Source organism: Cavia porcellus, unplaced genomic scaffold (assembly GCF_034190915.1).
Source record: "Cavia porcellus strain 051 isolate PalLab524CR breed Dunkin Hartley unplaced genomic scaffold, mCavPor4.1 scaffold_17, whole genome shotgun sequence".
Lineage (NCBI taxonomy): Eukaryota > Metazoa > Chordata > Mammalia > Rodentia > Caviidae > Cavia > Cavia porcellus.
This window is the reverse complement of record NW_026947500.1, coordinates 14,790,522-14,934,700: the sequence shown is the minus strand read 5'-3', so window position 1 is coordinate 14,934,700 and position 144,179 is coordinate 14,790,522. Positions and strand designations below refer to the sequence as shown.

Sequence of the window (144,179 nt, the reverse complement as noted above, 5' to 3'; positions counted from 1 at the left end):
TCAGTTTCCCATGCTCCTGTACTTTTTTCTCTATTTGTTTTTTAGCTGTGCTCAGCAACTCCTTTACTAAGGTTGTTATTTCTATCTTTATATGGGAAAGTACTTCTAATTTGATTTCCTTTATAGCCTCATGGAGTTGTTTTTTATTCACTTGCTATCTTTTCAGAGATTTCCAGTGTGCTACTTTTGAAGCCCTCTATTTCAGTGTCTCCTATACTTGTTGCAGGTGGACTAGATGTTTGATATTGCATTTTGCTTTTTTGTTTTGCCATTTTCCCCCTTTGAGTTAATATTTGGTCCTTCAATCCCACTAGTGTCAGCTGTTGGTAGTGTATATCTTGCTGTCCTAATGTAAGGTCGACATTTCTCCAATTGCTGGGTCCCACAATGAATAGGTGATCCAGTCACCTGACTTCCCCCTGCAGGGCCTGTTGGGTGAGTCCTATATTCTTCCTGGGCTGACAAGCCTAGTAGTACTAATGTAGGTCAATGTTTAGTTCCTGCTATTACTTTATCTTCAGGTTATTCCAGATCACCAAATCTACCTGTCAATAGTGTTTGTGTTGGCTGAGGCCCTACTGTATGCCTGTGTGTCTCATAAGTCCTTTTGACTTTCTCCAAGTTAGCGGAGTCCTTATTGGCACATTCCTTACCCTGCCTGATATTTTCTATGTGCAGGCAGGGGTCACCCATACTCTTGGCAGACTCACCAAGGTCTTACAGTTAGTTAGAGGGAACGTTAATGCTGGCCCTGTTTACCCACTGTACACCTCTATTTTAGGGGCACACTCACCACACTGACTGGAGCCTGCTGAGATCTTCTGTTTGGGTGAGGCAGTTACTGAATCTCCCTTCAGGTGAGCACAGTTAATCTGCTGTAGTCCAAGGTTCTGGGAGAAAGGTGGGGGCTGAAGACCAACAGCAGTATTGGGTCCAGGAGGTAGGGAGTGTCCCCAAGAGGCCAGCAGATGTCATGGGTCTGGGCATCCTCAGTGGTGGTTGGAATCACGCAGGAAGTGCACGGCTGTGCAGAGCAAGGTCCGAGGGCAGCATGCATTCCCCAGGGCCACATGGGTCACCAAGGTCCCAGGACAGCATGGCATTCAAGATAGTCTCTTTAATAAACGGTGCTGGAAAGATTCACTCTCCATATGCCAAAAACTACAACTAGACCCATGCATATCACCGTGTACTAAACTAAAGTCAAAATGGATAAAAGATCTCAATAGTAAAACAGAAACACTAAATCTGCTGGAAGACAAAGTAGGCAGCAATCTTGAAGATATAGGGTACTTAGAGAATTCATAAATAAAATCAAACTGCACAGGAAATACTGCTAGAATCAATAACTGGAATCACATCCTTTTAAAAAGTTTTTCCATGTCAAAAGAAATCTCCAGCATAGTGAAAGGAAAACCCATAAATTGGAAAACAATCTTAGTCAACTACCCCTCAGACAAAGACTTTTGTCTAGAACATATAAAGAATTTTAAAAATTCAGACCCCCAAAATTCAAAGACACAATCCAAAAATGGGCATCTGAGATGAATACACATTCTCAGATGAAGAAATACAAATGGCAAATAAATACACGAAAAAATGTTCACCATCATTTGGTCATTAGAAAAATGCAAATTAAAACTGCACTGAGATTCCATCTCACTCCAAAAAGAATTGCCAGGATAAAGAAAACTACCAACACCAAATGCAGGAGAGGCTTCAGGGAAAAAAGAACTCTTTTGCACTGTTCCTGGGCATGCAGAGTGGTGCAACCACTGTTAGTTGGGAGGTTCTGCAAAAAGCTGGGATTAGAAGCCCCTTTGATCCAGCTATTCCACATCTGGACACATTCCCAAAAGAATTGAAAATATCATATCACAGTGATATATGTGCATTCATGTTTATATCAGCATAATTTGTAATAGCCAGATGTAGGGAACAATCTAAATGCCCATCAACTGAGGAATGGATAAAAAAGATGTGATATTTTTATATAATGGAGTACTACACAGTTATAAAGAATGATCCCATTGAGATATTTATAAGTGGATGCAACTTGAGACCATATTCATAAGTGAAATAAATCAAACTCATATGTGTAAATACCATATAGTCTCCCTAATGTAAGAAATAGTAAGAGTACATAAGATACAAAATCCTGAATAACTATAGTGAAAGGGCAAGAATCTGCTCAAAGGAGAAAAAATAGTATTCAGGGAAAATGTGGAAAAAGGAAAAGAAAAAATATCTAAAATTGTACACACACTTATGATAGCTAAGATGATTGTGCTACAAATTTTATAAATTCTTGGAACAAAACAGTTAACATTCATTGGATTGGAACAATTTTGCATGTTAGTGCCTGGTGATCTGAGGAACTCCTGAAGATCATTATGTAAAATAACAACCCTTGTTACGCTCCTACCACCTTGTTTTGAAGTCCTATATCATCATTGTTTTGGGCTCTTTGCTGTTGTTATTTGTCTTTTTTGTTTTGTGTTTTTCTAGTAATGTTTTATTTTTCCCTCTAATACAGAATGGATTGGTGTACATGTAGAGGCTTATATATGCTTAAAACTTCTCCTAAACAGTTTACAAGAATTGATTATATTATGCATGATGAAATGAACAGCTATTTTGAAGAAAAAGGAACATCATTGTATTCATTGCTGATTCTGTATCATCATGCTGTGAAATCCAATAATACTATTATTCTTTGTTCAGTGTAGTTTTAGTCTGTTTTGTATTGTTTAATTTCAATATACATGAAGGTATGGACAGCTATTTTAAAGAGAACAAGAGACATTATGGCAGCCATTGTTGATTTTCCTATTGTTTGGTTGTGAAGATCTATAATACTTTCATCACTCTATTCTGATCAATTTAATTCTATTTTGTTTTGTATGAATTCATTGTGTGTGTGAAGATAAGACACATTATGGTAGCCACTATAGATCTCTTGTTTTGCTTTGAAATCTGTGTCATTTATGTTTTTCCTTCTGATCTGGTTTGTTCTGTTTTGTTATGTTTAATTTTACCCTCTCTAAAATAAAATAAAAATTACAAAAAAAGAAAACTGGTATAAAGGGTATGTGTCTCAAGCTACCAAAAGCCATCCATAGCCAACCAATGACAAATATCATTAAATGGAAAGAAGCCAAAGGCTTTCACTTTAGAATTAAGAACAAGAAAAAATGTCTGCTATCACTACTATTTTATGTGGTGGTGGTGGTGGTGATGCTGGAGACTCAAACATAGGACCTTGTGTATACAAGGCAAGAGCTCTACCATTAAGCTACATCCTCATCCCACATCACCACTCTTGTTCACTACAGCTGTCAAAACATTAGCCAGAAGTCCACCAATATCAGCAATGTAGAGCATTCTTTTCCCCTTGTAGTCTCAGCAGCATTTGTACATATTTGATTTCTTGACGATGGCCGTTCTTTCTGGAGTAAACTGAGCCAGGATTTTGCACTTTTCATGTAAATATTGGCTCTGCGTACGTCTTCTTTTGTGAAGTGTCTGTTCATTTTTCTTGCCATTCTCCTATTTGGGTCTTTTATTTTAGGGGATGTTGTTAATTTTTTTTTAAAGCTTTTTAGTATGTTCTAGACGTTATTCTTCTATCTGAGGATTAGTTTACTAACTTTTTCCTCGCTCTTTAGGTTGTCTTTTCACTCTGTCAATTCTTTCACAGAGCAGAAGCTTGTTAATTTGGTATGATTTCATTTGTTGATTCATGGAACTATTTCCTGTGCAACTGGGGTTTTGTTCAGAAGTACCATAAGGTTGATAGGGATAAATGAAAAAGAAGGGAACAACATAAAGGATGTCAAGAGGTTATTTAGAGAACTAATAGCTGAAAATTTCCCAAACATGAGATTGGAAACTGATATCAAGATCAATGAAGCATATAGAACTCCAAAATAAAATTACACCCAGACATATAATAATGGTCATCCCAGAAACTGAACAAAAGAATAGAATATTAAAAGCTGTCAGAGAGAAAAAACAGATCACCTATAAAGGAAAACCTATCAGAATCACAGCAGACTTCTCAGCACAAACAATAAAGTCAACAAGAGCATGAAGTGAAGTATTTCACATGCTAATGGAAAATGGTTTTCAACCTGGACTGATGTACCCTGCAATACTGTCCTTCAAAATTGATGGAGAACTAAGATACTTCCATGACAAAGAACAGATGAAAAACTTCGTGATCACCAAGCCAATCTTGCAAAGAATACTGAAAGACAGCCTAGATACATTTAGGAAAAAACTACTAAACAAAGTAGACAATTAAATAGAACAGAAAGATAAAGATGCAACAGCAGAAAGATAACATGTCAACAATAAACCAATATATAACAGTTATAAACATTAATGTAAATGGTCTCAATGCACCAATTAAAAGAAACAGACTGGCAGAATGGATCAAGAAACAAAATCGAACCATATGCTGTCTACAAGAAACCCATCTAACCCAGAAGGATACTCACAGACTAAAAGTCAAAGGATGGAAAACAATACTTCATGCAACAGGAACCCCCCAAAAAGTGGGGGTAGCTATTCTGTTTGCAGACAATGTGAACTTCAAGCCAATAATGATCAGAAGGGATAAAGAAGGTCACTACATACTGGTTAGGGGAAAACTCCAAGAGGAAGAGATAACTATCTTAAATATATATGCACCAAATTCCAGAGCACCAAGTTATATAAAACAAGTATTGACAGAAATGAAAAACCAAATTAGCGGCTGGGGATTTAGCTCAGCGGCATAAGCGCCTGCCTTACAAGCAGGCAGTCGTGAGTTCGATCTCTGGTACCGATAAAAAGGAAAAAGACAAAAAACAAACAAACAAAACAAAACAAAACAAAAAAAACCAAATTAGCAGTAACACAATTGTAACAGGAGATCTTAACACACCATTGACACCAATGGACAGATCAATCAGACAGAAAATCAGGAAAGAAATAAAAGAACTGAATCGCACCTGTGAACAAACGGACTTAATAGACATATACAGAGTATTCTACCCAAAAACAACAGAATACATATTCTTCTCAGCAGTACATGGGTCATTCTCTAAAATGGACCATATATTAATTCACAGCACACATTTAAATAAATGCAAAAGGGTTGAAATTACCCCTTGCATGCTATCGGATCATAGCGCTATGAAATTAGAAATTAATGATAAAAGATACTGCAAAATTCCAACAAACACATGGAAACTGAATAACACACTCTTGAGTAATCAGTGGATCACAGAGGAAATTAAGAAATTAAACAACACCTACAAACAAATGAAAACACAAATACAACTTACTGGAATCTGTGAGATGCAATGAAAGCTGCCCTCAGAGGAAAATTTATTGCACTGAGTTCCCACATCAGGAAAACAGAACGAATGCAAATAAATAACCTGATGTTACACTTCAAACATCTAGAAAAAGAAGAGCAAGTCAAGCCCAAAGCCAAAAAGAAGAGAAGAAATTATAAAAATCAGAGCAGAAATCAATGCAATAGAGACTAAAAAATAAATAAATAAATAAATAAATAAATAAATTCAAAAAATCAATGAATCAAAGAGTTGGTTCTTTGAAAGAATAAATAAAATCAACAAGCCCCTAGCCAACCTTATTTTAAAAGGGGAAGAAAAGTCTCAAATTCATGCAATAAGGAATGAAAGAGATGAAATCACTACAGACCCTATAGAAATACAGATCATCAACACCTATTTCAAAAACCTCTACTCTCAAAGGTTTGAAAATACAGAGGAAATAGACAGATTCCTAGAAGCATATGAAGTACCAAAGCTAGGTCATGAAGATGTAAAACTGCTCAATTTCTATTAATGAAATTGAAAACGTAATTAAACCTTTACTTACAAAGAAGAGCCCAGGCCCAGACTGATTCTGCAGAATTCTACAAGAAATACAAAGAAGACCTAATGCCAACACTCCTCAAACTCTACAATGAAATTGAAAGGGAAGCAATCCCTTCTAAATAGTTCCTAGAAGCAAATATTACTCTAGTACCAGAACCTGAGAAAGATCAAACTGAAAAAGAGAACTACAAACCAATCTCCCTAATGAACTCAGATGCAAAAATCCTCAATAAAATATTGGCAAATAGGATACAGCAAATCATCAAGAAGATCATACACCATGACCAAGTGGGGTTCATCCTACGCATGCAGGGATGGTTCAATATATGTAAATCAATAAATGTAATACACCATATCAATAGAGCCAAAGTAAGAATCACATCGTCATTTCTATAGATGCAGAAAAAGCATTTGATAAGGTCCAACATTCATTTATGATAAGAACCTTGCAGAAAATTGGAATGGATGGTCTTTAAATCAATACAATAAAGGCTGTCTATGACAAACCAATAGCCAATGTCATACTAAATGGCCAAAAATTGAAGACCTTTACTTTAAAATCAGGCACAAGACAAGGATGTCCCTTATCCCTGCTCCTATTTAACATTGTACTGGAAATACTAGCCAGAGCAATTAGACAAGAGAGAGAAATAAAAAGTGTAAAGATAGGAAAAGAAGTTAAATTATCATTATTTGCAGATGACATGATACTCTATATAGGAGATCCCCAAAACTCCATTGAAAGACTCCTAGATATAATAAATAAATTCAGTAATGTAGCTGGATATAAAACCAGTACTCAAAAATCGATAGCATTCCTATACACTAACAACAAAGTCACAGAGAGAGAAATAAGAGAAGCCACATCCTTCACACTAGCAACCAAAAAAAATGAAACATTTAGGAATTACTCTCATGAAAGAAATGAAAGACCTATACAGGGAAAATTATAATACACTGACAAATGAAATTGAAGATGATCTAAGAAAATGGAAAGACATCCCTTGCTCATGGATAGGAAGAATAAATATTGCAAAAATGGCCATTCTCCCAAAACTTTTATACAGATTCAATGCAATCCTGATAAAAATACCATCAACATACCTCATAGAACTCAAGAAATCACTCCTAAAATTCATCTGGAGTGAGAAGATACCTAGAATAGCTAGGATAGTTCTAAACAGCAAAGGCAAGGCAGGAGGTATCACAATCCCTGACTTGAAGTTATACCACAAAGAAACTGTAGTAAAATCAACATGGTATGGGAACCATCAATGGAATAGATTAGAAGATACAACCACAACTGCAAACACACTCAACCACCTTATCTTTGATAACGGGGCCAAACATGTTCACTGGAAGAATGACAGTCTCTTTAATAAATGGTGTTGGAAAAACTGGATCTCCGTATGCCAAAAACTAAAACTAGACCCATGCCTATCACCATGTACCAAAATAAAATCTAAATGGATCAAAGATCTAAATATTAAAACCGAAACACTAAATCTATTGGAAGACAAATTGGGTAAAAACCTTGAAGATATAGGAGTAGGTAGAGAATTCATGAATAGGACTCAAACCGAATGGGAAATACTTCCCAGAAACAATAACTGGGATCACCTTTTATTAAAAAGCTTCTGCATGTCAAAAGAAATCTCCAGCATAGTGAAAAGAAAACCCATGAACTGGGAGATTAGTACATTCTATTTTACTGTATGTTTATAATCACTATAAAATATTAATGTTTTTGATGAATAATAGTTTTAATTACTCTTTAGGGGCATTATTCATTTTTAAAGCACTATCTTTTCCCTTTATTATCGATTTTTAAACACATTAGAATCCTAACAACTTTTTATTTAAAGAGAAAAAACGAAAAAAGGGTAGAAATAAAACAGAATTTCAGAAAAATAAACAGTAAGAAATCACTAGTTGATGTTACATATTGTCATCTTAGAAATAGTTGTTCAAGTTACAAAATTAAAGCATACAAAGTGACATTCAAATAATGACACTGCAAACAGTTCTGCTCAATCATCCAACAAAAACTTAGTAAAATGGTTATCAGTCCTACACACTGTTTTTTATCTTAAAGAGGGTAAGATTAAACATGACAAAACAGAACAAAACAGTTCATAAGGAAACAATTTTTAAAAACTCAGATTTCAAAGCAAGTCCACTGGAGATCTTCACTGTCTATCTTATTGTCTCTAGTTTTCTTCCAAATAGTTGTCCCCCATCTTCACACACATTGAATATATACTGAACATTATAGAACTAATCAAATTACAGGATGATGAAGGCTTTTTAGGTCTTCAAGACCTGATTTTGGGGAAGTCAATAATGACTACCATAATGTCTCTCATTCACTTCAGAGTAGCTGTCTTTATCTTTACGTATGCTGAAATTGAACATAAGAGACTAGACTAATATCACTCTGAACAGTTAATAATAGTATTGCTAGATTTTATATCATAACGCTACAGAATTAGCAATGGGTTTCTTAGTGTCTCTTCTTCAGAGTATCTGCTCATTACATTGTGTATTATATAATCTGTTCCCATAAATAGTTTAGAAATTCTTCCCATGTGTGAATCTCTACATGTATATCTATCCTTGCTGTATTATAGGGAAAAACAGGTCAAAACAAGACAACAAAACAAATTCCTAGAAAAACATGAAATGAAAAAGTCATATAAGACCATAATGTTAGGTGATCCACAGTAGTTACTATGCTTTCTCTTGTTATTTTTAATATAATTGTTCACATCATCAGGCATTATATAGTTAAAATAGCATTACATAGCTATTTTTATAAAAACACAACTTTGAAGATATTGAAGGACTTGAAAACAGTTAATAATCAAAACTGGAATGGATATCTTTTACATCTGGTCATCTTTAGAGTAATTGCCACTACTCTTAGACTTGATACTATCAAGCATACCAAATTTGAATAAAATCAGCCAAGGCAAAACAGTGGTCTGACAAACGAGCTTCAAATAAGATCAGTCATAGTAAGACAGTGTAAGTAATACAGGGTTTCAGTGTAAGTTAATAGGAAATTAAGGATAGTTACCATGGTATAACCTGCTATTTTTGGGTTAGCTGTCTGTCCCCTCAAATCTAATATGAGTAGACAGACCAGAACAAAATAAAATCAAATGAAACAGAGCAATAAGACTACTATGACTTTTAAATCTTGATACTCTATTAACAATGTCCTCTGCTTTCCTTTTTTAGACAATTCCTCCCCTTTCTTTTCTCAAGGTGTTTTGTATATTTTGGGTCCCACTAGCTCCTTTAGTTTTTAGATTAGGGGGCCAACCTGCTATCTATCTGAGTGTTGCTGAACCTTTTTACCCCTGAGCTTGATCTTGAGCTGTACTCCTTTACTTACTAAAGTCACAAGGTTTTCATTCCTTCCAGCTGTATAGTTCTGCACTACCCAAAAGTGTCATAGCTTTCCAATCTATCTGCAGCTCCTGGATGAGTTGTCCCTATTTCTCTCTGGTTTCTTGTCACATATAGCGTTGTTTTCTCATCTTTGACTCTCAGTTTATTAACCCTCTTTCAGGTTGAGTGTATTTCCTATTCAGAGCATCTCGATGGATCCTGCCTCCTAATCTACTCTGCCTGTGTTTCTTTTATGTTAGTGTATCAAGGCTATCTATATTAAAGATTATAGCTTACTGTCTCTGCCTCATCTCTGCTATTCTATTCTTCTGCTATTATTTGTCCACTTTACTCCTTCATTCCACTGTCTGCCCCATTCATTGAGGCCTCTCTGCCACTGTTGCTGGAATCCTGTATTTTTTCCTCTTTCTCTTTGGAATATCCTTCAGTATTTTTTGTAGGTTTGGGTTGGTGGCCATGAACTCCCACAGTTCCTCCTTGTCTTGGAAATATGTTTCTCCATTAATTTTGAGAGAGAGTTTTTCCGGGTACATCAGTCTTGGTTGGAGGTTTTTTTCTTTCAGGGCTTGGACTATTTCCCCCCAGGCTCTTCTCAATTTGAGAGTTTGTGTTGATAAATCTGTTGTTATTTTGATAATTTTTCCTTTGTAGGTAATCTGCTTCTTTTCTCTGGCTGCTTTTATTATTCTGTTCTTGTGGTAGATTTCTGAAATCTTGATTATTATATTTCTGGGTGTAGATCTGTTTTGGTTGTAGGTGGCTGGAGTTCTGTATGCCTCATTTATCTGAATATCACTTCTTTTTCCTATGCTTGGGAAGTTTTCCTTAATTATATCTGTGAATAGTTTTTGTAGTTCATTTGTGGCTACTCCTGCTTCTTTGCTCACATTTTTTATTCTTAAGTTATAAATCCTCTTGTCATTTTCTAGCCTTTGAATTGTTTCTTCCTGGTTCCTTGTTATTTTTAAGAGATCTTTTCTTTCATGATCACACATCATAAATCTCTCTTCAAGTTTCGAAAGGTTAACTTTAGTTTCTGTCAAGGCATTTTGCCAGCTTTCAATAGAGTTTTTAGTTTCCTGGTACTCTCTTTGGATATGTTTCATGTATTCTAGGTTTTGTTTATATTCTTCATCAAAGTTTTCTCTTCCTTTTCTGAGTTCCTCCATTCTTCCATCTGTGTTCTCTTGGGAGGGGCTTATGATTTCTTTAATTAATCTTTTTATATCCTGACTCACTTGGATCAGAAGTATGTCTATGAGGTCAGGAAGGTATTTCTTTATGTCCACTAATGCTGTGTCTAATATTGCATGATTACTGCACTGGTTCTCTTCTGTATTTACCTATCCTGGGCTTATTTTCCCAGGGTCAGCAGTTGGAGGTTTTTTTTTTTAAATTTCTATTCTCTTGTCATGTTTCTGGTTTCTTTCAAACCAGTGTGTCCTGGGGGGGTCTCTGGCCCTCTCCATATTGCTTAGGGTCTTTCCAAAGCATGCTGACTGAGGTTTTGCTGCCCTCCCCAATTTGCTGTTATCTGAGGTAGGCAGGGATGCAGGGATGGTACAGGCTTGCCGCAAGCCTTTGAGCCAGTTGACCCACAAGTTTCTTCAGCAACTTATGCTGTACCTTGTGGATGTCACAGAGTTGTGACAGTTTTGCCCCTGGCTATAGGTCCCAATCAGAGGTGTAGCTCAGCCCCAGCATATCCCACCAGTCCTTTCTGTGCCAGGGGCAGCTGACTGACACTGCCACAGCGCTGGGCTCTGCCCAACTCCAAGATGTCCTCCAGCCAGCAACAGCAGCCACAGGACCCAATCCCCAGCACTCACCAGGAATCAATGTAGTTCTCCATCTTGGCTCCACTCCACACTGCACCACGTCCTCCCGCCAAGGGCTCAGGACTCAACAATTCCCATTATCGGTGACTGTGGCTTCAGCTCAACCTTGAATCGCCTGACTCCATGGTGCTCCCAGAACAGCGGGGCCTGGTCTCAGTGAGCACACAGAGCCCTAGCCCTCCATTCGTGTTTTTGCTTCCTCCACAGAGGTAGATTCTAGCTTGATGTGGTTTTTCCACATCTAGATCCGCATCCTGCCTCTTCAGAAAACTGCGTGGTGCCCAGGTGCATGATTCTCTCTGTGGCCTTCTCTGGTGCAGCCAGGCAGCTCCAGCTGCTCTGCGGGGCCCCGGGACCATTTCCAGTACTCACCAAGAGCCAATAAAGCTCTCCACCTTGGCTCCACTTCACAATGTGCTGTGTCGTCCCGTTAAGGGCCCAGGACTCATCGACTCCCGTGGCAGCTGTGGCTTCAGTGTGACTTTGGATTGTCCAACTCTAGGCTGTGCCCAGCACAGTGCAGAACGGGTCTCAGTGAGCATGTTGGGCTTTAGCCCTCCACCCGTGCTTTTCCTCCCTCTTCCTAATTTTATTTTTCCCTTTGGTTTCCTTCTGGCTTAATAAGAATCGTTCTCCAATCATCTGGCCCTCTTCTTGTTGTCAAATTCTATCATCTGAATCCGCAGAGGTTCTCTACCCAGCTTCCTAGCAAGCCACCATTTTTTCTCCCATCTCCGAATCCCAGCAGCTCTTAAAAGGAATCAGTGAAATTTTAAATGTCATGAATTCTGATATAGTCATTATTTCTTTTTATCCTCACATTGCCTCATCTTTGGACAGTGGAAGGTTAGCTCATGTTGTCTTGTAAGATGGACTTGAACTCTTTGATAACATGTTCTTTTCATGCTGAGATATCCCTTGTGTCACACTGTGTATTAACTGCCTTAGGCTCGGGATCAGCCATTTTTTCAAGGAGGCTTCACATATTTGCTGTAAATAATTATATTCAATTATGCTCATTGTGGTGAGTTGGTATATACACATGCATAACACATTTTAATTATTTTTCCTTTCCCTCTTTTCTTTACCTTCACAACCTTCCTCCACATCTTGGTCCTTTTTGTACTTGCAGAAGATCCTTTTTCCTCTTTCCTGGTATCTTTTTTTTTATTTTGCTTTTTAAATGATTTATACTTTTAGTTTCACATAAAAGAGAAATCATGTTATAATTAAGCTTTGTGTTTGATTTATTTCACTTAACAGTAGGGGCTCTTGGTACATCCATTTTCCTACAAATGACTGAAGTTTATCTTTATTTATGGCAGAACAGTGTTTCTCTGAATATTGATTCTGCAGTTTCTTCATCCATTTATCTGTTGATGGGCATGCAGGCCACATATTAATTTTTCACTTATTTCTAATTTCCTAGGTTTTGCTTTACAGAATTCAAATAATGCCATTTTGTCTACATTTAGTCAATAATTTAAACTTTAAGTGAAACCTTCAATTTTAATATACAAAATTTATACACAGATATACAATTTTGCATGTGATAATATGTAACATAAATATATTTTTAATGATATGATTTTTAAAATTTGTAGCACATTTGCTCTTCGTAGACACTCATTCTTGTTATATTCATGCAATGTATACTTGAGTATTTCTAAGAATCACTGTTATACAAATTTGTCAAGGTTTATCAGATTTATTTATTTATTTATTTATTTATTTTTTTTTTTGGTACCAGAAATCAAACTCACAACCTCATGTTTGCCAGGCAGGCATTGTGCCTCTGAGATATATTCCCAGCCCAGTTTTTCAGATTTAAAAAATCACTCTTTGTTTTCCATGGTATCTTTTAATTGAGGATTTTATACTGTATAAAGGATTAGGACCTCATGTAATTTTTGAAAAGTGGGGGAATAAAGGTAGGTGAGGTGACTCTTGAGAGATTCCCAGAAAATTCCCACAATTTTCATGAATCTTAGGAAGCTTTCTCTCAGCAGATGTGAGGTGGAAGTTTTGTCTACCAACCTAAAAAAACACTAGTAATTCACCATGAGATCTTGCTTTCTATCACATTTGAATACTAGCCTTTTTGCCTCTGTTTTTCTTATGTCTTACAAGTAAGTGTCTTTTGTGAGAGGAACTGTCCCAGAGCCACCCAGGGAAGGAGCTTCTGGGGCACCATGGTTCATAGCTCCTTTGTAACGCAAAGGCCGTAGAGGAAATGGTTGGTGATGCTGATGGATGAAAGGCAGCCTGGTCCATGGAGTTCTTTGTTATCTCTGTTTTTTCCCACACCTCCACTGCATCTGTTTGTTTGGCCATGGATTTTCAATGTGCTTTAATAATGCAAAGTGGTCAGTGTTTGTGTCTGCAGATTTCCCATCTGTACTCCTTCCTAAGGTGACTGGGGAGCAGGAAAGCATAACAGAAGTCCACACAATTGTCACTGGAGAGCATCAGGTGACACAAGTTCATCCATAGTGTCTCTGGTATCCTCAGGGATTGTTTCTAGGACTGCTCATGAAACCCAACTCACAAGTGTCCAAGTACTTGTGTAAAAAGCATAGTATTTGCATATAACCTATACATGTTCTTCCTTAGACAATGATCAGATCCTTTCTTTTATTTTCATTTTATTTTTTTCATATCAATGAGTACTCGGTCAATAATTAACAAGGTCTGAGAGAGGCACATGTCACACAATGATGTGAAAACCTAGTTATCACATTCATGAATCACAAAAGGAACTGGATCCTAGTTTTAGAACAGCAAAGAACAAATGAGAAAGTTTAGATATGGATTGAGGAGTAGCATACCTTTGGGAATTATTAAATTGTGTGATATTGGTGTCATGGTGTTGTGGAGAGACACTTTGGTTTACCAGTGGAAAGAGAAGAAAAGAACAAGGTCAAATGCATACTGACGAGGGCAGCTGGCACCAAGGGTGCTGTGAGTGGTCTTATGTGACCACTAGGTTTTACACGTTCCTAGAATTTCCACTTTTTTGGTTTTGCACAAAGTGCGCAAGATATGAAGTACAAAGTTGTCTTCTAGCTTTGCTGCTTGTTCACTGCATGGTATCCAGTTGAAAATTGGAGTCAAGGAACTCTTCATGTATCACCACCATCTCAAGTGCTAGTAATTGTGTAAACCTGGCACGTGCTCTCTGCACTGTGTCTCATCTGTGGTGCTGACATAGTGACTGAAATTACATCCATCTGTGAGTACTTGGGATGGTTTTTGGCACAACCAGCCAGACATAACTAAGGATGGCAGATTTTTGCCGGAAGTCAGAAGAACGTGATGGCACATGAGCTCGGTGCTCATCTAGGAAGTCTGGCCAGATTGTGATGAAAGACTGTGTTTCATGTGCTGAGATTTCCCAGGGCCACACTAGCTTCATTTCGACTGGCAGCATCAACAGAAGGAGGAGATTCTCAATCAGGAAGCACTGAAATAACCTTGGAGCTGCCAAGCTGGTGGGAGGGGAATCACAATATCATTAGCACTTTAGTCCAATACAAATTTTTAAAATAGAAATCCTTCACCTCACTTTTTTTAGTCATTATAGCTCTTTCTAGTGGCTTTAAAAATGTCTTTTCTTCCATGACATTATAGGAAAGGCGCTTTTGGAGCCATAATTTAGTTATAAATGACTCCCCTGCAACTGTTCTTTATTTCCATTTTGTTTCACTGACTGAGAATGTAAATTGAACTTTAGTGCTTTTGTGCTTTGTTCTGCCTCTCTTTGTGGAAACATGTTCTGAATTAGAGCTCACGAATAAACCGGAGCAGTCTCAAATAATGCCTTGCAGCTTTTGAACAGCCTGAGAGCCAAGAAAGAGAGAATGTGATTTTATGAGCTGCAGATGGTGCAGTGGGTGTCATGGATGTCTTTATGTGGGGAGGTCACAAGTTCAGGTTCCATCTGGAGTGGTCTTAGAGCTATGTCATAGCTGAGGACTGTTGGGCCAAAACATGGCCCCCCGCAGGGAAGAGGCACGCTGCCCTCTCAGCAAGACCTCTGTGCACACCTATTCCCATCAGTGCCCACCCCGGCCCAGCCATGCCCAGCCTTGCTCTGCATCAGAAGTCACTCTGATTCACAAGGAAACAATACCATAGGGTATTTCCTTACCATCTTTTGTCTCCACTGATGCTGAGGATTCTTGTGTCAGCTCTTTTCCTTGCTTGTCTTGGGAACCCACTTGTGCTTTCATTCACTTATTCCTGAAGCAGATAGGGGCATTTTATATTTTCTATTCATCCCTATATGGTCCTTGGCGAGTGAATGACAAGTTTCTGTGACCATTTTCCGCTTCTCATCAGAGTGGACACATATCTGCATCTAGTGATGACAGCTGATTTGATTTCTGCATAGTCCTAACATGGTAAACCCACAATGTCTTTATGGCCATGCTTTACTTCATGTACTTTTTCCTTTATTTTTTAAAGTAAAAATATTTAATTGGTAAACTATACAGAGTATAGAGTATATCATTTTAATCACTTTTAAGAATACAATGGCATGAGGCATATTCCTATTGGTATGCGTGCAACCATCACCATCTTCCCTCACAGAACTCTTTTAATCTTCTAAAACCAGAACCCTTGGGGGCAGGGATGTAGTTCATTGGCACAGCACCTGTCTGGCAAGTGCAAGGTCCTGAGTTCAATTCCCAGTACAAAAAAAAAAAAAAAAAAACCAAGAAAAAGACAAAAACAAAAACAGAATTCAGCCCTTGCCAGACAGACTCCTCATCGTCTCCTTAATACAATGCCCAGCTTCCAGAAAATGTAATTTGTAACTTTTGCTAGGCTTTCAGATATGGGCTATTGGGAAAAAATTTCCCATTTCCTAGCATTCTGAGTTTAGCCCATACAGAAGAAAAAAACATTTTCCTTTTCCTTGGTCCATCTTAGATTCACTGGTTGAGTAAGCTTCACAGTATAGTCCCTCCGGCATCTTCTCTGAGATGATAAGAGTAAGAATTGTCTCTGGTGGCTAATTCGCCTACTTTCATCACTTTACATCTGTTTCAGGCAAATGGGAGAGGACAGAGATCTTTTTTATATCTGCTCCCTCTCAGTTTCCTTCAGCTCAAAATAATCCTTCTACTAAGGTGGCACATTTTGGGCAGGATGTCCTGCCATCCTTCTACGAATGAGGAATTCCTGCTGTCTTTCATGAATTTTAGAAGAGGCCACTGAAGACAGAATCATTGTGTTATCTGCCATTCCCAGAGACTGGGTGGTTCTAGGGGAGGAAATAAAGAGAAAAAGTCATAAAGTAAAGGAAAACTGTTTTTGCCAATCAGCTTTACCACCAATAAAACTGACATCCTGACCATAACCCGAGTCCCTTACCTGTCAACTGGTTCAGAGCTCAGGAAAGGAGAACGCTGGTGTGCTGCCTGTCCCCAACTGAGTGTGAGCATGAGAGAACACTGTGATGCCATCAGGCGAAATCCTGAGGTACACGTGTGGTATGTGCCCAGGGTCATCACATGAAAGCAAAGTGAATATTCCCACATCCCAGGGAGATCCAGAAGCTTACATGTTTTCTTCGCAGGGGAGGGGAGAGAAGGCATAGAAAACTGAGTTGACAGTATCTGAATTTGGGGAAGGAAGAGTATGCCCTTAAACAGTCTGGCTGGTTGTGACGTTAAAATCCTCCCTGGTTGGTGAGATTTCCAGAGAAGGAAGTCCTGACAGTCGCAAGGATGTATTTTGTTCTGAGCTCCTCGGGAATTTTCTCACGATTAGATCAAATCCATATATTTTCAGCAAGAAAGTAGCATAAGGTATGCTGTGCCCTCACGGGTGCAGCACATCCTGTTAGGAGCTCCTCTTTTGAGAGTGATTCTTCTTCTTGGTTTTGTCAACCAATCCCTTGGTGGCTGTACCTTACACGTTCTCCACTGTGCACTGTAACTATCAAGGAAGGGGCTACTTTGAGAATATACAAATATCCTATTCATCCTCGCACTTTTACCTGTGAATTTTGGCATTCCTTGGTGTTTTTTGCCTACTGTTGTTATTCTGCTATTTGACTAATGGTGATTGTATTTTCATTTCTTGTGCCTCTTTAAGAATTCATTTGTAAGAAAAAGGAATTACTTCTTTCCCATTTATGTATTCAAATTTATTTAGATGAGTATAGACTCACAGATCTTTATTTTAAGGGTCATAATCCAACATGTATCCTTCACATTGACCTCCATCACTTGCTTTTTCCACAGACTGAGGACTGAATCCAGGCCTTACTTGTGCTGGACAAGCACTCTGCCACTAAGTCCACCCCGAGCCCTTTTTATTTTTACTTTGAGACACGATCTTGGCCTCGAATTTGTGATCTTGCGGAGAAGCTGAGATTGCAGGGAAGCCACATCCACTGCTTCTGGTGGCCGGCTGCCTCTCTGCTGCACAGATTTTAGCGCAAGCCAGTCCTTCCCTCTGAGGCTGACCTCGTCTCTCAGTCTCTGCCATTCTGGTGCCTGTTCCATGGGAAACACACTAGAGCTTTTCTAGTCATTAATATAGTACTTTACTAATCTGTTTTAATGAATATTAGTCCTAAAATTTAGTACTCTTAGGAATATTTGTCCATTTTTTTTTTTTTAGTTAAATAAATGCTTGACAAATTGTAGGGACTCAAATGTTGGCCATTATTATTTTTTTTATTCTTCTCATTCATATGCAATACAATTAAAAATAGGATAATTCATAAATATGCCAACAGAAATTTATTAAAAAATTCCTCATTTATGGAATGTGAATATTATCTAACCCAAAAGATTCTTAACATATATACTATTGATGGCATATATTTATTGTTATTTTTCCACATGTGAAGTGTACCTTCTTCAAATATTTCTTGAAATATTTTTTTCCTATCAACCAGACTAACTCTGTCACTAAGTTACAGCACTTTTTAAAAGTCCTATTAATAATGTACTGGTTTTCTCTGTTGGAAGGTTAAAGGGTAATTTTTGTATGTGATATTTTTCTGAATTCTTAAAGTTTTTATATCATAAACATGTATTTCTTCTATTGCAACAAAATCCTATTTTAAACTTTTTGTAATGTAGCTCTTATAACCTCCTTAAAACACAGTTAAAATCTGAAAGTCCTCCCCCGCTGAGGAGGCAGAATACTTCCTCTCATTCCTCTGTTGAAATGCACAGTGGCTTCCTCAGATGTATGTATATTTGTTTATATATTAAACAGGTGTTAGCTTCATTATTTTAATAGGTTGTAATCTATACAAATTTTGTTCATAGTTCACCTTCTCAAAATAGTACCACCAGGAAAATATGATCAGCTAAAATTGTCCCAAAACAGTAAAAATTTTTAACTTACTTATGTTTTGGCTTTGGGAAACAGGACCACTTAAACCAACTCCCTCAAGACCTCAGCATTGTAGACCAAGGCCTGGATTAAATTAAACAAGGAGTATTTCCTTACCTAAGGGTAACTGTATAGGACCATTAATGCTTCATCAAAGCAGCATTTGTTCACCACATTTTGTGAAAACCTTTAATGGACCTTTACCCTAAATCAGTTTAATTAAAAAGAAACTTCCATCTACAAAAGTAAATCTTAAAAGCTTTATTATTCACGAAAATGTTTGGAATTAAGCTACCCACCTTGATTCTGGTTTAGATGAAGTGAATTGTGTGTCTATAAACTATCTGTTCTTGAAGTTCTTCAGAGACTGGGAATTATTTAGGCAATCCCCCTCCTGCAGGGAACAGGGGAGAGTCCCATAATGGACCAAATTCAAGTTTTGCAACTCTGATGATGATGATCATCCAGCAAGGCTTCTTGAGTTCCTAATAGTTTCTATGGTAGAGAATACCCATTCTGGTGAAAAGCCAAAGGCTGGCTATATATTAAATGAGGGCTAAAGACTGTGTTTGAGGAAGACCAGGAGGATGCAGGGATGGCAGACAGATGTGGAGATCCTCCCCACCTATTGACTACGATTCATCCAAACAAGTGATACCTATTCAGCTTTCTGCCCCTGTGTGTTTCTCACAAAATATGTGAGAAACAACAAAAACAAAGGCAAAAAAGTTTATTTTGGCTCATGACTTCAGAGGTGTTAGTCCATAGGTAGCTGGTTTCCTTGTTGTGGGTTGAAGTTGTTAGACAGAGACATCATGGTGGTAGGGGGTAGCAACAGAAAGCTCACTTCATGCTGATGAACAAGCAGAGCCAAAGAGGAAAGGAACAGGACCAAGAAACCATGTCCAGGGTATAATCTGTAATCCATGCCCTTCTACAAAGCCCGACCTCCTAAGTCTCCATTGTTCCCCCATAATGCTCTCATGATTCAGTCACTTTTTAACAGGCCCACCTTTGAGCACATTTCTTGGAAGACATTGTAGACCTAAACCATAGCAAGATCTCCTTCAGGGTCATTATAATAGTGAAAATTTAAAAGGTTGTTAGTTTTTTAGAGGAATTTAAGATTTTAGCCTGCCAGGGATTTAGCTCAGCAGCATAAGTGTCTGCCTGGCAAGTGGTGGGTCATGAGTTCGACCCCCGGTACCAAAAAAAAAAAAAAAAAAAAAAAAAAAGACTTAGCCTGGTGGTTTGTTTGATAAACTAACATTTCTCAGAACTCAGAACCTCTTTGAGAATCTGTACAATGCAAGGTGAGTGGTCTCACAGTATTTAAAATTATTTCTTCAAAGCTTTGTAAATAGGGAGGGCAAGATGGGTTTAAGGGAGAAGAGGGAATTGGGAAAAATAGAGAAATCAAAATATTTCATCCATAAGTACAAATTCCCAGTGATGAATATAATCATTATGTATTCTGAAATGTACCAGTAAATATAATTATATTAAACAACACCCACAAAAGAGGACTTCCAGGGTAACCAGATCAGGTTCAGGATGTAGCGCCCAGCCCTGCCCTGTGTATACACCGGCTGCCATCAGGGATGCTTCCCGCTGCTGGTAGTCAGTGTGGGCTGGAAAAAGCAGCAGCCAGCCTGGCACCAGTATACCCAACAGCCACCACCAGATGCCCATTGCCAGCACTGGCCAAAAGATCCAAAGAGCCACGCTATTGTAGCCAGTGTGTGAAATGCCTGGGACCCTACTACCCACTTGTCCAGAAGAACCCAGGAAAATGTCAGGATGAAGAAGCAAAAAACAGTCTCTGGCCTCCAACCCATGCAGAGTAAGTCCAGGGGATACAAACATGGAAGAGATTGGGAGTTGCATACCTGAAATTTCTGAAGTGATGGAAACAACTTTGTGAGGATATAAAAGAAATTATAACAGAAAATACTATCTCAAGTAAAAGAAGAATTGAAAAACATAATAAAAGAATTTCTGGCCAGGGGTTTAGCTGAGGTGCATAAGTGCCTGCTTGGCAAACAGAAAGTCTTGAGTTCATTCTCCGGTAGAAAGAAAGAAAGAAAGAAAGAAAGAAAGAAAGAAAGAAAGAAAGAAAGAAAGAAAGAAAGAAAGAAAGGAAGGAAGAAAGGAAGAAAGAAAGAAAGAAAGGAAGGAAGAAAGGAAGAAAGAAAGGAAGGAAGAAAGGAAGAAAGAAAGAAAGGAAGAAAGGAAGAAAGAAAGAAAGAAAGAAAAGAAAGAAAGAAAGAAAGATGAATTTCTAAGCAACTCTAAAGAAGACATAAGGAAAATGAGGGAAACCTTAAACGAACAATATAAGAAGGATTTTTTTTTTGTACCAGGGATCGGACTCATGACCTCATGTTTGCCACGCAGGCACTTATGCTGCTGAGCTAAATCCCCAGCCCATAAGAAGGATTTAGAATGCATGAAAAAGACTTAGAGAGATATCCAGGAAATTAAAAACTCCACTGAAAGCTGAAAAAACTGCTTGAAAGAAACTGAAGATAGACTTTCAGACCTTGAAGACAGGTTTGCAGCTAGTGATCATGAAAGGAAAGTTCTTTTAAACATAAAAGGAATCAGGAAATAATTCAGTGGCTGCAAGATGACCCAAAGAAAAATAATATAATAGGTGTCAGCAAACAAGCAAGAGTCAATACAAATGATATAAAAGGTCCATTTACAAAAGTAATGGCAATAGGGACCAGGGATTTAGCTCAGCAGTGTAAGCATCTGCTTGGCAAATGCAAGGTTGTGAGTTCAATCCCCATTACAAAATAATAATAATAATAATAATAATAATAATAATAATAGCAGAAAACTTTCCAGCATGGGAAAAAGATATAACATTCAGATAAGTGAGGTGTATAGCACTCCAGCTAGCCATAGCCAAAATAAACCTATACCCAGATATATGACAATTAAGGTCCCAAAAGTTCAGCAAAAGAGAAAAATATTAAAAATAGTTAGATAAAAGAAACAGATAACCTATCAAGGAAAATCTATCAGAATCATGACAGATTTCTCAAACACAAACCATCAAGTCAAAAAGAGGATGGAGTGGAGTATTTGAAGTTTTGAAAGAAAACAATTTCCAATCCAGATTGATGTACCCAGTAAAAATGTCTCTCAAAATTAATGGGAAAAGAAAATACTTCACTGAAACAGAACAACTGAAGGAATTCATGACCACCAACCCAAACCTTCAAAGAATACTGAAGGACATTCTAGAGAGAGATAAAAATGACTACAGTTCCAGCAGCAAAGGGAGATCACCGAGCGCGGCAGACAATGAATGGAGGGGAATAGTAAGTAATTAATGGCAGGAAAGCAGTATAGCACAGACAAGCCAGTGCATGTTGGCCATAACTGTTAAGGTAGATGGCCTTAATTCACCAATAAAAAGAAGCACAGGCAGCATGGATCAGAAGACAGGATCCATCAATGTGCTTTATACAAGAAACACATTTAACTCGAAAGGAAATTCATAAACTGAAAGACAAAGGAGAGAAAACAATGCTGTATGAAAAGAGTAGGAGTAACTCATCCATCAACTGCAAAATGGATAAGAAGGATATGGCATTTTTATACAATGGAAATCTACTCGGCGATTAAGAAAGATAACCTTGAGGCTCTTGTAGGTAAATGGATACAACTTGTGAACATGCTCATGGGTGAAATGGTTCAGAGTCACATGGGTGAACATTATGTTGTCTCCCTAGTATGAAAAACTAAAGAAGTTAGTGTTATCCAAAATGCACAATAGACATTGGTGGAAGTGAAATGGAAGGAAATGTCTAAAAAGGGAAGGCAGTGACCATTGTTAATCTAGTATCGTGTTTTGAAGCACTATATTGCTTTCATTGTTCTGTTTAGTTTGGTTTTATTCTGTTTTGTTTTGATTTTATTGTATTTGATGGCATTGGCAGTTATTTCAAAGATAAAGAAATGACAGCCATTATTGATTTCTTATTATCTTGTTTCAAAGCCCTGTGTTGCTTTGTTTTGTTTTAATTTTATTGTTTTGTTTTGTTTGATTTTATTATGTCTGATGGTATAGGCAGCTACTTTGAAGATAACAACAGGCATTATATTAGCCATTGTTGTTTTCCTTGTTTTGAATTCCTGCATTGCTTTCATTGTTTTGTGTTTATTGGTTTTATTATGTTCTGTTTTGTTTGATTTTATGATGGTATGGGCAGTTATTTTGAAGATAACAAGGGACATTATGGTAGCCATTATTGATTTCCTTTTATCTTGTTTTGAAGTTCTGTGTCACATTCATTATTTTGTTTGGTTTTATTCTTCTCAAAATAAAAAACAAACAAACAAAAAAAAACAAAAACAAAAGAAGACTTCCAGAACTGCTTCAGAAAGTGCTAAGAATGAGGGATAAGTGTTTGAAGTGAGAGGGTATGTTTCGAGGGAGGTTAATGGTAATGTGACTTTTACTGTAATAATTTTCAAACTTTAAACATTGTGGTGGATTGATAATTAGTGGTCAATTTGTAATACCAGGAGAACTGAATCAACATGGTACTGAGCACGGATGACACTTCTGAGGATTGGTGCCAAGATAAAAAGGAGAACTGGAGAGAAAAGTAGTGTAGTTGGTTCTCCTGGAGAAGCTTGCTGAGCTTCTTTCATGGTATGAACTTGGCTGTTCTCATTGACAGAGGAATAGGGATCTTGTTGTCACTGAGAATGGCTGCGGTTTACTCTGGGGGAGCTCTGGTCCTTACTTTGATTATAGCTTCCTGGCTCCAGAGGGGAAGGTGTGTTGCCTGTTGCACTGTATTCCTGATATGAACTCAGATAGTCTCATTGTTGGAGGATTTTGAGATCTCATTACCACTGAGGATGGCTGGAGTACTTTTCAGGGGAGCCCTGGCCCTTCCTTGTGTTGTTTCCTGGCTCCAGTGCAGAACCCTCAGCCTACTGACACAGCTCCTTCATCACACTGGCATAGACTTTTGGCTTCCACCGCTGACCTTTGGGCCATCCCAGCACAGATCCATGAAACTGACTCACACGAGTCATTCTTGTGAGCTCTAGGTCTTCACTTGGACTCATGGGGGCATTGTCATCAGCTCTAGGTCTTCAGCTGGACACATCAAGGACATTGAGTGGGATCCAGGCCCTCAGCTGGATTCTTTGGGTTTTTAGTGTGTGGACAAGTCTGTAGCAGGATTAGTATAGCACATGGGGTTGATCTTGGCCTCTGGATGTATGGTCTGGGGCCAGAGTCTTCATTCAGCACATTTTTAGATTTTCCTCAGTGCCTCTGTCTCCTTACTCTGTTTGTCTCCTGGACAAAGCACTAATGGCCACAGTACACCGAACTCCAAAAAGTCAGACTTCCTGAATTTAAAGACTCAATCCAAAAATTGGCATCTGAAATGAATACTCCTTTCTTTGTTCATCTGAAGTACAAATCATGAACAAATATATGAAAAAATGTTCAACCTCACTGGTCAATTGAGAGATGCAAATTAATACAACACTGAGATCCTCTCTCACTTCAGAAAGAATGGCTGGTATCAAAAAGTCAACCAACAATACAGGAAGAGAAAAGCCAGTGTCTTCCAAGAACTCATCATGCTGGGACTTGGGGGACCAGCCAAGAAATCAATGATCCAGCCTTCCTGGTAAGCAGTGCCTATGAGCGGGCGGGCTGAGAATCAACAACACCCATCCCCTACCTCCGTTAGCAACCAGATGTTTCTGAGGCTAGCCTGAGCTCATAGCAACTAAGGTATATAAAACAACTAAATGCTTGTATTGTTTGGTTGATTATGCAGACCTGGGGCCAGTGGGCTGAGCATCTCTCCAGAAGATGACAGTATGCAATATAGTAAATATGGGGGATTTGCTTCTCTCCTGTCTTTGAAGTCCAATACTGTTTTCATTGTTTAGCTTTGTTCTGATTGTGTTGCTTTATTATTTTGTTTTGATTGATTTTATTGTGTTTTGGTTTGATTTTGCTATATCTGATGGAATGGACAACTATTGTGAAGATAACAATGGTATCTATACCAATGGTGTCTATACCATGGTATGGTAACTATAATTGTTTTCCCAGTATCCTGCTCTGAAGTGCTAAACCAATTTTGCTGCATTGTCTTGATTGCCTTTGTTCTGTCTTGTTTTGTTGTACTTACACTATATATACTGTAGTAATATTTGTACTACATTTAAAATAAAAATTACTATATTTACTATAGTAATATTTGTACTATATTTAAAATAAAAATAAAAAAAGAAAACCAATAACAAATGCTAATGGAGATGTGGGCAAAAAGAAACCTTTTGTAGCCCAGCTACAGTGGAGACTGATGCAACCACTGTGAAAATCAGTGTAGAGTCCTCAAAATACTAGGACTAGTGGTTCCATTTGACACAGCTATTCCCTTTTTACCTGACTGAAAGAATTAAAAGCATCATTCCACAGCGATATACGCATACTCATGCATAATTTGTAACACAGTTTGTAAAAGCTAAGTCTTGGAAACTATCCAAATGCTCATCCACCAATGAATGGAAAAAGAAGATGAGGGTTTTTTTTTTTCCTATAATGGGGTACTACCTAGCTGTAAAGAAGGATAAATTTGAGACATTTCTTAATAAATGGGTGCACCTAGAGACCATACTCTTAAGTGAAATAAATTGGACACACGTGTAAATACCTCATTGTTTCTCTGGCATGAGGAACCAAAAGTATAAGAACCAAAATGTATGATAGATGTGAAATGGGAAGAAAATATTCAAATGGAAATTAGAACTAAGGAGGGGAAAGAGAGAAGAAAGAAAGGGAAGAAAATGAAAAAGAAAAATGGAAACAAAACTTTTGTAACTAAAGAGGGGGAAAAGGGTTGAAGTGAGGGAAGAGGAATAGGAAAAAAGGAGAATCAAGATATAGCATGTACAGGTACAAATTCCCTATGATGAATGTGATAACTATCTATCTATCTATCTATCTATCTATCTATCTATCTATCTATCTATCTATATCTCTCTATATGTATAGTACAAATATTTAAAAAAGAAAACTGTAGCTTTCTCTTACTTGCCCATCCCGGGATGTCTCCCAACCTCTGTTTCTCAATTTTCTCTTCTGTAAAGTTGAGATAATAATACTATGTGCAAAGCACTGAGGATTAGATGAGCAAGTATATTTCAACTTTTAAAATAGCCCCTGGTAAATGGCAAGTGCTAACTAAATATCATTTACTCAATAATCAATAGATTCAATAGTTTCTTTTTGCTCTAAGAATCTGTGAATCTGTTACATGAAAATCTATCCCTGTACAGAAATCAATGATGTTGCCCCATGGACAAATGGAAAGTTGATGTTTTATTTCATGAAATACTCTGAAGAATCTTGTAATTTGGGTTATATGCCAAAAGGGACCACAGCTGTGTAACTTGCCTATGATCACCTAGTGGTGAGTTCAGTTTCATAGATTTTGCAGCCAGAATTCAGGTTTCTCCCTGCCCAAATCACAGAGAAGAGTTATTTGCAAAACAAGGAGCAAAAGAGCATGTCAAAATAAAAACGTCACATAATAAAGAAAAAGACAGAGGGGCTGGGGATGCAGCTCAGTGATAAAGGGCTTGCTGACTGTGCTTGATTCCCAGCACTCCATAACCAAACAGAACGACACGGAGAAAAGGAAATCAGAGGGTAACAAATGCATAAATAGTTCCTAGAAGAAGAAACCTGCAGGCCAATAAGTCTGTGAGGAAGTGTTCAGTCTCACTGGTGTCAGCAAATGCCTATTCAAAAGACAAGCTGCTGGTGCATAGTCATCAGAGGCATGGTTAGGGACAGAGGCGATGGGATGACTTCCTCTGCTGGTCACTGGCAGTGGTTCTGAAATTTACATATTGCTTCTAACTTTGCATACTGCTGCCGAGATGCCTTATGCTATTCTTATTTTTTATTCTTTGTACATGTGCTAAGTAAGATGCTTTGGGGCCAAATAAATATAGAGGAGGAAATATCTTTCCTCTGCTCTCTTAGGATCTGAAGTTAGAATAAACTGATAGCATACAGATTTTTATTCCATCTTTCACATGTACATGTATTGGAGAGAAGTGAAGATCCAAAGAAGAGGCTGGACCTGGGGCTTATCTGCCATATAACAAAAGTGACACACAGGGAAGCTTGGCAACAGAAGAGAGTTTGCGCTTCCAGAGGAACGGATACTGTGGGAAGGCAGAGGTGTGGTGGGAACAATAGATAATAGGAGTTACTTAGCAAGCTGGTGTTCATGCACCTCACTTCACTGCTCAGAGGTAAAGGCTGTCCTTGCTCCTGTGATAGCATAGCAGGGGACTCATTCATAACAGGAAATGTCTGTCTTGTTTGTAAGCAGGAGGGAGAGAATAGATAGCTTTGCTCAAGTGTCTTATTTTTCAATTGCTGTCAGCTCAGAATAATCCTGATGCCAAAACAGCATACTTTGGGGGTGCCATATTCTTATCCCCTTCAGAGTGTAAGATTTGCATAAGTAGTATGTTGACCATCTTCTTACCGAACGGTTTTCAAGGAAGCTCTTCCAAGGTGGGATTGACACTTCACAAGGCCAGATTCTCTGCTTACCATCTTCAGTGAGATACAAAGGCTGCACCAGCTTTCAACAATACACCCTGAGCCACCAGGAAGGTAGTAACAAAACTAAAGTACCCATAGCAGAATTTCCCTGGTCCTAGTTTTTTGACTCCTTGGGATAGAAAATATAGATTATGTGTTTATGCACATAAGATTACAAACTATAAGTCTTATTAAAGAATGGTTTTGTTCACTAGCTTTACAGACTCACTCTGATTCATTTACTTAGCTGTAATTCACTGAGCCCTTTCTAAATGATCAGGTTCTCTCTGTGTATGTGTGGGTGCGTCTGTCTTCCTCTCTGTCTCTTGCTCTTTCTCCCTCTCTCCGCCCTATTTGGAAATTGCTGTTTTTCTAGGATTTTATCATCCATTGCTGTGCTGTTGAAGGAAAATTGCAGAAAGTGCAAAAATAGGAATCCAGAGCCAAGGCCTGGGTTTTATCATTAGTCTGAGTCCCAATGAAAGTTTATTAGCTCCCCTGTCTTTGTTTCTTTCATTTTAAGTGAATTTTGTGGTATTTAAAGTACATAAAATTTATTAATTTCAAGACATAATATTGAAGATACAAACATTCTACACTCAGGAAATTTTAGGGTAAGTCTTGGGGAGAAGAGTGAGGGGAATTCAGTCACCCTCACCTGTGTGCATACATGAGAAGCTGCATTCTAGATTGACAGAGTTGACATAAATTTCTGCTTAGCACAGAATCTCTTCCCAAAATAATTTTCACAGAGTCCTTTACAAACACAAAAGCTCATGAAAATGCTCCATCTATCTTTGCATTATAAATGTATTTGGAACTTGGTTCTATGAAACTAGTTGGGAAAGGACTGTGACATTATTTTTAAAATAATATAAAGAAGGAATCCAGACAGTCTGTGAGCTTTTTAGATGTGAAAGTATTTTTATTTTCTTTTTTAAAACCAGACTCTAAGCCTGAAAAATAAACACTCCCGAACAAGAAAACAGTCCATGTTAGCTGCTGAAAACTGGACTGGAGCCCAATTTTCTACCCTTTTATTTGCCTGCAGATATAGAAAGAATGAAAAGTAGTTTTAAGCTCTTGACCACTAGGAGAGGAGTGGAGGGGATGCCACCTTACAGAATGCTTGGGTAGCCACAGAGCCACCTTGTGCCACCAGAGCACACTCGCGTGTCTCAGTGGTAGGTTGTCCTGGAGTAGTTTTTCATTCACTTAATACATATTGATTGGATAATTTACTTAGCACCACTTATGCTTCTGAGGGAGGAAACTAAATGCTGATAAAATGATAAGAGGTTTAATTGACCAGTGGTGAGAAGGAAATCATTATAGACAAAACACAAAGAATGTATAAAAAATGGGGTCGTGAAACAACAATCACTATAAAATTTATTTATTACTATTTAAAACCCATATTAATTTTCCAAATCATCTCAGACACAAGGTCTGCTTGCAGTAGCAGTTTCATAGAGAAGTGGATGCCAGCACTGTACAACCTGATTTAAAATAATTAAGTCCAGATGATGTTGTCCAAGAAGAGGTCAGCACCATTCACTGCTGTGACCCAGGTCATATTTCAAAAGTGTCAAATCAAAGCTGCTCACCAAAGCCTGATTTTTTAAAAATGAATTCCGTATGCATTTCACGTCCTGAGGATAAGAAATGGGTATCCCTTGGAGAGTAAAGTTCAGACGTAAGAAAACAAAACCTAGTGCATGTGATCCTTTATGAAATTCGCTCCTGGGAAGTTGGCTTTTCACTATAGAGTTAATTACTGTTTTATTAAGATGTGTTCACTTTAAAAAGTCCATGTCAGACAGTCATCATAACACAAAGAAAAGGGAGTGTGAATTCTAGGAAATTTAGTGGAAGTCTTGATACTTAAGTCCTTGATAAATGCTGAAGCTCTGATATAGTAATCCAGTGTCATTAGCAGTGATATATTACAGTTCTATAATTTCTGAGTATTATACACTGGTATCTTCCCTGGCTGGAAATTCCAGCTAAGAGAGTATCTACCAGGGGTGGTCTATTGTGTTCAGTATGTTTGAATACTGAATAGAAAATGATTTTCCTTTTGGAGAACAGAAAAAAAAAAAAACTACCCTTTAATGTTATTAGATAAACAGATACATTTAGAGAGATAAACAGATAGAGGGTGGGCGGAGGACTTATAGCTGGGTGGGTGGAGGACACAGGGATGCAGGGATGGATGGATAGATGGATGGATATTAGTTGATGGCAGTGTCTCATCTTTTAGAAAATAGCAATGTCATACTTTAGGTCACTAATTCAACATGATCTTTTCTCAGAAAGATGAAGACTTTCAGCTCCAAAAGAGGGTTTTTTTTCAAGAATTCAGGGAAGTGGGATTTTGCTTACTTTTGTAAGGATACTAAATTTGAAATATGAAAACTGTTAATTCATTTATTCAGCAAAAATTCCACCTTGCACTAACACCTAGCAGTAACTAGGTGTTACCATTTCCACCTACAAAATCTTCAATGGTACTCCCAGTTACAGAACAAGAAATAAGGGCTGAATTTCCCTCTCCTTTTCCTCTAACAATAACTAAATACCCGTAAATAATTCAACAGTGTTAAACGGATTCTGGAAGGAGGTAGATAATAATTCAGAGGCGTCCACACAGCACAAAGAAATTGTTGTTTCCCCCTTTGTTCTCCTGTAGGATTCCAGACTGGATTTCAGAGAGGCTGAAAACTTCTAACAAGCATAGACAAAACAAACTAACATTTAAAAACAAAAAATAGGAAGCAAAACCTGTTGCAGATGCAACAGGTTCCCTGTTCCTAGATGCAAAACTAGGAAAAGGGAAGCCCAGCAGAGACCAAAGGGCAAGCTCTAGTCCCCATTTCACAAGTGGGCACAAGCAGGTGACCTGATTCACTTTCTTCACACTATTGAGCTGATCCACTCTGACCCACACCAGGTATAATGGTTGATACATTGTGCCAATTTGAGAAGCTTAGAAATTTAAGAGACTCAGCAGGGAGTCAAGGTCCCTCCTTCATAAACATTCTGAACCTGTGCAAAAGGAGGGCTCTGAGACTGTGTGGACAGTTGTCCTGTATACAATATAAGGGAGGAGAAGAGGATTGCTCTCCCTGCTCCTCTTTGCTCTTGCTGCTTTTTGTCTTCTGCTGCCTCTAAAGTGTTGCCGTGGTGCCATGTCACCCTGCCTTGTAGCCAATGGATTATGGACTGAAACCCCATAAACTATAAGCTAGATACACTTTTCCTTAATTTTGAGTGTTGGGTATTTTGTACCAGCAATGAGAGAAAAGTAACTAAGACACAAGGGTAATTGGGGTGCAGGTCAGTTCATTTCCAGAGCAGCATCTGCAAAGGCCAGCAACCAGGTACACATGAGGATCAAGGTCAGGGCTTCATTCTCTCCCATCTCCCATTGCAGGTGATCTAGCAGCATCAGCTCAACCAGCAAAGCAACTAGCACTCATCAGACAGCAGTGGCAGAGCTGAGAACCATATAAGTGCTAAAAGAATGCAGCAAGAACTGGATAGTCAATGTGAGAGTGAGATAGAACATTCAGCCTTCGAGATACATCAATAGGATGTAATCTGAGAAACAGAAAAATAGAAAAAAATGGAAAGGGTCTCAAGGACCTGTGAGAAATATACCTACCTAGTCATCTAAAATATCTAATATTCATATCATTAGAATTCCAGAAGAAGAAGAAAAAGGAAGGGAGCTGAAAAGTTCTCAAAAAAATAATGCTCAACAACTTGCTGACCGCTTTCTCTCACTGGAACGCATACCACAGCTGCCCCGCCTGGAGGAGAGAGCTGGGCCTAACGCGGGAACCTGCTCCAGCCTTGCTGACCACCTTCTCCCACTGGGAAGGCATAACAGCTGCCTTGCCTGGAGGAAGGAGCTGGGCCGAGCTGTGGGAACCTGCTCCGGCCTTGCTGACCACCTAACTCTCCACCCAGAGGGCACACCGCAGCTGCACCGCCTGGAGGAGGGGGCTGGGCTGAGCCATGGGAACCTGCGCCAGGTTTGCCTGTGACCTTCTTTCAGTCTGGAGAGCTCCAGCAATATTGCCACCGCCTGGAGGAGGGAGCAGCCCTGCTCAGTAGGTTTGAGGCCTACCTAGGCCATAGGGGAGACCTTGTATCAGACCAGGGAGCTTTACCATCCAAGGAGGTGGATGGTTATACAACATCCAACCCCCGGGAGAGTATGACATCCTTCTTGTAGTGGGTAGGTGGCTGGCTAGGCTTGTGTCATACTAGATTGGGTTTAGCGGGATTAGAGCCTGCCAGGACCACTCCGGGTGGCCTTCTTTCCGTCAGGGGAGCTTTGCTGCCAGAGGTGGAAGCTGTGCAGCTTGAGGAGGCTTTAGACCTACCTGAGAAAAGCCTGGCAACCTTCTTTTAATCCGGTGTCCTTGCTGCCCAAGCAGGGAGCTACGCCACCAGAGGAGTCCCAGGAACCCAGGACATAGGAGACAATTTCCAATGCGCCCAAAGGGAAGCTTTGGAACAACACTTGAAACATGGAAATATAGGAAAATGACAAAACAAAAGATCAAAATGCAGTCTCAAACCTCCAGCCCATTCCAAGAAAACCTAGGAGCCATGCATATTGAAGAAAATACATGCCATATGCCTGAAAGATCTGAAAAAACAGTAACCAAAATAAAGAAGAAACTCCAGAAAGCTTTAAAGGATTTCAAACTAGAAATAATCCCCCAGGTAAAAGAAGAAATGATAAAAGAAATGAAGGAGATGCTGAACATATCTGAAGAAGACAGAGTTAAAAAACTGGAGGAACTAAACAAAAAGAATCCCTGGATGAACAATATAAGAAACAAACAGAATACATAAAGCAGACGCAAAGGGATATACAGGAAATCAAAAATTCCATTGAAAGTTGTAAAAACCACCTCAGTGAAAATGAAGATAGAATTCCAGACCTCAAAGACAAGATTGCGGTCAGTGAACAGGAAAGGAAAGATCTTATAAAAAATAACAAGAAATCAGGAAATAACAGTTCAACAACTGCAAGATGATGCAAAGAAAAACAACATAAGATTGATAGGGATTAATGAAAAAGAAGGGGATGACATAAAGGATGTCAAGAGGATATTTAGAGAATAGCTGAAAACTTCCCAAACATGAGATTGGAAACTGATATCAGCATCAGTGAAGCATATAGAAATTCAAATAGCCATAATCAAAACAAAATCACATCCAGACATATAATAATCACCATCCCAGAAATTCAACAAAAGAATAGAATATTCAAAGCTGTCAGAGACAAAAGACAGATTACCTATAAAGGAAAACCTATCAGAATCACAGCAGACTTCTCAGCACAAACAATAAAGTCAACAAGAACATGGAGTGAAGTATTTCAGATCCTAAAGGAAAATGATTTCCAACCCAGACTGATGTACCCTGAAAAACTGTCCTTCAAAATTGATGGAGAAATAAGATACTTCCATGACAAAGAACAGCTGAAGAACTTCATGATCACCAAGACAACCCTGCAAAGCATACTGAAAGACAGTTTAGATACACTTAGGGAAAAATCACTAAGCAAAGCAGATAATTAAACAGAACAGAAAGATAAAGATGCAACAGCGGAAAGATAACATGTCAACAATAAACCAAAATATAAACCAAGTTATAACCATTAATGTAAATGGTCTCAATGCACCAATTAAAAGAAACAGACTGGAAGACTGGATCAAGAAACAACATCCAACATCCATCCATCCATATGCTCTCTACAAGAAACCCATTTAACCCAAAAGGATACTCACAGACTGAAAGTCAAAGGATGGAAAACAATACTTCATGCAACAGGAAGCCCCAAAAAAGAGGGGTAACTATTCTGTTTGCAGACAATGTGAACTTAAAACAAATAATGATCAGAAGAGATAGAGAAGGTCATACACACTCCACACTCGATAGGTGAAAACTTCAAGAGGAAGAGAAAACTACCTTAAATATATGCGCACCAAATTCCAGAGCATCCAGTTATATAAAACAAGTATTGAAGAAATGAAATACCAAACTAGCATTAACACAATTGTAACAGGAGACCTTAACACACCACTGACACCAAGGGACAGATCAACCAGACAGAAAATCAGCAAAGAAATAACAGAACTGAATCACACCTGTGAACAAATGGACTTGATAGACATATACAGAGTGTTCCATCCAACAACATCACAATACACATTCTTCTCAGCAGTACATGGGTAATTCTCTAAAACAGACCATATATTAACTCACAGAACATATTTAAATAAATGCAAAAGATTTGAAATTATCCCTTGCATGTTATCGGATCATAGCGCTATGAAATTAGAAATTAATGATAAAAGATACTGCAAAAAATCCCACAAATACACAGTAACTGAATAACACACTCTTGAGTAATCAGTGGATCACAGAGGAAATTAAAGAAGAAATTAAACAATACCTACAAGAAAAGGAAAACACAAATACAACATACCAGAATCTGTGGGATGCAATGAAAGCTGTCCTCAGAGGAAAATTTGTTACACTGAGTTCCAACATAAGGAAAATAGAATGAATACAAATAAATAACCTGATGTTACACCTCAAACATCTAGAAAAAGAAGAGTAAGTCAAGTCCAAAGACAAAAGAAGAGAGGGAATTAAAAAATCAGAGCAGAAATTAATGCATTAGAGACTAAGAAAACAATCCAAAGAATCAATGAATCGAAGAGTTGGTTCTTTGAAAGAATAAATAAAATCATTAATTTTGGTATTTATATACAATGGAGTGTGACTCTGCCATAAAGAAGGATAATCTTGGGTCATTTGTATGAAAATGGACACTGTAGTGCTCCCTTTGGTAGCACATATACTGAAAATGGATGCCTCTTGACACCATAAAGGTGAGTGAAATAAATCAGACACAGAAATTTAAACATCACATGGGGTCTCATTTATGAGGAACCCAAAATATAAATAAAGGATAAAAGATAAAGTAGATAATAGGAAAGATGGAGATAAATTTCTTGGAAAAGGGAAGGGAAGGGCAAGAGATGGAGATGGAAGGAAGAGCAGAGGAAGGGGATAAAAAACTAAAGTATATTGTGGACATGTACCAATTCCCCATAATGAATGTAATCATTATATACTACAAACATGTCATAAAAAGAAATACTAAGTAATTGTAATTGGATGTTTTAATTTTTTATTGTCTTGTACTTTTTAAGTACTATGTATGGATACATAGGTTTTTTTCTTTCTTTCTGTCTATTTGTATTGGGAATTGAATTTAGGACCTTGTGCTTGCTATGTACATGTGCCAATGAGCGATGAGCTATATCCCCAGACCTTGGATACACAGTTTATTTGGATTAACAGTTTTTATTAGCTATATGAATGCAAATAATAACCTCACACAGCCCCAAACCAAAGATTTGGGAACTGAGACAAACAGATACCAACATCTCATTCTTAATAAATAGGGAAGGTAGAATCTTTGGACAGACAAAACCAAGAACTTTCTACACATAGAAGCATTCCTGAAGAACAGATTTTGCCTTGAGGCCTTGATACCAGTGATAAAGCTACCTACTACAAACACTTAAGTAAATGTAAAGGGTTTCAAATTATTCCATGCATATTATCTGATCATAGTGCAATGAAATTTGAAATTAATGGTAAAAGAAAGGGCAAAAACTCCATAAAAACATAGAAGTTAAATACTACCCTCCTGAACTAACAGTGAAATCAAAGAATAAATTAAATGATATCAACAATTCAAATAAACATGTGAATACAACACACTGGAACCTGTGGGATGCAATGAAAGCAGTCCTAACAGGAAAATTTATAGCAGTCAATTCTCACATCCAAAAAACAAAATGAACACAAATAAATCTAATGCTACACCTCAAAACTTCTAGAAAAAGAGGAGAAAGTAAAGTATAAAGCCCATACAAGGGAAGAAATTACAATGATCAAAGCAGAAATTAATGCAATTGAGACTATGAAAACAATACAAAAAATTAATGAATCACAGAGCTGGTTCTTTTAAAGAACAGATAAAATTGATAAATGCCTAGTCAACCTTATCAGTAAAAGGAAAGAAAAGACTCAAAATCATGCAGAGTAATGAAAAGGATGAAATCACTACAGATTCTGTGGAAATTTAGAAGATCACCAGTAACTACTTTGAAAATTTTTACTCTCATAGAATGGAAAACACAAAATAAATGATCAGATTCCTAAACACATATGAATTACCACAGCTAAATCAAGAAGATATAAAAATTCTGAGTAACCCAGTATCAGTTAATGAGATTGAAAATGTAATTAGAGCCTTAGCAACAAAATAAAGCCCATGTCCCAGCGGATTCATTGCTGGATGCTTCAATAAATTTAGAGAAGACTTAATGCTAATACTCCTCAAACTCTTTAATGAAGCTGAACAGAAGCAATGCTCCCTAAGTCATTTCTGGAGGCAAGTATTCCCCTGATACCAAAACTAGAGAAAGACCAAACGAAAAAGAGGAATACAGGCCAGTCTCTAAAGAACACTGAAGTAAAAATTCTCAATAAGATGCTAGCAAACAGAATGCAGCAAAGAATCAAGAAGATTATATACCATGACCAAAAGGGATTCATCCCAGGAATGCAGGGATGGTTTATCATATGCATATCAATGCATGTAATACACAATATCAGTAGATCTAAAGATAAAAATCACATGATCAATAGATGCAGAAAAAGCTTTTGACAAAGCCCAACACTCATTCATAATAAAAATCCCACAGGAAACAGAAATAGATCATCTTTAACCTAATCTGGTAAAAGCCACCTAGGACACAGCAAGAGGCAGTATCATATTAAATGGACAAAAATTGAAAGGTTTCATTCTAAAATCAAGAATAGGACAAAGTTGTTCACTATCACCATCCCTGTTCAATATAGTTCTGAAAATTAGCCAGAGCAATTAGACAGGAGAGAGAAATGGAAGAAATAAGGACAGAAAAAGAAGTTAAATTATCATTATTCAGAGATGACATATATGTAATCTTTGTTGTTAATACCAAAAAACCTCCTTTGTGCACTTCTTTGATCCATGGATTTTTTAGAAGTACATGGGTTAATTACCAGATAACTTGGGAGTTTTCGTTTTCTATTATAGATTTCTGATTTCTTTGTGTTGGGGTCAGGGAACACACATTATTTCAACTTATTAAAATATATAATGATTGTTTTATAGCCCAGCATGCAGTCTATCTTGAAGAATATTTCATGTGCCCTGGAAAAGACCAGGCATTCTGGAATCTCCAGTGATGTGCTCTGTAAAGAAAATTTAAGTTTCCTGGTAGTGTTTTCCAGGTCCTCCATGTCCTTATTCATTTTCTTTCAGCTTGTTCTATCAATTATTTAGTATGTCCTATTCAGATCTCCAGCCGTCACTATTAGTGTATATGTTTTTCATTCCAATTATGTCAGTTTCGCTTCATGTATTTTAGGAATATCTTTTGAGATGCATACACATATTTGCATTTGCCTGTAGTAGTATTTCTCTGTCTTGGTTATTTTTCCCTGCTTGCTGGGATGAAATACCCAATACCCCAAGTGAAGTAAGAAATAGTTTATTTACTTCATTGTTTGTGAACGTTTCATTCCATAATCAGTTGGCTCCAAGGCAGGGTGACGTGGCACAAGGGGTACAATTCATGGCATCAGCCATCAAGGAAATAAAAGAAGGGAGAAGAGCAAGCTCTTCACCTCCCTTACATTGTTTGCAGGCCACCATCATCACCCTCTAGGGCAGATGTAGCCCTCACAAAATCTCTGTGCCCTCCTCTTGCACAGGATGAGGATATTTACAAAATAAGGATCCTGGCTCCCTGCTGAATCCCTTAGTAGAATTTCTACTTCTTACTTAGTAGAATTCTACTTAGAATTTCTAAAGTTTTCAAGTTGAAGCAATGCATCAATTGTAACACCCATCTTAAAGTATATTATTTTTCCAATATTCATAAAGGCCACTCCAGCATTCATGGTGACTGGTTTCATGGTGTTTCTATATTTATGCCTTTCTTTTCATTTGTGCCTTTGAATCTAAAGTGTATCTCTGGGAGACACTGGAATTGAGTTTTTTTTTTTTTTTTTTTAAATTCACTGTCAGCTCAGTCTTTTGACCTGAAGGTCTAGACCATAGGTGGTGAACCTGTATCATGTGAAGTATTGTGTTTTTAAGACAAAAGATACTAATATATGAGTTATGTTTTCTAAACTAAAACCTCCATACTCAAGTTCAGTTGCAGTGCTGGGACTTTGCGATAAATAAGTAGGTTTTGAGTTGCAGTTTGTATACTCGGTCTCTAAAAGTCTGTCTTTGCTGGTCTCAGAGGTTCATATTTTAATACAATTTTTGATACTGTTGGATTTTTGGCTTTTGTTTTCTATTTATCTTTTTTTGTACTTCAGATCTTCTTTTGCTTTCTTTTGTGTTCAGTATTTTTAAATTTAATATTTCCTCTTTTTTCTTTTAATAGACAGAATTGTTTTAGTTCATGGTACATAGTATGATGTTTTGATCTATGTATATACTGTCAAAAGATTGGAACTAATTAACACATCCATCACCAGACCAATCTTGTTAACCTTTTTATGTTTTGTTATTTTCATTGCTGAAGTAAAATTACAATTTGCTTTGCATCTTAATCCATACCAGAGTAAGAGTCATTAAATTCTGATGGAATCCAAAACTTGTTTAGTCTCCATCCCCTTGAGTTATTGCCATACATTATTATACCTATATAATTTCCCCTAAGCAATCATGATTATTGCTCTGCACAATCTTGTATCTTTTAAAAGTGTAAAAAAAAGTGCAAAATAGACTTACAGCTTTGAAAAATTTACTGTCATATCGCCATTTCTAGAGTTGTTCATTTCTTCTTAGAGATTTGATTTACTGTTTGGTATTACTTCCTTACAAAATAAGGAAATTTCTTTACTATAGTAGTCTTCCCTGAAAGACATGCTGCGAATATATAAACCAGTTTTGCTTAACTACAAAAGCAATTTTTAAATCATTCTGTAGACTTTTTAGCTCTAAGGTAACTTTTTGATGAGTGACAAAAAGATGAGAAATTCAACATGGCTTTGTTTCAAAGCAAGTTACTCAGTTCATGAAAAGCGGCATGCCTTGAATACAATCAAGGCTGCATAGTAACATTTCAGCGGATGATAGAGCATACACATGATGACAATCCATAAGATAAACTGCATAATGACATCACAGCTATCTTAGTGTGTGTAAATACATTTTGTGATGTTTGCACAATGATGAGATGGTCTAAAAGTTTCATCATTCAATATGTTACAGTATTTCCACCACCAAACCCACTCAAAAACTATTTGTATAAGGGATGATTAAAATTTGAAAAATGTTTAAAACATTTTACAGTAAAAGATACATTGCCATTGACCCATCAAAATATTCTCCCTTGCTCTAAGCATATCCCATCATTCTTGCAACTTTCTGAAACACTTCCGGAGCTTTTCTTTCATGAGTGTTTATGAGGTATGATTTACAAAATATAATGAATGCTGCTGCCAGGTGCCACTGAGAAGGCAGGCTTGTAAAAACATTAGTGTGTTGCATCCAAGTTATTCACCAGAAGTCTAGCAGCACCTGACTTCTGGCCTTTCCCCAGTGCCAAGATAACCATGAAAGATAAATGTTTTGAATCAATTCAGGTCACTGAGACAGCCATGGTGGCACAACTAACGAGATTTTTTTAAAATCACATCTAACATACAGCTCTCCCCTCTTATCTATAGTTCTGCTTTTTATAATTTCAGTTCCCTGCAGTCAACTGGGGTGCAAATGTATTAAATGGAATATTCCAGGAACAATTCATAAATCCTAAATAATACAGCACACTGAGTTGTGAGACGACATCTCACAGTGAGGTAAATGGCCTATCTAGAACACTTTGATGTGTTATGGTTTGCATTTCAAATGTTCCTCTGGTTTGGTTGATGGGTTTTGGGAACATGGTTGGATCATGAGGCATTTAACTTCATCAAGTCTATAAATGCACTGATGAGATCATAATTTCATGGTGCTATTGGGAGGTGATGAAACAGGAGATGGCACCCAGCTGAAGAGAATTAGTTATGAAGCCATCTGGTTCCTATCTGGTTCCAGCCCTTTCCTCTCTCATTTCTAGTCTCTGCTTATTAACTGAGACAAGCAGCATTCCTCCAACACACTCTCCTACCACAGTTTCTGCTTCATCACAGGCCCACAGTCAGGACCGCAGCCTCATGGACCAAAGCTTCAGAACTTCTGAACCACAATAAATCTTTCACTTTTTATGTTGTGTATGTTAGGAACTTGGTCACAGCAATGAAAAGGTGACTGACACACTGTACATCAACACTGTATGCACTAGGTGTCTGGCAGTCCCTTAGTTGCTGTCTTAGTTATCAGGAATCATGGTGCTTGCATTCAGGAGCCTCATTACAAATTACACCATTTACCTCACTTTCTCTCTGCATGTGGGTGTTGTATCACCTCACATTATCAGCAGAGGAAGGTGAGGACAAGACTGTTTTCAGAGGAAGATAAAAAATCATGTTCACACTACTTTACTAGTCTTTTGTCATAATTGTTCTCTTGCTCTATCATAGTTCTGTTAATCTTTTACTGTGGCTAATTTATGAATTAAATTCTTATCATAGGCATACATGTATAGGAAAAACCATAGTAGAGGAAAAACAGCACGTGCTGGCTCATGCCAAGAGTTCAAGGCCAGTCTGGGCTACCTAGTGAGTTCATGGTCAGCCTGAATTACATAATGAGACTCTGTGTCAAAAAAAAAAAAAAAAAGAAAGAAAAGAAAAGAAAATAGAATATAGAAAATTTGGTATTATTCTTGGTCTAAGATATCCCCTGGAAGTCTTAAAACATAACTTCCACAAATACGTGGGGTGCATTTGTAAGGTACATTTGATCACAATGAAGTTTTTTGTCTTTCTAGGTATTTTCTTGCCATTTTCATTCTTGAAGGATTATTCTGCTGGAAATAGAATTCTTCAGTTTTTCTTTCTAGCAGTTCAAATATGTGTTATTTTGTGTTTTCTGTATCTATAGTGTTGTATTATATTTTTCCTTTTGTGTGTGTGTGATTTAACAATTTAGAAAGGCTGGTGGTCTTGTCCTACTAGTTATAATCAAAACTCCTTATTATTTCTTTTCATTTTCTAGCATCCTTTTGCTTTTATTTCATGTTCTTGTACTCTATGAGCTGAACAGGTAGGTTGGTTACAATTTCTGCCTTCCATCTCCCATCTTCCAAAAATTAGTATCATCATTTCTACTTGTCAGATTAGGTACCACTTACACATTAACTGTCCACATCGTTACCTTGTAGTCTTATATCTAATATTCATTACTGAACAGCCCCTTGGTGAAATAATCTCTTGATGTCTCCCAGAGATGCTTCAGGAATACAACACTGACCTCTACATTTACATTGTTTTTCTGTAACCTTCTTACTTGAAAGACGCCTTTGTGCATATAAAATCCTTGATTCACACTTTCTCTTTTGAATCTCTGGAAAATACTTCTTTTCCTCATATGCTGCTGGTGGGATGATTTACTCTATCTGTACTTCAGTAATCCTCCAGTTTCCCAGACACTTCTAGAGCTGGACCGTGCAGGTGCAGGCTATGGGTAATTTTATTTGATGTCATTAGGTTGTTTTTTTTCCCAAGGGGTGGGAAAGGGGATGTAGGTGGCCAGTTCTGCTTGGTCATCTCTGCTTCTGGACCAAGATCTTATGCTTACCAGGAAGGATGTTCTCAGCCCCATAAACTGGATTATTTCTATTGCCTCATTTCACTAAAATATACCTTTTCTACCTATATCATATCTCTAATTATGAAATCTCTTATAACCGGCAGTTTATTACAGAAAGCAGAATCATTTCCTGTAGATCACAAACTCAATACAAGAGGTACAATTAGTGAATTTCCAAATTTGATAGAAAGATGTGTCTCAAAGCTGTACTTTTCCTGAGTTCCAGTTGAATTGAGCTGTAGATGATTTAAAAAAAAGCAGTCATTCAATTTCCTCCCTGTTGTGGTCAATTGCATTGAGTGAAAATGGATCTCTACTGGTTTCCGCACCATTGCCCCCAAGTTGCTGCCTTTAAAGTACAAGACCACTGAGGAGATACGTTAGAGCCCTCTTGCAGATTTCAGAGGGAAATCTGTAATCTACTTCAAATGTGAAATTCTTTGTCCACGGTGGAGGACATTGGATCTGTTTGATCCAATGTTTCTAGCAGATACATATTTTTTGTGGTGCACGTTACTGGATTGTGGTCACTCTAATTTTAATACAAAGACATTACCTTTGGTTCTATTAATTTAAAATGGTGGTGTGTAAAGGATTAAACTAACATGTTCCACTACCTTTTACAGAAACTTCTGGTCATTTAAAAAAAGAGATTGAGACAGGTTTCCTAAAACAAAACAAAACAAAACAAAAGCTCATGCAAAGAGAATACTGCTGTAAATCTGTAAAATGTTTAACAGATTACTGTTGAACCCTACTTATGCAAACAGACTGAAATCATCAGGAATGCAAGTTTAATTCATTAAAACACAAAACAAAACAAGCCTATCCCCTAGACAGTATTGTATCTTTTAATGCTGCAGCAATCACAAGGCACACTTGTATGAAATACCTCAAGCAGTATAGGTTAAACATTAAAAAAATATGTCACTTAAAAAGAAGTTGAAGACTTTTTGTTAATATGAACACAGATTATAAAAATGACATTTGTTTTATAATTTTATATCTTTTAAATATGAAGATGAAATTAATATTTACTCTTTTGTGATAAATATCACAAAACTTTTTAATTATTTAACTTGGTTTGTTTAATAAAAAACAGCTATAGTACAGCTTAAAAATTTATTTTTAAAGCTTTAACATCTTTTAGATATATGGAACTCAGAAATGAAAAGCACAAGTTCTCATTTTTCTTAGCTTATAAAAAGCCAATGGTTTGCATGTTGGACATGTCTGCCCCTCCTTGCTTTGGGAGTAGAAATGCATCCGTAACATGCTACATGAATAAAGGATTTCTCAGGGCTGCCAACCTTTCAGTAGCGGTTGAGTGGTAGTATAGTTCTCCTACATTAAAAAAAAAAAAAAAAAAAAGCCAATGGTTTCATTTCCCTAGCAAATTCACTATACAAAAAAAAAAAAAAAAAAAAAAAAAAAAAAAGCACATTTGAGACATTTTAAAGTATCTAGGAGCATTACATATTTTTTGATCAACAGAATAACCCTATTATTTGTATAATTCTAAATTAACACCTAATAAACGTAAAGACCAATATCTATATTAAAATAGTGATTGATTCAAATTATTGCTCATGTAGGAAATAGAACAAATATTCTCTGGTTAAGGATATTCAGATTGGAATGGTATCATATCAGTATCTAGTGTGTATCAAAGTCTGCACTCCACAAATAATGAAATTTATAATAATTATACAAACAGTGTTCCTTTGCATGTCAGTCACCATTTAGCTTTACATGAAGAATGGAGAAGATGTGGTTGAATTACATCTTCCGTAGCAAACTGTGTTAACACATACAAAGTATTCCTGTTAGCCTTACTTATTGCAAAGCTGTTTTTAAGAAATATTAAGATACGCTTACAGAATCATTACCACAGAAGGAGAGCACAGAAACTAGAGCTCCAGTTTCAATAAAAATAATATGAAAGAGTACTATGATAAAACATTTAAACAGTGCTAGATAGAAGAACTGAAACACTAGGGTAGGTGCCGTTGTTAGTATTCCTCTTAAAAAATCAGTTCCTGGGTGTTTAGATGGTTCTTTGTAAAAATAACGAGCATCCCATCTTTGTCTCAGTCACACATTCAGTCTATTCCCACACTGGGTGGTAACAATCCCGTCAGACATCATGAGTCCTTCTGAGATACCTCTGAGGAGTCCCATCTGTCTACATGTCCACGGTGGAGGCCATCGGGTGCTAAGCTCGGCCTATAGCAGGACAGCCTGTGCTGCTTCCTTAATGGTTGATGCAGCTCTCTCTAGCTCTTCCTCTGTTTGTTCTACTGTGACCACAACTCTGATGCTGAAATAACAAAGGACATAAAAAAAAAATCAAATGAAAGGCTACAGCAAAGGTTAGCCACCCATGGCCAGGAAGCCAAAGTGAGCAGTCCCTGCCACTTGTTTGTGTAAACACTATTCTGCTGGTACTTAACTCACTCACTATCTCCTGCCTATAACTGCAGTACTATCTATCGTGGCAGAGGTAAACAGCTGTGACAGGGACTTGAGGCCCTGCTGCCCAAACACACTTACTGTCTGGTCATTGGCAAGTGGCTGGGTCTGGCTTATATTCTGGTGTGTGTGTACTTAGAGTGACCTGAATGGGTTTTGCTATGGAGGCCAGGAACTGTGTCAATAATCACAGTGCCAAAAGCAGTACCAGGCACAAAGCAGGAACCAAACATTTCTCAAACTGGTGAGTGCTTGTTCATATTCACAATTCAGTAAGCAATGCAGGATGTTCTATGATACTTTGAGGCAAGGCAGACATCTTCAAGCTTTCAGAAACTTGAAGAAATGAGTTTGCCAGCTAGAGTCACACACACCATAATCCCAACCCTCTAGAAGAACAAAGCCACTCAGCCCAGTCTGGGTAACTAAGTGATTAGTGAGATCCTGTCTCCAAAAACAAAACAGAGCTGGATATACTGCTTAGTGAGAAGGCCTGGGGTTTACCCAAAGCAGCCTCCACACTGACAAAAGAAACTGACTTTACTTTGCAAACATCTGCTTCAGCCAGTGGACACTTACTCACCTAATGTACTTGTGTGTGAAGCACACATGCTATGGAACAAGCATGGCTCCTGTTCTGAATGTGCATTTTTACCAAACACATACAGAATCAGGTATTTAGGTGAATGTGGTAAGAAGTGAGAGTGTCAAGCTGCTGCCTGGATGGCCTTCCAACTCCAATGGCCTTCTGCATCTGCAGGGCGTTCAGACTCTTCAGGGTTCTCCTATGTCTCCCTAGATGCAGTTTCTGCTCTGGGCTTGAAGATATATCCGGAAGTCTCCATGCCACTGGCAAACCTTGAGCAAAGCTCATATTGCTCATCTGCTAAAGAGCTACAAGGTCTGCCAAGTGCCTGATGAACACAGGCAAACACATGCCTGCATTCATGATGGGCTCGTACTCCAACAAAACCACCCTGTGACACTGCATAACCCTAATCTACTGAACTCATGGCTGAGTCTATTCTCTGTTAAATGTGCCCAGAACACTTATTTTAGCCTAGAACTGGAAAAAAGCATCTTTCACAAGGCCTATTTTATAAAAGTGTTGAATGTCTTGGACAACTTATTAAATACTGTCCTGAAAGAGCAAAACAGAAAGCTACGTGCAGGTGCTTTCACACTATGGTAAACACGTGATTCTAAGTGGAATTGCTGGCAGCCGGGGATGTCTGAGCTTATCTTTTCAGTCACAGAGCATCACTTCTCTCAGACACTCAATGACATCTCAGGACAGAGTTGACTGTACCTCTTCTCCTTGAGATCTGACCAAGAGCCTTGGCTTGAGTGTCTTTCTCCACCCTGTAACTATGAGTGAGCCTGTGCGCTGTGGACCCACCTATTTTTGCTCTGCTTTCCCAAGGTGTCATGTTATTGGCTAGGTGAAGTACGAATCCACTCTGACTGAGATTGTGCCCCTTCTCGGCAGGACTATCCTCACAGCTGGAGCTGTGGGCAGGGCACAGGCTGCCACTGGCCATGGCAGACATTAGCTGGACAGAACCTGTTTGCCCAGTTTCACTCCTAGGATTCCACATAATTCTCTGTTAACTGAAAAGACAGTCAGCCCTGGGTCCTGAGGTGTTTTCCATTTAAAATTTAAAAGCATCTGGCCTTAACTGATAGCCTGCTGTATATTAAGGACATTCTTTCTTGTTCTCAAAATCATTTAGGAATTTCCAAAACACAATATATTTCATGTGAAGTCTAAAGGAGGAAAAAAAAGTAAGTTCCTATTTTAATGTCAACTAACCTCGGAGGAGGGAGACATTTCTCTTCTTTCTCCAAGTAGCGGGCCTGAGTTAATGCAATACTTTTGTCCATGCACTGTAGGAGAGAAAAGGCAAACATTAGCAACTTGGACTTCGGGACACTGGTAGTTAAAACACGAAGGTACCTCAAAAGCCCTAATCAGTGGTTTACTTCCAATTTTAACTGCTAGGAAATAAAACTGAAATACCACAACAGGATTATAAGCAGCACCACACTCTCCAGTTTTCAGCAACAATGGGAATGGTCATGCTGCAGGTCATGTTCCTGCAAGGCTGCATATCTAACTTTGTATTTTATTCAGTGAGAGTCCTATGTAGCTTGGGACTACTGTTTGGACAAAGTTGAATTCTAAACTAGGGGAGCAATATGAGCAAATCCCTAAGGGTCAGCCAACAGCTGAACCTGAGAACATCATAGCAGGACTACATCAGGGAGAAACTGCTGCATTCAGACACATAGAAATGACTGTGTCCATTTATTTCCATTTGGGCAAGGTTCTACCAGGCACTGAAAAGTCTGGTGCTAATCCAATTTTTGCATAGTTTGCCTATACATCAACTACCTGTCAATAATTCTTTCTTTTTAGTTAAAATGTTCTCTATTAAAATAAAGCACAAAAACTAGAATGAGTAGTTTACAGGGATTTCCTTTTGCAGTAATGGAAATATTCTGCAGTTGGACAGTAATGGATGCAGAACCTGGTGAATATACTTGTACACTTCAAAAGGAGTGACTTTTTGTGTAGTATAAAGGAAAGAAAATCATTCCAAATGCCTGGCGTAACATTATCTGCCTGAAGGACCATGCTGGCAGCTGTGAGGGGGATGGCACAGCCTCCTGCTGGCTCCTCTCTCGGGAGGTGCACCTGGAGCCTACGGGCTGTCTGGACAGCATCCTCTGAACCAGGCAGAGGCAGTGAGGAAGCACCAGAACTGGAGCACCAGAACAGGCCTACATCGTGAGTGTCGTGACCAACACTTGCCATCATATCCTGTCTCTCCAGGAAAAGTGACATGAAAAGTCTGCTAGGGGTGTGGGAGAAAGAGGTGTAGGGAGGCTCACCGAGTAAATGAATGCTTACCTGACTTATGATTGCTTGGAGCAGTTTAACATCTTCTTCTCGAGATCCGGTGCTGTCGTCCAGTTGCAGATGAAATGCTGGGGAAAAGGACTCCCCCACTACCTTCAATCCAGAAATGCTGAGGAAAGAACCACACGCACACACACACACATGAATCCCTTCCAGGCTCAGAGCACCTCACACAGAAGTGATTCTTAAAGTCTGCCCTGTCAAGGCCCATGGAAGGGGACACAACTGGTAACTGGTAGGAGCATCACCCGGTAGTGTTCTGATTTTGACAAAGCAAGAGAGGTAAACTGTGCACTCCAAGCAGTACTTCCCAGGCCAAGACAATGGGAAGAGGCTCTCTGTTCCTGGGAGCTTCCTGTTACTGCTTCCCGCCTCCCACTGGAAGTCCGCATGCTGACTCCCTGCTTGCCTGTTATCCCCTCACACATCTCCCTCACACCTCCCTGGACCTGGCTGGCCCTACCGTCTCTTAGTGAGTTGCTCAGCTTTGTCATTTAACTCCAGCTAGGGCAGCTTATATACATTACTACTTTGGGGAGAGTCTGCTTCCTCTTTTTCTTTCATTTTTTAGATTATAATTAGAAACAAGCAAGAAATAACAATAAATCAGTTTCAAAACAGGTTAGTAGAAGAGTAACAAAAATCAACACATTGTGTATTTTCATTCAGAGTTCTTCAGAATACAAGATATAGGTATGAAACATTGTCCAGAAAATTACTATCACATAATTTTCCCCTCAATGAATCTAGAAAAAATGGCTGTATAATGCCGTCTTTTGTATTTTTTTTTCCTTCCTTCCTTTCACCCATCGCTGTTTTTCTTTTCTTTTGATCAGTTTCCTCCCTACTCACAATATCTGTTGTAAGTTTTGAACACTGTATACTCTTTCCCATTCTCACACTAGTGAGACTATCATGTTTATACATGTGCGTTTATTTCACTTACGAATATGGTCTCAAGTTGCATCAATTCACCCCTAAAAGCACGAAGTTTATCTTTATTTTATTATTATTATTATTATTATTATTTTTGTTTTTATCGGTACCAGGGATCGAACTCACGACTGCCTGCTTGCAAGTCAGGCGCTTATGCCGCTGAGCTAAATCCCCAGCCCCGACTTTATCTTTTATTTAACTACACAGTATCCCACTGTATAAGCAGTAGTATCCCACTGTATAACAAAACACATCTTTTTAGCTGATGGGTATTTAGGTTATTTTCAAGATTTAGCTGTTACAAATTGTGCTGCTATAAACATGAGTGCACATATATGGCTGTGGTATGAAGTTTTTAATTCTTCTGGAAAGATCCTCACAAGAGGAGTAGCTGAGTCAAATGTGACCTCTAATCCTAGTTTTTAAAGAAATCTCCACAGCGGCTGCACCAATCATACCTGCACCAACAGTGGAACAGGGTTCCCATTTCCCCACAACCCTGCCACCACTGGTTATTAGTTGTTTTCTTGATGACAGTCATTATGTCTGGAGACAGAATTGTGATGTTCATTTGCATCTCTTGAGTGACCAATGATGTTGAAATTTTTTTCATATACTGCTTATATTTCTTTATATAAGAAGTGTGTATTTATCTCAGAAGCCCATTTTTGGATTGGGTATTTGAAATTGGGGCTGTGATTTTTTTTTTCAATTTTTTATATATTCTAGATGCAGTTAAGTCCTGTTTCTGAGGGACATGTGGCTATAATTTTCCCCCATTCTGTTAGCTGTCTTTTCAAATTGTTAGTTATGCAAAGCATTTTAAAATGAGATTCTACTTGGTGATTCTTTGTTGTATTTCCCATGCAGTCTGGGTTTTATTTAGGAATTTTCTGCCTACAATTATGTCTTCAAGATTTTTAGCTGTTTTCTCTTCCAGTATTCTGGACAGAGAATAACAGTATTGCTAGATTTTATAACATGATGCTACAGAATTAGCACTGGGTATCTTAGTGTGTCTTTTTCTTCAGAGTTATCTATTCATTACATCATGCATTATAATCTATTCTCATAAACTGTTTGGAAATTCTACACATGAGTGAATTGCTGCATGTATACCTATCCTTTCTGTAATAGAGGGAAAAACAAATCAAAACAAGCCAACACAAATTCCTAGAAAAACATGAAACGAAAAAGACATAAAACCACAATACGAGGTGATCTACCGTAGTTACTATGATGTCTCTTATTTTCAATAGAATTGTCTATGTCATCAGGCATAACATAACTGAACATAGCACTACATACCAATATTAATAAAAGCAAAACATTGGAGACATTATAGGACTCCAAAAGCAGTTAATAATCAAACCAGAATGGGTATCCTATTGCATCTTGTTTATCTGCAGAGTACTTCCCTCTTCTCTTAGACTTGATACTATCAAGCATACCAAATTTGAATCAGCCAAGACAAACAGCAACCTAACAAACCAGATTCAAATAAGATCAGTCATAGTAAGACATTGTAAGTAATACAGGGCTTCAGGTTAAGTTAATAGTAAATTAAGGATAGTTACTGTAGTATATCCTGCTATTCTTGGGATAGCTGTCTATGCTCTCAAATCTAGTATGAGTAGACAGACTGGACCAGAATAAAATCAAACTAAACAGCGATAAGACTAATGTGGCTGTTAAATCCTGATATACTATTAACAATGTCCTCTGCCTTCCTTTTTTAGACAATTCCTCCCCTTTCCCTTTCTCACGGTTCTTTGTACATTTTGGGTCCACTAATTCCTTTAGTTTTTAGATTAGGGGGGCAACCTGCTATCTTACCTAAGTGGTTCTGAACCTTTTTACCCAAGCTTGATCTTGAGCTGTGTACCTAGTAAAGCCTCAAGGTTTTCCTTCCTGATAGCCGAGTAGTTCTCCACTGCACAAAAGTGTCATGACCTTCCAAACTATCTGCAGCTGCTGGACGAGCTGTCCCTATTTCTCTCTGGTTCCCTGTCACATACAGCATTGTTTTCTCATCTTTGACTTTCGGTTCATTAACCCTTTTTTCAGGTAGATTATATTTCCTATTCAGAGCATCTCAATGGACCCTATCTCCTGATCTACTGTGTGTTTCTTACTGTTAGTGTATCAAGGCCATCTGTGCTAGGGATTATAGCCAGTATTCTCTGCCTCACCTCTGCTATGCTATTTTTCTGCATTTGGTTGTCTGCTTTTCTCCTTCCTTCCACTACCTGCCCCTTCACTGAGGCCTTTCTGTCACTGTTGCTGGAATCCTGGTGATTTTTTTTTCTCTCTCTCTAGAATGTCCTTCAGTGTTTTTTGTAGGTTGGATTGGTGATCACGAATTCCCATAGTTTCTCTTTGTCATGGAAGCATCTTGTTTCTCTATTAATTTTGAGAGACAGTTTTGCAGGATACATCAATCTGGGTTGGAGGTTATTTTCTTTCAGGCCTTGGAACACTTCGTTCCAAGCTCTTCTTGATTTGATGGTTTGTGTCGAGAAGTGTGTTGTGATTTTGATGGGTTTTCCGTTATAGGTGATATGTTTCATTTCTCTGACCACTTTTAGTATGCTGTACTTGTGATGAATTTCTGGGATTTTGATTATTATATGTCTGGGCGTAGCTGTTTGGGTTGTAGCTGGCTGGAGTTGTGTATGCCTCATATATCTGAGTATCATTTCCTTTTCCTATACTTGGCAAGTTTTCCTTAATTATTTCTGTGAATAGTCTTTGTATTGCATTTTTGTTTATTCCTGCTTCTTTGCTCACATTTTTTATTCTTAAGTTATAGATCCTCTTGTCGTCTTCTAGCCTTGGTTCCTTGTTTGTTTGTTTGTTTATCAGTACCAGGGATCAAATTCATAACCACCCACTTGCAAAGCAGGCGCTTATGCCGCTGAGCTAAAACCCCAGCCCCGGTTCCTTGTTATTTTTAAGAGATCTTTCCTTTGACGATCACACATTGCAAACCTATCTTCAAGTTTTGAAAGTCTAACTTTAGTTTCTGTCAAGGAATTCTGCCAGCTTTCAATGAAGTTTTTAATTTCTTGGTAATCTCTTTGGATCTGTTTCATGTATTCTAGATTGTGTTTGTATTCTTCATCAATGGTTTCTCTCCTTTTTCTGGGTTCCTCCATTCTTCCATCTGTGTCTTCTTGAGACACGCTTAGCAGTTCTTTTATTAATCTTTTTATATCTTGCCTCACTTGAATTAGAATTTCAGTTTTTAAGTTTGTCCATGAGGTCCCAAAGGTTTTTCTTTATGTCTGCTGATGCTCTGTCCGATATTGCATGTTTGCTACCCTCACCTCTTCTGTCTTTACCTCTCCTGGACTTATTTTCTCTGGGTGAGCTGCTGGAGGCTTTTTCTTATTTCTTTCTCTTGTCATGTTTCTGGTTTCTTTCAGACAGGTGTATGGTGGAGGTCTCAGGCCCTTTCTGTACTGCTTACTGTTTTTCTGAAGCATGCTGGCTAGGGGATTACTGCCCTCGCCAGTTAACTGTTGCTCTGTGAGGTGCACATAGGGGTGATGCGGGCTGGCACCTATCCTCTCAGTCAGTGCCTTTAGTCTATGCCGTGTGGACGTCACAGGTTTGGGACAGTTTCGTCCCTGGCTATTGGGTCCCGCCCAGGGGCATGATCGAGCCCAAGCAGATCCCACCAGTCCTCTCTGGGCCAGGGGCAGCTGCCTGACGCTGCTGTGGTCCCAGGTTCAGGCCTGTCCTGCCTAACTCCAATATGTCAAGCTGGTCACCGCCCCGCGGGACCCAATTCCTAGCACTCACCACGGATTAATGCAGCTTTCTACATTGGTTCTGCTCTCCGTTGCACTGCATCCTCTTGCCAAGGGCCTTGGGCTCAGCAACCCCTGATTCCGGCACTACCACACTTTCAGCATGATCATGAGTCATCTGACTCCAAGGCGCACCGAGGAGAGCGCAGGACCAGCTCCAGTGAGAGTGCGTCTAGTTCCAGCGTTTCATCCACGATTTTCCTTCCTTCCTTCTTTTTCCTCAATTTCTTCCTGGGTCGTAAGAATCTCCTTTCATGTTGTCTTCTCTGTGGTGTTAAATTCTAGCATCTGAGTTGTTTTTGTAAGAGAGACTCTATCCTGCTACCTATCAATCTGCCATCTTCCCAGCAAGTCCTCCAGTACTATTTATTAAAGAAACTATCTTTATTTCAGAGAACAAGTTTGGCTCCTTTGTCAAACATAAGGTGGTTTAGTAAGGTTGTAGTTGCATCTGCATTTTCAATTTTGTTCCACTGATCTTCAGATCTATTTTTTGCCAGTACCATGCTGATTTCATCACAGTAGCTTTGTAGTATAATTTCAGTCAGGGATTCTGATGTCTTACCTTTATTATCAAGAACTGCTTCTGCTATTCTAGGTCTCCTATGGTTTCAAAAAAATTTTAGGAATGTTTTCTCCAGTTCTGAGAGGCATGTTAATGGTATTTTGATTGGGACTGCATTAAGTCTGTAACAGTTTGGGAGTAGGGCTTAATTTCTATTATCTAACCCACTTGATTCCTTCCTGCACTATTTACTACAATTTAGAATGTTATGCTTCCACATCTTTGTTTCTTTTTTGGTATCAGGAATTGAACTTAGGACCTTGCAACTGCCAGGCAGGTGCTATGCCGCTGTACCTTCCCTGCTTACTTAAGCTTTAGTAAGCATTTTGTCTCTGATAAATTACAGAAATGATTTCTGACACTAATAACATATTTTGACTTCAGAAATATGTTTATATTGAAAAATTTTCTTATTTGCATAATTTTAAATTTTACTTGGGCTAAGATTTTGTTAGGGCTAATCTGTCTCTTATCACAGAGGAAAATACATTTCTTTCAAGGTAAAATTTTATATTTTAAAATTAGTTTTACATACGTCATGAGAACTTTGTGCCTTATTAGGTTCATTTAAAGTCCATTTTATCCTACAATAAAAAACATTATTTGACTTATCTCTTAGGAAACAAAGGGTAACACTTCTATATGGAATTAGGCAAACATTTTGGAATGTTTCCATTTAGCCTACTTAAGAAGGATTTATTTTTCCCTAGAAGGAAATGGCCATTTTAAAAAAAAACCAAAAAACCTGGTATCACATTTGAATTTTCCACATAGGACTCCACAAGCGGTTTACAGAAGACCACTGCTCTGGTTTCACTGCCTGCCCCCAGACCCCATGTGTTTGAGCTTGGTCCCAGGGAAGCACTTCAGGGAGGTGAGAAGGACTTTTGGAATACAGTGTAAGAGAGGGCCCAGGTCACTGAGAGATACAACAGGAGAGGATTATGCAACCTCAGTTGCTTTCTCTCCTCTATTTCTTGGCTCACTCCCATCTTGCCAGAGGCCCAAAGAATGGAACCACTTGATCAAAGACCAAAATCTCCAAAATCGTTAGTCGAAACAAACCTTTTCTCTTTTTCAGTTAACTGCCTTCTTCATGAATGCTTACATTGCAACTGAGGTGCCAGAACTGATCCTATGGTTTTCAAAGCACTCTTGAATATTAACAATTTATGTCTTCTTTGTTAGGTATAATACATCATGCTAGGAGCTCTCAATAAATCAGACTGCAGCTCTAAGTCACAGAATCTTAGCATCAAGGGCATCTGGAATGTGGAGGAAATTTCTAGTCAGGTGTGGCAGAACTATTGCACACATGTTTTTCTAAGACAAACAACGTTAATGTATGAATTGTATTTTTTAAACTAAACCTCAGTGTTCAAGTTTAATTGCAGTACTGGCATTTTGTGGTAAGTGGATTTTAGGTTAGTTCTGGCATTCATCTTCAACTGTTCTAGACACAGAAATTAAACAATATACTTTCAAAACCCATTTCCTATGTGAATTTTTATTACCAACTTTCTCAGAAGAAAGCTTTAAAAACTGCTTTTCAAATGAATCAAATGGTCTTGCTTCTCCTGTGTACAGGGGAAGTACCTGAAGTCCTGATCTAACTTGCACTTTAATCCAATGGGCTCAGCTTATGGTAGGCAGGCCAGGCAGGTGAGGGAAGGGATGAAACAGAGCACCTGTGCCTGCTGGATGCTGAAAGTCACATCAATTTAACTAAAACCAAGTGGGTACAGAATTATAGCTCAAGATCACAAACAGAGAAGCTGTGTTTCAGAATCTAATTATGTATCCATTGACAAAAAGCTGACAAGTTTATCATTTTATTCAAGCAAGGCAACATGGCCTTTACTGTGTAGAGGGCAGCATGACAGCAGCCACTACTTAGTGACAAGATGGGGACTGCAGGATTCTGACATCTAGACATAGAAGCATCGACTGTTGATGTTCCCAAACTTGGTATCAACTTGGTGATAGGAGAAGTAAATCCCTGACTATAGAAATTAAAAGAAAACTATTCAAAACTGAACACTGAAGGCACCATTTGTGAAAATGTTTAAATGTAATGTATTTATGGGAAAGTACAAAATAAAAGCAGTAAGAGGAAGAAGAGTAAGAACCACAAAGCAAAAAAACTATAGAGTATATAAAAATACACACATATCTCAAAATATAAATACGACATATTGATAATATACTATATTTACATATAGCATATAAAATGTAAAAATATATGCATGTATACCTAAGGAAAGTTCTAAGGAAAATCCTGGAAAGATTATCCTAAAAACAGAAAACATGGAATATAAAAGAAAATAAAGAGGGGAAACAAAAACATGAGAGATGAACATAGACTATTCCCAACCTCAGGCATCTTAGGCCTAGATACCTTTAAAGGGTGGAGGGCCAGTTAAATCTGAAGAAACTATCAAGCCATGCCTTACTCAGTGGCTCCCTGAAGCAGAGTGTAGAAAAGAAACCAGGGAGAGTGGCACATGCCTGTCATCCCAGCACTCTAGGACGCTGAGTTGGGAGTTCAAGCCCAGCTTGGTGATCTCAAGAGACTTAGCAAGACCCTGTTTTAAAATAAAAAATGGCTGATGCAATGCAAAAGTTTTGAGTTCAATTTTCAGTACTATAAAAAAAAGAAAACGTGGAAAAACGGACAAACCATGAGTTGAAGCTAAATATCATAGTAAAACATTATAGGCTCACTTAAATCATAAGCAAAAATGTAAAAATTCAAATTAAAATGTTAGCTAACTAAGTCTAACTGTAGGAAAATACATTGTTAGTCAAGGAGGGCCTTTCTCAGGAAGAGGACAATAGTTTAACAATGGCAACATCCATACATTTGAGCCATGAGACAAATCTACTATCTTAATCTGAAAAGTATTTCATCCAGTTCAAAATTCACTTATGATTAAAAGTAAAAAGCCTCAAACCTAGGAATAATTTGATAATGGTAACTGACCAAAAACTTGTATTTTATACATAATGAAGAAATGCTTCTCTACTGAGAATAAGTGTCTGTTATTACTGCCATGGCTCAGTACTGTGTTAGAGAGCCACAACAAAGCAATCAAAGAAAAAAATATATATACACATACGTAAATGAACTGAGAAGACAGAAAACCATTACTGCTGTTGGACTTCTTCACACATCATTGACAAACAAATAGAACAAACTACTGGAATTAATAAGAGCTGGATATCAGGTCAGTTTAAAGAAATTTTTACAAATCACCAACAGCCAAGTAGAAAATATAAAACTCAACCCCATTTGCAATGGCAACTAAACTGTTAGGACCTCAAGAAATTTCCTCCGAAGGCTCCAAAAAGGCACAGGGCACACAAAGGAAATATCTAAATTCTACAAAGGAGGAGCTAGGATGTAGCTCAATCTACAGAGTCACTGCCTATTATACATGAGTCAGTGAGTTGGATTCCCAGCATCACCACACAAACAAACAACTACAAAAGAAAGTTACAGTAGAGATTATGTTTATGAGTGACAATTCCCTCCACATTAATAAATTGATAAGAGAATTTAATGGAATTCCAATTAGTAACAATTTTGGAGGAACCTGTATGTATTTTCAAAACCAACACAGACATAAAAGCAAACACAGCAACAGAGGAGTGGGGGATTTCACAACTAATATCAACACAGATGAGATGGAAAAGATGGTTCACAAACATGCTCATGCACAAATGAGAAAGAGGCACACAGAGGAGATGGCCTGACCAGCCAGCAGAAGAGAGGATGCGGCTTACGGATGGTGTCTGAAAACTGACCTCACTTTTTTCTTGACCTCAGTTTCTTCCTCCAGCTACCACCCTGCTTCTCTCTTCTAAGAATTACCTAAGCTGTGCCCAATTTCTCTCTTGCCAGGTTCTCTCAAGCCCACTTCAGCCAGGCACTGTGCCCCTCCTGATACCTTGGGAGTGCTCAAGTCACAATAATTTCCACATTTTGAATCAAAAGCAGCACATCTGGTTACCATGCCTGGCCCACAGGAAGCAGTACAGCACGCACTGTGTTCATCCACATCCAGGACTCTTCTAATCTGCCTCTTCTTTATTTGCCACTCCTGTTTCTTTGGTTGGTTCTTGACTGGCATGAAAATGCTTTAAATACAATCTACTACTAATGTTACAGTTAATACATAGTGTCAACTTAAGTCTAGAAGTTTAACTAAGTAACTCAGCAGCTCTTCATTCTTAAGTGTAAAGGACAAGCAGTTATTGCTCCAGGATGTTGTTCCTTGTGTCAACTTGAGAGGGTCAGTTTCACTAAGTGACCCAGCAGACATCTTCAGCCTATGCAAGAGGAAGGTGCAGGTGGTATGAATGCTACCCCGCCCTAGGTGGGAAGCCTGCTTACAATGCAAGCAGGGAGGAAAGGAAGCTTGCTTTCCCCATTTTTGTTTTTACTCTTTTTGGTAGCCTCTGCCACCTTGAAGGGTTGCCCCAGTGTCATGCCATCCTGCCTTAGAGCCAGCTGAGTATGGACTGAAACTTCTACAAAATGTGAGCTAAATAAACCTTTCTTTCCTTAATTTTGTCCTAGAAACAAGAAAAAAGTAATCAAGTTAGCTAATGCTTTAAAAATTTATCTCTAGTGCCGGACTTTTCTCAAACTTACACCTCTGCATTCCACAGCTGCAACCGCCCTTGATGTTCAATTGGGCATGTCCAGCTTGGCACAGCCAGCACTGACTTCCTCACCTCCGGGCTCTTCTTCAGCTGTATCCATTCCCTCACTAGCTGCTCAACCTAGTCACTCAGATCAAAATCCAAGATCAACCTTGAGTCTGCACAGAAACTTTCACCCTCTATTGGAACTTCTGGCAGACCTAGCTGGCTCTCCCTTCAAAATACATCCAGAATGTAAACAGTTCCCACTGCTATTATAAAGGTCAAATTTATCATCATCTTTTGTCTGCATCCATCTCTCTAGACTCCTTAATTCTGTATTTACTGCTGTACAATGTATCATCTCACACCACACAAAGTAATCTTACTGAGACTTAAAGCCAGCTGTGCTATCCCACCTTTCTAATCCCAAGCCATGGCTTCCTTTCTGACCTGAAGCCCCTGCTACAGCTTACACACCAGTTACCTGACCCTCACCTTCTACTAGGTTCCCCTCTTGTCTCTCCTGTCACACTGATCTTCCTGCTGCTTTATCTGTGATCCTATTGTTCCACAATTCTTCAGTGTATTTAACATGAAAGTACTTGTTTGGTCCTGCAAAGGGAGCTACTGAGGTGTAGAAGAAGGCAATTTCCCAAGAAGGTAATAGGAAAGAGACAAAGGTAAATAATTTAAAGATATATAAAGAAACCCACAAATTTGGTGTGGTAAAAAAGAGGGAAAGAGTAGCCACCTGTGCTGAAGACACAGACATTAGTAAACATTAAGACATTAGTGATAAGAACTAGAGTCAGCACCAGGGGGCTCACTGAGGACCTCCACACAGCAATCTGGGTGAAGTGTACAGAAGACAGAGCTCAGTAAGTCCTAATGGGAGACATGAGGGTGTGGAGAAAGCATACACGATTCTTGAAAAGGATGTGCTACAAACAGAAACAAAGAAATGGGGTTGTTGCTGGAAAGGAATGTGGATCACGAGCGTGTCGATTAAAGAAGAGTGGGTAGAGAGGATCTGCATGCTACTAGAAAGACTAGGAAAGGGGAGGGTCTAGTGACCAAGCAAAGGGTACAAGCAAAGGTGCTCAGTCCTTAGGAAGAGGAGCTTCTGATAATGATGGCTACACAATTTTCTTGGCTACCAAAGGGAAGGCTGGTTCAGCTTTCCATAGTTTTGCAGATTTGTTAGGAAAAATGCAGGAATTCTCAAGTGACAGAATGAAATGAGGCTGTCTGCCAAAGATGGATGGAGAAAAGACAGGGCTAGAGATTCTAGAAGAAAAGTGTCAGAAATAGCATGGTACAGGCCTGGACTTCAAAAGGGCACCTGAGGGTGATGAATGTACAACGAGTTGGCATATTCATATTTCACAAACCAATACAAGTCCATCCTCTACCCTAAATCATGCAAGAACTTCTGTTCCTACAGTGTAAACATACCTAGGAGCTGTAACTGTCTCCATCCTTCCTTCTTCTGTAACAACTGTACTTTACCCATTTACTGACTACCCTTTTCTTCCCTTATCTTGCAATGAAGGTGGAATTTCCAACACTAAAGAGGCCTGTTTCATCTTAAAGGCAAAAACTAAATGTTTCAAGGCAATGTGAGATTATTTACTAATAGACTAGAAATTGGCCTGAAGATATTACCAACTTCTATCTTTTTTCGGCTCTAGAAGAATCTTAAAGAAATACTCCTCTGTAATTTTTTTTAAAGAAACACTTGTGAGATTCACTTCAATTCCACCCATTTACATGTCTCAACTGAAACCTTAATTTACTAAAAAGTAACACAGGTAGTAGTGAGGAAACCATGCCATCCCATCACTTGGCATCTAATTATAGCCTTGTACCTGTAGTGATGTGAGGAACTGTTCTAATGTTTACCCTGGTAATTTCTTGTGGGAAGATGTTGGGTAGTTACTGTTATGTTGTTAACAATATTTTATGAGTAAGTTAACTTTTAGAAAAACAAAGGCATGCTTCTTTAAAACCATTACCAAACAGGTACACTGATTTTACAAAAGGAAAGTTGAGTGGACTGAGTATTTGGTCTCTTAGCTGCCAGGTGATTTAAAAAAATCCAAGCCTTTCAAATTTAAACTTTCACTTAGTTAAGCGTGGTACTGATACATTTCCTACTGGTTGAAAATTAACACTTACCCTTGTAAAGCTTTATGAATCTGTTGGCACTTTTTCTTCAATACTGCAAAAATGTCTGGATGGAAAAGGATACATTTGATAGTACATTTGGAACATTTGACAGTACTAACCTAAGAATATCTATGGTGGCCCAGTTCAAGTTTATCAACTTAAAATGCAGCAAAGCTTAATACAAACTATCAGCCAGCCAGTAACTCATACTCCTCCTGGACCCAGGCTTCATCTTTAGCACTGCACTGGCCTCTTCTCACCTTGCCACCCTGTTTTCAGCAAAATCTAGAATTGTGGTTTCCAAAAAAATAATGCCCATTATTCTTACCAAGATTTTACAGATATTAAGGATGAAAGGGTAGATATCTACTATTTAGTTTTTATTTTAAATAAGAAAATCAATTGGAGCAAAGTAATTTTTTTGATACTTTTTGCTTGAATTTTTCTTGAATAAAAGGAATTTCTCTTGAATAGGAGACAGAGGTGCCAGGCTACCCCACAGCAAGAACCTGAGTATAGCACAGGAACACCATCAGCTCTTCTGATTCTCTGAATTAGTAACAGTGCTACGGATTCAGGAATACCAGGTAAGATCTGCTCCTCCTCCTTTGTGTGACCCTTTTAAGGCAGTAATGCCACAGCCAAACACCACATTGACTTTCTTTTTGCCCACTAAGTTGGTGCTGATAAACTGGGCTTAGCTTAGTATCAGTTGATGACTCAAAGGCTGAAGGGGAAAGCTAACATTTACAAAATTACACAAACCAAAAAGCATACTCCTTTAGGTAATTATCCAGAAAATCAAACAACTGGCTGTTTGCATGAGGAAAAGTGTTACAGGGCCAGTACTCCTTGTCCCTCCCCGTCAGAGCACCTCTGCCTGCTGAAGCAGCCAACTCTGAGCACAGGACAAAGCTCTGGCCCCTGCCTGCAAGGTAGGCAAGGCAGTTTCTTCACTGTCACTGTTCCCATCAATGCCACACATAGGTGAGTGCCCGTTATCTGAAATGCTGGGGACCAGGAACATTTTGGATTTGAGAGTTTGATGTGATACACTTGTACAGACCTTACAGTAAGGCTGAGCTTCTGTAATCTGAAAATCTAAAATCTGAAATGTGTATATGCCCAAGAAAGTTTAAGATTTTGGAGCACTTTGGACTTTGGCTTTTTGGATTGGGGAAGACGAATTTGTAATTCAGAGCCAGAGTTTTGTATGGTAAATAATTTCTTTTGGCTAATGCCTCCAACATGTAAGTGAAGAACACAGTTAACATAACCTGAGTTTAAATGTAATACCTGGATTCTCTTCCATGATGTTGAGGGCCTCAATGGCAGCAGCAGCTAACAGGGGAGGTAAAGATGCTGAAAAGCAGTACCCCTGGCCAGAGAGTCGCTGAGAAAAAACAAGTAAAAACATCAACTGTACATTCTCCCTCTTTCTGGGTGAACTGTTTCAAGGTCAAATCTCTACAGCACCTATGGGTGTGCATATACGATGAGGAATAAGATCCAACCAAGAATAAATGTTACACAGGTAACAAAAATGAGACTTGTATGGGAGGTAATTTCTAAAGTTAAAGATTTTGAGTTCTTTATTTTATTAATATGTGTTTAGTACAGGTTTATAATGCTTGTGGGAAGCTGGTACACATACAGAACACATCTTAATTCCTTTCTTTTTCCCCTTTCCCCTCTTCCCCTCTACCTATCTTTTGATCCCTTCTTCTTTGGTATGTAGCACATCTCTATTTCTTTTTTCCACACCCTTTCCTTTCCTACCATCTCAAGTCCATTACTCTTTGAGAAAGCTCTTCCTACCTACTGTCTCTCATTTTTGTTATTTCTACTCAGAACTTCTCACATATGAAAAATCAGGCAAAATTTAAGCTTGTATGTCTGATGGTCTCATGATACATCTATCTTCCTACCAATCAGGTTTTTTTTCCCCCTTTATGGCAGAGTACTGCTGTATTGTGCATAAACATCACATTTTCTTTATGCACTCATCTGCTGGTGGACATACAGGCCACTTCCAAGATTTACTTATTTTGAATTGTGCTACTATAAACACGGGTGTGCATGTATTACTGTAATATGCTGTCTCTAAATATTTTGGGAAGACACTTAATAGGGAAACAGCTGGGCTGAAGGGAATTTCTAGCTTTAGTTTTTTGAAAAGTCTCCACGCTACTTTCCACAGTTGCTGTACTACTAAAGTACAGCTTAGTACTACTTAGTACTCTCACTAATAGTGTAGGATTCCTTTTTCCCCTGCAGCCTCTTCAGTATTTGTTATTTTTTCATTTTTTTGGTAATAGGTACTTTTTTTCTGGAGTCACAGTATTAATCTACATTTCTCTAATGAATAGTTTTAAAATCTATTTCTAAGTAAAAATGTATGATGAATTGATAACAAAATCTTATTATTTTAAAGTGACATTCTGAGGTGACCAATGGAGGGATCAGTTTCGGATTTTGCATGCTTCTGAAAAGGGCCTACCTGGTGGTCAATTACAAAAGATCTGCCACAACAGAAACCGCCAATGGAAGCAAGTGAATTCTCCATGTTGGCACTGATAAGATCAATGTCATCAATCTGCAGGAAGAGTAAGAGGCAGCACTAATTATTCCTGGCATTAAAGAGGGAAAAAAGACAATGTGAAGCATAAACACATAATTTCAATGCAAATAATACCAGTCACATCTGGATTCAAAGAGGGATGAAATCCAAAGCTATTTCAAAGAAAAAAACAGCAGGAGGTACAAAGTAATATTGTTTAGTTGCTAAAACAGTGAGTTAGTTCACCTATACCATAAAATGTATTTAAGACAGAAAAAAATCAGTTTTTGAATACTTTAACTTCTATGTTTAACTTGCCTTTCACTTAAAAATTCAAACATCATGAAACAGAACTTTTGACCAACTGGCACTGATAAACCTGACATGCCCTGTACATTTCTGAGTTCTATATCTCACCCCCTCAGCACTCCTTTGGTCATCATCTTATTCCAACTCCTAGCACCTTTCTGGGTACGCAGCAGACATTCAGCAAAAACTTTCTGAGGGCCGTGACAAGGGTTCATTAGAGTCATCTCTGCTGTGTTTCTAAGCGTTCCATAGATCAAATATCCCTGTCTGAAAAACTGTAACATCTACTTGAGGTCGAACCTGAGTAAGGTTTCTACATGCTGCTGTCTTTCTCTTAGATCGTCATGTATATTATTCAGTGGCAAATGCTCATACAGCATTTAGAAAAACATAGTAGTAAAGTTCATATTTTTCCTTTTTAAACAATTTTCATGCCTTAAAATGGCTTTACTGTCCTGCTAAATTTGCTTGCAATAATTTAACTTTTGAATGTCAATTAGATAACTGTGCTTCTAGCTAAAGCATGTGGCATTTACTCTGTGCTACATTTTTCTCTAGGACAGTATGGGTACTGGGATGGAGATAACTGAAGAGCATTTTATATTTTAAAGTTCACTTTGTAACTAAAAGATTTTAATGTGCACATTTTGGTGAAAAAGCATTCTGAAACTGCCCTATGGTGGTTGGTAAGGCAAGATGTCCTAGACTGCCAGAATTTACTCTGCGCCATGCTTCAAGGACTGCAATCCACTAGTCCTTGGGCCCTTCCGGTCTGTTTTCTCCAACAAAAGGACACAAGGCAAATTCACTCCAACTGTCTGAGTACTTTGGTTTTGCTGACTCCAAGTCAGTGAACTTTCTGACACCAAACATGGTGTGTGTGTGTGTGTGTGTATGTGCGTGTGGGTGTGCATATGTGTTTCTGGGCACCCATATACAGACACACAATACATGGCCTAACTGTTATTTCTTACCTCCACATACAAATTACACGGAATATAGAATTTTAAATGTAAGAATCCTTTCACTATTATCAATACTTTTCACAAGACTATTAAAAGAATTCTAAATGATTTTAATTCTAAATGACTTTAATATTTAATAATAAATAGTAGCAAAAATTGAACTAGTTTTAGAAAAAAAAACAAAACAAAACATGAAAAGTCAAAACCAAACACCCTACATAAACAGTACATAAATTCCATGGGGAAGACGGGATCCCTTGGTCAGGTTAGCCAGATCTGTGCTGGATTTAGTGAGGTGACCTGAACCAAAGTCATGATCCTCCAAAGGGTGCTGTTCTGGGCCCTGAAAATTCAGTCAACAGAACAGAACCACATCTCCTGCAGGGGCAGATACTTCTCCAATGAGGAAAACTTACATTGATCCCATAGTGCTCAGTGACTCCTCGGCCATGCTCCCCAAGAACTCCAAATGAAAGGCTTTCCTCCAGAAAGATTCTTGCCTTGTATTTGTATTTTAACTTAACCTAGGTATGAAATAAAACACAACTTTAAAACCCTGATGATTAACAGTATATAGAATGTATTTAAAGAAAAAAATTAAACCTGAAAAAGTTTATATAATTGACCCTGAATTCTTTATCTGTGAGTTTAGTTACCTGCTAAAATTTATTCGTAACCTACAGTCAACCACCTTCTGTCTCTACAGAATGTTAGCAGACCTGGTGCAAGCGGTGGTGGTGCAGGGCTGAGTTCCTGACACACACATTTCCAGGGTCCTTTCATGGAATAAAATTGCCATGTTTTTCACAGTTTTGTGCTTTTTGTTGGCAACTTGGCTGCTTAAGATGGCCCCAGATGAAATGCTGTCTGGGCTTCTTAGTGAAAGGATACCCATGCCTCAGGAACAAACACTGAAGAAGTTCCATTTGGGGAGAAGTTTGGTATGAACGAATCAGCAGTATGTACTGAAAAAAGTATCTTTAAACAGAATCACCCAAAAAGTAAGTTATGTACTGACTAGCTGACAGAAATATGACCAGAGGCCCACAGAAACCCAAACCAGAAATTGCCCCAGTAGCACTATTTCAGGATTGCCTATCTTGGTTCTAGGATAACTTTACAAAGTATGTTGAGTGTGAGGATCAACCATACTTCAGGTTTCTAACATGATTCAGTTTAACTTGGTAACAGTATACAAAGTCATTTTTTAAGAAAAGGAAATGTTAATCCCAGCACTCAGAAGGCTGAAGCAGGAGGATCATTGAAAATTCAAACCCAAACTGGGTTATCATATAAGCTCAAGGCTTGCCTGAACTTGATAGTGAGACCCCGTCTCAAAAACAAAACAAAACAAAACAAAACAAAAAATCAATCAATCAAATAAAAAAGACAATGTTGAAACTTTCATATGTACAGACTTGTAGTGTATCTGTTGAACATTGATCTGACTACACATAAAAACTCCTGGGAAACTGGACATAATGGTGCATACCTAAGTTCCAGAACTCTGGTAGGGTGAGGCTGGTAGAAAAAGTTGTGGAGTCCAAATCTAGCTTATGCAATTTAGCCAGATCTATCTCCAAATAAAAAATAAAAAAGGTTAGGGATGTAGATTGGTGCCAAGGCCCTGGATTAAATCCCAACTAATGCCCAAAACCCCAGGAAATGCCTGGGGAAGGCAGCTATCTAGCCCTCTCTCAGTGGCTCTATTTTAATTGAGATTCACAGTTTTATTTGTTTTGGTAGAATTAAGCTACATTTGCAGTTTTGAAAACTTTGAGACAGGGTCTAAGTTGCCCAGGCTGATCTTGAACTTGTGACCTTCTCCCTCAGTTTCCCAGAGCGCTGGGATCACAGTTGTGTGCCATGGCACTTGGCTAAAGTGTTTTAAATGCAGGAAACATTTTCACTATCATGCAATGATGGTTTGGTAGCCTGTTTTTCTCCTTGTTGACAAAGTTATAATAAAGTCATTTCCCATTGTTTTAGACACATATTTATGTTTCCCTAATTATTTTATGAATTTAAAAAAAATCCAACAATCCATTAGAAACTGATGTATGCATGTGTGTAGAGTTATGTTTTCCTTAATGCATGATTAACTGATCCATGTATGTTTTGTACAGTTTCATGAATGAATTGAAATACAGCAATCGTCAGGCAATAAATTTTTATGAAAATGATATGGGAACCATTAGAACTCTCAAGTCTTCCTCTGACTCAACTATTCTTTCTTGATACAAGAACTATACTTTTTAATAATCATAGGTTGAATTACTAAGATCTTTATTCCACTAAAACTATAGAAATAATGGACAGAAAGTATAAGATGATTCGCTAGCCTGTATCACAAGTTTCTGATAATTTGCGTGTGTGTGTGTGTGTGTGTGTGTGTGTGTGTGTGTGTGTTTCCCAACAGTCTCTCACTCTGTAGTTCAGGCTGGCCTTGAACTCAATATATATCCCAGGTTGGCTTCAAACTTAAGAGAAACTCAGCTTTCCGAGTGCTGGAATCACAGGTGTGTACCACTATGCTAACTTGATAATTTGTTTTTTTAACCAACAACTTTTTATTGGCTAGTCCTGCTATTCAATATTAAATGAGCAGAGGTATTCTCAATGGGCTTTTGGCTGGATTTTCAACAATGAATGAACTAATTTGGGGAGAATTATGTCTCCACAAGACTCTTTCCTGTTCCTTAATGAGGTATTTCCCTGGTTTTTAAAAATCGTGTTTTAGAAAACAGTAACAATACTAGCAAAGAAACAGAAATTAGTTAAACAACAGTGGAATCCTAGAGTCAAATGTTAACTTGCATCAAATAACCCGTAAACAACAGTGACATATATTTAAGTAGATTTTTTTGCCTCATCATGTATGTCTATCTGCAATGCTTTATAACTACAGCCTTGTAACACAGTTCTAAGATAGTTTGGTCCCCATCTCCCTTACATTTTCCTACAGTCTTTACAGTAACGAAAATAGAAAAAAAGTGTCTTATAATAATATTTAGGATGTATCTGGATTTCTTTAGGAACAGAAAAATACTTTTTTTTCCCAATGTTAGGCTTTGAATGCAGGGCCTTGTGTGTGCTAGACCAACACTCTACCGCTGAGTTACATCTACAGCACAAATAATGAAAAATGTTAAAAATAACAGATGAAGACCTTATATTGAATCTTTATTCAATTAATGGATTCCTAGATTCCAATCTTAATGGCCAAATTTAAGTGTTGCTCAACAGAGAAAATGAACTGAAAAAAATCACTTCTCTCCACTGCCAAAGGAAAAGCATTTGACAAACTCTAACAACTTCTCACACCCAAAGAATTAGGAACTGGAGGAAACTTAACCTGACAGGATATTCAAAAAAATACAGCTGTATTTGGTGTTAGCAAAGCCATCTGAAACTGCAAAATCAAAGCTTTTCAGTGTTAGGAAAGGTGGAAAAAGTGGACTGTTACACTGCTGATGGGAATATGAAATAGTGCAGTTGGTATGAAAAACAGTATGAGAGCTGGGGATTTAGTGCAGTGGTTTAAGTGCCTGCCTGGCAAGCATCAGTCCAAGTTCGATCCTTGGTACAAAACAACAACAACAACAAAACCAATATGATGGAAGCTTGGTTACCATATGACTCAGCAGTTACAGTATTAGGTATATGTAAAAAACATACATGTTCAAAGAGCATTATTTGCAATAGCCAAAAGACAAAAACCACCAAATACCATGTGCAGATGAACAAATATAATGTAATATATGCATACCATGGAATCTTAGCATTAAAAAGAAATGAAGTCCAGATACACAGTAAAATGTAGATGAACCCCGAAAGCATTATGCCAGTGAATGACGCCATACTCAAAATGTTTCATGTTGTGTGATGTCATTTACAGGAAATATCAAGATTAGGTATATCCACAGAGATAGAAAGCAGACTGGTGGATGCCAGGAGTTAATGGGAGAGGAATATGCAAAGTGTAAAACTAGCAGACTCTATAGAGGCATAACATGGCAAACATACTCAACGGCACTGACCTGCACATTTCAGAATGCTTAATTCTATGCTATGTGAATTTCACAGTGATGAGGAAAGTATGGATTCTAAAAACAGTACACTGCTTCACTGTAAAACCGCTGATTTTTACGGAATACATCTGCTTTCATTTAAGTGAAACTCTACAAAGATGAAACTAATCTTTGGGAACAGAAAGGATATTGGTCATTACTTGGGGCCAGGGATGTATGTTAACTACAGAGAGGCAAGAAGGAATCATCTGGAGTAACAGCAGTGTTTGGTGTCCTGATTGTGATGCTACTGATCTGTTAAACTTAACAAACTGCACTTACAGTAGGTGTGTTTTATACTCACATTAACTGTGGCCATAAATAAGTGAGTAAGTAAAAGGTCTATCTGCCCAAGAGCCCAAACACTAGAATGATGACTAAATATGGTTGCTTACCAACTCTGGAAGAGGACAAATACTTCCGGTATTCATATACAATCCTTCTACTATGATGAACCGTCGAGTCACACGAGCCTTGCGAGGATTCTTTAAAAGAAAAGAATCCAACATCTTATATTTCAGTAACTGCAAATATGAAACCTATTATATATGCCTACATTTCACAATAGTCATGAAAAACAGGTCTGAAAAAGTTTAAAGCTCAACATTATCCTGAGATGAACAGTGACATACTTTCCAGTTCACAGCATTACCTAAGCCAGGTGCTCAGATGATATGAAAGCACAGACAAACTTTCCAAACCTAGAAAGAGTGAGACTGTATCAGACAGAACTCTGGATAGATGGGAACACTTCATATCATGATAAAGCACTAATTTCTGGGTTACACTGGTTAAAATTGTACGGCTAAGATTAGCGTATTTCAATGTCTACATATATTTCCTAAAAGAAAAAGAACTTTAATGAAGAACACCATTGTTGTCATCATCATCATGGAGATGGGTTGAGAAGCAGGGAGGGGTTGCAGATGTATGAGTCTGGTAGGATGCTGATAACAATGCTGTGGGAAGTGTATATGGGCTGCATCTTACTGTTTTTCCCTGGTATGTACTAGCAATTTTCCATAATCAAAAGTTACAAAACAGGAAATGCTGATCTCCCTCACATACTAAAATACAGTCAAACTCTTTTTCCTTCCTTATTCCCTACTGAGCTATTAGGTAAAACTCAATCACTTTGCCCAGTGATAGCCATGGTGGGGGGTAAAGGGCCATATTCACAGCAGATCACTGATAATTGTCTCACAAGGATCTATAGATGCTACATGTGAGAAAATACTGAAGTCTATGGACAATTCATCACTACCTTCCTGCTTTAAGGCTTCCTTCCCCTAAACTTCTGCTCCAACAGACAATCAGAAACTCACACATGAGAGCAATGCTTAACTGGATATTTTAGGACCCTCCAATGTAACACAAACAAGGCGCATTTGTTGAAGTGTATGGAGTGTACATCAGTAAGCTTGTTTACTCTACTCACATTCTCTGTTAGCTCAAAACCAAAAGCTCCCAAGTCAGCAGCATGGCTCTATGGAGTCATTAATAAACAGAAGCCACATTCAAATCCTCAAGGGCAAAGCCTGCACTTCCCTACCTTTTAAAAAGTGAAGCATTTTCTTAGTTTATCTTATTTTTCTTCTCTGCAGAGCTAGGATAGATCCTAGGGCGTTATGCAAGCTAGGTAAATAATCTACCATTGAGCCATGCCCTAGCCAAAATATTTTCTTAGGATTTTAAAATATTAATTATAGGAAGGGGTCTCAGGAAGCAGAAAAGTACAAAAAAGAATTTAAAAAATTGTCCAGTTATATCATGTAGTGATAATTTTGTCTTTCTTACACATATATATGTATAAACAGATATCAAATCAATATCTTACTGTAATAATTTTACAAGTTGATTTAAAAAATATTATGTGAACATTTCTACATTAATTAGTGAAGCACAAGTAATTTTTTTCCTGCTTTTTGAGACAGGGTCTCACTGTGTAGTTCAGGCTGCCCTGAGTTTACCATGTAGCCACAGCTGGCCTCAAACTCACAGTGATCCTTATTGCTTCAGCCTCCCAGGTACTAGGATTACAGGTGTGTGCCCGCATGCATGGCAAGCAGAAGTAATTTAAAACATGGTATTAATGGACACATTGTATCTTATGGGCATACTAAAAATTTTTTATTCCTCTAATGCTGGCTTTGGGTAGTTTCTCTCTTTGTGAATATTCTTCAACCTTTCTATTCTTCAACATTTCTAATTCTTTTCTAATGACAATACCTTAAGCATAAATCAAAAGGGGTATCGTAAGATTCCTAGCATATATATGTCCATTTTATCCTAAAAACATGATCATTTAAACTCTTCCCAGTGTAACAGGAATATCCTTTGCCATAGCACACCTGTGTTGACAATGATTAGTACTACTAAAAATGTGTCCTAATTTGATGGAAAACTTTTTGGTCTAACTTCCTTATTTATTAGGAAAGCAAAGCTCTTTGTCTCTTGTATATAGTTATGCATAGTTCTCTCACAATATAAAACTAGATAAAAGTACTGTAATTTTCTTTCAAAGCGAAGAGGTAAGTGTCCAAGTAGAAAACATTAAGAGTTAACAGATGAAACCATAAAGGGATTATTTCTAAAAGACAAAATGTAAAGTTATTTAGAAAGTCTACTTGAATGAAGCAGGAAAGTAAAATTTCAAGATATTTATTTCTTGTTGGTATCCATAAAAATGTTTCATAGATTATAAATCTTATAAAACATACACAAAACTTGAATGTGATGCTATCCAATCTGCACAACCTCAACCATGCACAGCTGCCTGCAGCAGCTGGTCTGTGGGCACGCTCTCCACAGCCACCCACTCCCAGGCTAAGTTGCCAAGTTCTACTAGTGAATCACAAGAAGGAAACCTGTTTTTAGTAGAATGGATTCAGTATAAGAATTTTTCCCTGCAGACTTTTCTAAACTGTATAAATACAAAACATTGGCTACAACAGATGGAGCATGAAATGGTGAGTTCATGTATACTCATCATGAGAATGTGTGAATCCATTAAGTACTGCTCTTAGTTGACTCCTAAACAAAGATGACAGAATCCTGAATGAATAATGCAAACACTTGAGAAAATGGAAATTAACATAAAGTTAAGGAATGTGATGAGCACTTTTATAGGTCATTCTAGCTGTAAAGGAGATGCATCAGCAGAGTGCTGATGAAACAGGTATTCTAGACAAAAAACATGGTGACCAGCTCTGGGGCAGTTCATGTGTCACGGAGTCCGGCTGCAGAGCAGCAGATCAAACTACCTTCTCTACCCATCCTGTCAGGGAAACAAATGTTAATCCTAATGGTGATGCTTTGAAAGCACTTCCTTAGAGCCATTCTCTAATCAGAACAAAGGAGCTGCAACCCACCCAACACCACCATTGCCACCACCAGAGGCTCCAAAGTCTTGGAGTTCATTAACTCCAAGCAGTTATTAACAACTGAAAGTGGCTGCAAGACAGGAGATCTTGTTCAAGGTATTTGTTTGTTTCCTACAATCAGTGGTTGTTAGAGGTCCAGGTGAGGCCTGGTGAGGGAGATGGGACCTCACTTTGCTCATAAATTAACAGATTAAGATCCTCTCCTGTTCTCTCCTCCATGTAACTGTTACCTGATTTACAATGAAATGAATTCACTAGATATCGCCTGTTAAAACACTTAGAGTTTGGGAACTATTTTGTAAAGGTGAGCATGTATCTTCCTATTCACCAAGTGTGTCCTATTTGTCTCTGCCCACAATCCCCTTAGATGCTGGCTGGAATCCTCTCCTGAAACCTAACATAGGTAATGATGTCAACAAGAAGGCAATTACAATCAGACTTGGCTCTCTAACAGGAATACATCCTTACTTAATACCCAAATGTGATCTGTGGACAAGTTCTCAATGACAAATTACTATTTTGTGTATAATTTTATTTAGAAAGTACAAAAGAGCTCTATTATTTCCTTCAAAAGAATCTTACCTTTTGATCTTCAATTTCTTGTTCTTTTAGTAGTTGTTCCAGGTCAGCCATATCATTATGATTAAATAACTTAATTTCACTACGTGAGGCCTGTAATCCTTTCTGAATAGCAAAGCAGGCTGCTCTATCTCTGCAAGGGAAAAAGGTACATCAAACAGGTTAAAGAGCCTTGTCAACGTTCTCAGAAAAGGAATGTTACTTTTGTAAGCTGACCAATCTCTAATTGTTAAACGGAGCACAGCAAACAAAACATATTTGCACGTTTATGCATCCTGTTTGCTCTTCACTTTGCTGTTCCTTTTCACATGACTGTATTTAATCTAATCCAAGAAGCATCCTCTTGCCAGAAACCTCTCTGAAATCAGGATGCATCATTCTATGGATGACTTATCAGTTTACTCACATACTTACTCTAAGACCACTCAACCATGGTCAACCACCATAGCAAACACTGGTCTGAAACTTACCAGCAATAGCAGAGGTCAAGAGCAGATCCTACACTCCACCACATGAGGTGCTTAATATAAGACCCAAGGCAACCTGCACTCTTTCCAGACAGGTGTCAGAAAAAGCAACTATAGTGAGCTGGAACTTTTACAAAGCTAGCTGGAAATAAGTAGACCCACTTCCCCAACACTGGTGTTTGGTGGAGACCACGAGAGAAGCACAAACTTCTACCTGTCCACAGGCCATAATGGGGTGCCTTCCTCATCTCTAGTTGGGTGGTGTCAGAGGAGGCCTAGGGGAAAACTAAGACTGTCCTTTCTTAGCAGGAAAGAATAAGCTCCTCCTTGGTTGTGAACAGAGGTGAGCAGGGTCCTGGGACTGGAAAACCCTGGCGTGACTATAGATAGTGTGTGGATCCAGTCTGGCTGAGGATAGAGACCTGTAGAGATGGACTGCCCTTTCTGGTACCTCTCTTGGTTTGTTCTGAACAACACACTCACTACGATTTGGTACAAACTTAGGCTTGGATTGCCCTGTAGTACACAAACAGGGACACAGACCAGCAGACTTAGCAAACGTGGACTTTGCTATGAAACATTTTAAATGTCAGGAACAGTGAAACTGTAGTTTTCTTATTTGTATATTTTCTCAGTTTTATAATTATGTTTTAAGTTGCTGTTATTTAAAAATAGCTTTTTATAAACAAAAGATGATTTTACAAGCTGTATGGTAACTGCAAAACAAAATCTACAGTAGACAAACCCAAAGCACAGGCAAGTAATCAAAACACAGTAGTAGAGTAAACCATTTAACTATAAAGAAAGACTGTAAGAGAGTGAGAAAAAGGAAAGGAACTACAAAAATAAAATCAAACCAAACCTAGAAAATGAGTTGCAAAATGGCCACAATTAAATCTCATCTACTGATAATTACCATGAATATACATGGATTAAATTTTCCAATTAAAAAACAGCAACAATATATATTAAAGATGCAACTATATTATGCTTACAAAAACTTACTTTACCTCTAATTACACATACAGACTAAAAGCGAAGGGATGAAATACGAAATTCCATGTCAAAGGAATCTAAAAGAAAGTAGGTATAGCCATACTTCTTAGATCTAGTGATGAACAAGCACTTCATTCAAATCAAAGGAGGTAAAAGGAGACAAGAAAGGTCATTATACAATGATAAAGGGGTCACTATCGCAAAAGGAAATCAGAATTATGGAGATCACTATGTCAAGTAAAATGAGCCAGCAAAGAAAGACAAATACTATACCAGCTCACTCACATGTATAATCTGAAAGTGTTATACTTAATTGTGTGAAGCTTATTGGCTTGGAAGCTGCCAAGTGGATCAGTAAAGCACACTTCTAGGTATGTCTGGGTGGGTCATGGAGGTACGATCTTGGGTATGATATCTGGTCACTTCTTTCCTTCCCCTATGATGTTGCCCCAGCTCTGCTTTCCAGCTCTATGAACTAAGATAAACTGAGTATCTTTGCCCTGCTACCTATTCCTACTACCATGATTTTTCTGCCCTGTAGCCAGCTGATCATGGACTAAATCCTCACAAACTCAGCCAAATTAAGCCTCTTTTTTTAAACATGTTACTGTATCTCAAGGATAGGAAAGCTAACACAGAAAACTGGTACTGAGGATGGGTTCATCGCTATAACTATACCTGCACATGTGGTTCAGAAGCTGTTAGAACTGGATTGTGGGAGAAATTCAGAAAGGTTTAGAGATGTAGGCTACAGCAGAGCAAGATGAGTGATTTTCGTTAGAGCAGAGAAGACTGGAATGTTGACAGAAATGTAGATAATAAAGGCCAGGTTCAGGAGGTTTCAGTTAGGAACAAGGACTTCACTGGGAACTGGATTAGAAACCATGTGTATTACATGCTGGCAAAACAAACAAATAAGCAAAAAAACCAGTAACAATCCCCTACCCCACAAAAAACTATTTTGCTCATTTCCTGAGTTATTACTGGACAGAGACGAAGGCCAATGGAGTAACTCCAGCCTCCATTCTTTGTTTTTTTGTTTTCGTCTTTTTGAGACATGATCTCATTAGGCAGCGCAGGCTGGCTCTGAACTCACTTTGTAGTCCAGGCTGCTCTCAAACTCACAATGATCCCTGTTTCAGCCTTCTAAATGCTGGGATTACATGCGTGTAACACCACGCCTGGCTAGCTTCCATTCTTTTATTCACCACACTAGTATTTAACAAACATAACCAAATGATAAATGCTGACTTATGCACATAGGACTGTGGCAAGAAACAGAAGTCCATAAGCACAGGGATGTAAACTGTTATAAGTGCTACAAAAAGAAAAAAGTAAAGTGAATCTGAAGCGAATAAACAGGATAGGTGTATGTGTGTGTCTGTGTCTCTTAGGCAAAAGAACCTTGACAGGCAGTCAGAGTGCTCTATGTGAGCAAGCGTTTCCTAGGATGCTAAATTGCCTGAGTTTTAAGATTTTCTTCCCATGTGGCAAGGACCTTCAACTGCTCAGAGGCTGGGAAGGCGTCCCTGTAGAGGTGACGCATGTGTGGGATTAGTGCAAAGCAGGAGATGAGAGGAGGAGCAGTGTTCTATGCCAAGGGGTTGGCATGCTCAAAGTCTCTGAGATGAGAGCAAACTAGTGTACAAAGCTAGTGAGGCAACATGTTGCCCACAAACGGGCGAGTACTTCAAAAAGAGACTAAAAAGGCAGTTCAGAATTCATGATGAGGTCTTAAGTCTTCACTGCAGATAATGCAAAATCCTGTATTTATTAAGTGGGATGTGACAATCAGATTCACATTTTAAAAAAAGATTATTCTGGCTATAGTATTAGAAAAGGAAAAAATATAAAGTAAACTTGGGGCCTAAAAGGAAAAAGTCACACTTAATAGCTAACTCAAGATGCCAGAGGCTTGGGCTGGAGCAGCAGATATTCTGACTGGTATAACTGGATGCCAGGACCACACTAATGCGTGCATGGCTCCTCACTGGCCTGCCACTTTCACAGAAAGCTGCAGTACCTTGCATCCAGGATACAGGCACCCACATTTGTAGATTTACCTGTGGCTAGTCAAGAATATTCCCAATTCACAGCTACTATGTTCTTAGTAAACTATGAAGTACGATCAGCAGAGAGTTAAAGTTTGGAGTAGGTGGCTTATGAGAAGTGAAAGACTTTATGAAGCAGGGTAAGTAATCAGAGATTATGATCACTGAATCATACGGACACGTGGTCAGTGTTGAACAGTGTAAGAAGACGGCAGGCCTCATGTGGACATCAGTAAATAAAAACATAGCTGCAGATAAGCAATTACAGATATCTTTAAGTTTCCTCACATTTGACTTTGGCTGCAATGATCAAACATTTTGTTAATAATAAACTGAAGAATTCGTATTATTTTAGGCATATAATAGGTGATAAAGGTTACTTACACAAATATGATGTCCCCTCTTTTAGAGTAAGCAGGAATTGCACTGGCTATGGTGGAAAAGCCATATGAGTATATAATGGCTTCTTCAGTCTTCATAAATTTCGCCAAGCGCTCTTCCAAATCCAAATGAACATCTATTTCAACAAAAATGTCAAACAGTTAAATCATCCTATAATTCTTCTTTTTGTATGACTAAAAAAAAAAGGAAAGGAATGTGATAGTTTAATTATTAACACTTTAACCTGATAGCTAAAATGTAATTGTTTTAAAATAATAAACTATAAAACACCTACAGTATTAAAATAATTCTGAATCAGAAGCTCTTTGGAACCAGATGAACTGAAATCTGAAATCTGCTACTGGTCTGTCAGTTTGGTGCTTATACTTATGTAAACTCTCCTCACCCACTGCTTTCATTTATTTTAAATTCCCTTGACTGAAAATGCTGGAGCTTTACCAGTGCCCCACATATCAACAAAGCAACAGCTTTTTGCATTTTAAACAGCTTGACAGTGACCTGTTCCCACACTGGCTCTTAGTTGTGATAACTGACATCCTGTGTAGGATAGGGCTTCTGTATGAATGTCTTATGAGCATACTAATTCAGCTTAAGGACCTTTATGTAATAATGGTGATAAGTTATAATTATAAATTACATGTTTTTACCTCCCTCTTAAATTATGGTTCCTTAGAGTCTTTTCCCTCCTAGGATAACCCAGAAGAGTCTATGCTTTGGGATGGAAGGACAAGCAATGCTTAGAGTGAACAGACCACTACTCGCTTTGAATCTTAAAACTTAAAAGTAGTTTAACTTATTCTACAGGCTTGAGCCACCAGTGGTAGACACATGACTGTGGTATGAGGCAGCTTTTACTAGTGGTGATACAAATGAATCTAATCACTTTTATTAGTTATTTCTACTAATAAAATTAACAAAGAGCCACCCAATGGGTTAGTCACACATGTGCCACCAATAGTTCAAGCTGCTGGGTAGTGACACATATGATTTCTGGCTCCATCATGAATGTGTTAAAATGAGACATTAGGGAGGATAGAAATAGACTTTTAAACATCTCATTAGCTCTTTTAACTACAGTAGGACCCAGGACTGGAAGGCTGGAGCACAGAGTACACTGTGCTCTCTGCAAGGGACACTTCCCACACAGAAAGAAGCCAGGTTTTGCCAGTTCAAGAGTTCTGAGGGAGAAAGGAGAGGAGCAAAAGTCATGAAAGCAGATTCTGAGACAGTAGAAGAGAGAGTAGTGTTGTGCCTCCTGGAGGGAACTCAAGTGTATGTGATGGCCACACCCTTCCACCCTAACATTTCTGCCTTGGAGCCAGCTGATTATGGACTGAACCCAAGAAACCATGAATCAAATTAAATCTCTCTTCCTTTAAGTTATGGATGTTGTGAAAAGTGTCTCAGCAACAAAAATAGCTGACTAATACAAGTAGTAAAATATATTGCACTGTTTCTTCCAATTTACTAATTGCAATTCTACAAAATAGCCCATAAACATAAAAGCAGCATATGAAGCATCATTTAATTTCCATTACCAATTGGTAACAGTCATTCTACAGACTGGACACTTTACATTATGTCAACATTAAGTAAGTGTGGGATTTTATACCAGCAAGTTTAGAATGCACTTCAGTGTTGAAACTGACATTCACAATATGCAAAGCCAAGCCACTGGACTGCTCGCATTTAGGAAAGGAAGATGTTATCAATGAAAGCTTTCAGGCAAACTCTTGCCAGAAAGTGGAAAGCCAACAAGATACAGGTTAATCTGACACAAATCCAGTCACCTTTCACACCCCACTGAATCCTGGGTATGGAACTTCCGTCAAAGTACTACCACACTGCATCGATGTGGGAGTGTCTACCACACTCACAAGCCATTCAGCAGATGGACAACCGGCCATGCCAAACTGCTCTCATCTGAGATCTTCCTTTCAAAAAGGGAAGCATGCCATAACATAGACACTATTTTCACTGAAGGTACGATGGATTTTAAATCACTCTGTAGGCTTCTTATCTCAAAATGACTTTCTACTGATGAATAATGAGGCTATAAAGTGAATATGGCTGTATTTTAGGGTCCAGAGTGAGTAGGTTATGTTAATAATATTCCTCTCATCCCCGTGAATATAAATTGCCATAAAGTGGCAAGAAAAATCTACACAATAAATCAGTGACATACTGATTCTGATTTATTGTGTAGAGATTACTGATTCTTATCTCAAAAGTTTCAGAATCCTCATCCCTCCTTCTGTCTGAAGACATCAGGTTTTGGTGGAGCAGCTTTGTACAGCAGGTTCTGTGATATGTAACTATAAGGAACTTCAGAACTTGGTTCTCTTACAGCCACTTTGTACAATGAAGAAATTTTCAATACAAGAGAGAGGAAGCAGCAGGGAGGAAAATTATCTTATATCTTCTGTGTATAGATTCACTTCAGCAACTGGTACTGTCACTATGCAGGGAATAAAACTCATTTTCAAATCACAGTGGCAGAGATACCTCAGAAAACCTCTGCAGACTCAAAAGTTCTCCTGGAACTCTTGTCAGAGTTGCTTACCCACCTGGCTCTGTCAGAAATGGAGAAAAGAGGTCTAGCCACTAAGGTATTTTGTCTCAGCAACAAGAAAAGTAACTAAGATAGAATTTGACACCAGAGAAGCAGCATCATTGCTGCTATATCATTGTTCAAGATCCTTTAAAGCTGGCTGGTAGGAAGTTTGGGAAACTGGCTAAAGAAGCAGCCCTGAGATGCCTTAAATTGCACTTGATAGGAGATTCTGGTCAGAGCTCAGAAGACCAGAAGGCTTATAGAACTACAGCTGGTAAAGATCAGGCTCAGGTTCCTGCTGGGAAGGACTCCACTGGATTTTAGACTCCAGGTGATGTGTTATGCCCTGGCAGAAAGTTTGGCTGCATTTTGCTCCATGTCCAGAGACTTTGCCTGAGACTGAGGTTAAGGTCTGTAGACTGATTAATCTTGGAGAAGTTTCAAAACAATCGAATGATGTGGTGGTGGTTGGATACTGTTGGGGAGTTATTAACTGCTTCTATGTTGACAGTCAAGAGCAAAGAGCCCAGCAGAGTGATTTAAAATGTGAGTTTTGCCAGAAAGTAAGTTCCAGTAAAGTTGCATCCTGCAAAGATGGAACAGAAGAGAAAACTAGCAAGAAAAAGCCAAATTTCAGAAAAGACAATAGGAAAGATAGCCTAAGGATATCACATTAATAGGCAGAACTCCACCCTTTGCGTCATCAAAATTGCAAAAGTCAAAGACTGCTTTGAGAAGAGCACCCCAGAGCATCATGTTCCAGAACTGTGGAAGCCTAGGAAGTTGTTCCTTTGGATTTGGTTCATAGGCATGTAATCCCTACAACCAAAAGAGGGAAGCTCGGCTACTCCTCCATCTGGTGGCAGACCTTGGCATCATCTATACAGCACTGGTTTTAGGAGCACGCAGAATCTAAGAGTTGTGGACTCAGGAAGGCTTCTACCCAGACTTTATAAGAAGGTCTGGGAGATCAGGCAGTGTTTCCTTAAGAAGGCAGTGTGTAAAGCTGTGAGTGTGAAGCCAAAGGTACAGTGGAGATCCCCAAAATTTGGGGAGAGGCCAGGAACATGGATCATCCGAAGAAAGCTGCAAGAGAGGAGCAGAACTGGCCCAAGAGAAAAGCCATGGGAGTTACCACTATCAGAAGTGGCAGACAGCAGAGTCACACAAACCCTTTGGAGTTCACAACTTATTACAGATTGCCAGGGAAGCTGGACATGGAACTACAGGATTCAATGTTTTATTTTGATTTATTGCTGGATTTTGGTCTTGCTTTGGTCCCATTCCTTCCTTTTCTCTTTGTATGCTCTGGAATGGAAATGTCTATCTTAAGGGTGGGTATACTAGATAAGGTCACTGCTGGTCACTTGTAGCTTGCTGCTTTGCTTCTTTGCTACTTTGCAATGCTCTTCTGCCATGCCACCCTGCCTGGGAGCCAGCCACCTACATATTGAAACCTCTATAAACTGTAAGCCAAATAAGTATTTCCCCCTTTAACTTTGTGTGCTAGGATTTTGTCTAAGCAATGACAAAAGTAACTAAACAGTCTCTGACTCCCTCCTTCCCCTCTTTCCTTTTCTTTTTTACAAAGTGTCTTCCTTTCATTAAACTTTGTCCCTCTAATTTTTTATTGGGGCTGAATTTACAATCCCAGCAGGCCCTTGGACAGTGGTGCAGCGGGTACCCATCCCCTGGACACAACAAGCTTATCATTTATAATGAGGAAAGATTTTAGCTTTCTTGGTTCTTTTTGGGAGGAAAGGCCATAAAACAGTCAATTTTATAATAGTTTAGAAACAATAAACCTACCATATTGTCTTTTAAATTTCTTATTTTTGTATACAAACTGTTCTTTAAAAAAAAAAAACCCTTCGAGACATGGGTAATTTTTCCTAGAAGTAAAAATAACAGCACTTATGCATTTGCAACACAAATGTAATATTCAGAATATTTTCACATGTGGGGTATTATATGATTCAGACCAAAATGTTTTTAAGTTGTACAAGCACATACTGTTCCCATCCCACACCTGAGAAACTGTGACCACATGACCTGCTGAAGAAAAGAAGCAGCAGATTTAAAAGTTTTATGACCAAATATTTTTCCTACTAAAACATGCATTTATGGTTTGGCCGACGGTTCTAAAACAAAAGCAGATGGTTTAAAAAAAAAAAATCACCCATAGGGACAACTGTTTACTAATGGCTCCGTAAAGGAACTCAGTGCATCACCTTTCACCATGCAATCCTGTCACATAACTAGCTTTTGATTTAGTGTAAGACCAAAGAGCCATGTAGACACTACACATGCTAAACAGATTCCTTGACACTAGGAAAAACCATAGCAACGAGGGATTAAAGGGGTGAAAAATAAAACAAATATTGAAACAAAAACAAGTTTACCAGGAACATTATCTAGAGGCACAAAGACTGGACCAGGCTTTAGAGAGAAGGCACTGAAACTTGGCAAAACCATTCACTCAGTTCTGAAACACATCCCTGCAAATGTAGGTAGAAAGACATTCTAGTTCCCTCCCTTCTTTTTTTTTAAAAAAAGGTTACTCTTTATTCAGTTTTAATTATTAACGTATTAATTACAATATTAATGGGATTTATAAATACAGACATCATGCATTGATCACTATTTTGAGAACTTGTTTAGTTCTAGGCCTCCAGGAAGAAGAGTACATCGCCTAAAAAAACTAGAAAATTTTAACTCAGCTGTTGACCACTGAACTTATGTTACTATAAAATAGCAGCAAGAAAAAGTATTTCAATAAAAAAGTTGACTTTATCACAAATGACTTATGCTCATTACCAGAAAAGGTGAGAAAACAGCTAAAAAGGAACAGGCTTTGCAGAAAGAGACTGAATGTGATTATTTCAAGGTAAACAAGACAAAATTAAAAGCAAACTTTCTGCCTTACAGAATAAAATACTGATCTTTTTTTTTTTTTTTTTTTTTTTTTTTAGTAGTACCTGGGCGAGCCCCGAACCTTCACAATCAGTTCAGGTAAATACATTTTACTTATATTTAAATTGTGGTGGCTATTTCAGAGACTTAAATTTTAGACTATTAACGAACTCAAAAAATTTCTCTGATTTAATCAAATGTTAAAATTTCATGGTAGGTTAATATTAAACATAATTATTCAAATTACTGTATTAGATTTAAAAAACCCTCTTAGAAAACCATAAGTGTGCAAGTAAATAAGGGTTTGCATAACTGTCAAGAAGGAATGACACAAGAACCAAGAATGGGCTGCCCTTGGGGAAAGATGAGCTAGGGCTCAGTTGGTACAGACTTACGGTTTGTCCATAGTTATTTAAACAAATAATATGGGCATGAATTTTAAAAGGAAACCTCAGAAGCACAAAAGGATTCACCTCATTTTTAATTAAAAAGATAAGATAATTAAAACAAAAGAACAAAAAAAAAAAAAAAAAAAAAGAAGGAATGTCACGAGTTTACCTGCAGGACAACACACATTTCTTTAGGTGCAGTGTCTCCTTACAAAACTGTCCCAGCACAACTTGGTTCATATACTAAAGTCTGTCTGAACTTTCAACTACAGTTTTAGAACAAGGATGAATCAGTGACAAACAAATCATACAACCCAGCCATGTATTCACTACTGCCTCTCTCTGGTGGCCCACTCAGACTTGAAAGATTAAATCCAATTTAAATTTGAAACACATTCATGTTTGGCCTGAGGTACAACTCAGTGATAAATGTGCAAGACTCTAAGTTTGATCCTCATACCACAAAAATCAAACCAAACGAAACCAAAATTAAAAAAAACTGTAAAAAAATAAAAACATGTTCATATATCATTTTTGCAAAAATAGGGATAACACAAATGTATGGAAGTGATCTGCATATGCTGAAGAAAAGTAGCTAAAAGAACTAACAAGGAACTGCTGATATAGTAGCATGTTTTTCTGTGGGAAGGTTCCAGGTGGAGTAGACAGGATAGGCTGAAGGGTTTGAAGACATTTCACATCTATCTGAATCTTCTATTTCGAAGTTCATGTCCTGTACTGAATTACTCCATCGAGAAAAATGACTAAACAGCTATTAATTTAAAGACTTCTATATTTCAAAGTACCTAGTATGCTAAGGTACAGATTCCCTAAAAGGAAAGCAGACAGAGCTACATAACACATATTTCACAACTTTAAGAAAACTGGTTTTAAAGACTTGAAATACTCTCTTTCCAGTTTGATTTGGGACTATGCCTCTCATCCAGTTTGATTTGGGACTATGCCTCTCATCTATCTTCCCAGCTTGACTCTTAGGGTCAAGGTTACACATGCAAATAAAACCACAAGAAAAAGAGGCTTTAAGAAAGCAAGTTTTAGGGTCTGGGGATTTAGCTCAGTGGCACAAGCGCCTGCCTGGGATGTGTGAGGTCATGAGTTCGACCGTCAATACCAAAAAAAAAAGAAAGCAAGTTTTTCATCCCAGTAAACAGTCATAGAAAGAAAGCCTTGTTAAGCAGATGACTGACTACCAGAAACCTCATAAAGTACTAGTTTTCTAGTACTCTGGCAAGGAAATCATTTCCTTCTAATAAAAACCAAGCAAATGATTAGCACAGAGGAAAGTGGGAGGTTCTGATCCAAGCTCAGTCCTTTGTTCTTGCCATCAAGACTGACAGTCGGGATGGTGGGTTTAATGAGTAAAACACTAACTTCCCTGGACTTTCACTTCCTAGTCTGAGTAGCTGAGATGATGGAACACAAGATTTCTGACATCCCTTTCAGCTATAAGATTCTTGGGTACTAATCTTCCTCATGCGTTTCCAACATGAAATAGTATAATCCCAAACTAAGGAACAAGAATTCATGATATAAAAACATGTTAAACTTTAAAAACCAAAAGATTCAGAAATGAAAAAGAAGAGACAGAAGATAGTTCCCTCTTCTGCTTTCCTCATAGTTGGACATTTTAAAAGCCAGAATGCTATTTATAGTAATATAGCCTTTGAACAATTATTTAATGATATTTTAGAAGCAAAGAACAACATACACTTAATAAAAATAACCATCCAGCTTCTCTGAGGCAAGGAGTTCATGCTATCTGCTATCATTTAGCCTGTCCTAGGGCCATTCACACACAAATACCTCGGTAACCATTTGTCTACATTCAGAAAGAGCTACATTAATTTATCACCCTTCCATAACAAAATGGTTCTCATTCTTCTTCCTGGTACATGGCTGTGCAGTTGGGACTCTCCCAGCTGACTCTGGCTAGTATGGCCCAATATTAGTCCTTACCAGGGACAGTGGGTAGAAACGATGGGTAAGGCCACCTCTTCTGTGCAAAGCGTACTGCTCCCTGTATTTCTGCCCTCCACATTGTGACCTGGTGTCTGGCACATAAGCAAGGGTGGTACTGTACCCTCAGACACTTCAACAATGAGACAAGGAAGGCTTGGATTTGTGCAAAACTTGAAGAGAACAGCACCTACAGCTGCCTGGATCACCTGATTGCTGTCATGCATGACAATTTCCAGACTTGGGGGCAGATGCAATAGCAGCCAATAAACCATATCCCAAGGCATCTATAGTGAACTCTCTACCCTACAAACCCAGACCCATGCATTTTCCACCAGAGCTTCCAAGCCCTAAAATAAAAGGTAAGAGACTGCACACATTACTGATTAAGGATATGTATTTCAAGGGGCTTTAAAATCAAATCAATCTTTCCCCCTGAAAGTAGTAATTGGAAAAGAATTCAACTTACCAAATGTCCCATAAAAGCCTCTAGGTCCACAGGTCCCCACACCATACTTCTTTAGAGATGCTAAAGCTGCTGCCTTAAGTGAAAAAGCAGTTATATTTTAATAATTTGTAAGAGCATAAAGATTTCCTACTCTTTAACCTGCACTTCTTTTTTCTCCTTTGTCCTTCCCTCCCACATTTTCTTTTATTCCTTACACTATCACAATTCTAACAGGATATAAGAAAAACAAAATGTAAAGATTCAGGTATTTGATTTAAAATGTAGAAAAGTTACACTAGCTTGATTCTCATCACCTGATTAGCTCAATAGTTTTATAATTTTTGCATCTGTGGTCATGTCTTTCACAAAAAATGTTTGCTGGTCCACAATCCCAAAAGAATGTGGGCAATTTTCTAGACACTTCTGTATTACCAAGTCTTGCTTACTGGGGTTGTCTTATCACCCAAATACTGAGCCTCATTAGGCACTCTGGTCTTGTTTAATTCCAGGTTCCAAGTCTGTCAGGCAGTAATGGGAAACAACAGAGCTTGCTCTGACAGTCCACATTTGTCTTTTAACTTTATGACTTGATTCTTTACTAAGCAGTGCTTACCCTTGTCAGTGCTATGTGCTACTTACCTTAACCCGAGGGTTATCTAGCAATCCAAGAAAATTAAAGGAGGCAAAGTTTATACATTCTTTCCCATTCACCACAATCTTGTGGCTTGGAGGGCTGGTAAGGAGACAAAGAGCAGTATGCTTTAACACACATTCATGTCATGTGCTATCTTCTTACCTTATTTCCATTCTAACCTATTGTTTTGTTTTTCAAAAGTAAAATTAAAAACCAGATGTTGTGGTGCCTGCCTATAATCCCAGCATTCTGGGATGCTAAGTTAGGCAGGTCACAAATCCAGCCTGGGCAACTCAGCAAGACCAGACTCAAAAAGGAAAAAAAAAAAAAAAAAACTAGGGATGTATTTCAGTGGGAGGGTCTTGGGTTCAACCCCAGTACCATCTACCCCTCCCTCAAATAAAATTAGAGAATGGTACATTAAAAATCAGTGTCTTCCCATTAGTCTCAAGTAAGTTATCCTTAAACAAATGGTACTAATTTAAAAAAAATAAGTACTCCTTAAACAAAAAAGAAACATGAGCTACAATTCTAAGAGGAATAAATGGCAAAACTTTTTCTTTAGTTTTAAGATGTTCTTAAGAAAGAAACAGGTAAAAATAAATCTTACAAGAAAAAATATGGAATAAGACAAACAAGAAGTAAGTATACAGGGAACAAGATTAAAGGCAAGAATAGACAGAGCAACCTTATGATCTTATAAGGTAAGTGGTTTAAAAATAAATGTGGCTTAAGAAGTCATTAAAGAAGTATACTTCCAATTTCTGAAATGATATTTAATAGTATCTCCACCTCCTGGAAAAAAAAAAAGACAATTAAGATGGCAAGTTACATAAGAGCCAGGGTTGAGCATGGCTGGAACAGGAGGATGAGCTCCTGAACAGAGTGCTCTATTCTCTGCAGACACACACCCAAGCCACAGCCATGCTTCAGAAACATGAGCCAGAGGAGCTGTCAGGGCAGGTCATTCAGTAACAACTAGCTTATTCTAACAAAAGGAAACAAGACAGACTGGAAGGGAACAGAAGACACGCAAGCTATCATGTGCATATGGCTAGGTAAAGAATGTGCCAAGAAACACTGGTTTCAGTTTTCTTTCAGAAGTTGAGAATACAGTAGGCTGTGTACTAGGTCTCTCTATAAAGTATGCTTTATACAGCCAGAAATGTCTAAGAAAGTTTCCACAGACAATTTTCAATATGAAAACTGCAATGCAAAATGCTAGAAAATCAGGGAAAAAGAAGAAAGACAACATGAAGTAAATTCATATAAGCAGACTGATTCACATAAAAGGCAGGAAGACTCACTGAAGAGAAAATGATCTATAGAACTGTGAAACAAACACCATCTGCATTTTGGGTAATAATAACTTTGGATGCTTACAAATATCACCTGATCTCTGTGATCACTTTTTTCATCTATGAAGTCAGGGAAGCATCTCAAGTTAATTGTCATTACAATGGTGCATAGAACATAAAAGGCACCCTCTAAACATTTCCTGTCTTTTTCCTAAGGCCTTCAAGCACTTCCTTAAAATCCAGGGTCGGGGCTGGAGATTTAGCTCAGTGGCATAAGTGCCTGCCTTACAAGCAGGCAGTCGTGAGTTCGATCCCCAGTACCGATAAAAAGGAAAAAGACAAAAAAAAAAAAAAAAAAAAAATCCATGATCACCTAGTAGCTTAAACCACTGTGATTCTGAATCTGTTATGTTACTGGGTTAGAACACTCCTGAAGTGTCCTAAATCCTACCTAAATATGGAGGGGCTACAGGCCCACTTTAACAAAAAAATTAGAAAAACAAAACCCTGGACAGACCAGTCTAACCTTAACATAGTATTGCTACAATGAGAATCAAGGCCATTGTATAAAACTGTAATGCACATATAAAATAAACTACTAAGAACACATACATCCAAGCCCGTAAGCTGCCAGCAATGAGGCATGATACAATTCAGGGAAACAATTTCTGTTTATCACTTAGAGCAGAGAAGAAAAATAGCTTCCAATGAGATGACCAGTCTCCCACCTATGACTCATCCAGGCTACCAGAAATGTCATACTGGGTGACTGTTATGGTCTGAGTCTGGATGTCTCCCAAAGCTTCATGCAGTCAATGGTGGGGGTGTTTCTAGACTCTGTGAATGACTCATAGTCCAATGCTAGGATTATGCACTCGGGAGCCACACCCAAGTGAATGTGGCCTACATACAATATAAGGGAAAGAGTCTTCTTTCTGCGCTCCTCCATTTTTGCTCTGGTTGCTTGTGCTGTTTCCCATTGCCATGAAGTGTTGCCATGTGCCACTCTACCTTAGAGTCAGCTGATTATGGACTGAAATCTCCACAAACTTCGTTTCCTTTATTCATTTTGGGTGTCAAGTATTTTTTCTCAGCAATGAGAGAAAAGTAATTGAGACACACAATTATATGCATGCCTTTGTATCTGGAGACTGGTTTAAAGAAATTTGTCTAGTTATCAAGTTGACAAGGGGTGGATTGTAGTAGTTAACTGTATCAACCGGAGACATTTAGAAGCTTAACTAAATCAGTTTACCAGTTCTGCACCCTAGGGTGGCTCATCTCCTGTATGGTATAAGAGGGAAAGATGACGGAGGGATGAGGTTCAGTTATTTGGAGCTTCAGTCTTTGCCTTTGGCTTGGATATCACCTCCTGACTTTTAGCACAGACTCTTCAGCTTCTGCCTTGGATCCTTCAGACTCTGGCATAGATTCTTCAGCCTTCTGATGCAGATCCATCAGCCTGCTGATATAGACTTGCACAAGACACTGTAGTGAACGCCAGACCTTTGTTTGAATCTTTCAGCCTCTGGCTTGCAGACACCCTCTGCATGCTTCCTCATCTTACTCTGACTAATCATCATAAGCCAATCTTGTAATTTCTTATACATTTGTATTATCTTGTGTTATATCTGTTTGCTCTAGTAAAACCCTGACTAATGCATCAATTAACACATGAATTCTGTAGCCTAGACCTCTATATAGTACCTCACAGAAGAAAATCATACTATTTAAAACACCATCTCTGTAATTAAGGCTTCAGAAGACTCAAGAGAGGGGAAACAAAAACCTTCCCAATCAAAACCATAAAATTTTCATGAGCAAAAGTCAGCAGGCAAAACAGATGCACTGAGACCATTATTCCAGATTTCAGACAACAGAAACAAGAAGCACGAGGGTGAAAAGCATAAACTCGAGGGCTGAGGATTTAGCTCAGCGGCATAAGTGCCTGCCTTGCAAGCAGGCAGTCGTAAGTTCGATTCCTGGTACCGATAAAAAAAAATAAAAAAAAAAAAAAAAAAGAAAAAGAAAAGCATAAACTCAAAGAAAGGCTATGGTGCTAAGAGTAAGACAACAGGTAGACATGTAAACCAACCAGACAAAACTTCCAGAAATAAAAACTGAGAGTCAATAAAATTAGAACCCCAATGCCCTATCACAGAAGAAAAATGACAGTGAAACTACAGACTGGAAAAGTGAAACTATAAAATGAAGCAAAAATATGAAAGAACATATAATGGACACAGAAAATAAAAAGAAAATGTTAAAAATACATGGAGAAAAAAGCAAGAGACAACATCTAAACAGTTATCATCTAAAAAGTTCTCAGAAGTCACAAAAGATACAAATTGACTGAAGAGGAAAACTAAATCTCAAGTAAGACAAAGAATAAATTACAGGAAGACACATTATAGTCAAGCTGCAGAATCCTACAGATAATAAACCATCTGAAAATCACCAGGCTTAAAAAAAAAAAAAAGAGGGACACCAATTAGAATGATATTAGTCTCACCATTACCACAGAGGGCAGAATAAAAAGAAAGGGTTTTCCAAGGGGTACTGGAAAAATAAGTGCTTTAAAAATATTACCATTCAAGGGTGTAAAATAAACTTTCTTTTCAGTAAAAGAGATTATCTTCTACAAATTCCCATTGGTTACACAGGTCTCACTTTAACTTGGTTTTGAACACCTGAAAGAGGAGTATTATCAAAGATACACAAAAGTGATAGCAATATAGGTTTGATGCAGAAAGTGGGTTCCAATCACTGACCCTTATTGGAAGTTTCCAGCTATATCTGTAGACAGGTTTAACAGCTGGTTGGTTACAACTGATATTCTAATCTCTTAAGAGCAATGTCTAGAATGGATCCTGCCCCAATCAGCCTTTCCATTCTAGCATTCATGCTTTGGTTATATGTACTTTAATTTCTTGGTAAACTTTATTTATTCTTACCTAGAGGCTGCCAAACTCCAAGATAACATGCAGAGGAAACCCAAAGTAAAGGTACCAAACTTCTTCTGCCAAGGTCCATGGGACAATCCTCTCTGCTAAAGATTTACATCTGCTGCCTCCTAACACAGACTCTACTCAGCCCGAGGAAGCCAGATCAGTCATTACCCATCTTCCCCAACAGTAGCTGGACTGAGATCCCAGAGGCAGAAATGTAGGGGAAAGGGACCTGTAAACAGGCAAGGCCTCACTGAGTTTCCTGGCTAATCTTCACCTGAAAAAACAATTAACAAAACAAGATGGGAAGCAAACAGGGAGGATACAGGGAAAGCCAGATGTTCCAAAACAAGGCTGCTGCCCCTCTCCTACCCTCAACAAGACATAAAGGAGACAATGGATGGCTACTTAAAAGAAAGCTCTTAGATTAACAATAAATCTGTATGTATTCCCACTCTAGGGGCACTATTCCCTGCCTAATTGATATTTCAACCTTGGATGTAAGCCCTATTCTAAACAGCATGTAATTAAATACCTACAAACGAATGAAAACACAAATACAACTTACTGAATCTGTAGGATGCAATGAAAGCTGTCCTCAGAGGAAAATTTATTGCACTGAGTTCAAACATCAGGAAAACAGAACGAATGCAAATAAATAACCTGATGTTACACCTCAAACATGTAGAAAAAGAAGAGCAAGTCAAGCACAAAGCCAAAAGAAGAGGAGAAATTATAAAAATCAGAGCAGAAATCAATGCAATAGAGACTAAAAAAAAATCTTAAAAAAATCAATGAATCAAAGAGTTGGTTCTCTGAAAGACTAAATAAAATTGACAAGCCCCTAGCCAACCTTATTTTAAAAAGGGAAGAAAAAGCTCAAATTGATGCAATACAGAATGAAAGAGGAGGAGAGGAAAAAATGGCAGCTTGCTAGGGGATCAGGCGAGAGTCTCTCTGGAGAAATCATATTAGAAGCTAGAATATGACAACATGGAGAGGGCCAGACGAATGGATAACGATTCTTATTAACCAAGACAGCGGAGCTGGAGGATTTAAAGTCGTGCTGAGCCTGTGAAGGCTGATAACGGGAGGCTGCAAATCCCACGCCTTTAAATCAGCAAACTGAACCGTGGACTCAACAGGAAAAGCTGTGTTGGCTTTTGGTGACTGCTGGAAACTGAGACCTGGGACCCCAAGAAGCAGCCAGGACTGCCCTGCTGCACCAGAGAAGATTGTGAAAGGCTCTGGAGCTCCGAAGCCAAACGCTGTGCAGTTTTCTGACCATTTCACATTGTGCCGAGAGCGCAGGGAGGGCGAGCAGCGTGGTGTGCAGTAGACCCAAGAGGAGGACCTGCACTGAACCCTGGTGAGTACTGGGGACCCCGCGGCTACTGGGGTTGGCCAGAGAACATCTTGGAACTGGGCAGTGCCCACCACCACGGGGACATCAATAACATAGAGTCTGGCGGCAGACATCTTAGAGTTGGGCAGAACCTACAGCTCGGTGACATCACCGAGTCCCCCTGTAGGGAGGTCTGGTGGAAGACATCTTGAAATTGGGCAGAGCTTGACGCCGTGCTGGCTTCAGCGTAGCACAGAGAACTAGTGGAAGACATCTTGGATTTGGGCAGACCTGCTGTCCTGGTGCTCCTGTCACAGAGAAGTCTGGAAGAGAACAGCTGGGATTTGGGCAGAAACCTGTGCCACAGTGACATTAGTCAGCTGCTTCTGGTACAGAGAGAACTGGCAGAAGCTAATGGGGCTAAACCAAGCCTCTGCTTGGGGCCCAATAAGCAGATACAAAATAGTCACAACTCAGTGACATCCAGAAAGTACAGCCTAATTTACGGATTGACTGGCACAGAGGCTGGAGGCTAGCCTGTACCGCCCCTGCATCCCAGCCTACCCCAGATAACAGCAAATTGGGGAGGATGGCAAAAACTCAAGTCAGTACACTTCTGAAAGGCCCTAAGCAATACGGAGAGGGCCAGGGACCCCCCCCCCAGGACACTCCAGTCTGAAAGAAACCAGAAACATGACAAGGGATAAGAATAAAAAAAATCTCCAGCTGCCCAACATGAGAAAATAAGCACAGAAGTAAACACTGAAGAGAACAAGCACAGTAACCATCCAATACTTGACACAGCATCAGCCGAAATTAAAAAATATCTTCATGACATCATAGATGAATTTAAAGCTGTACTCCTGATCCAAGTGAGGCAAGATATAAAGAGATTAATTAAAGAACTGACAAGCCCCGCCCAAGAGAACACAGATGGAAGAACTGAGGAAATCAGAAAAGAAAGAGAAACTTCTGAAGAAGAATTTAAACATAACTTAGAATACATGAAACAGATCCAAAGAGATTACCAGGAAACTAAAAACTCCATTGAACACTGGAAAAATGCCTTGTCAGAAACTAAAGACAGCCTTCTGAAACTTGAAGAGAGATTTATGGCATATGATCGTGAAAGAAAAAGCCTCTTAAAAATAACAAGGAACCAGAAAGAAACAATTCAAAAACTAGAAGATGACAAAAAGATACATAACTTAAGAATAAAGAATGTGAGTGAGGAAGCAGGAGCAACCAAAGATGAAATACAAAGAATATTCACAGATATATAGCAAAGCAAAATTTTCCATGTATAGCAAAAAGAAATGATATCCAGATAAAAGAGGCATACAGAACATCAGTTACCTACAACCAAAACAGATCTACACCTAGACATATAATAATCAAGATTCCAGAAATCCACCAAAAGAACAGAATATTAAAAGCAGCCAGAGAAAAGATGCAGACTACCTACAATGGGAAAATTATCAAAATAACAGCAGACTTATCAACATAAACTCTTAAGTCAAGAAGGGAGTGGGGAGAAATATTCCAAGTCCTGAAAGAAAATAATATGCAACCAAAGCTCATACACCCGTCAAAAGTCTCTCTCAAAATTGATGGAGAAATAAGATGCTTCCAAGACAAGGAGGAACTGTGGAAGTTCATGGCCACCAATCCAACCCTACAGAGAGTGCTGAAGGACATTCCAGAGAAAGAGAGGAAGGGATACCAGGATTCCAGCAACAGTGGCAGAGAGGCCTGAATGAACGGGTCAGACAGTGGAATGAGGGAATAAGGTGGACAAATTATAGCAGAAAAGTGGAGTAGCAGACATGAGGCAGAGACGGTAAGCTATAGTCTTTAGTATAGACAGCTCTGAAACACGATTAAAAAAAAAGGCAGAGGTCATTGTTAATGGTGTATAAGGATTTAAAAGACACAGTAGTCTTATCACCATATTTAGTTTGAATTTCATTTGTTCTGCTTTGTCCACTCATGTCAGATTGGAGGGCACAGACATCTTGACCCAAAAATAGCAGGTTATACCATGGTAACTATCCTTACTTTCCTATTAACTTAAACTGAAATCCTGTATTACTTACATTGTCTTACTATGACTGATTTAAAATGAATCTGAATCATAAGACTACGGGTTGGCCTTGGCTGATTTTATTTGAATTCGGTATGCTTGTTAGTATCAACCCTAAAAGTAGAGGCAACTACTCTGAAGATGACAAGATGTAAAGGATATCCATACTGGTATTAACTATTAACAGATCTCAAATCCTACAATGCTTTCAAAGTTAAGTTTTTATAAAAATAGGTAATGCTATGTTTAACTATAATAAGCCAGCGTTGTGGACAAATCAATTGAAAATAACAAGAGAAAACATAGTAACTATGGAAGATCATCTATATTGTGGTCTTATATGTCTTATCCATTGCATGTTTTTCGAGGAAATTGTTTTGCTGTCTTGCTACGACTTGGTTTTCCCTATAATACAGAGAGGATAGATATATATGTAGAAATTCACACGTGTTTTTTTTTTTTAATTATTTACGGGAACAGATTATATAATGCAAGATGTAATGAACAGATACTCTGAGGAAGAGACACTAAGAAACCTGAGGCTAATTTTGTAGCATTATGATATAAATTTTAGCAATACTATTGTTCGCTGATTAGAATGACATTGGACTGGTTTCTTGAGTTCAATTTCAGCATATGTAGAGATGGGGACAGCTATCACAATGAGAATGAGAGATGCGATGGTGGTTATTATTGTCTTCCATAATGTTAGATATTGAAGACCTAAAAGGCCTTCATCATCCTGTAATGATTTGATTAGTTCTATAATATGCAATAAGTATATAAAGCGGGTGAAGATGAGGACAACTATTGGTAAGAAACTGGAGACAGTTAGATAGACAGTCAAGATCTCCAGTGGACTTGCTTTGAAATCTGTATTTCTTTAAATTGTTTTTTTAACTGTTTTGTTCTGTTTTGATATGTTTAATCTTACCCTCCTGAGATGTAAAACAAATGTGTAGGACGGATAACCATATTACTGAGCAGAACTGTTTGTAGTGTCACTTTTTGACTGTCATTCTAAATATTTTAATTCTGTAACCTGAGCAGCTATTTCTAGGATGACAATATGTAACCTATCAACCAGCAATTTCTTACCATTTGTTTTTCTGTAATTTTGTATTATTTCTACCCTTTTTTTTTAATCTCCATGTATTTTTTTGTTTCCTTTTCTTTAAATAAAAACAAAAGAATGAAAGAGGAGAAATCACTACAGAAACTATAGAAATACAGAAAATCATCAACACCTATTTCGAAAACATCTACTCTCAAAGGTTTGATAACACAGAGGAAACAGGCAGATTCCTAGAAGCATACGAAGTACCAAAGCTAGATGATGAAGATGTAAAACTGCTGAGTAACCCAATTTCTAATAATGAAATCGAAAATGTAATTAAATCTTTGCCTACAAAGAAGAGCCCAGGCCCAGATGGATTCACTGCAGAATTCTACAAGAAACACAAAGACCTAATGCCAACACTCCTCAAACTCTTCAATGAAATTAAAAGGGAAGCAATCCTTCCTAAATCATTCCTAGAAGCAAATATTACTCTAGTACCAAAACCTGAGAAGGACCGAATGGACAGGAAGAATAAATATTGTGAAAATGGCCATTCTCCCAAAACTTTTATACAGATTCAATGCAATCCCGATAAAAATACCATCAACATACCTCATAGAACTCAAGAAATCACTCCTAAAATTCATATGGAGCAAGAAGAGACCTAGAATAGCAAGGACAGTTCTAAGCAGCAAAGGCAAGGCAGGAGGTATCACAATCCTTGACTTGAAGTTGTACTACAAAGCAACCGTAGTAAAATCAACATGGTACTGGAACCAAAACAGAGCCGAAGATCAGTGGAATAGATTAGAAGATACAACCACAACTACAAACACACTCAACCACCTTATCTTTGATAAAGGGGCCAAACATGTTCACTGGAAGAACAACAATCTCTTTAATAAGTAGTGTTGGAAAAACTGGCTCTCCATATGCCGAAAAATAAACTAGACCCATGCCTATCACCATGTACTAAAAATAAAATCTAAGTGCATCAAAGATCTAAATATTAAAACAGAAACACTAAATCTATTGGAAGACAAATTGGGTAAAAACCTTGAAGACATAGGAGTAGGTAGAGAATTCATAAATAGGACTCAAACCGCACGGGAAATACTTCCCAGAGTCAATAACTGGGATCACCTCTTATTAAAAAAAGTTTCTGCATGTCAAAAGAAATCTCCAGCATAGTGAAAAGAAACCGGACAAACTGGGAAGAAAAATTAGTGAACTGCCCCTCAGACAGAAGACTTCTGTCTAAAATATAAAGAGTTAAAAAAAATCAGACCCCCAAAATTCAAAGACCCAATCCAAAAGTGGGCATCTGAGACGAATAAACAATTCTCAGATGAAGAAATACAAACGTCAAATAAATAAATGAAAAAATGTTCATCATTATTTGTCATTAGAGAAATGCAAATTAAAACCACACTGAGATTTCATCTCACTCCTGAAAGAATGGCAAAGATCAAGAAAACCAACAACAACAAATACTGGAGAGGCTGTGGGGAAAAGAACTCTTCTGCACTGTTGGAGTGTAGACTAGTGCAACCACTGTGGAGGTCAGTCTGGAGATTTCTCAGAAAGCTGGGACTGGAAGCCCCACTTGACCCAGCTATACCACTTCTAGGCATATTGCCAGAAGAACTGAAAGCATCATACCACAGTGATATATGTGCACCCATGTTTATAAGCAGCACAATTTGTAATAGCCAGATCTTGGAAACAACCTAAGTGTCCATCAACTGAGGAATGGATAAAAAAGTTGTGGTATTTTTATACAATGGAGTACTACTCAGCTATAAAGCATGATCACATTGATATATTTATAAATAAACAGATGCAGTTTGAGACCATGCTCATAAGTGAAATAAATCAAACTCACATGTATAAATACCAAAGTTTCCCTAGTGTAAGAAATGATAAGAATACATAAAAATATGTGGTAATCATGATTCCCAATTATATTCATTTGAAGGCATATAATATTTTCACTCATTAACTGCAATGGTTTTAACCTGGTTTGTTCGATTTTAGTATCTGTGATACTACAAATAGCTATTTTGAAGAAAACAACACAACATAGAAGCAACTGCTGATTTAATATCATCTTGTTTTGAAGTCCCATCAAGCTGTTGTACATCTGTTTCCACTGGTTTTAACATGTTGTATCTTACTATATTTTACTATATGTGATACTATAAACAAAATTTTTTATAACAAAGAGATAATATAGAAACCGTTGTTCGTTTTCTATTAGCTGGTTCTAAATACCCTGTAATTCTTTCATTCTCTTGAATGGGTTCACACTGTCTTGATATGCCTGATGCTATAGCATACGAAGTTATACGCAAATAATTCAAGGAAAGAGGCACTATGGTGACTACTATTATGTTAGATTATCTGGTGGTGAAACACAATGATGCTTAAATTGTTCGGATCTGACCTTCCTTGTTCTGTTACAATGTCCTCTTTTATCTCAATCTCCCCCCTTTTTCAAATGAATCTATTTTTTCTCATTTTTTAAGAGATAACTAAATTAAATAATAGTGGGAAATATTATAGTAACTTTTTTGTTTTCCTGTTAACCTGATTTGAATCCCAGTACTGCTCTCCCCTCCCCATCTTGTTCTGTCTGATTATACTATATTCTATTTTGTTTGATGGTATCAAGTTTGAGGGTACAGGCAACCACTTTGAAGGCAATAAGATATACTATGAGGCCCATTATGGTTTGCCTATTACCTTTTTTTGAAGTCCTGTAAGGTCTCCAGTGAAGGTTTTATTGGTCTTGTTCTCTTCTGTTTTGATTAATTCTATTATACCTGATGATATAGGCAATTCAATTTAAAAATAGCAAGAGGCACAATGGTAACCACTTTTAATCACCTGGTATTCTATTTTTGCATCATGTACTATGCCCATCCTTCTAACTGACTCTGTTTAGCTTAGTCAAGTTTGGTTTTATTCTCTTCAAAAAAAGTAATAAGAACTGTGGGAGTAATAATACCCAAAAGGTGTAACTGTTATTGTAAAAAAGAGAGGAAAGGAAGGTGGACTAAGGGATATAACGGCTGGTATGTTTGAGTGTGTAGGATGGAAACCCATATTACTGAGCTTTTGTTGGATCACTGATGGGAACTGTCTCCAATATCACTGTATGAATGTTCACTTTATATGCTTTCATCTTATAATTTGGACAATTGTTTCTAAGACAATATGTAACCTATCAACTAGTGATTTCTTACTATATATCTTTTTCTTGATATTCTGTATTACTTGTACCCTTTTATGCTTTGTTTTTTTTTTATGTCCTTTCTTTTTTCTCTTTAAAGAAAAAAAATAAAACTTAGAAAGTTAAGTATGAGGGAAGGAATGAAGAAAATGTAATGGAGAAAACATGGGGAAGCAGACAAAAGGTAACAGACAGAAGAAATAACACAAGGATGACATGTAGAAAAGATGATGCTTGACATAGTATGCTTAAGCCATCTGGCCCGACTACTTTCCATGATCTAACAGGTAGTAGCCACATAGGTGGGTTCTCAGTGCCTTGTGTTGCATCCTGCAATTACACTGACTCTGCAAGGCACACTGAAAGGATCAAGACATACTAACACATCTATTCACTTGTCCCTCCCAGGACACCTGTAACACATTTCAATTGTTCTTGCAACTAGGTGCAGCCAGTACTGCCTTAACCCAGGTGACCAAATTTCTACTCTTCTTCTTTTCTACTCTTGTGGCTGCCACCATGCTTTACAAATCACTTATAAATGGAAGTCATACAGCAACAGGATAGGATTTTTTTTTCTTCATATACTATAGTAGCAAACATAAAAAAATAGTATAAAACCATTCAAGAGAAATGAAAGTATTACAGGTCATTCAGAACAAAGTAACAGAAAATAAACAACTGCTACTATACTCTCACATTATCCATAAAAGATCTGTTACACTATCACACATAATGAAATCCAATGAGACACAACATGATAGAACCAATGGAAACAGAAGAACAAAAGCATAGGACTGCAAAGCAAGATGATATTAAATGAGAACCGGCTAATATAATGTTTTGTTTTCTTCAAAATAGCTCTTATACCATCGCACATAATAAAATCAAACAAATCAGGATAAAACCATTCCAACTAATGAATGAAAACATAACACATCAAAGCAATGTAATGGGGAATCATGATTACCATAAAATCGTATGTACTCATCATATCTTACGCTAGGGAGACTATATAGTATTTACACGTGAGTGTCATTTATTTCGCTTATGAGTATGTTCTCAAGTTGCGACCATTTATTTATAAATATCTCAATGTGATCATTCTTTATAGCTGAGTAGTATTCCAATGTATAAAAATATCACATCATTTTTATCCATTCCTCAGTTGATAGACGCTGAGGTTGTTTCCAAGATCTGGCTATTACAAACTGTGTTGCTATAAACATAGGTGAACATATATCCCTTTAGTATGATGTTTTCAGTTCTTCTGGAATTATGCCTAGAAGTGGAATAGTTGGGTCAAATCCAATCCCAGCTTTTTGAGAAATCTCCAGACTGACCTCTACAGTGGTTGCACCAATCTAAACTCCTACAACAGTGCAGGACAGAACCTTTTTCCCCACAGCCTCTCCAGCATTACTTGCTGGTAGTTTTCTTGACCCTGGCCATTCTTTCTGAAGCGAGATGGAATCTTGGTGTTGTTTTAATTGGCATTTCTCTAATGACCGATGACGATGAACAGTTTTTCATGTATTTATTTGCCATTTGTATTTCTTCATCTGGGAACTGTGTATTCAACTCAGATGTCCATTTATGGACTGGATCTTTGAATTTTGGGGGTCTGATTTTTTAAAATTCTTTATATGTTTTAGACAGAAGTCCTTTGTCTGAGGGGCAGTTCACTAATTTTTCTGCCCAGTTTGTGGGGTTTCTTTTCACTATGCTGGAGATTTCTTTTGATGTGCAGAAACTTTTTAATAAGAGGTGTTCCCAATTATTGACTCTGGGAAATACTTTCCATCGTGGTTTGATTCCTGTTCATGAATTCTTTTACCCCTATGTAATTAAGATTTTTATCTAACTTGTCTTTCAATTGCTTTAGTGTTTCAATTTTAAAATTCAGATCTTTGATCCATTTAGATTTTAGTTTAGTACATGGCGATAGGCATGGGTCTAGTTTTAGTTTTTGGCATAAGGAGGCCCAGTTTTGCCAGCATTATTTATTAAAATGTCTGTCGTTCAGCCAGTGTACATCTTTGGCCCCTTTATCAAAGATAAGGTGGTTGAGTGTGTTTATAATCGTGGTTGTATCTTCTAATCCATTCCATTGATCTTCAGGTATGTTTTTATTCCAGTACCATGTTGATTTTATTACAGTTGCTTTGTAGTATAACTTCAAGTCAGGGATTGTGATGCCTGCTGCCTTGCCTTTGCTGTTTAGAATTGTCTTTGCTATTATAGGTCTCTTCTGGCGCCAGATGAGTTTTAGGAGTGCTTTCTCTAGATCTATGAGGTATGTTAATGGTATTTTCATTGGGATTGCATTGAAACTGTACAATGGTTTTGGAAGAATGGCCACTGTCACAATATTTATTCTTCCTATCCATGAACAAGGGATTCTGTCCAATTTCTGAGATCCTCTTCGATTTCTTATTCAGAGTATTAGAATTTTCCCTTTTATTTTATCTTTTATTTCTTTCGTGAGATTAACTCGTAAGTATTTCAATTTTTTGGATGCTAGTGTTAAGGGTGTGGCTTCTCTAAGTTCTTGTCAGTGATTTTCATGTTAGTAAATAGGAATGCTGTTGATTTTGAGTATTGATTTTGTATCCAGCTATATTGCTGTATTTATTTTTCATATCTAGGAATCTTTTCAGGGGTGTTCCATGTAGAGTATCATGTCATCTGCAAATAATGATAACAACTTCCTTTTTTCCTATCTTTACTCCTTTTATTTCTCTCTCTTGTCTAATTGCTCTGGCTAGTATTTCCAGTACTATGTTAAATAGGAGTGGTGACACGTGACATCCTTTTCTTATGCCTCATTTTAAGGTAAAGGTCTTAAGTTTTTGGCCATTTAATATGATGCTGGCTGTTGGTTTGCCATACATAGCCTTCATCATATTGAGGTAAAGACTATCTATTCCAATTTTCTGTAAGGTTCTTATCATGAATGAATGTTGGACCTTATCAAAAGCTTTTTTTGCATCTACAGAAATGATCATATGATTCTTACTTTTGGCTCTATTGATATAGTGGATTACATTTATTGATTTATCTATGTTGAACCATCCCTGCATGCCTGGGATGAATCCTACTTGTTTGTGGTATATAATCTTCTTGATGATTTGCTGCATCTTGTTTGCCAATATTTTATTGAGGATTCTTACATCTGTGTTCATTAGAGAGATTACCCTGTAGTTCTCTTTTTTAGTTAGGTCTTTCTCAAGTTTTGGTACTAGAGTAATATTTGCTTCCAGGAATGACTTAGGAAGAATTGCTTCACTTTCAATTTCATTGAAGAGTTTGAGGAGTGCTGGCATTAAGTCTTATTTCTATTTCGCTTAGAATTCCACAGTGAATTCTTCTGGGCCATGGCTCTTTTTCGTAGGTAAAGACTTCATTACATTTTCAATTTCATTAATAGAAACTGAGTTATTCAGCAGTTTTACATTTTCTTGATCCAGCTTTGGTAGTTCATATGTTTCTAAGAATCTGTCCATTTCTTCTATTACTGAACCTATGAGAGCAGAGGTTTTTGAAATAGGTGTTGATGATCTTCTGTATTTCCACAGAGTCTGCAATGATTTCACCTTTTTCAGTCCTTGTTGCATGAACTTGAGGTTTTTCTTCCTTTTTCTTAATAAGGTTGGCTAGGGGCTTATCAATTTCATTTATTCTTTCAAAGAATCATCTCTTTGATTCATTGATTCTTTGGATTGTTTTGTTAGTCTCTATTGCATTAGTTTCTGCTCTGATTTTTATAATTTCCTCCCTTCTTTTGGCTTTGGAGTTGACTTGTTCTTCTTTTTCCAGATGTTTGAGGTGTAGCATCAGGTTTTTTATTTGTATTTGTTCTGTTTTCCTGATGCGGGAATTCAGTGCAATAAATTTTCCTCTGAGGACTGCTTTCATTGCATCCCACAGAGTCTCATAAGTTGTATTTGTATTTTCGTTTTCTTGTAGGAATTGTTTAATTTCTTCTTTAATTTCCCCTGTGACCCACTGATTGCTCAAGAGTGTATTATTCAATTTCCATGTGTTTGTGGGCTTTTGCAGTTTCTTTTATCATTGATTTCTAGTTTCATGGTGCTATTATCTGATAACATGCATGGAATAATTTCAATTCTTTTGCACTTACTTAAGTATGTTCTGTGGGATAGTACATGGTCTGTTTTAGCGAATGTCCCATGTACTGCAGAGAAGAATGTATATTCTGATGTTGTTGGATGGAACACTCTGTATATGTCTATCGAGTCCATTTGTTTGCAAGTATGATTCAATTCTTTGATTTTTCATTTCTGTTAATACTTGCTTTGTATAACTTGGTGCTCTGGAATTTGGTGCACATACATTTAAGACTGTTACCCCTTCCTCTTGAAGTTTTCACCTAGCTAGTATGTAGTGACCTTCTTTTTCTCTTCCGATCATTCTTGGTTTGAATTTCACATTGTATGCAAACACAACAGCTATCCTCCGCTTTTCTGGGGTGTTCCTATTGGATGAAGTATTGTTTTCCATCCTTTGACTTTCAGTCTATGAGTATCCTTTTTGGTCAGATGAGTTTCTTGTAGACAGCATATGGTTGGATGTTGTCTCTTTATCTATTCTGCCAGTCTGTTTCTTTTAATTGGTGAATTGAGACCTTTTACATTAATGGTTATTACTGGTATATATTGTTTTATTGTTGACATATTATCTTTCTGCTGTTGCATCTTTACCTTTCCATTCTGTTTAATTGTCTGCCTTGCTTAGTGGGTTGTTCCTGAGTTTATCTAGAATGTCTTTCAGTATTCTTTGGAGGGCTGGTTTGGTGATCATGAAGTTCTGCAGCTGTTCTTTGTCATGGAAGTATCTTATTTCTCCATGCATTTTGAAGGACAGTTTTCCAGGGTACATCAGTCTAAGTCGGAAGTCATTTTCCCTTAGGATGTGAAATACTTTGCTGCATGCTCTTGTTGACTGCATTGTTTGTGTTGAACAATCTTTTGTGATTCTGACAGGTTTTTCTTTATAGGTGATCTGTCTTATCTAACAGCTTTTAAAATTCTGTTCTTATGTTGGATTTCTGGGATGGTGATTATTGCATGTCTGGGTGTTCTTTTATTCTGGTTATGGCTATTTGGAGATGTGTCAGTTTCCATTCTTGCGTTTGGAAAATTTTCAGCTATTACTTCTGTAAATAGCTTCTTGACATTATTTGTGTTGTCCCTTTCTTTTTCATTTATCCCTATCAATCTTATGTTGTTTCTTTGCATCATCTTACAGCTTTTCAATTATTTCCTGATTCTTTGTTATTTTTAAAAGATCTTTCCTTTCCTGTTCACTACCTGCAATCTCCTCTTCGAGGTCTGAAATTCTATCTTCACTTTTGTTGAGATGGTTTTGACAGCTTTCAATGGAATTTTTGATTTCCTGTATATGTCTTTGAATCCGCTCATGTGTTGTTTCTTATATTGCTTACCCAGACATTCTATCTTTTTGCACTGTTCCTCCAGTTTTTTAACTGTGTCTTTTTTAGATGTGTTCAGCATTTCTTTCATTACTTTTATCATTTCTTCTTTTACCTCAGAGATTATTTCTGATTTGAATTCCTTTAGAGCTTTCTGGAGTTGCTTCTTTATATCACTTGCTATTATTTCAGGTATAAGGCTTGTATGTTCTTCTATGTACATGGCTTCTATTCTTTCTTGGGATGGACTGGAGGTTCGAGACTGCATTTTAGTCTTTCATCTTATCATTTTCCTATATTTCTGTGTTTAAAGTGATGTTCCAAAGCTTCTTCTTGGTATACTGAAAATAGCCTCCTACGCCCTCGGCTCCTGGGACTGAATGGAGTTTGCTGAGCGTGGTCCAGTCAGGCCCACAGGACCTCCCATGCAACCTCCAGTGTTCCTGGACCCTGGGTGGGCTCCTAAACACTGTGGGTGATGGTCCAAAGCACTCCCAGGCAAGCATCGATGTGCTGGAACTCACTTCACATGCCCTGACTCCCAATTGAAGAAGGCTGTTGGGCATCATCTAGTGGGTCCACAAAACCTCCCAAGCATAGTCTAGCATAGCTGGAAGGTGGGCTGGCACTTAAAACACTGGCAGTGAAGTCTTACTGGGCCTGAGCTGTTGTGCTAGAACTCACCTCTGGCAGCCCAGTTCCTGGATTGAAAGCAGGTTGCTGGGCATGGCCCAGGCAGGCTGGAAACCTGCAGAGCCCAGTCTAGTGTGGTTGGAAGTTGGGTGTGTCCTTGACCACTGGGAGCCATGATCTTAAATTCTCCCCAGGCTGGCACTCATGTGCTGGAACTCCAGGATAGGATTCTTGATCCCTGATCATCTGTGGGGCTGCTCCTCTTCTCATTTGCAAGTGAGAGGAAATAAATGTTACCTGCTTAGTATAGTTTGGATTGCCTATTACATGCAGCTGAAACTAATCCAAACTAGATCAACTTTAACCCTACACAATCTCTATCAATGCTACCTTCAAGTGTCCTGAAAAAATCTGTTTTTCTTTCTTTTTAAAGAGAGGTAAAACAGTTTTACACAAATATAGTATATATTCTTCAGAGTGAGACCTCACAATATAAGTTCTATATAACCAGACAAACCTTTTAAAAGACCACAATGAAGAGCAATATCTAAAAGGACAAGACTAGAAATGACAAATAGTGAATAGGTATTTGAGACTTGGGTAAAATTGTGAGGAATAATAAAATACACAGATTCAAAAAGTTATAGAACTGAAGTATTTAGAAGTGAAACTGACAGACTTTGAAAATAAAGTTTCCAAAAAGTGATTCAAATGAATATGATATTCAAGCTGATTGAAGAAACTAGTAAACTTTACAAGGAAAGATGGAGATTCCAGCCAGGTGTGGTGGTATAGCACTTCAGAAGTTGAGGCAGGAGGACTGACTCAAGTTCATGTAGTCTAAACCACAGCTGCACCCTGTCTCACAAACAAACAAAAAACATGGAGTTACTCAGAGCAAATCAACTATAAACACAGGTGATAGGAGGAAATGGAGGGACATACATTCTTGATACCAAAATCAGTATGAAATAAAGAGACATGCATATCAAACAAAACAAAGACACCAGACTTTACAAAGTGCCAATCCAGCCCAGAGGGCTGCCAGTGCCACTGCCACATGTGCAGAGCAAGATTCACCATGTTGTGAAGCCTCTAAGAAACAGATGGACTAGAAAAGTGTGATTAACTAAAGCCAAAATGGACAGATTTGGGAAACGAAGCTCCTTGCCTCTTGTGATTTCCTCTGAACAAAGGATATGGCAGCCTGGCAGCAAATTTCACTGGCAGTGTTCCCTCCCCAGTAGGATGCCAGCTTTGTGTTTATCATGTGCCCTAACTGGAACCACTAATAACAACAAGGTTAGAGACATGCCCTGTGACCAGTGAGACAGATGTAGACAGGCAGGCTTTAAGCACACGTGGCACTCTCCCCATGGAAGAAGAGACTGAAGCAGACCAAGTGGCCTAAGGCTGCCTCTGAGACAGTGATAGAAGCAGAGAATCACTAAGGCTAATAACCATGGTGGTGGTGAAGATCAGTGAGTGGAACAGCACAACCCTTCTTCCCTTTGACCAGTGAGGTTGGCACATGTGTGCATCCATGCACACATACATGGCAGTGATCAAAGCAGGACTGACTGTCACCTCAGTGACAGCAGAAGCAGAGAGACAGCCTATAGCACCCTACCACACTCCAACAAGCAACAAGTGGCATGAGATGACTAAGATGCCAATGGAAGTGGAACAGAGAAGGCTGGTGTACTCAGGAGGAGCCAACTGTACACACTGGAGCAGCCTCTGTCTCTATCTGAGGGCACCACAACAAATGGGAGACACAGATTAGAAACTAAAAAAACTGTAGTAGTTATGAATTTTGTACCTTAAATTATAGGAACAAAATCCACACTTACGTAACAGAGCCCACTGCAAATTGGGAGCTTGTATTTAAAGTGTTTCTCCTTGATAGAGTGGTTTTATCCCATGATGGGGAAATTTAAGAAGTATAATGGATAAAACAAAAATAACTGATATAAAAGTATAATGCAGCAAATCATCATAAAGATTTTATAGCATGACTAAGGGATGGTTAGACATAAATGGATCACTAAATAAATACCTCATATCAACCAAGTTAAAAATCATATGATCATCTCAATAGATGCAAAAAAGGCATTTGACATATTCTGGTTATCTATTCATGATAAAATCACTACACAAAATTAGAACAGACTGTCTTTATCTCAATCTAATAAACCTATCCATAACAAACCAATAGCCAATGTTATAATAAACATTCAAAAACTGAAACTTTCATTATTAAATCAAGAATAAGACAAGGATGTCTAGCATTACCACTCCTATTCAACATACTTCTGGAACCATTAGCCATAGCAATAAGACAAGAGAAAGAAGGAAAAGGAGTAAACATAGGAAAGATAGAAATTAAAATATCTTTATTTGCAGAAAACATGATGCACTACATGGAAGACCCCCAGAAAAAATCCAGAAAAAATTTCTGGATTTAATAGACAAGTTCAATAGTGTAGCTGAATAAAAAAATCAACATCAATAATTAGTAACATTCCAGTATAGGCAACAAACTCACAGAGAAATGAAGGAAGCAATTTCTTTTATGCGAGCACTGAAAAAAAATACTTAGGAATCAATTCAATAAAGGAAATAAAAGATCTCTAAACTGATACATAAGATTCTCTGAAAACGGAGATCAAAGAGGATATCAGAAAATGGAAAGATATTCCTTGCACTTAGGTAAGAAAAAGCAACATAATGAAAATGGCCACACTCCCAAAATTAAGACTTAATGCAATTCCAATCAAAATACCATTAGCATACTTCACAGAACTAGAGAAATGAATCTTAAAATTCATTTGAAACCAAAAGAGTCTTAGAATATTAAAAGCAACTGTGGGCAGCAAAGGCAAGGCAGGGGCATCAAATCCCTGACTTAATGTTACACTTCAGAGCTTCTGTGATAAAAATTGCATGGTAGCAAAAACAAAAACAAAAACACCTGAAGATCAATGGAAGAAGATTAAAAGATGCAGGAAGCATGCAGTCACCTTATCTTTGCCAAAGGAGCCAAACACATTCACTGGAAAAAAAGGTAGCCTCTGTAATAAATGATCCTAGAAAAAGTAACACTCCACATCATGAAGAGAAAAACTAGATCCATCTCTCTCACTATGCACTAAACTAAAATCAAAATGGTTAAAAGATCTAAATATTAAAATAGAAACACTAACTTTGCTGGAAGATAAAATAGGTAGGACTCGAAGACATAGGTGCAGGCAAAGACTTCAGCAACAAAACCCAGACTGCATAGGAAAATAAAACTACAACTACTGGGATCTCATCATATAGGTTTTGCACAAAAAAATACTTTACTAGAGTGAAAAGACACCCTACAAAGTAGGAAAAGATTTTAGCCAGTTGTTTCTCAAAGAAGTAACTTCTGGAACATATAAAGAACTGAAAAAATCAGACTAATCCAACAATGGGCAAATGAGATGAATACACTATGCAATTTCTCAGAAGAAAAAGTAGAAATGGCAAATAAATGGATGTAAAAATATTCAACATCACTAGTCATTTAAGAGATGCAAATTAAAACAACACTGAGATTCTGTCTTCCTCCAAAAGGAATGGCTATTATCAAATCAACCAGTAACAAATGCTGGAGAGATGTGGCAAAAAAGGAACCTTTCTCTACTTTTGTTAGGAATGCAAACTGGTACAATCACTGTGGTAATCAGTGTGGTGATTCCTCAAAAAATATGACTAGAGGTCCCATTTGACCCAGCTATTTCCCTTCTTGGTACTCTTCAGCAGAGTAGTGAAAGCCAAATCCTATAAAGGCAAAAATATAAACAAATAGAGTACATGACAATACATGCACACAGAGTATGAGGTCACACTATTATGGACAGGTCATTGCACATGAAAAACTCAACACCAGAAACTACTGGAAAAAAAAAAGAAACTACTGGAACTAGTAATAAGAAAAATATACAATATGTAATTAAATACAAACTACTTAGAAAAATATATAAATGCAGGAATAAATTATGAGGTACATAATATTCATTTGAAGGGATGATTTAAAATTTCAAATTTGAAGACATCCCTAAATCTGCCAAAATAAGCTATAAATTCAGTGTTATCTCAATGCAAGTTACATGAAAATTTCTAGAGGACTAAAAACTATGAGTTACAAGGAAGAACGAAAGTTCAAGAATGGCGAAATGAACTCAGAAATCGAGAGGGTGCTTTACAGAAAATAGCTATCTTGGTTACTTTTCTCTCATTGCTGGGACAAAATGCCCCATACTCAAAATGAAGGAAGGAAAGGTTTATTTAGCTCACTGTTTGTGGAGGTTTCGGTCCATAATCAGCTGGCTCTAAGGCATGGCACTGAGGCAACACTTGAAGGCAGCAGCAAGCAAAAGTAGCCAGAGCAAAAGATGAGGTAGAAAATGCAAATCTCTTTTCCTCCTTTATATTGTACATGGGCTACTCCACCCCCACTCCAACCTCTGTGTAGCACTCACAAAATTTCCTTACCTTTTGCACAGGATGAGGATATTTACAAAGTTTGAATCCTGACTCCCTGCTGAGTCTCTTAGTTAAACTTTTAAACTGACCCAGTTACAAAATGTGTCAACCGTAACAGCAGCAAATACTTCAGACCCCAGTAATATCAAGTTTGGCACAGGCTCAGATAGGCAAAGAGCCAATGATCTTAAGCACAAGACAACTGCTGTGTGGACATAGTACAAGTACCTGGCAAGTAAGAGTAGGTACCCCTGGGTTGGAGGTAATAGCCCAGCTGCACAGTGCCTGTCTGGTGAGTACAAGGTCCTGAGTTCAATTCTGATACCAAAAAAAAAGTAGGTGCCTATAAATCATTAGGTTACATGTATATTGTTCTCTATGGATAAAGTTGAATGATCACGTACAAAGGCAAGTTCCATTGATCAAGTTCTATTGATGCCAAAAGCAAAAAAAGCCAAAGCAGAAGAAAATTAGAAGAATGTCTCTGTGATCTTGGAGTAAGAAGTGATTACTTAAACACATAAGTCTTCAAATACATAAAACATACAAGGTCAATACAGATGTATCTGACTCAATTAAAATTAAGGAATTGGTCCAATGAAAGATACCAAAGAACAAATTTAACAGGTCATAAGAGATTTACTGTATTTCAAAGAATCTAAGAGATTATCAGTTGAACTTTATCTACCACTAAGAAAAAACTACCAACTAAAATGTAGTGTTTCTTTGCCATTTAGAATTTTTTAGTTTGTATTTCATAAAAGCTCTATTAAAACATTCTTAGACACAGATTTTTACACTTTTATACTTACGAAAAGGAAAACATGAGCAAGACAAATCAGTGAAGACGTCCCTAAGATCTTTTTACCAATAAACTTAATTTAAAAATCTTTTGGATAATTTTTGTAAGCATTGTATAGTGGTCTTGAATACAATAAAATTATTTGATGCCAAAAAAACTGATACTAAGCATCACCAGAAATTGAAGTGTTTAAAGAGATCGATAAAAGCATAAAAAATGAACAATTTTAAAATGGGTGAAAAAATTTGCCTTCCACACATCTGTCTCAGGAGTTTATCTATAATCTACTAATACAAAGGAGAAAATCAGGACAGAAAACAGCCAATGCCATAGAGCATAGAAGAATCTACTGAGCTAAACATGATAGTGTTGCAACACAATTATAATTTAAGAACACATTTATAAAACAACAAACTTATAGGTATTTCATGATCAATTAGAGGAATTCAATTGACCTTGGTGGTGTTCACAGTCCAGCTACAAATCTCTGATAAGCACTGAGTGTCTACACCTTAAGGCACTCCAGGGTAATCCAGGATACCACTAACTATGTACATTCTGTAAGACCCACTCCCCTTGTTCCCTCAATGTTTCTATATTACGATAAACCATTCCTTTGTTTCAACAAATCTGTTCAAGATTAGCCAAGCTGTCAATATATGACTCAATGCATATAACCCATTATATAATGTTTTGTCACTTTATACCTTCCATTTCTAAATTCTTTATAAACTAAGCTCTCTGTAACTTCAGTGCTGTTGCCTTTGTGGAATTATCCCTCAATAGTCTGCCAACATAAAGATTAAACACTACCTTCTTATCTCCTTGGTGCAGCCTTCCTTTCAGTTTGGTTTGGCTTGGGAATTTTTCTGCAACAATTGGAAGATTCCAGGCCACCTTTATAGCAACTATACACAACAGCCAGTCAGGCCTAGAACAGCAGAGCAGAAGGCTCTGAGAAGGAACACAAACCTGACAGATAAGGGATTTCAACAGACTCAATGGTGATGATCACTATTCTCCTAGAAGATAAGGATGACCCAGAGACTGGTACATAGAACCAAGCAAATGAGCATAGGGAAGATTAACTCCAGGACAAACAGAAATGCAAAAAAATGTAATGGCCTAAATAATGCATGACATTACAGCATTTGTAAAAATGCAAATAATATGACCCTTCTTCCACTTCTGTACAGAAGCCCCAGGAGGGCTTTGGAGGACCACCTGGACAGCTTTCCTTGAAACAAGAGCATTTGGCCCTACCTCCCTATATTGACATGTTCAGAGCTGACAAGGATATTTTCTTGGGGCTAGCTGGGGTGCTGTGTATATTCTTTGAAGCAGTGTGACAGGTCAGTGATGGCCCACCTACAGCTCCCAAGTAATATGTCTGAGCTAGGATAAACAAATGATGCCACACTGTCAGCTGAGAATGAGCCTTGAGAAAAGAGAATAAACTTTTCAGGGCATGGATTACACATCAGAACTGAAGCACTGATTCCAAAACACTAGATACTGTCCTAATGTGTCATAAGCACATTATTCTCTCTCTCTCTCTCTCTCTCTCTCTCTCTCTCTCTCTCTCTCTCTCTCTGCATATTACAGAGGTGATTTCAGGTCTCCTACCTAGCCCAGCTGACAGCACTCACTCACTTTCGGCCACTCAGTCATTCATTCATGAGCCACTCCCCTCTTCATGAATAAATAAAACTCAGGCTTGGCTCTAAACTGAGGTCTTTATTCCAGTTAGCCATTATTCTGATTGGCTATCCCTTGACTCTCCAATTAAGCCTTAGTGTCTTTATTCTTGCCATGTGTTGCACTGGAAGTGGTAGACTGGAATTAATTTATTAGAATTACAGTATCTTTTCCATGGGATTATAAATGTGGATTTTTCTAGACTGCAACAAGGTCCAGAGGGGCTTTCTGTAAAGGGCTATTACAGGCTTGAGAGAGTAAATGTGGATGTGTTTTTATATAGTCAGTTTTTCTCTCCAATAATGAATAGATATAATAAAAACTAGAAAGTAAAGGAAAATCAACAGATTAACAAATACCTTAAGCAATTTCCTTGGAAAACCAGAAAAAAAAAAGTATCAATTCTTTCTACTAGACTTGGCATCTGAAATGAGGTAGGGTGAGAGATGTAGTTTTTAACAAATAGACTTTGTATTGTGCATATGCCTAACTAATTAGAAATAACATATCAGTAAAATTTAACACAGTAATTGATGAGAGAATTCATGAGCATCTCAACAGATGCCAAGTAAGTATCTCATAAAATTTAATATTTTGGTTTAAACAAAAATTTGCCTAGCAAACTAGGAAAAGAATGCCTATAATTTGACATGAGATTCCTTTCAGCTTGAAGTACAGGATAAGATGACTGGTAATACTACTCTTGCTCAACACTGAATGGAAAGTGTTTAGCTAGTATATTAAGAAACAGAAAGGAAAGACGCCTCTCATAGTGCAAACAAAAACTCCTTGGTACTTGGAGATGTTATCTGTTAAAGCATATGCAATGTCAGATTCCCAGATGGCACTGCACTGTAGTTATGCAAGACATTACCACTGCAGGAAAATAGGTAAAAGGTACTTAGGTGTTACCCACAGTCCATGGTACTAGTTGTTAAGTGATGGAACCATTAGAAGGATCAGATGGGAAATTAGAAGGTGGGGCCTTGTGGGAGGCAGTTAGGTCACTGGTGAGCACGACTGAAGGAGACGTTGGATCCTTATCCCTGAACACTCTCTCCTTTTGTTTCCCAGCTGTCAGAAGATGAACAGCCTCATTCACCCCATGCTTTTACCATAATGTACCTGGCCACAGGCCTAAAGACAACAAAGCCAAGTGATCATGGACCAAACCTCTGAAATTGTAAGCCAAGTAGGTCTTTCATCCTTTTCAATTATTTATCTCAGATAATCTGCTACAGGGAAAGGAAGTTGACTAATACAAGGGTCTTTCTGCATTTTTTCTTCCTTATAATTACACAAGAATCTACAAATACTTCAAAAGAAAAGTCAGAAAAGAGGTAAGAAAAGTCTTTATGATGAAAATTCTGTATTTATATTGCATGAAATAAAAAATCCCAGTTTATAAAAGACAAACCACATACAAGGGGTGGTAAGATTTACAATCAGTGAGATATTAATTCCCTGTAAATTAATCCAGAAATTCCACCAATACCTGATAAAAACTCAAAAGCCTTTTTGGGGGTGAGGGGTAGTAATGTTCAAATTCAATCAGCTAAACCTAAACTAGTGAAGGATAAAGAACAAGAAAGCCTAGCCAATTCTGAAGAACAAGAAATTGTGAGAGCTCACACCAGTCAAAAAATTTTTATAAAACTGTGGCATTTATGAGTAAGGCTCCAGCATGTGAAGAGACAAGAATATTAGAAGAATAGATATGCTGGAAACAGATCCTTAATAAGGGAACATGGTATATAACGGAAGTGAAATTTCCAATCAGTAGGGAAAGAATGGACTGTTCAACCAGTAATACCAGTACAATTATCATAAAGAAAAGAAAAATTAAACCGTAGAGTAGGACAAAATTTCTTAATTCCTAAAAAGACCAAGATATACGAGAAAAGACTGGTAAATTTGATTTTGGAACATGTAACCTTTTGTAAGATTAAAGAGTCGAAGACTAAAAGCCTCTCTTAAATTAGAAGCAGAAGAATATAATCCAGAAACTTCCTTGGAATATAATTTTTAAACAAAACAACAAATATTTACATATTAGTAAATATGTACATGGCAACAGGTACTTGCAGTAAAACTATAACTACATGCAAAGCAAAGACATTCACTGCTTTCAAGAGTTTATCCTGTCTGTAAACCAAGGGTAACCTTAAAGAATGGGAAAACACACACACACACACACACACACACACACACACACACACACACACGAAACTAGGAATCAAATTCAGAACCTCGCACTTGCCAGCCAGAGCCATAATGGTGAGCTATATCCCCAGTCCATTCTTTTTGAAAATATATTTGAAGACCAGTGTGATGCTGTAAACCTATAATCCTACCACTGGCCATGAGGATCACCTTGAGTTCAAGGACACCTTGGGCTACAGTGAGTTCAAAGCCAGTCTGAACTACACAGTGAGACCCTGTCTCAAAATAAATAAATAAATATATGAATAAAAAATAAAATAAATATATTTGGAATACAGATAACAAAATGTTAATGCTTTATTCAATATTTTGCTTTTAATGGTTTTATTGTGGGGTTTTTTTTGGTTTGATTCTGTTATTCCTGATAGAATGGACAACTACTGTGAAGATAACAAGATAGACTGTATTAGCTATTGTTTTCCTAGTGTCCTGTTTTGAAGTTCTGTATCAATTTTGCTGCTTTGTTTTGATTATTTATTCTGTTTAGTTTTGTTGGCTTTTACTGTCTTTAAAATAAAGAAAAAATGTTAATGCTTATTAATCTGTGTGGTGGGTATACAGGTGTCCATTATTTTCTACATATTTAAAATACATGAATTAAATAAAAATATATTCTAAAGCAAAGGTAATGTAAGAACTAAAAATACAGTACATTAGAATTGGAAAATAGGAGGGAGGGGGCATAAATGAGCGATAGTTAGGTAATTCATATTCTAGGGGTCAACAGGTATTGTGAAGAACCAAGAAACAGTAGTGTCTGCAGACTATTAATATCTACAGTTGTGAAGAACACTTACCCTGGATGTAAAACCAGAAGTAAATCAGGTGGGGGAAAACAGGAATTTTTTTTTTTTTTCATTTTAAATGTCTCTGACTATTTAAAATATTAAATTTAGAGGAGGGAAAAAAAGCCTTTTTTAGAAAAAAAGTAACTTTAATACCCAAATTCAAGGCTCTCCCATCACTACTTGATCAGGAGCGTCTTCTCTTCTCTCTGGTACTGGCTGTTTCCTGTCTTGGTTTTCTCCTTTGTAGTAGTGGACCACAGACCAACAAACTCCCAGCAATGCCTAGACCATTCCTAAAAAAATTTCTATCTGTGAAACAAATACTCACAAGAATTTCTGGGAGTTACTAACTGCTTCATTTAAAAAAAGAATACTGCTGAGGGCAGTGGCACACCTTATAAACTCAGCTATTTGGGAGGCTGAGTCACAAATTTGGGAGGGGTCACAAATTTGAGGTCAGACTGGGCAACTTAGTGAGACCCTATCTGCCTCAAAATAAAAAATGGAAAAGCCTGTGGAGGCAGCTCGAGTAGTAGAACTAGAGCATACCACAGGCTCTGTACTTGAAAACAATAACAAAGTAATACGATATAAACCAATGTATTCTTTAGCAAATACAACTACAGGAAACCAAACACAAGTCCTTCAGGTAGCAAAATCTATTTACCCTGAAACGATGTTATAGTTGAGAGCAGGATGGTTTTTGGAGACAGGAGGAACCAGAGGTTCTGGCTGCCACTCTTCAATCAATTCCTCCTTTTCCTACAGTAGCAGAGAAGGAGTTAGAATATAGCGTTGTGTTCAAGACTTTACACTAACTCCAGTGATATATAAACTATGTATTGCATTGGAAATTCATAATGAATACATTGCCAGAAATTCCCTATATAGTTGTTGTGGCTGGAAAGAAAACAGACTCTTTCTCCAGTTTTGTATACTTGCTACCCTTTCTTGCCTAAAAAACTGAAAGTGTTTTTCCATGCAGTTTCATATACAACTTGACAACTTAAGAAACTTTTATTTTTTAAACTTTTATTTCTATGATCAGGATTTATTTTGCCACTCACCATATACAACACATTCCTTGAGATGGGGTAGGTTGGAGTCTTCCAACTCAAATCTCCTTTGTGAAGGTCACCTGAGCAACTCATACAACCTTCATTTGCACAATAAAAATGTATTAACTGCTCATTTTCCTCAAACCATGTACTTGTCAGGCTGCTGTTTATTTCCAGCAAAGAACAAGAATCTAAGTATGTTACTCCTTTAAATACTCACTTTCTCTATATTTTGTCTACCCTTTATCTGATTCCACTTGATTTCCTTACATGACAGAAAACATTTTTACATAACTACATAATTGAGTCACCCTACCTTTTTAGAAAGATGTAACACTTATAATTACACATCTAATAAAAGAGATTATATTTTTTACCTTGACTGTAAGATCAGATCGTTCTTGTAATTTATAAGTTTTGGAGAAAAGAAGTCTGATTATCCACAGTATTAGAATCCCTTCTAAAATAAGATGATAAGCAGGAGCCTAAGAGTAAAACACAAAAACAAACAAATTATATAAACACTTCAACACCTACACATAAAGTTTAGCAAACCTGTACATACTGTTTCTTTATCACCTTTAATCTACTGCTTGTTACAACTTACTTCCAAAACTCCTTAATGTCTCTGTATTCCTTTTTCCAATTTTTAACAATAAGTAACACTAACATAAGAAACCTGTTACTTTAGCTTTTAAAACTTAATGAATAAAAATGTAGTCTTAAAAAATAAAATAGGGGGGCTGGGGATTTAGCTCAGCGGCATAAACGCCTGCCTTGTAAGCAGGCAGTCATGAGTTCGATCCCTGGTACCGATAAAAAGGAAAAAGACAAAATAAATAAATAAATAAATAAAATAAAATAGAGCACAGAATGCCTAGTACTTAACACAGTATCAACTATCAGATCCTTAAAGTAATTTAAATACTTACTGGTAGGTAAGTATTTAAAATATACTTACCTACCATAAAACATGCCACAGCTCAACAATCCTCCTATCATCTCTATCTACTGATAAATTAAAGAGAGTTAGGTGAAAACTAGTTTCCACAAGTCTTAAAAGTTCTGCACAATATACTACATTTTCTGTATTCCCAATAAATCTTAAATCCTTTCTGGAATATGGCAGACAGAGAAAAAAAGTTTTAAGTGATTGAAAGACTAGCAGTTCTCTTTTCTACCACTTACCCAAAAGCATAAGAATATGTTAAAATCTACTATCACAGTTCTTCAATTTCATGTTTTCAGGATAAAGGCTAGGTTGCCTTACTTGGAAAATTCCAGGTATTAACTAAACCCCCACTTAGTAATGGGTTGCTCTTCTCCAGTGGACTGTTACTGGAAAAAATTATTCTAAAAAGGCAATTCAAAATTTAAATTATTTTCAACCAATATACAAAAAGAAGTGATAAATCATTTGCCACAGTTTAAAAACAAAATAAAACAATCAAGACAGAATCTGGAAACTGGCAAACCGCCCACAAACAAATTATTAAGTCAAAGCACAAACAACTTTAAAAGTACATACACATGTTACCCACCCTCAATATTTCTCTTTGGAGCTTCCTCAATTTTATAAAAATTGCAGACACATCAGAAGTCTCTCCTTAAGATGACTTTTAAAAATTTTCTCATCCCCTTAATCACAATTCATTCATGAATAAATATACTACTTATATTTTTCTCGATAATTGGCATTTGGCAGGTAAGCATCACAGAGTAGTCTACCCCACAAGGAAATCACTCCGAAAAAGGGCGAAGAACTAGTTGAGTAAATTAATAACTTTCTTTACACCTCAAGAACTTTCCCAATTCTTTCTGTTAATCACTTCCAGGGTATAAGAAGTTACACTGTCAAAAAGACTTCAAAAAGAGAGCAAATACACAGAAAATTACTCATTTCTAAAAAAAATTGTTTCTTCAAGCGTTTCTTTTTCATTAAACTAAGTTAGCTGGCTACGAGGATAAGAGAGAGCCAAAAGTATGCCATCGTCAATATTCTTAAAAATGAATTCTGTGTGGGTATGTCTTGTAATGGAAGACACGATCATCACTCCTTCCAGTGAGCTGCAACACTGTTTCCAAAAACGTTACCAAAAGAAAAACGAAACTCACTTTAAACCAAAGTAAGCTCTATAAGCTCAAGGACTCTCGCTGGTTTGCCCGCCTAACGTCTAGATCTGTAGGACATATAATACACATACTGTGGTCACCAATCATGCTATTATTTAAATTTATATTTAAGTTTAATAGAAGTTCAGTTCCTCCTCGGTGTCTACAATCACAGGTAGTTAGTGGCCACTATCCTGAGCGGCCCTGAAGTAGCAGATGAAAGTTCTACAGGAAAGCCCAGGTTGTTAAATTAATAAACATTCTCTTACGATTGACATTTTGATTTCATATTATCTCACATATCTGGGATAGCTAGCTAGCCTTTCACAGAAACAAAAGCTCAACTATTCTCTTTAAAAGCCTATTAAAATACTTGCATCTTTTATGACAGAAAATGGGACGTACGTAGGGAAATGACAAACTATTTCATATTCCCTCGGCTTTTCTAACCCACCCTCCCCCTACCCCGACAAAAAAGTCAGGTTCCAATTTATCACTATCTTTTCACTGGTAATTTCTTCGTATTTGTGGGACTTGATTCCTCAGGCACAACTCCAGACTGAGATTCCTAAATTCTGCAACAGCCCCCGCCCCCCAAGCCAAGGGCTCCTCTCCAGAGCCAGGACCGATCTGCCGGATGAGTCTCTCCCTGCATCCTACGCTGAGGGCCGGCACCGCGACGGCCGCGGAGCCCACCCGTCAGTGCTGCTGCGGACTCAGAACACCGATTCACAGGCCCTGTCACCCCCCCTCCCCGAGCCGGCGTGCCATAGAGCCCACCTCGTAGAGCGCCTGCACCATCTCCACCAGTACCCACTGCTCCGCCGCGGCCGCCATAGTCAGCCTCCTCACTTCTTTCCGGGAGGCGGATCACGCTGTGTAAAACGGCGCTCGGCGCGGCGCAGAAAGATGACGCGTCGGGGGCGGGGCCGCTTCCTCACGTTAGCGCGCGCGTGGCCGGCGCAGGCAGGCGCTTCGGCGGCAGTGGTACGTGCGCGTTCCGGGCTGCTGAAGCTGAGAGCGCCTGGTCGCACACCGGTTCCCTTTGGCAAGCGTCCTGGTTAATGGCCCGAGCTTGGCGATTGGTGGGACGCAGACGTAAGGTGGTCACCGCACACGTCTCTGAAGTGACTAGTGCTGGGATTCATTTTTATTTTCTTGAAAAAGCAGAAATAAGTACAGAAACGCTAAACTCCGGGCAGGGAACACGCGAGAGTCCTGCCGGGGAGGCACGCGCTCTTGATGGCCTGGGGTTCCTAAAATGGTGGGGGGCTCACAAAGACCTCTCTGTGCAGCTTTTCTGTTACTTTGTTTGAGGAGCCTGCCCGGTATTTTGTATTTTTAAGGGTGGAAGTCGTTCTTGAAATTGTTATAACCTGAAACGATCCCCAGCCCCACCTCGAGTTTCAAAAAAGGGGCAAAACTTGTTTTAAAAAGCAGCGCTGATTTATTTTTACCCTGGGCCCAGCGACACAGGGCAGCTGGAGACTGCCAAAGCTGTGTGTCCCCCACCCTATACTTGCAGCCTTTATATATATCACTGTTTATAAAGTAAGGGGTTTGGGCATGGATCAGGAGATAGGCTAATGGGGAAGATCCTGTTTTCCTGGGCAGAAAACAGAGGAGTCTAGCAGCAATTAACAACTTTTTGTTACCTTATTTTAGCACCACATCTGTTATTTGTAGTGGGCAGCAATGGTTAACATATCAATTAGGTTAGGACCCCAGAGATTTACATTTTTAGAGGACAGCATTGATTAACAGATCAATTAGGTCACCCAGAGGGAGGAGGGAGAAGGGACAAGGGGAAGTGAAACATATGTGCACAACAGTTAGGGTCCTGTTTACAGATATTTTGGCATAATACAAACATAACACGATTCTTTTTCCTAGTGTACAACAGAAATGACTTGCAATTTCCATTTGATTTAAACATTTCCCTGGTGGTGAACGGTTATTTCCAATGTCTTCTCTCCTATAGACAGTGCTGCCATAAATATTTATTTTCTATGTGCTTCCACCTTTCTGTGCATTGTGAGGAGTTTAGTTTTCTTAAAGTGGAATTTTAGTCAAAAAACGTGACTAATTTTGATACTATCATAGTCTCTCCCTAAAATTTTCAACCAATTTAAAATGGCTGAAAGTGTATCCACAGTGAAGCCCTTGATAGTATTACTGGATCTTTAAAAACAGCTATTTTGTTTATTTAAGGTTTTCTTTCTTTTTTTTTTTTTTTTTGCCAATAAAAGTTTATGTTGTGTGCTGGTCTGTTCCTTTATGACTTGTGTGGGAGAACTGTAGCGAACCAGCACACCTGTGTCTGCATCAGTTTGCTGTTAGCTACTTTAGGAAATTGTATTTCTGTATGATGGGAAACATAGGCCTTAGTTACTGTTTCTAAACCAATAGCAGATTTTCCCAGTACCTTTCATTTGCTTACCCATGTCTTTCCTTGGTCACTGAAGTTGCACCCTGAGTCTGATTTTTGTGCTCAGATTTGGTGTTGTGCAGCTCACAATGCAAGTGCTGTGCTCACTTCCTTGATTTCTACTCCTACACCTGTGCACATGGGCTCCTCCAGGTGCATTCATTCTAATAGGCCTCACCTGCACTTCCCAAAAGCCTGCCTCCAGATCCCCTGCTCTCACAAGGAGTTGGAAGTGTCTGAAAATTTGTAGTATATAATAGTGTAGATTGCTCAGATATAAACATTACAGCTCCTTTGTTACACTTGTATTTGTCCAGATAGGCCACAGTGGAAAGATTCTGGTGTTAGGAGACAAACGTGTCTTTTGAGAGGCTACCTTTCAACCTACCATGGTTTCCCAAATTCATGTCCCTCTCATGCGCGAAATATATTCACCTAATCCCAACATCTCTGAAGTTCTTAGAACTCATTTAGCTATCACTTCAAAATTTCCAGAATCTCATAATCTGAATCGGATGTAGTTGAGTCTGTGGATATGAATCTTGCTGGGCAAAATTCCTTTCTATCTACTAACCCATGAAACATGAAAACAGATTATCTGCTTCCAAAACAATGATAGAGCAGGTATATGATAGACAAAAGAAAAAATGCAAAGAATTAAGATATCATATCAGTCCTAGCAAGTTAGAAATCCAGCAAGGCAGGTGGGCTGAGAATATTCTCTGATTTTAAGACGTTATATCTGGCTCCGTGGTTTCCTGGGTCTCGTGCCCATCTTGACTCAGTAGGTCTCTGATTCTTCACTTTTAGCCTTTTACTTCTGTACCTGTGACTCTGCTCTGACAGTCATTCCTCCTTTTTAAATTGGAGGGCAGTGTATGTTTACAGCTGAGTGGTCCTATGATGCCACTTAGAATTTTAAAAGCCTGACAATTGTATTTTATTTTGTCTTGTCTCAATTGTGTGAGGCTAAGCTGACAGTGTTTCTATGGAAATAATCTAAAAAACCTTGTGATTCTCTCACATATGCTATAAGATATTTATAGTTTTAGTCACAAAAGTTCCCTACAATTCTTTCCTGGATAATATATCCTTGTTAGGTCTGAGAAGAGGAGGAAGAGGGGGAAAAAGGTCCGTGGAAGGAGTGGAGTGGACGGCCGTGAAAGTAGTGGGCGGCGATGGCTGCAAAGATAAGAAATATAAAATATAAGTAACCTTTATTTTGGGAATGCGGGGAGAGACCCCTCCCCCCCGGCCCCGGGGCTCAGCATCTCCACTGCACCCGGGGCCGGTGGTCTCTCTCTGGAACACACTCTCCCTTTCTCCTTCTTCTTCTTCTTCCTCTCTTCAACACGTGGAGTGAGGCCCATAAGTAACCTCTGTCTGGGGTGGACCCCAAGGGGCATTAGGGATGCACAGGTATTTCATTGGCACACGTTTGGCGCCAGGCTTACACGGATGGGGGTATAGGGTTACAGGCAAATCTATAGGGGTGGGGGAGGCAGGAGCCCCATAACTTGGCTGAAGCTTTTCCTGGTTAAGGTGTCCGGTCTGGGCCAGCAACTCTTTCATATCCCGTCTTATGATTATTAGGAAAAGGGGCAAAGATTTCTCTCTGTAACTACTTCCTGCTGGCTGAGGGCACTGTATTGGGGTCTAGGGGAGTCGACGGGATGAAGGTTGATGCCCAGGTAGACGCTGATGTTAGGTGTTTTAGCCAGGACAACTTCACTGGTGAATGCACATATGTTAGACTGGAAAAAACAAAGAGACAAGATGTTATGAGGAGACATGGCACTGTCATATTTATGGACCCAAGTGAGGTAGAGGGAAAGGTGTCTTTGATTTAGACTTGTTATTTTTTCAGGATGATGTTGAGGTGGCAAGGCAGAATTCTGAAAAATTAAACATGGGATTAGGAGGAGTGAAGTTATGAGGGGTGTTTACTCCCCCATATGAAAGCATAAAAGTTAAAAGGTAGGTAGGTAAGGCTTGTCTCTGGTATATATGATGTTGGAGTCTTTAGGGAATCGTGTTAGAGAGTCCTGCTATAGAAATGATCATTAATAGAATGTAAGAAATCAAGAATCAAACTGGGCAAAAAAACATGACAACCTGTGAGTCATAAGGCAGAGATGAATATCAAAAGGATGGTTAGATCTAGGGCCTGAGTGATGTGAAACCAGGATGGCAGTTTAAAAGGGAATAAAAGCATTTTAGGATTTAGGACTGGGACCTGTATAAAAATGGGCCCTGTTTGTAACTGGCATAGGTTGATCTTTAATACTCCATGAGACGTTGAGGATTTATTAGCCTAGCAACTCAGTAAGAACTCTGTATATGTGGTCTCTTATGTCCACGAATATAGAGAATGTCTTACCTTGAGTTTTAATGTGATTTGGATTCTGAGACAGACATCTACCAAGGCGCTTGGCCCCTGTGACAATTTGAGGGTGAAAAGCTAGGGTGGCCAGGCCACTCTCTGGTGGCCAGGATAACCCAACAGCCGTGGAATAAGGTCTTTTGGCAGTGACCTATGAGGGCTACCAGGTAGGATGGCCAGGCCACTCTCTGGTGGCCAGGATAGCCTAAACAGCCCTGGAGTAAGGTCTCGAAGAATGCCAGGATGGGGGATTCTGTTTGATGTCTTCTGATGAATTTGAGTGAGGCCCATGGCGGGGGTGGGGGGCAGGTGCTTAACCTTGTGTAGATTTGTCTGTCTCAGAATTGTAGGTGTTATTTAAAATATGAACAACCATAGCAAGGTCTCTGTGGAGCTTGAAGGTCAAGTTTTGTCTTGTTGTTTGAGATCTGGACTATAGTAAAAGTTATCTGTAGAATTAAGTAAGTATGTAGGAGCTTAATATTGGCATTTAAGATTATAAGGCAGGCAGGTTGGTAAAATTATCAGGTGGCCAGTAATAGTGAATAAATGGTAGAAAAGTTGTAAGAAAAAATAGCCTCTCTCGAGTGGAACTGAATTGTAAAGAAAAGTTTGGGCAGGGCCGCGAGACTTTGGAAATGTGCAGTGTTAAAGGCAGCTTGAAACACTGAGATAGATAGCACCTGTAGGAAGAGAGCAGAGTTGTGTCTGGGGCGGGATGGAACATGTAGAGTGGGCGGGGCAAACGCGGGACACGGTAGGCGGGGCAGGCTGAGGTCCCACCCAGACGCCATCCGTGACACGCCAAGAGGGCGCAGGGAGCTGCGACCACGTAAGGGGGTGGGGCTTGGAGGCTTGCAGTGGTGATCAGAGGTGGCGCCTGGCGCCATGGAACTATGGTGGCCATGGTACGCGCCCGGCATGTGTCCGGTGCTGTGGGGCAGCAGTGGCAGCCTGTGTGCCCGGTGCCGCGGAGGGGCGGGCTGGCAAGGAACATGTAGAGTGGGCGGGGCGAACGCTGGCACAGTAAGCGGAGCAGCTGAGTTTTTACCCAGAGGCTTACTATGACATGCTAAGCGGCATGAAGTAGTTTCGCTGCGACCGCGTAAGGGGGTGGGGCTTGGAGGCCCGTAGTAGTGGCCAGAAGTGATGCCTGGCATCAGATGGATGGCAGCTGCAGCTCGCGTACTAGCGACGACATTGAGACTTTAGCTGTTTCAGTTGTAGCACTGGGATTGCATTTCCAATTGGTTTCTCTCAGCTTAGTTTGTTCTTGGGTTGGCAGGGTATACCTCCCTACACTGCACCATTCCTGGAATCTAAGTTGGCTATCTCAGAGTGCCTCTGTAGCTGCTGTTATCTATCCACCATGTTTGCCACTCCAACTGTTCATACATTTTAAATCTATGTAGTGATCACTTTCATCACAGGAATTTTGCACTAGTACATGACTTACCTTAATTCCTTTTCCCTCCCATTCCTATGTGTTTCCCTTCTTATTTACAAAAGTTCAATTTCTGTTTTTACTCCTTTTATCACTTTTTTCTTTTCCTTCATTCCCACACCCACTCCCTATTTTCTCTTCCCATTTGAGAATTTTTTTCCTATTTCATAATATATAGTATACATTCAGATACTTACTTACACTTTTGGTTTCTCATACTAGAGAAACAATGGAATATTTACACATGTGAGTTCAATTTATTTCACTTAAGAGTATGGACTCAAAGTGTGTCCATTTACCGAGAAACGTCTCAAGTTTATCTTTCTTTATGATTGGCAATCTACTTTATATAAAAATATACATTTTCATCCATTCATTGGTTGATGGGAATTAGGGCTGTTTCCAAGATTTAGTTATTACAAACTGTGCCAGTGTAAACAAGGTTGTGCATAAATTGCCATGGTATGAGATAATAAATTCTTCCTGGAAGATACTAAGAAAAGGAAAAGCTAGGTCAAATGTGACCTCTATTTTTACATTTTTGAGGAATCTCTACACTGATTGCACCAGTCTAATAAGCAAAAGTGAAAACTGAAACATCAGAGTAGTGAAACTAGGACACCATTTAAGGAACTTGAGGAAACTTTCAGTAACTAAGAAAAGTAGTAACCCTGTGGAAATGAGAATCTGGAGTAGAAAAGGATAGGCAAGTCTAATTCTTTGTTTTGTTATAAGCATTGTACTCTTATTTAAGTTGTTAAACTATACCATATGTACCATTTGGATATAAATTTAAATTAAATAAGAATTTTGTCTGTTTTTTTCTTTTTAGGGTGCTTTTCTAACATATTTACATGCTATACCAAGCACTATTCTTAGTGATACATGCATATTAACGGTGAAACGATATCTGTGGTGTGGTCAGAAAGACTTCTGTTTGAATATAAAATCAGTTTATCATTCTAAGAAAATTAACATTGAAAATTTCATAAGTCTAATGTATTACATGTTTTATAAACACATCTCAGGTCCATTTATATAATTTCCTTAGGTAATGTTAAGGACTCTCTATTCATTATTTGTATTTTAATCTTGGAGTATGAAATTAAGTTATTCATACTCTGAAGTTTGAAAGTAACTTGTAGTTCATTTGTTTATCTCTCCATTCATCCCAGAGCTCCCTTCCCTTCCCACTCCTTATCTACCTGAATACCCACTCCCACGTCTGTAAGTGCACCTGGAGCCTTGTGAAGTATACATGCTCAGGCTCTACCTGTTGGTCATGTTGACTTTAATAAGTGAGGTTGAGTTCTTCTCTGATTGCCTCTCATCCCATGAATCAACAAAGCCATTGGAGGCCCTATTTATTCTGAAATCTTTGCTGTGTTACTCACCAGAGCATTACCTCCCATTTAGGTCCAATGCCATCATCATTTTAAGACTCATAGTCCTCATTGGTTATAAGTCAGGAATCTATGGTAACCAGTGCAACATGATTTCATATGTACCTCCACCAGAAGGCAATGACTGGTTTCCCGAGTTGTTTTTTTAAAGAAAGGAACCAATGCTCTCATAATCTGCTGAAGTCTCAGTGGTTCCTGTCAGCCCCATCCCTGAATCTGTATAAAGGAGAGAAAGAATGATCTTAAACTAACTCCAGAGATGTAATCTTCCACTTAGAACCTGTTACTGCCACACAAGATGGAAACAACTCACAATCATCTAGAGCCACATCACTAGTCTTCCTTATTTTGTTTGCTTCCAGTCCATTATAAGAGCAACCCCTTGGATGTATTGATTACACTTAAAATTCTTTCATGGTGTGGTGATCTGCCCATGGAATTATATCTTTCAGTATTAATATCTTGAATATGAGTTGTTTCTATATTTTATGTTTAGGGGAATGATGCCATGTAGCTCCTAATGATAGACTTTAAAAAACACCTTAGTGTCTCTCCTCTGCCTCTGGGGCCATAATCTTTGGGATATTATGACCAGCCACCATCATGTGAGATGCTCAAGATGTATGAAGGAGACATGGGTAACAAACCTAGTCAAGCCAGCAACAAATTTCTGTAATCAAATGCCAGCCATGTTATTTTACCACCTTGGATAAGTACACTTCCAGCTCCCCTAGTACCAGAAATAAATTGAGATCTCAAGAGAGAACTGCCTGGCTGAGCAGAGTCAACCTGTAGAGCTGTGAGACATGATATAATTTTATTTTTTTTCTTCTCTTGGATAACTGTATCACATACTTGGAGAAAAATTAAGATGAACTTGATTAGGAAGCTGTCTTACTTACTTTTTATTCATTGTTGAGACAAAATACCTGAAGCCCAAAGTTGGGAAAGAAAAGGTTTATTTCTTACAGTTTTTAGAGGTGTCAGTCCATACTCAGTTGGCTCCAAGACAGGGCAGCGTGGCTGGGCCACAGTTCGTGGCAGCTGCAAACAGCAAGGCACAAACTGGAAAAAGAGCAAAACACACCTTCATTGTGCCATTACATTACATCCTGGTTTCACCCGTATGTGGGTGTAGCACTGACACCATCAATCCAAGCATTAGACAATGAACCAATCACAAATGCACAATGCAAATTCATGAGGCTTGGGGGCCACAGACATAAACCATGACAGAGATGCTCACTTCAAGTATGGACTAAATTGATTGTTTAAAACACCAATGTGGCAATCTGGGGATCTGGGGCTGTGCGAGGTGAGTTCTAGAACACCAGCACGGGCCTGGGGAGAGTTTAAGATTATCGCTCCCAGTGCTTAAGTGCCCACCCAGCTTTCAGCCACACTAGACTGGGCTCTGCAGGTTTTGTGGGCTTAGCTGGCCCGCACCCAATGACTTCTTTCAATCCGGAGATCTGGGGCTATGTGAGGTGAGTTCCAGCGCAGGCCCAGGGAGAGTTTAAGACCGTTGCTCCCAGCAGTTAAGGACCCGTCCAGCTTCCAGACACACTAGACGAGGCTCTGCAGGTTTCTCAGAACTAAGTAGACCAAGACCATCCCCAGCAAACTTCTTTCAACCTGGGGAGCTGAGGCCACTAGACGTGAGTTCCGGCGCACTGGCATGGGCCCAGAGAGAGTCTAAGATCATTGCCCCAGTGGTTAAGTGCCTGCCCAACTTCCAGACACACTGGATTAGGCTTGGGAGGTTTCTTGGGCCAATTAGATCACACCCAGGAAACTTCATTCAATCAGAGGAGCTGAGGGCATGTGAGGTGAGTTCCAGCACATGAGTGCTAGCCCAGAGAGAGCTTTAGATCATCACCCACAGTGGTTAGGAGCCCTCCCAGCTTCCTGGAACATTGGATATGGCACAGGAGGTCCTGTGGGCCTGACTGGACCATGCTCAGTAACCTCAATTCAGTCCCAGGAACGCAGGGCGTAGGAGGTGATTTCCAACATGCCAAGGGGAGGCTTTGGAACATCACTTGAAACACAGAAATATAGGAAAATGAAGAGATGAAAGACTAAAATGCAATCTCAAGCCTCCATCCCATCCCAAGAAAGCCTAGGAGCCATGTACATAGAAGAAAATATAAGCCATATACTGAAATATCTGAAATAATAGCAACTAAAATAAAGAAGCAACTCCGGAAAGCTCTAAAGGAATTCAAATTAGAAATAATCTCTGAGGTAAAAGAAGAAATAATAAAAGTAATGAAAGAAATGCTGAACACATCTAAAGAAGACATTCAGATTAGTGAAGCATATAGAACTCCGAATAGCCATAACCAAAATAAAACTACACCCAGACAGATAATAATCCCCATCCCAGAAATCCAATATAAGAACAGAATATTAAAAGCTGTTAGAGAGATAAGACAGATCACCTATAAAGGAAAACCTATCAGAATCACAAAAGACTTCTCAACACAAACAGTAAAGTCAAGAAGAACATGGAATGAAGTATTTCAGATCCTAAGGGAAAATGAATTCCAACCTAGACTGATGAACCCTGAAAAACTGTCCTTCAGAATCGATGGAGAAATAAGATGCTTCCATGACAAAGAACAGCTGAAGAACTTCATGAGAACCAAAGCAACCCTGCAAAGAATACTGAAAGACATTCTAGATAAACACAGGGAAAAAACACTAACCAAGGCAGACAATCGAACAGAATGGAAAGGTAAAGATGCAACAGCAGAAAGATATCAACAATAAAACAATATGCAACAGTTATAACCATGAAAGTAAATGGTCTCAATACAGCAATTAAAAGAAACAGACTGGCAGAATGGATCAAGAGACAACATCCAACCATATGCTGTCTACAATAAACCCATCTAACTCAAAAGGATACTCACAGACTGAAAGTCAAAGGATGGAAAACAATACTTCATCCAATAGAAACCCCCCAGAAAAGCAGGGCATAGCTGTTCTATTTGCATACAATGTGAACTTCAAACCAAGAATGATCAGAAGAGACCTTAACATACTATTGACATCAAAAGTCAGATCAACCACACAGAAAATCAGCAAAGAAATAACAGAATTGAATCATACCTGTGAACAAATGGACTTGATAGACATATACAGAGTGCTCCATGCAACAAATCAGAATATACATTCTTCTCTGCAGTACATGGGACATTCGCTAAAATAGACCATATACTAGCCCACAGAACTATTTAAATAAATGCAAAGGAGTTGAAATTATCCCTTGCATGTTATCAGATCATAGCACCATTAAACTAGAAATTAATGATAAAAGAAACTGCAAAAGTCCCACAAACACATGAAAATTGAATAATATACTCTTGAGCAATCAGTGGGTCACAGGGGAAATTAAAAAAGAAATTACACAATTCCTACAAGAAAACGAAAATATAAATACAACTTAGAATCTGTGGGATGCAATGAAAGTAGTCCTCAGAAGAAAATTTATTGTACTAAATTCCCACATAAGGAAAACAGAGTGAATACAAATAAAAAACCTGATGCTACACCTCAAACATCTAGAAAAAGAAGAACAAGTCAACTCCAAAGCCAAAAGAAGGGAGGAAATTATAAAAATCAGAGCAGAAACTAATGTAATAGGGGCCAAGAAAACAATCCAAAGAATCAATGATTCAAAGAGTTGGTTCTTTGAAAGAATAAATAAAATTGATAAGCCCCTAGCCAACCTTCTTAAGAAAGGGGAAGAAAAACCTCAAGTTCATGCAACAAGGACTGAAAAAGGTGAAATCACTGCAGACTCTGGAAATACAGAAGATCATCAACACCTGTTTCAAAATCCTCTACTCTCATAGGTTCAATAACAGAAGAAATGGGCAGATTCCTAGAAACATATGAACTACTAAAGCTGGGTCAAGAAGATGTAAAACTCCTGAATAACTCAGTTTTCATTAATGAAATTGAAAATGTAATTAAGTCTTTACCTACAAAGAAGAGCGCAGGCCCAGATGAATTCACTGTGGAATTCTACAAGAAATACAAATAAGAGTTAATGCCAACAATCCTCAAACTCTTCAATGAAATTGAAAGTGAAGCAGTTCTTCCTAAGTCATTCCTGGAAACAAATATTACTCTAGTACCAAAACTTGAAAAAGACCTAACTAAAAAGAGAACTATAGACCAATCTCCCTAATGAACACAGATGTAAAAATCCTCAATAAAATATTGGCAAACAGGATGCAGCAAATCATCAAGATTATATATCACGACTAAGTGGGATTCATCCCAGGCATGCAGGGATGGTTCAACATAGATAAATCAATAAATGTAATCCACCATTTCAATAGAGTCAAAAGTACGAATCACATAACCATTTCTGTAGATTAAGGAAAAGATTTTGATAAGGTCCAACATTCATTCATGATAAGAACCACCTTACAGAAAATTGGAATAGATAGTCTTTACCTCAATATGATGAAGGCCATCTACGACAAACCAACAGCCAGCATCATATTAAATAGCCAAAACTTAAGGCCTTTACCTTAAAATCAGGATCAAGACAAGGATGTCCCTTATCACTGCTCCTATTCAACTTAGTACTGGAAATACTAGCCAGAGCAATTAGAGAAGAGAGAGAAATAAAAGGAATAAAGATAGGAAAACAGAAAGTTAAATTATCATTATTTGCAGATGACATGATACTCTGCATAGAAGACCAAAATTCCATTGAAAGACTCCTAGATATAAAAAGTAAATTCGGCAATGTAGCTGGATACAAAGTCAATACTCAAAAATCAGTAGCAACTAACACTAACAACAAAATCATTGAGAGAGAAATAAGACAAGCTACACCCTTCATGCTAGCATCCAAAAAAAAATACTTAGGAATTAATCTCATGAGAGAAGTAAAAGATTTATACAGGGAAAATTATAATACCCTGAAAAAGAAATTGAACAGAATTTCAGACAATGGAAAGACATCCCTTGTTCATGGATAGGAAGAATAAAGATTGTGACAATGGCCATTTTCCCAAAACTGCTATACAGATGCAATGCAATCCCAATGAAAATACCATCAACATACCTCATAGATCTAAAGAAATCACTCCTGAAATTCATCTGGAACCAGAAGAGACCTAGAACAGCAAAGGCAATTCTAAGTAGCAAAGTCAAGGCTGGAGCCATCACCATTCCTGACTTGAAGTTATACTACAAAGCTACTGTACCAAAATCAACACGGTACTGGAATAAAAACAGATCTGAAGAATATCAATGGAATAGGTTAGACGATACAACCACAACTACAAACACACTCAACCACTTTGTCTTTGATAAAGGGGCCAAGGGGGCTGGGGATTTAGCTCAGCGGCATAAGCGCCTGCCTTATAAGCAGGCAGTCGTGAGTTCGATCCCTGGTACCGATAAAAATGAAAAAGACAAAAAAAAAAAGGGGGGGGGCAAACATGTTCACTGGAAGAACAAGTCTCTTTAATAAATGGTGCTGGAAAAACTGGCTCTCCATACGCCAAAAACTAAAGCTAAACCCATGCCTATCACCATGTACTAAGCTAAAATCTAACTGGATCAAAGATCTGAATATTAAAACAGAAACACTAAATCTGTTGGAGGACAAATTAGGTAAAAATCTTAATTACATAGGGGTAGGTAGAGAATTCATGAACAGGAATCAAACTGCATGGGAAATATTTTTCCAGAATCAATAACTACCTTTACATCTTATTAAAAAGTTTCTGCATGTCAAAAGAAATCTCCAGCACAGTGAAAAGAAAACCCACGAATTGGGAAAAAATCTTAGTGAACTGTTCTTCAGACAAAGGACTTCTGTCTAAAATATATAAAGAATTTAAAAAATCAGACCCCCAAAATTCAAAGACCTAATTGAAAAATGGGCATTTGAGATGAATACACAGTTCTAAGAGGAAGAAATACAAATGGCAAATAAATACATGAAAAAACGTTCATCGTCATCGGTCATTAGAGAAATGCAAATTAAAACAACACCGAGATTCCATCTCACTTCAGAAAGAATGGCCAGGGTCAAGAAAACTACCAACAATCAATGCTGGAGAGGCTGTGGGGAAAAAGGAACTCTTCTGCACTGTTGGTGGGAGTGTAGACTGGTGCAACCATTGTGGAGGTCAGTCTGGAGATTCCCCCAAAAAGCTGGGATTGGAAGTCCCATTTGTTCCAGCTATTCCACTTCTAGGCATATTCCCAGAAGAACTGAAAACATCATACCACAGTGATATATATGCACCCATGTTTATAGCAGAAAACAATTTGTAATAGCCAGATCTTGGAAACAACCTAAGTGTCCATCAACTGAGGAATGGATAAAAAAGCTGTGGTACTTCTATACAATGGAGTACTGCTCAGCTATAAAGAAGGATCACATTGAGGTATTAATCAATAAATGGGCGCAGGTTGAGACCATACTCATAAGTGAACTAAATCAAACTCGCATCTGTGAACTCCGAATAGTTTCCCTAGTGTAGGAAATGAATCAAATATATAAAAGTACGTGATAACCATGATTCCCCATTACATGGCCTTGAAGCCTTATAAAATTTTCACTCATTAATTGGAATGGCTTTATTCTGGGCTGTTTGATATTATGGCCCGTGATGCAATGAACAGCTACTTTGAAGAAAATAAGACATAATAATAGCTAGTGCCGATTTAATACCATCTTGTCTTAAAGCCGTACCAAACTATGGCTCTTCTGTCTCCATTGATTTTATCATGTTGTAACTTGCTGGATTTTATTGTATGTGGTAGTATAAACAAAAATTGTTATAGGCAAAGGGATAATATGGAAACTATTGATCATTTTTTTCTGTTAGCTGGTTCTAGATACTCTACAATGCTTTCATCCACTTGAATGGTGTTACACAGTCTTGATATGTTTGATGTTATAGCATATGAAGTTATATTCAAATATTTCAAAGAAAAAGACACTATGGTAACTACTATTAAGTCGGGTTATTTGGTGGTGAAGCACTAGGTTGCTGAAAGTGTCATGCTTTAACCTGTATTGTTATGTTGTTATGCCCCCTTTTATCTCATCCTCTCTCTTATTCATTAAAAAATTATTTAATTTAAAAAAATACCAACCAATAAAAAATGCTGCTGGGTCTGTAGGGAAAAAGAAACCCTTTACAACTGTTGGTTAGAGAGTAGACTAGTACAAACACTGTGGAAATCAGTGTGGAGATTCCTCAAAAAATCAGGATTAGAGGTCCCATTCAACCCAGGTGTTCCCCTTCTGTGTATCTTCCCAGAAGGATTGAAAACCATCACACCACAGTGACATATGTGCAACCACAAGGTTCAAAATATACAATAGTCACTGTGAAATGGGAGGAAACTGTTCAATAAAAAGAAGAAACTAAGATAGGGGAAAAGAGAAAGGATAGAAGGGAAAAGAAAAAAATGCAAGTTAGTTATACCATTAGTGTCACTTAGTTCACCGAATAGGAAAGGTTGTGCTAATATTGATTGAAGAAATTTTTATGCCCATATTTTGTACTTGAGTGACTAAAGATAATGATGTGTAATTTATCAACAATTGTTACTTTCTTATTATTTTGTTGTGAAAATTTGTTTTACCTTTTCTTCTTAATATTAACAAATGCAGTAAAAAAAAAAACAAAAAAACAAATCAGCCTTCATTTATGCTACTATTGAGCAAATAATGTGAATATCTCCACTAGGTGTCAAGTGCCTATCAGATAAATATTTGGAATGTATAAATGGTCCTAGTGCCACCAAATCATGGATTGGCCACCTGAGTGTCCTTGAGTGACTCTTGAGGGCCTGAGAGGGCTGAGCCAGCGCCAGGCCAGGATGACACCCAGAAGCAGTGAGGTTTCTGTGTCCCCAGTCAGGGCAGGGGCCCTTATCCCAAGCCTCATGGTCAACCCATATACCAAGGTGCTGGGCTGTCCCAGCTCTGGTGAGCAACTCTTACACACTTTCTGGAAAGAACAGAACTTAAGACCTTCTTAAGTCTGAACACTGCTATATCCTTCCAAAAGAAACAAAATGTGATCAAAATCTAATTTTTTTGAGATACGGTCTCATGATGCAGTTCACACTAACCTTGAACTCACTGTGTAGCTGAGGCTGGCTTTAAACTCATGGTGATCCTCCTGCCTCGGCCTCCAAAGCACTGAGATTGCAGGCTTGCACCATCACACCTGGCTTCAAAATCTAATTTCTGAAGCAAATAAAAAACAAACTTTCGATGGAAGAGAAGATAGCAGAGATTCACATAAGGTCCAAATAGGCACATTAAACAAACTGCTACAGGACACTTTTAGAAGAAGTGTGCCATGTTTGGAAGGGTGTCAAGCAGAGTGTCCACTTCCAAACTATAGCAGGCAGAACAGGACTCTTAGAATGGCCAGGTCCTTGGCTTAGAGGAAAGGAAATGCTCTCTGGAAGACAAACTTCTGATTCTTTCAGGTCTGTGTCTGCATCTGGGGAGGATGGATGTATGTGGAGGATGAGTGTTAGGAGGAGGGGTTGAATCCCACATCCCTCCCCACTGTATGGGGCAGATTTTCAAAACTTGTGAGCTTCAGTTTCTCATTGCCACATGAACCTGATTTCCAAGGGCAATTGTGGGGGGGGGGAGATGAGACAATATCTAATAAGTACTTAGACCATGCCTAGAACATAGCTGGTGTTCACTACACTTTTATTCTGACTGTGATGTCTTGAAGAACTTTTTCTCCCCCTATTCCTCGGGTTTGAACTCAGGGCCTCTGGTGAACCAGACAAAATCTCTGCATTATAGTTCAGATTTCTGACATTTTAAAATACTGCATTATAGTTCAGATTTCTGACATTTTAAAATAAGAAATTTCTGCAGAAACTCTATACATTGTATTTTATTTCTGGGTATGCATGATTTTCAAGTTACTCATAAGCAATTTCATTTCTGAGTCCCTATCATGTTTTAGATGTGGTGCCAGGCCATGTTTAGGTAACTTACCTCAATATATCCTAGTAGTAAGCTCAGTAATAACAATACAAGTTGTGTAGAGTTTTTGACAGGAAAGACAGAACTCTGAATTGTGATAAAACTGTGAAGAAAAGCCCCTAGAATAGGCAAAACTTTGACATGTGAGGAGGAAGATGGATTGAAGAGGGTTGAGTCAGGATTGGAGTATAACATGTCACAAGAGACCAGCATGGTTAAAGGCTTGGTGGCTAGATAAAGTACCCTCCACCCAGCACAGTCAGATTATCTCCCCATGGACAGATAACAAGAAAATTAGAGCAAAACTCTTCTGCCAAGTGGTCACCAATTCAGCTGCCCAAATGTTTCCTATTGCTGTTTCACAGGTATTGCCTTTTCAACAAATGGATGAAGAGAAATGCCTTTAACATTTCCATTTCAGTGACTTATACTCATGCACCAAAGAATCCTTACTAGATTTTACATTACAGTGAAATACCTACATGGCATGCATATTCACAGATGTATACACACCTGCTTATATTCATACATTCATACATATGTTTGTGTGTGTGTATATAATTATTCTTCAATGTCAGTAGAGTTTGGTTCTAGGATACCAAAGTTTAAACACGCTCGACATACAATTGTGTGCTATTTGCACACACACACACACACAAACACACACACACATATATTTATACACACGCACACACATTCTTTTATATATTTTAAAGCATCTCTAGGTTACTTAATGTTGTTAAAGTATCTAGGGAACAATAACAAAAAAGTTTGTATATATTTAATGTACATATGACTTTATAAAAATATTTTGATCTGAACTTAGTTAGATCCACAGATTCGGAATTCTTGGAAACAGAAGCCCAACTCTCTCTCTCTCTCTCTCTCTCTCTCTCTCTCTCTCTCTCTCTCTGTCATGGGTGTATGACTATCTTCAGAATAATGAAATATCCCAATATAGGGAGTTTTTATTTAGTATTTTTTCTCGTCTTTCTTCCTTTTCTCCTTTCTTCTCCCTCCTTTTCCATCTACGGCATCTCTTAGATGAAAACTTAAGAGACACAAAATGACTGAGTCCTTCCTCTCTTGGGTTGTCAAGGATCTCAGGACTCTGATCTAGTGTGGGATCTAGTTTTGATGTCTGCATTGAGGACAGACATGGAATTTCTGTTAAGTTCTGTAATTTCTGTTAAGTTCATTAGTAGGGGAGCTATTATCATGGTGTGGGGGGATGGGGTACAAAGCAAAAGGGAGAACCACGGTAATTCAGCTCCAGCTAAATGGATCTGGCCTGAAGTCTAAACTTTGACTATTTACACACTTCAGTTTTTAAATCTGTTTTTTTTTTTTGTTTTACAGATTTCTTTTCCATACAAAGGAGATGGATGACCAGGAAGATAAACTATTTAACACACAAGAAGTACCTAGAAGCAGACAGCAATAGATATTACCAACAGCTGCTGTTGCTATTAGGAAAAGTTCAGGCTGAGTGAGTAAAGAATTGTGGGAGCTATGCCAGGATGTCACAGGATGAATTCAGAACTGGTCCAGGGTGTGGCTCCTTTGAGATCACCTGCCAAGATAGGATCAGGCATGCCCATGTTGGCCTCATCTGGGTAAACTAGGGTAAAGAAAGCATTCATATCCAGCCTGGACAAACACACCTACCAGGGATTAAGTCAGAGGAGTAAAGCTGTGCTTGTGATGTCAGTGCGCTTCTTCCAAATCCACCACAATGGCTATGTTTTAAGGAACAGAAGCTTACACTTGGGTATAGTTCATGTGAACATGGCAAACAGTTGGGTTCCATGGCTGAACATTTTTTGCATGGTGCTGAACCTTTCTTCCCCAGATAATTTATTTAACTTTCTTGACCTTAGTTTACTGATCAGTACACAAAGGAAGATCAGTAGCATGCTTCCTGAGTCTTCCTACATTTGTGATAGTCCTATGGGCTTGGGCTTTGAGGATATGGCTTAAATTTGGTTGAAATGAATTGAAGCTAATTGGAGAGACAAGGTAGAGTCAGTCAGGTGTGCAGTGGGCAGAAAGCAACACAAGATTCTATTAGGTGCTGCCATGTGGGGTGTCCAGTGAGTGGGGCTCATGGGACTCAAAGAAGTGGTGGTGGGACCAGGATGAGCCATAGAGAGCTCAAGAGCATGCTCCTTGTAGTCCTTATGAGCCCCATGTCTAGTTCCTTACCGATCCTGGATTTGGAACGGCACATATATGGCCCAGTAACCCCTCCTCCAATTTCTGAGAAGTCCCTGTTTCACCTAGGACTGAGATGGACTCAACTAGATTTTAACATGAGCCTTTATAATACTTTGCATCTGGAAATTGGATCTCTTAACTAGACTGACCATTTTTTGACCATTTTCTTAATATCACAGATCAGAGGCAAGTTACTTCAAATCTTTATTCATTCCAAATATATATGCATTCAGTTATATGGTAATAACTGGGAAAAGGTTGTGAAACCAAGGAAAGTAAGAATGTCACATATCTTCTAGAATATCTTGGTTAGAACTAAGAGCAGGGATTCTGGAGGAAAAAAATGTTGGATTTCCAGGGAACAAGGTAAGTTTCACATCTCCTTTACTAGATTTCTTTGAGCAGGATTTCCTACTAGCAGATTTACACAACAGCATTTAAGGAATGACATTTTAACAGTGTGTTCTCTTTCATTCCTCTGATCAAATAGGGATTTGAATCCTGGAACTGAATTTCTGTGGAGAATAAGTGATTTTCCCAATCCAAGTTATTGTGGATGTGTGAAATTCTAAAACCTTCTAGAATTTCCCAAGGAATGAACTGTCAATGAAAATGGAACATGGGTGGGTGGAGTCAGTTGCAAAGGGAGAAATCACCCACATTCCTGCACAAGTGCATGTGGGAACCTCATTCCCTTCATTTTCCAGCTGGCTGAGGCCATCAGGGCTTAAGGTTGCACTGAAGTTTTCTATGACCATCTTGACAAGAACTATTCATGGGAAGCCATGTACACTCAACCCTCATGTCTCTGGAAGGTCTAGAACTAGATACAGAATAATATGCTTCATCGGCAATGGAATGAGTTGATATGTGGACTCTGGGGGAGGATCTACTCCTCAGCAGCTTCGTCACTGAGGTGCTACATTGATGAATACTCTCAAAGAGACAGAATGGGGCAGCAGAAATGACCTCAGAAGAGGACAAAAAGAAAGTGTTCCTAAAAATGTTTGGATCAGTATAAGATGAAGGATAAACAGCTTATTAGTGGTATAAAATTAGAGAATAAAGAAATTAAAAAAGAAAACATGGTCATATTAGAGAAGATTAGGAAGACTCAAGGATAAGGATATTTAAGTGGTGAATATCTGGGTCAGAGCAAGCTTCTAATAGACTTGTGAAAGAACTCAAGTACAGGTACACATCATAGGGATTTACTTGGCAGAATTCATAAATAACAGTTTATTTGAGTGGCATATGAAAGTTGATCATGCTAATCCTTGTGAAGATGTCTTTAGATCTTAAAAGTTAAAAAAAAACTAAAATAAGATCTTCAGATATTAAAATGTTTATTTTGCTTGACTTCTTTTTTAAGGATACCTTTTGGGAGTGGAGGTGTATTTGGGTAGAAGAGAATCGTGCATGGCACTTCTAACAAGACAGGGATGGAGTAATGCCTGTCTGATAGAATCAGTCATGTAAATAAGTGCCATCTTAGTCAACTGCAAAGCTAGAGTGTAGTTTGGAGCAAATAGGAATCAATGTCAGGAGCCCCATAGTCTTCTAATTCATTTTTTTAGATGCATGAGAAAAAAGGCTGGCATATTCTTCCATTCATGACTAGGCAAGACACATGAAACTCACTTCTTTAGATGCCCCATATTTCAGGAATCTCTACTGGGGATTCCATATAAGACACATCATAGAATACTATACAGCTGTACTACACAGAGTGCTATACAGTACAGAACGTTGTACAGCTCAAAGGAATATACACTCCCATGCATGCACACACAAGTACACATGTACACTCACTCACTAGCATAATTTCTTTATGTATTTATTTATATTTGAGATGAAAAATCATTAACTTGCCCAGGCTGGTCTTGAACTTCTGGCTCCAGTGATTCTCCACACTGTAGGCTCCAGAGTATCTGGGACTCCAGGTACACACCATCACCCCTACTAGATACACGTTTAAAATACAGAGCTAGATGATATATGTAGGAAACAGAATAAATTCTTAAAGACATGCTGTACATTTAAACAAGAAATTCATACAGATAAAATAACAGTGTCTTTTTGATATATCTACAACAGTGAACTTGCTAGAGAAACAAACAAAACTATTGAGGATGAAATGTAAATACCATACAGTGAACTGAGGTTTATGGCTTCTATGTGTGTATATATATTATATATATGTATATTTGTTTACATATAAATATATTTTGTATTCTGATATTATTGGGTGGAACCCTTTGTACATGTCTTCTAAGTCCATTTGTTCACAAGTGTGATTCAGTTCTGTTATTTCTTTGCTGATTTTTTGTATAGTTGATCTCTTTGTGACAATGAGGTGGTAAGGTCCTCCCTTACAATTGTATTATTTCTTGTTTGATTTTTAATGTCTATTAACATTTGTCTTACATAGTTGAGTGCTGTTATATTTGGTGCACATATGTTTATGATTGTTATCTGTTCCTCCTCCCTCTATTAAGTATGCAGTGACTTTAGCTCTTTTGGTCATTCTTGGTCTCAAGTTCACCTTGCCTGCAAACAGAATAGCTATCTCTTATTTTTTCTGGGTTCTTGTCACATGGAGTATCATTTTCTATGCTTTGAATTTCAATCTATGAACTTCCTTTTGGGTTAAACATGTGTCTTGTATACAGTATATTGTTGGATTTTGTTTCTCGATCCACTCTGCTGGTCTGTTTTTTGACTGGTGAATTGAAGCTACTTACCTTAATGATTATAACTGATATGCACTGAATTATCTTTGTCAGGTTATCTTTCTGCTATTGGCTCCATGCTTTTCTCCTCTGTTTAATTGCTTGCCCTATTGTTAGTTTCTTTCTGTTGTTTGTGGAATTGTGGTCTTTTCTATATCTTTCAAGAATATCTTTCAGTACTCTTTGTAGAATTGATTAGGTGGTCATGAAGTTTTTCAGCTGTTCTTTGTCAAGGAAATATCTTATTTTTCCATTAATTTTGAGAGATAGATTTTCAGAGTACATCAATTTGCATTGGAAGGTGTTTTCTTTCAGTACTTGAAATACTTCATTCCATGTTTTTCTTTACTTGATGGCTTGTGTTGAGAAGTCTTACACAATTCTGATAGGCTTTCCTTTAGGTGATTTGTTTTTTTCTTCCCATCCAAGTACTAACCAGGCCCAACCCTGCTTAGCTTCCAATCAGACGAGATCAAGAGCATTCAGGGTGGTATGGCCATAGATGATTTGTTTTTTTCTTTAGCAGCTTTTAATATTCTGTTCTCATGCTGAATTTCTGGGATCTTGGTTGCTACATTTCAAATATCAATTCAATTGGCTAATGAAAGGAAAATGTATGTTAGAAGTTGAGGACATCTTTGTTATATCTTTTAAACCATTTTTAAAAAGTTATGTGATCAAAAAAATTTAGGTTTATAATTCTTTAATTACTGAGCACCTTTTAAAAAAGTAATCTGGTACCATCTCAACAATATATAAACACACATATACACATAGGCATAACATAATATATACATTTATATAGCTGGGTGTGATGGAGTACCCCTGTAATCCCAGCACTTGGGATGTCAAGGCAGGAGGATCACTGTGAGTTCAAGACCAGCCTGGGCTACATAGTGAGCTCAAGGCCAGCCTGAACTGTGTAGTGAGAACTTGTTTCAAAAAGACAAATAAATAAATGAATATATATAGACACATTTATGCCTACACAATAAGAAAAAGATCTAAAGTTATAAATAATCAGTCTTTTAAACTTGTATTATTTTCATGATTTTTAAACTTCAGCAATACTTAATTTTACTATAGGATTTGTTGGTGTTTTCTGGCACAATAAAGAAGTGAAAAATGAAGAAAACAAAAGAATGGCTTTACTGAGAATGTGAAAAGGAGCACAAAACCTATCGTGGTGGGGCTATGTCTTTCAACCAGATACAGAGAGGCAGAGAGCTTTATGGGTTGGTCTGATCTCTGATTGGACGTGGCATGTGAGGTGGACATTGATGATAGGTAACTAACTGATTGTAATTTTCTTTGCATGCAAACAGGAAAGGGAGTTGCAATTAGGGCAACTTCAGAAGGAAGAAGTAGTAAGCGTTCCTGCTTTGCCCTTCTGCCATGTTAGGCCACTGCCATAGTGGCACAGTAATTTATACCAGGGCAAGAATGTTTCATTCTCATCTTAGTATTGTTAGAAAAAGGGGGAAGACCGTGTCTACTACTCTCTGCAGGACAGGGGCGTTGTGTTGGGCTTTAGAGGTGGTTGGCAGGATGACGGTTGATGCACATGTAGAAGCTGGTACCAGGTGTTTCAATCAGGACAAGCAGTTGTCAGGATGAGGGTGAGGGTTATGGTGAGGCTGAGGGTTAAGGTTAAGCTTAGGCTTAGGTATCAGGGTCAGGGTCATGTTTTAGGGGTTAGGGTTAGGGTTAGGGTTAGGGCCAAGGGTTAATGTTTTAGGGTTCAGGGTCACTTTTAAGCACTCCCAGCCAGGGTCTGGCAGGATGGATTAAGGGCCATGCTCCAAATTGAGGCGGGTGAGGCCAGAAGGCCCCCAGGGAAGGAGGGAGCCAATCCTAGCACCTCCAGTCACCGGGCTCCCTCACCTCACCCCACCTCTGAGGCCATGGGCGGTCTGAAGACTCCTTCCGTCCATCTCCCCTCTCCTACACCCATCGGGAGTCTGGCCTCTGCTGCTTCATCCCTCCCTCTGCCCCAGTCTCCACTGCTGTGGTTTGACCACACCAACGCTATCCCTCTAGAGTCCCACACTGAATAAACCACTGTCCCTCCATCCAGGAGGACGGAAAAATCAGAAATGGAAAATCACTCAGGTTCTGAGTGAGTTCTGTGAGAAAAACAATGAGCAGGATGACCCACCGTACCTCTTCAGAGAGAGAAAAATCAACTCTAGCCCCCCCTCCACTTGACCACACAAGCTGGGGGACGGGTGAGATGGATGTGGTGTCTGTAGACCCAATGTCAATGTCACATCCCAACCAAATCTAATTTCTGATGGGATGTCCTGTTTTCTTTCTTTTGTGTGATTTAGTTAGGATGTGACATTGATATTGTCACTTTCCAGTTTGGGGCCATTTGTTTGGAACCCTGAACCAGCAGGCGGGTCTGTACATGAGTGGTCCTGAGGTCAGTTAATTAAATTCCAAATTTATCAGTGTGGCTGCTTGGATTCCCATATTGTTGTTCACAAACCCCCTAACCTCAGGCTCTGCTTATTTCTGAGCACTTTGCCTCTTTTTGCTTGCTATCTCTGCTTTTGGGTGTCTGTCCTTTCTTCGTGTCTGCTGAACCAAAAATCAATGAATGTCAGATTTGACTTTAATCATTTCCAGGGGGAAGGAAGTCTTTCTTTTCTGTGGTTGTTCTGTCTGAAATCTTTGCAGTTTTCCAGATCAGGGCAGGCCTGTCAGACTCTGAAACGAGCAGTCCATGAAAGTGGTTGTTGGTTGCCCAGCTGTTGGTCTCTCTGCCAAACCAAAAATCTGTCAGACTCTAGCTAAAACTTTCCCAGTGGGACATCTTTCCTTTTGGTAGTTCACTGTCTATTCAAAATCTTTGTGCTTTTTTTCTTTTCCTAGATTGAGGCCAGCCACTCTGTGAGATTTTGAAACAAGAGATCTAAGCAAGTGGTGGTCGCTCAGCTCAGCCCAGCTCAGCTCCCTGGACTGGGAATGCACCCATCTGGCTGCTCGGATTCCTTTGTGTGTCTGTCATTCACAACCCACTTCAGTCGCTTTGCCTCTTTTGGCTCTCTGGCCCATATTGTAGCTTGGCATAACTGACACCAGGAATAACCAGCCCAGCACTTCGTTTCACTAGTGCCCTGTATTTGACCCAGGAAAGTGGAAGATGACTCAGGGTACAAGTCCCATGAGAAAAGTAGAATGAGCTGTAGTACCTACAGAATGAGATAAATGGAAACTTGCTTACTCAGAGTGTCGGGCGCAGGCGCTCAACACACCCCGCCCGGGACGATAAGACCACGTCAGCTTCCGCAATGCGTTACATCCCTCTCTAAATTAGCCAATCTGTGCGCACCTCGTGCTCACTCCGTATTCGCCCCGTGCTGACTCTGTGGCAACCCCTGATTGGCCACAGCTGGGTATAGTAGCCAGAGCCTGCATTCCATTCCCGCCCTGCTTCCTCGTGGCAGCCTGTGATTGGTCACGGCCGAATATATAAACCAGAGCCCGCGTAAATAAAGCGGCAGTTCCTGTTACCCACAAGAGCGTCCTCTGTCTCATTGGGGGGCTGCGCGGGTCATCAGAAGAGCAGGATTCAGGTGTCAGTCAACTGAAACTGACTGGAAGATTTGAGCCCAATTCTTTCAAACAGGATCAGGATGTCTTTTGTGATTCTGTCTTTTAAAGACTCTGTCACTTTCCAGTTTGCTCTGACACAGCTGCGTGCTCTATCTTCTGGCCAATGGAGGGTGCAGCTGTGAACCCAGCCACAGTGGAAGATCCAGAACCCGACGGAGACAGAGAGAGGCAAATCGATCACAGACATGGCACATGACACATCTGTTCTGGGATGTACCTGTCGCGTGTTGGGGCACACAGAACAGGGGGCAGCACCCTCTTTGGGAGGGTTAGGCTCAGGCTTAGGCTTAGGCTCAACCTTAGGGTTTTAGGTTGTGGAAGCTAGGAAAACTGCTCGGACACCAGCTTCTCTGGGGACTGGCATCTTCCTGGGCTTGCCTGTCGCCTTGCATCTGAGCCCAATGTTTGTTTCCCGTCTCTCTTTTCAGCCATAACATGCTGGAGCTAGCTGCCAAGAATGCCATCTGCCCCAAGGGTCACACCATGTTTCCTCTGGTGCCCATAACTTGTGATGCTGTATACAACATGTGCCCTGAGATACTAACCACTGACCTGCAAACAGGAGCCTCGAGTGCCTGGTAGCCTTGGCCTAACATGCCCAGCTATGCAGCACAGCACAGCACAGCACAGCACAGCCCTCCCTCCACTGCAGGGCCCACCTTCCTTGCCTATCTTCCTGCCCCTCGAGTTGGAAGGCAGGGAAGGTCTCCCTGGGGTTGTCTGAGCACCTGGACCCTGGCAGTGCCTCTGGGGATGTGAGTGTCCCCTTTACACACCAGGGGGCACTGTCTCATCTGGGCGAAGAGTGACAGGCAGGGAACCTGATGACAAGGTAGTGAGGGCTATTTCTCTCTCGTAGATGACCACATGGCATGGCATTCCATTGGAGCGGACCATGAGCATCTATCGGCTCAGATCGAGGAGTATATTTCTTTTGAGCAGGGTTTCCTGTGGGGGGGCTTCAGTTGGAGTCTGGAGGCCTCTAGGCTCCATTTCAATCTCTGGTGGTTGCTGCTGGACACCACTCTGAGGTGCCAGCATCCTCTCTTGGCTGTATATTCCCTGCCTGTTCCCAGTGGGGGGCATGTGTGTGTGAGGGGGATGTCTTGCTCCTGCGTGGCCCTCCTCTCTGGATAGGCCAAGGGCTCAGGAGATATGTAAGGCCATTACCAAGGAAGGAGGCCATCTGAGAGCACCAGATGGCCTGCTCAGGTGGCACACAGACAGACAGACAGACAGATGGACTCGTTTGCCTGTCTGTGGCAAGTGCAGAAAAAAGAACTGTATCTGCACACAGACAGACAAGTGGCCCTCCTGCAGCCCTGTCCCCATCTGTTTGTCTGTCTGTCTGTCCAGGAGGTAGCCACACTTATACCTGCTGTGAAGGGTGGCAGAACAGGTTAGGGTTAGGGTTTGAGTTAGGGTTAGTGTTAGGGTTAGGTTTAGATTAGGGTTAGAGCAAAAGGTTAGAGTTTTAGGTTTAGGGTCAGGTTTCTGTGCTCCGAGTGAGAGTTCGGGTTGCCTAGACGACAGATGTGTCGCGGCTCACCCTACAAACACAGATATGCCCCATTCCCCATCTTCACACTAAAAAACATACATACTTGGCCTTTTTCCCATGCTCAACCTAAAAACACACTCCTGCCCCATTCCCCTGGCTCACCCTAAAAACGCACATGCCTTGTTCCCCAGGCTCATCCTAAAAATACCTACATGTCCCATTCCCTAAGTTCACACTAAAACACACACAAGTCCTGTACTCCATGCTCACCCTAAAAAACACACAGGCCCCATTCCCCAACTTCATAGTAAACCACACACACATGTCCCTTTCATCAGCCTAACTCTAATAGACACACACACACACACACACACACACACACTCCTTGATCCTCACCCTAACAAAACACATGCCATCCCTAATACCAATGCTAGATCCCCTCTCGATCTTTCCTGATGGGATGCCTGTCTCTCTTTTTCTGGTGATTCTGTGTTCAAAAGTTTTATGAAACACAGAAGATCACTTAGGTAGAGAGGGAGGGAGGGAAAGATGTTCTAAGTCCCATGGAAAAGCAGAATGAGCCTTAATGACACACGGGAGAGAAAAATCAAGCCACTGGTTCTACCAGTGAAGTGGGAGACAGATGGGTGGGTGTCTGACTGTCTTTCTGCTGAACCCAAAATCAGTGTCACACTGTAGCTAAAACTTTCCCATTGGGACACCTTTCCTTTTGGTGGGTTGCTGCCTGTTTAAAGCCTTTGTGATTGTTTTTTCTTTTCCTGGTTCAGGCCCAGCCACTCTCTGAGACTTTGAAACAAGGGATCCACGAGAGTGATGGTCACCCAGCTCAGCTCCTCTCAGTCCAGCTCAGCTCAGCTCAGCTCAGCTCAGCTCAGCTCAGCTCAGCTCAGCTCAGTTCAGCTCAGCTCAGCTCAGTCCAGCTCAGCTCAGCTCAGCTCAGCTCAGCTCAGTTCAGCTCAGTTCAGCTCAGCTCAGCTTAGTTCAGCTCAGTTCAGCTCAGCGCAGCTCACTTGACTGGGAATGCATCCATCTGTTTGTTCCAATTCCTCTGTGTGTCTGTCATTCACAAACCCACTTCAGTCCCTTTGTCTCTTTTCACTCTCTGGCCCATCTTGTAGCTTGGCATAACTGACACCATCTGGCACTTCATTTTACTAGTGCCCTCTATTTGACCCAGGAAAATGCAAGATGACTCAGGGTACAAGTCCCATGAGAAAAGCAGAATGAGAAAAATGAAAGCCTGCTCAACCAAAGGAGCAGGATTCAGGTGTCAATCAACTGAAAATGTTCGAAAGATTCGAGCTAAACTGTTTCCAACACGATCAGGATGTCTTTTTGTGATTCTCTCTTTCAAAAACTCTTGTGGCTTTCGGTTTGCTCTGAGGTAGTTGCCTATCCCATCTTCTGGCCACCAGAGGGCGCAGCTGCGAACCCAGTCACAATCGAAGATCCAGAACTCGAAGGAGACAGAGAGAAGCCCAGAAAGGCATCACAGACAGGGCACATGACACATTAGTTCTGGGATGGACTTGTCGCATGGGGAGGGGGGCTCAGAAAGGAGGATGGCACCCCCTTTGGGAGGGTTAGGCTCCGGCTCAGGCTTGGGCTTAGGCTCAATGTTAGGGTTTTAGGCTGTGGAAGCTAGGGAAACTGCTCTGACACCAGCTTTTCTGGGTATCAGCATCTTCCTGGGGTTGCCTGTGGCCTTGCATCTGAGCTCAATGTTTCTTCCTCGTCTCTCTTTTCATCCATAAGAGTCTGGAGCTAGCTGTCCAGAATGCTATCTACCCCAAGGATCACAACACCATGTTTCCTCCCGTGCTCATGACTCGTGATGCCATATGAAACAAGGTGTGCCCTGAGAGAGATGCTAACCACTGCCCTGCAAACAGCAGTGAGCCGTGAGTGCCAGGCAGCCCTGTCCTGACATGCCCGGCTACACAGTACAGCACAGCACAGCACAGCACAGCACAACCCTCCCTCCACTGGAAAGGCTGCCATCGCTAGCTATTGTCGTGGCCCCTGGCAGTCGGTAGGCAGGGAGGGCTCTTTGAGGTTGTCAGAGAAACTAGATCCTGGCAGTGCCTCTGGGGATGATGTGGGTGTCCCGTTTAGCCACCAGGTGGTGCTGTCTCGTTCGGGCAGAAGATGATGATGTGCATGTCCCCTTTAGCCACCAGGAGGCGCTGTCTGGTCCAGGCAGAAGCGTGGCAGGCAGGGAAGTGGATGGCACAGTAGTGAAAGCTATTCTCTCTCTTTTGCAGATGATCACCTGGCGTGGTAGTTGGTGCAGACCACGAGCATCTGTTGACTCAGACTGAGGAGGAGTATATCTCCTTTGTGCAGGGCTTCACATGTGAGGCTGAGGCTTTGGTTGGAGTCTGGAGGACACTAGGCTCGGTTCTAACCTCTGGAGGCTGCAACTTGACACCAGTACCCTCTAAGGTGCCATGTACATGTATATGTATCCTGCCTGTTTCTAGGGTGCACATGTGTGTGTGAGAGGGATGTCTTGCCCTCTGTCCCCATCAGAGCCCTCCTCCCTTGACGGACCAACGGGTCAGTTTTGCCTGCTGCTGGGTGAGGCCTGGGCCTCCCTCCACCGGGAATGTGTGAGGGCCCCCACCAGCTATGTATGGCTAGGCAGAGTATTCCCCATACGGATGCCCGCTGCAGGGAGGGCGCAGCTCCCCACCTGACTGGCTTCATGTGGGTCCTTAAACACCTGCAGGCATCTTCTGGGACATAGGAAACACAGACACACAGCATAGGAGAACTGTTTGTGTGAGTGAGGAACAAGCTGCATCTAGGACCTGAAGGGTGCCAAAAAGCCAGAACCCAAAGAAGAACTGCACCGACACACAGACAGGCAAGTTGTCCTGGGGCCCATGTCTTTGAGGAACCTGCCGCCCTCTCTCTGTCTTTCTGTTCG

At 38.8% G+C, this 144,179-nt stretch overlaps 1 protein-coding gene, 2 non-coding genes and 1 pseudogene across 3 annotated transcripts; 2 read left to right on the top strand and 2 right to left on the bottom strand.

The window, feature by feature from the left end:
• Nucleotides 1-13,806: 13,806 nt before the first annotated feature.
• On the bottom strand, nucleotides 13,807-13,908 carry LOC111756126 (small nucleolar RNA U13). The gene has a single exon (XR_002790614.1). It is a non-coding gene; the product is annotated as a small nucleolar RNA U13 (small nucleolar RNA).
• Nucleotides 13,909-41,778: 27,870 nt separating this feature from the next.
• Nucleotides 41,779-115,418, bottom strand: Sptlc1 (serine palmitoyltransferase long chain base subunit 1). The gene is made up of 15 exons (XM_003467525.5): nucleotides 115,262-115,418; nucleotides 112,747-112,854; nucleotides 111,979-112,073; nucleotides 83,234-83,327; nucleotides 82,616-82,688; nucleotides 74,296-74,428; nucleotides 70,401-70,530; nucleotides 66,831-66,920; nucleotides 62,782-62,889; nucleotides 61,032-61,127; nucleotides 59,828-59,924; nucleotides 58,541-58,595; nucleotides 46,388-46,505; nucleotides 45,287-45,360; nucleotides 41,779-43,321 (listed from the first exon to the last, which is right to left on the bottom strand). Exons 1-15 carry the CDS (start codon nucleotides 115,316-115,318, stop codon nucleotides 43,228-43,230), a joined length of 1,422 nt encoding a protein of 473 aa, XP_003467573.1. The 5' UTR covers nucleotides 115,319-115,418; the 3' UTR covers nucleotides 41,779-43,227.
• On the top strand, nucleotides 42,218-42,353 carry LOC111756127 (small nucleolar RNA U109). The gene has a single exon (XR_002790615.1). It is a non-coding gene; the product is annotated as a small nucleolar RNA U109 (small nucleolar RNA).
• An 18,976-nt stretch (nucleotides 115,419-134,394) lies between the features above and the next one.
• On the top strand, nucleotides 134,395-139,921 carry LOC111756096 (ubiquitin-conjugating enzyme E2 Q2-like; annotated as a pseudogene).
• Nucleotides 139,922-144,179: the final 4,258 nt, after the last annotated feature.

Bases quoted from the DNA above. Each gene is read 5' to 3' on its own strand.
- Sptlc1 (XM_003467525.5), bottom strand. From the start codon at position 115,318: ATGGCGGCCGCGGCGGAGCAGTGGGTACTGGTGGAGATGGTGCAGGCG. The intron at 112,855-115,261 runs GTGGGCTCTATG...TTTTACTCTTAG, and splicing joins TGGTGCAGGCGCTCTACGAG to GCTCCTGCTTATCATCTTAT. The intron at 62,890-66,830 runs GTAAGCAACCAT...TTTCATACCTAG, and splicing joins TTTGTCCTCTTCCAGAGTTG to GTTAAGTTAAAATACAAATA.